We start from the raw sequence: 108,339 nt of genomic DNA, 5'->3' as shown, positions 1-108,339 counted from the left end.
ATCCTCCTTTTCTGGGGTCCATCTCCGGATGGAGCGCGTTGTGACAGGCTGCCTTTGGACGAGGGGTGTGTATTGTGTATTGCCTTGTAGGCAAACCAGACACAAGTTATAAAACGTGATGAATTACTTATTAGCTGAATATAAATGATTGTCACACAGACCTCACCTGAACCTGAAAAGGCATTCACAAAACAGCAGGGAAAATGTATCCTCTACAAATAATACATGTTTGTGTTGGGACATACCCTGCTCTGGAGGAGGTTATTTTCCAGACTTCAAAATAGGAGTTAACCCTGAAGTTACATGGATAAGATCAAATCCTACTTTGTACCTTAAGGGGTTACAATAAAGGTTATCGTCTAGTCATAATGTGTCCTTAAAAACACGATTTGTTCATGTTGATAATCTAGTGGTTGTGATTATTAACAGTACAGAATATAGATAAAAGTTGGATATAGCGTGTCTGTAAGGCTCCAATTGGTCTCATTGTAAAGCATGGTGCTTTTGAACTCTTGCCATCTTGGTGTTTTGAAACTAGATGTTATGAACGAGCAGATCAGGTGGGGAATTCACATCCACATTCAGCAACACTTGACAGTTCTTTTTTCTGAAACTTGGAATGACCAAAATTTACTAAATTTCAATAGCAGTAGTGAATCTTGCCCTCACTGTTCATTTCTGCCATTTATGACTGACATGCAAAGACATACAGTATGGGTCATTTTATTTCTGCTTTGAAGCTCTCGATTACATAAACCAGAATCTTAACTCATACTCCTCTTTAATTCTTTCCAAGTGAAGATCTAACAAACACGCTGCTTTTATGTTGATTGCTCGAGCACTTTCTACCATCCTGTGAGCTCTTGACCATGTTAATTGTGAGTGTTTGAAGCGAGGCTTTCCAGCATAATCAGTGTTGAAACATAATACAAATAATTCCAATTAATGGACCAAAGCAAAGCTTCCCTTTGAGGTGTTGTGAAAGACACGCTTGTTTTCTCCTGCCTCTCAGGACTGCATAGTCATTCATTGGCTTTATTTTTAGTGCTAAGCTGATATGAACACACCATGCAAACACATCAAAAGATCATGAAAGATTGAGTGGCTCCTTTCAGGGTTTTAAAAACACGCTCCATCTGCCCTCACCTTCGCTCCCCAACATCAGAATATAAACAAAAGGCTTGATGAGAATGAATTATGTATCACTGATCTGTTTTCTTTGTATGGGTGTGTTTAATTTGAGGAGAATGATTGGCTATGTAAGGTCAGACAGAAGAAGCGTGCTAGACGGTGGGTTTCGTAATGTAATCTAACTACTTTTTCATGGCTTATACACACACACACACACACACACACACACACACACACACACACACACACACACACACACACACACACACACACACACACACACACACACACACACTTGTTAAATGGACTGGTTCTTATATAGTGCTTTTCTACTCTATCTGAGCACTCAAAGCACTTCATACAACTTATTAATTCACCCAATCACACCAGCACTGTTTCTAAGCTGTTAGTGCCTATCTAACATTCATACATGCATCCACACTTCAATAGATGCATCGGAGAGCAACATGGAGTTAGTATCTTGCCCAATGATGTTTGCCATGCAGACCAGGGGGAAGCCAGGAATCAAACCACCAACTTTCCAATCAGTGGATGACCTGCTCTACTGCCTGAGCTACAGCCACTATACACTATATTTATTTCTAAATAAATATATAGTAACATATTTAACCTCATACAACTAATAAAGTGCCAATGTCCACAGTCCTAGAAGAGAAAGCTCAGCCTTTAATTTGGAAATAAAGCCCATGAGGCTCAATCTGTGACCTGTGAAGAGATGGTGAAGGGTGTGGATGTGCCCTTAAGGTTCTAACTTTCCACTCTGGTTACTAGCTTCAGACAGTGGAAGGTCAATGGAAAACACCCTCCACTGAATGCCACAGACAATAAAAAAGAAAAGCATTTTAAGAGCTTATAGTGGTAAAAATGCCGTCTGTTAGGTTTAAGTGGGAACCTCTGTTGCCAAAAATGAAGCTAACATGTAACAACACTTTAACAGTCACATGAGGCTGTCTTCAAAAGTAAAGCAATCCCCATCATCTTGTTAAGTGATGATGTAACAATCCCATTTCTGGAATCAAACATCTGTTATGTTGGATGAAGCTCTCGCCTTCTTAATGCACTCGTTGGTCTCTCTAGGACATGAGCCCCAGAATCAGTTGTTATTTTAGGCCTCAGCACTATTCAAATATGTATGAATAGTGTATGGACACCAAATATTTTCTGCAAATTAAAGTGTAATGTCATTTGTCCATCTTTTATATATAGTCTATGGTTAGGTGCATAATTTACCTTTTACTTTCCCTTTTATTTGGGATAAGATTGCATGTATAATGTAAATGTGGTTAATTAGTTCGTAATGACCTGATGAGAATTAGCATTAAACTTCTGTTTAATGTCTGCTGCCAAAAGCCATGCACAGTACACAGATGCTGGTGTGCTGTTGGTGTGAACTACCCAGGCTGTCCACAGGGTGGAAGTGTTTGCTAAAGCAACAAATACTGACATTTGTTAAGTGGAAACAGTATTGTTTTAAGGAAACAAACAAACAAAGAAATATGTAGTGTACAGCAATGGGTTTGTTAAGATGACTTCAGTTTCATTTGCTCCACTAGGTTCATAATCACAGCTCAGGGGTCAAGAGTTTCAAGTCTGTCACTTGCACACTGATTGGACCTCACAGCAGTGTCTCTCAGTTATTTCTCCACCATTCTTTGATACATCCAGATTAATTATCACTCCTTGCAAGGTATATTTATATAGTGAGCAAGCCTTTGACTCTGGCTTTAATTAGGATAAAGACATTTTATGATGAAACCTTACCTTTTAAAACAGCAGGTCTCTTTTGTCTAAAGCAGCACATAAAGTTGACTTTGCCCTGAAGAGGAACATGTGGCTGCGCTGTTTTTCCATGAGGATTAAATTGCCCTCTAGTATGAAACAAAATTTTAAAATGAGCCAATTTTCTATCGTTAAGTTAAGAATATGTCTCAGGGCTGACGTGCTAGACAATTCTTTTCTCTAACAGCATTGAAATGTGCTAAAACACTGAAGCAGCTCAACACCTTACTAAGATATTTTTTGCCAGTTTCTCAGAATTCTCTGGAGAAGAAATATGGTTTGGAGATGGGCAAGGAAATATGGGCAAGGGATGAAAAATCAAGTCAATGTGCAAGTGCCAGAAGCTGCATTTCCTCTAACGGCAAAGGCAAATCAATCTCCACAGACTCCCACGTTAAAAAAAGCAATGACATTACCATGCTTATTGGCTGCTGCAAAAACCAGTTTGGTCTCTAAAGCCAATTCCCCCTTTCCTATAAACTGTGCTAATGATACAAAAAAACACTCATTCATTATTAGTTTTATTCAGAAGGTAAAGTGGTTGAGATCTCCTCAGTGTGCCACCGTAAGCTCTGCAAAGAAAAGATGCATTCATGAGTTGAAGTGATTCTCCTGGACTTCTCTTCTCTCTTCACATCTGGCCACTGATAAGGACTTTTTTTTGTACCTCTATCTATGAATTGATTAATGTTTGTATCTGTTGAAGTGTAACAGAACTGGGAATTATTCTCTGGGTATCCCCTTTGGGGTGGCGTCAGGAAGGACACCTGACGTAAAACTCTGCAAAATCAACCTCCTGTGTTAAGAGAGCAGCTGAAAGTAGCTTTAATTATTCTCTGGGTGAAATTTCCACGGTGCTGTTATCTTTTAGGTCTTTACCTCCAGGTTAGTGCTAATACTGCATAAGACTTTTGATGAACAGAAACCTTTGAACATGCCTCCTGGTTCATGCCTTTTCTCTGTGATGAGCCCACACCTGGTGACATAATGAGCTTTTGGACTCGTGGGCGAGACTATAAAGATTAATCTCCCTTCTGTCTCATATGCAAAACACTATAAAGACCCTTAATGTTTCATCTGTGTGCATACGCAGTGTATGAGCCTGTCTGTGAGCATTTGTGTGTAGGTTAGTGCACTAATGCCTGAATGTGTGCTTTCGAATACCTCATTGCATGTCTTTATATACATATTCTATATCTGTGTGTGTATGTGTTACGGTTCATAAGAGTCTGATTGCCATGTAAAGACACTCTTAAGTTTTTTTTATGAGCCTTCTGGCTCTGGGACATTATCAGCTCAGTAATCATTGCAGCTCAGACAGAATGACTTCCAGTTTAATGTTGTGTGTAGAATGGAGGTGATAACGGGAGTCTGGAAGGGGAGGTGATGATGATGAGGAGTGAGGTACTTCTGACCTTCAGCTTTCAGCTTGAAAACCCACACTGCACCGCTTGCTTTGCAGAAGGTTTGCATGCAGCCTGAATAACTTATATGGCTGAATTATACAAGCTCTTGATGCACTGATGATCTCTGAGAAACATTTTTCTGTTGATGAGCTTCTGGGGAGGATCTGTGAAAGGTGAATGATGCAGAAGAAACTGAGTTACTGTAAGAAATTAGGTTAAGACAGGAAATCATAGAATGAGATAACATATAATGCAAGGATGTGGGAAATATTCTGGTTTACACTCTGCTGGTCAGTAATCAGATCTCTCCCATAGTACCATTTACTGTACAATGTTTCATATAACCATGACTGGCCCATTTGCAGTGTTGGGTTAATCAGAATGGGGAAGAAAGGTGAGTTAATTGATTTTGAACATGTCATGGTTGTTCGTGTCAGATAGGCTATTCTGAGCATTTCAGAAACTGCTGATCTGCTGGGATTTTTCCCCAAACAACCATCTCTAAGGTCTGACAAGAAATCAACTAGTGAATGGCAATTTTCTGGGTGAAAATCAAAAATATCTAACCTTTAAGATGGGCTTTAACAGCAGAAGACCACTCTGGGTAACACTCCTGTCAGCTAAAAACAGGGAACTGAAACTTCAATTTGCACAAACTCATGAAAGTTAGACAATAAAGACTAGAAAAATGTTGCCTGGTCTGATGAGTCTCTATTTCTGCTGCAACAGTCAAATGGTAAGGTCAGAATTTGCTGTAAACAACGTGAAGGCAGGGATCCATTGTCAGGGCTAGACGGGCCAGTGTGTTTGTGGAAGCAGCAGTCACATGACAGGTACACTGGACGTGATTAGCAGCAATACTCAAAATGTCTGCAGTGTTTGAACAATGCTCAGCTGGTACAATACTCAAATCATCTCAGACTGGTTTCTTGAACATGGCAATGAGTTTACTGTACTCTACACTCTACTGAAAAAAGAATTTAAAGAGCATAGCAGTTAAAAATAGACTACTATCTAGTACAAGATATAATAACTTTTATACATTAACCTAAGTGCTAAGGCCATGAGAGGTTGTGTGTACAAAACCCGCGGAAGCAATTTTACCCTACAAATTATAGTAATTGACCTGATAATTGATAAAGCAATTCTTTAATGTTTTTTATAAAAAAAAGTCAAGAAAGCCCTTATCTGTCAGAGTACATTAAACAGAGTACAACATTACAAAGCAGTTAGCACCTAACCAGTTATCTAATTAAATGTTAGCAGCTAAAGATATCACGCATTACTGGAAACCAAAAAAGGCCAGCAATGTCACTTAAAAAAAATGTTATGCTACATACTTGCTAACCACTAGCATATAATGTCAATACTGTGTTTGCTCTGCCGAAGTGTCTCTTTAAGATGATTAAAAAAAACCAAAAAACAAATACAAAAAACCCTTAAAACACAATCCAGATGTTTATCCATTGGACAAAAGTCAGGAAAGATTCATGTTAGCAAGGCCGCTTGATATATAAATATAAAAATAATTGGTCAGTTCTATTAATCACATAAATATGAGGACTTTCACAGTGATTTACCTGATCTTTACATAAAACTCCCTCTGGACAAAAGGTGGGCTTAGGCTCATTTAACCTACTAGCTATCTTTAGCACTACTTTTGTACCTTAGTGACAAAGCTCAAGGCTAGGCTAGTAAAACAGCTGCTTTACTGCACTATTCACAAATATTTTAGTATAAGCCTCAAAACAAAGTAGCACGTTGGAAAAATAACATTCCTTAACTCACGTATTTGAATAATCTTTTTACCTCTGCATGTGTTTGGCTCTTTCAACATGCTATGGAACACACACAGCCTTTGACTGATGAATAGGTTGGAAATGTCACGCCACAGGCATGGAAAAAACAGGCCAGAGGGATACAGCGCGATTCTGCATGGCATCAGGTCCATTCCCTGTAGATTCACAATGAATGGCCTGAATGAGTCAGTAAGATGGGCCACTGGTGAAACAGCGTGTGAAGGTGTGTTGCAATGTGGGTCAGCTTTTTTGATCAATGACTGGAGGTAAAAAAAAAAAAAAGGGCTGGTGACATGTGTATTAAAATAGAACATCTGGTGACATAAGTCTGTATGGATTTCTCATGTTTTTATGCGGTGAAGTGGTTCGTTTTAAGGTCAAAGTCGAGAATCATGGATTGGTTGTGTAAGTGTGTTTGTGTGCGTGTGTGCTTATGTTTAAATAGGCCAGGAGAGGACTCCCTGGTCCACAGAAGCACAAATTGATTTTAGAGAATGGATTTCTGGAAGGACATTTGTGTCAGACTGAGGCAGATGGATGAGAAACCAGCCACCTAAAACAGCAGGTGCCAAGTGAAAATGCAAACCAGGCTTTTTAAACCTGGCTGGAATTTTTCTAAAATTTTAAATATGTCCTTTCTAAACCCTTTAGGGGATAGAAAAAACAAAAAATAAAAAACCAAATAACTGGGGCAGCAGGTTGGTGTAGTTATCAGTACCACATGCTTGCAGGCTGAGGGTTGGGGCTTTTCTGTGTAAAGTTTGCATGTTCTGCCTATGACCCCCCCCCCCAAAAAAAATCTATCCATTGACTCCAAACTGTACATAACTCAGCTGCCAGGCTTTTAACTAAAACCGAATAGAATTGACAACTTCACCGTGTGTGTTAGAATGCATTGTAAGATTTTATTGATTACCTTCAGCGATCTTGCTCCCAGCTACATCTCTTATCTTGTAGTGAAGTACATGCTGGTACATACTTTGAGGTCCTAAAAAAGGGGACAGAGTAGTGCAGTAAGAATGAACTGTAATGCTGCGTCAGAAAAAATCAGAGAAAAAGTTATAGACTTCACACCCGCTGTCAATTTATTCATCAATTAGCCAAATGTACCTATTGTCTGGACTGCTGGAGGAAGCTGGTGTAATCCCAGGCAGGTACAGAGAGAACATGCAAACTCCACTCCAGCCACGGTCTAAACCTTTTTGCAGGGTATCACTACCAACCGCTGCACCACTGTGCCTCCTCTCACACCTCCAAATAGCTTGCACTTTCCATTTTGGGGAAAAAAAATGGCTTCAGCATTTCTCATCTGTGGTGTCCAAAAAGTAAGATTTTTCAATGATCTGACCAGCATACACAGGCAGAGTCATTGATGTGGAGCTCCTTCGCACATCACCCATTCAATGAATGGCTCATGGGCCTCAGTTTGGGGCTGCGTTATTCATTTGACTTCCTGCAGTTCACTGACCCTTAAAGTGCTGACAGAGCTGGAAGGAAGAGCAAACGTGCCTGGCCGCAAATACGTGCAGTTGATGAATAGCTGGAAGGAGAGATCTATAAAGGGCATGGTATTACGAAGGAGGGGACAGAGGAAATATGGCCAATCCCAGAGGTTGTACAGTACAGATGACACCCCCCTAGTCCCCACTTCCAACACTTCCCCCCACCAAAGAAACATCATTAGTATTCTTGTAAAGCTTTCCATCAGCATCCAGTGCATACAAAAGAAACTGTACATTACTAGTGTTTTCTGTGAGTGGGGTGCAGCTGCTCTCAGAGGATTTAGTGGTATGCCACAGCAGAGGATGGAAGGTAGATCAGGGTTGGCGGAACTGCAGCAGAGCAGTTTGTTATTTGCTGAAAGCCACTCCGAGCTCTGCAAACGGTGATGAAGTGCAAGCAAGAAGGGATTTAAAGTGACTGCAGTAGGAGAAGGGGGAGGGAGTTCTGAGACACAATAGGGTTGAATTTCCCAAGGTGTTAATAAAAAGAAGACTGAGGCCTAACCTCTTTACATCTGCCCGGTCAGAGCAACATGTCTTGGGTTAATACTGGGTTTTGTTTGAAGCCTTGATTATGCTTACTGTGCCCGTGAGTCTTTTGCTATCAGCTATGGTGTCTCCAGCTGCCTGTATTTGTGTCAGCAACAGTGTCAAATCAAAGCTTTGGCTAATTCCAAATATACAAAGTTTCAGAAACTAGAGGATGTTACATTTCATCTAAATGTAGGGCATTTAGAGCCATAATACTTTATATATATTTGGCAGTGACAAACTGCAAAAATCACATGATGTCGACAAGTAACTGTAACCCTTGGTGTGAGGTCTACCCCATCACTGGCTGAACCTAACCCAATGCTTTCATATGTCATATCTCAGCCAAACGCAACTCTGTATCTGGTCCAGTGAATAAGAGGATGAGTTGTGGTCAGTGTTGGGGTTGCTACTTAGGAAAAGTAATGTATTACACAGGTACACGAGGTACAGAACCATTCCCAGATAGAGTGTTTTGCATTAGGGAAAGGTAATGTGGCATGCAAAGTAGGAAAAGAAACCAGCTGTTATGAGTTTCTTAAATGTGAACACTGTGTTTATCCTAGTAAAGGAGAGTAAACTCAACATGTCCATTTTGACTGACAGATCACCACACATGTGGGGTGTTAGGTGGTGTTAAATATGCATTCATTAAGGTAGTAGTATCCATCCTTCATAATGATGTGAGACCCAATGACAAAAGCATGCAACAGTGCTTCACACCGGTGGTGAGAGGTACCAAGACACTCGAGTTCATTTCTCACTTTCAGCACAAAGAGAAAGGCTGTATGCTAGACCTTCTGGAGAACCTCGTTCAAATTCAAGAATGAACAATTTAACCTAGTGTAACAGATCTCAGACATCAGCATATGTCAGCTGAACAGCTAAGTAGGGGAAGAGGGGATAAACTAGTGTCTTTTTAATTTAAAACCAAACCAATAGGCAAAACAACCCTCCCGTTTTTAGTTGTTGTGAGATAATGATGATCGGTGTAATGCTCCCTACACATATTCAGTTTAGAGGGCACTTCTGTGTTATGTTGTTGAGATGCTGGCATGTGACAACACGTTTAATGCTCTAATGTGGAAACAAGGACAACAGAGATGAGGTTATACATCTCACTTTAACTTTAAATTGAAAATCTTTCCTGAAACGTTAAATATAAGCTTTAAATAACTGTTTAATAAATGTATACAGTCTAACTGTAATTAACAGAAAATATGTGGACAAAAGAAAACTGGATTAATTACTGCTACAGCTGTGAGAAAATGTGTCAGGTCAGCCCAAAGGAATGTCAGGAAGAGGATGCAGAAGAAGTTCAGTCTCTTGGCAGCACGTCTATGTGCATTTACAATGCAAAGGCAGAAGGCTGAAAAGGCTGAAAAGGTTAACTCTGTTTCCTAAAAGCTATTTTTAAATGCTGCTCATTCGCATGAATAAATATAAGGACATGCTTCAGCTGAATACCAGGGAAAGTTATTTGATCCATTAGTCATGTAGAGGAAATAACACGCATCAGTGAGAATAGTCAACATGCCTAGCTTTTATTATTTATTTACAGCCCACCCTTAAGGCCAAGCTGTGGCTTACGGTTTTACAGAAACACAACCCCATCTACACAAAAATTTCTTTGCTTATGCTTAATCTCTACATTTCATGAAATTCATCCTGGTAGTTTTTGTGTAATCTTTACAAACTGACAAAAAACTGACTAAATAGTACTGTAAAAAAGCCTTAGCAAAGCATCCACCTTAGTTAAGGAATTAACTTTTCCCTTAAATAATAAACTCAGCTGCACATTAATGTCTTAACTTCAAGACATAAGGTCATTAGTGACTTCTGAGTGTGAGGGTTAGGTTCAAATCCGGCTCTACATGGGAATTCACCAATGTCACCACATTGGTGAATTTTGAAGCTAAAAATGAAGAACTGTGACTCTGAAACACACGTATGAGACTTGATCTGAAAGATTTTCTAGACTCTTAGACTATGCTACTGTAGTATGTGGAGAAAATGCAACCTGTTCTGGTAGCTGTTATACCTCAGTCACAGGTCTAGAGTTGCTAAGGAAAAATGGATATTCTCCAATCGATCGCAAGTGTCATGTAAGATGCTGTGGATTGGATGCAAAATGCAGGACTCACAGACACAGATGGTTGAACTTAAAGAGGTACTGGGCAAAAAAACACTCAAAAAATAAACTCACAAAAAACAAACCTTAACTAGAAAACTGGGAAACCAGGAGCAAGGAAAACCCACAACACAGAGAACACACACATGCATGGGACGACGCAACAAAAGGAAGAGGAAAACACAGGGCTTAAATACATGAGACATAACAAAGGAAGTACACACAGGCAGGAAACACAGCTGGGACTAATAGACAGAATGACACGGGGGAAATAAAACACACCAGAGTTTGATAAAGTTTTCTTTCAGCTACACTAGCTACAATAGGCAAATATTCAGAAAATAGAACATGATATCTCATCCCAACTGGCCAGATGGCAGATGACACCACCCACCCTGAGCCTATGTCTAACTGGTGTCAAGCCAGCCTCCAATTCGAGACTTGCAGTCAAGCCAGCCTCCAGTTTGTTTTACGTTCCCTGTGTATTCAAAGTATTACGGGAATGGATGTGGAAACCGGATTTCAAAATAAAAGCCAACTTCGAGTGAATTAACAGATATGTTAAGAACATAATAACATATAATTTAGGCTTTTTTTTTTTACAAACTCTAATGTTAGATCTATATGACACAGCCTTGTACCCTAATTGTGCCCTGTCACTATCAAGGCCATCTTATTTTGGATTTCAAAGTAAAAGCCCTGTGAATCTTCATTTTTGAACTACTCTTTCAATGACTTAATAATGCTCTTAAAAGCAAAAGTCGTATTTCCAAATACTATTTGAACTTTATATCAACACTTTCCAACCACAGTCTTTTTACAGTGATACCATATCAATATCAAGTCAGTCTGATTTTGCCTTTCATAGTAATGGCCCTTTGAAATTGTCCATAATTGACTTAATCTTCTAACGATTCAAAATGCTCTAAAATGAAAAATTCTTGTTTCCACAGGGTAATTCCACCTTAGATCAACAGTATACAGCCCCACAGTGATACCATATCAATGTCAAGTCATTCTGATTTTGCCTTCCAAAGTAAAAGCCTTTTCAAATTGTCCACAATTGACCTAACTTTCAGTGATTTCAAAATGCTCTAAAATGGAAATTTCCTGTTTCCACAGGGTAATTCCACTTTAGATCAACAGTATACAGCCCCACAGTGATACCATATCAATGTCAAGTCATTCTGATTTTGCCTTCCAAAGTAAAAGCCTTTTCAAATTGTCCACAATTGACCTAACTTTCAGTGATTTCAAAATGCTCTAAAATGGAAATTTCCTGTTTCCACAGGGTAATTCCACCTTAGATCAACAGTATACAGCCCCACAGTGATACCATATCAATATCAAGTCATTCTGATTATGCCTTCCAAAATAAATGCCCTTTCAAATTGAGCATATACGGCCTACTTTTTTGACGATTTCAAAATGTTCTTAAACAGAATTTTGCTGTTTCCACAGGATAATTTCACTTTAGTTCAACAGTATACAACCTCACGATGTTACCATATCAATATCAAGTCATTCTGATTTTGCTTTCAAAAATAAAAGCATTTTCAAACTGCCCATATCTGACTTGATCCTGGAACAATTTCAAAATGCTCTAAAATGGAAAATTCCTGTTTCCACAGGGTAATTCCACCTTAGATCAACAGTATACAGCCCCACAGTGATACCATATCAATATCAAGTCATTCTGATTATGCCTTCCAAAATAAATGCCCTTTCAAATTGAGCATATATACGACCTACTTTTTTAACGATTTCAAAATGTTCTTAAAAAGAATTTTGCTGTTTCCACAGGATAATTTCACTTTAGGTCAACAGTATACAACCTCACGATGTTACCATATCAATATCAAGTCATTCTGATTATGCCTTCCAAAATAAAAGACTTTTCAAATTGCCAAGATACGACCTACTCTTTTAAAGAGTTCAAAATGCTCTAAAAGTGAAAATTGCTGTTTCCACAGGATAATTTCACTTTAGGTCAACAGTATACAACCTCACGATGTTACCACATCAATATCAAGTCATTCTGATTTTGCTTTCAAAAATAAAAGCATTTTCAAAATGCCCATATCTGACTTGATCCTGGAACAATTTCAAAATGCTCTAAAATGGAAATTTCCTGTTTCCACAGGGTAATTCCACTTTAGATCAACAGTATACAGCCCCACAGTGATACCATATTAATATCAAGTCATTCTGATTTTGCCTTCCAAAGTAAAAGCCTTTTCAAATTGTCCACAATTGACCTAACTTTCAGTGATTTCAAAATGCTCTAAAATGGAAATTTCGTGTTTCCACAGGATAATTCTACTCCAGATCAACAGTATACAGCCCCACAGTGATACCATATTAATATCAAGTCATTCTGATTTTGCCTTCCAAAATAAAAGACTTTTCAAATTGCCAAGATACGACCTACTCTTTTAAAGATTTCAAAATGCTCTAAAAGTGAAAATTGCTGTTTCCACAGGATAATTTCACTTTAGGTCAACAGTATACAACCTCACGATGTTACCATATCAATTTCAAGTAATTCTGATTATGCCTTCCAAAATAATGGCCTGTTGAAAATGCCCATAATTTACCTAACTTTCAGTGATTTCAGAATGCTCTAAAAAGGAAGATTTCAGTTTCCACAGGGTAATTCCACTTTAGATCAACAGTATACAACCTCACGATGTTACCATGTCAATTTCAAGTCAGTCTGATTTTGCTTTTCAAAATAAAAGCTTTTTCAATTTGCCCATATATCACTTACTCTTGGAGCGAATTCAAAATGCTCTAAGATGGAAAATTGCTGTTTCCACAGCATAATTCCACTTTAGATCAATAGTATCCAACCCCACAGTGATACCATATCAATATCAAATCAGTCTGATGTTGCCTTCCAAAATAAAAGACTTTTCAAATTGCCGATATACGACCTACTCTTTTAAAGAATTCAGAACGCTCTAAAAATGAAACTTGCTCTTTCCACAGGATGAATCCATGTTAGATCAAAAGTGTACATCCACACCATGGTACTACTTCAATTTCAAGTCATTCTGATTTTGCCTTCCAAAATAATGGCCTGTTGAAAATGCCAATAACTTACCTAACTTTCAGTGATTTCGGAATGCTCTAAAAAGGAAATTTTCTGTTTCCACAGAATAATTTCACTTTAAATCAACAGTATACAACCCCACAGAGATACGATGTTAAGATCAAGTCACTCTGAGTTTGCCTTCCAAAATAAAAGTATTTTCAAATTGCCCGTAGACGACCTACTCGTTTAACGATTTCAAAATGCTCTTAAATTGAAAGATGCTGTTTCCACAGGATAATTCCACTTTAGATCAACAGTATCCAACCCGACAGTAAAACCATGTAAATTTCATGTTGGTCTGATTTCGCCTTTCAAATTAATGGCCTGTCGAATTTGTCCATATGTGATATACTCTTTCAATTATTTCAGAATGTTTTAAAAATGAAAATTGCTGTTTCAACACATATTGGGTTTTCATTTTGAAAAGCAAAATCAGACTCAATTGATTATGACAGAATTGAATCATAAAGATGATGTAAAAGGAAGCTGAAATTGCCACTAGGTTGTAATTGATAGTACGTTTATATTTTAAGTCTGTGGAAAGATGTCATGGTTGGTTTGCAAGCTGTTTTGTAATTTCTTTATTTAGAATGACATCTAAAAAAATTCTGTTTAAGAACATTTTGAAATCGTCAAAAAAGTAGGCCGTATATGCTCAATTTGAAAGGGCATTTATTTTGGAAGGCATAATCAGAATGACTTGATATTGATATGGTATCACTGTGGGGCTGTATACTGTTGATCTAAGGTGGAATTACCCTGTGGAAACAGGAATTTTCCATTTTAGAGCATTTTGAAATTGTTCCAGGATCAAGTCAGATATGGGCATTTTGAAAATGCTTTTATTTTTGAAAGCAAAATCAGAATGACTTGATATTGATGTGGTAACATCGTGAGGTTGTATACTGTTGACCTAAAGTGAAATTATCCTGTGGAAACAGCAATTTTCACTTTTAGAGCATTTTGAAATCTTTAAAAGAGTAGGTCGTATCTTGGCAATTTGAAAAGTCTTTTATTTTGGAAGGCATAATCAGAATGACTTGATATTGATATGGTAACATCGTGAGGTTGTATACTGTTGACCTAAAGTGAAATTATCCTGTGGAAACAGCAAAATTCTTTTTAAGAACATTTTGAAATCGTTAAAAAAGTAGGTCGTATATATGCTCAATTTGAAAGGGCATTTATTTTGGAAGGCATAATCAGAATGACTTGATATTGATATGGTATCACTGTGGGGCTGTATACTGTTGATCTAAGGTGGAATTACCCTGTGGAAACAGGAATTTTCCATTTTAGAGCATTTTGAAATTGTTCCAGGATCAAGTCAGATATGGGCAGTTTGAAAATGCTTTTATTTTTGAAAGCAAAATCAGAATGACTTGATATTGATATGGTAACATCGTGAGGTTGTATACTGTTGAACTAAAGTGAAATTATCCTGTGGAAACAGCAAAATTCTGTTTAAGAACATTTTGAAATCGTCAAAAAAGTAGGCCGTATATGCTCAATTTGAAAGGGCATTTATTTTGGAAGGCATAATCAGAATGACTTGATATTGATATGGTATCACTGTGGGGCTGTATACTGTTGATCTAAGGTGGAATTACCCTGTGGAAACAGGAAATTTCCATTTTAGAGCATTTTGAAATCACTGAAAGTTAGGTCAATTGTGGACAATTTGAAAAGGCTTTTACTTTGGAAGGCAAAATCAGAATGACTTGACATTGATATGGTATCACTGTGGGGCTGTATACTGTTGATCTAAAGTGGAATTACCCTGTGGAAACAGGAAATTTCCATTTTAGAGCATTTTGAAATCACTGAAAGTTAGGTCAATTGTGGACAATTTGAAAAGGCTTTTACTTTGGAAGGCAAAATCAGAATGACTTGACATTGATATGGTATCACTGTGGGGCTGTATACTGTTGATCTAAGGTGGAATTACCCTGTGGAAACAAGAATTTTTCATTTTAGAGCATTTTGAATCGTTAGAAGATTAAGTCAATTATGGACAATTTCAAAGGGCCATTACTATGAAAGGCAAAATCAGACTGACTTGATATTGATATGGTATCACTGTAAAAAGACTGTGGTTGGAAAGTGTTGATATAAAGTTCAAATAGTATTTGGAAATACGACTTTTGCTTTTAAGAGCATTATTAAGTCATTGAAAGAGTAGTTCAAAAATGAAGATTCACAGGGCTTTTACTTTGAAATCCAAAATAAGATGGCCTTGATAGTGACAGGGCACAATTAGGGTACAAGGCTGTGTCATATAGATCTAACATTAGAGTTTGTAAAAAAAAAAAGCCTAAATTATATGTTATTATGTTCTTAACATATCTGTTAATTCACTCGAAGTTGGCTTTTATTTTGAAATCCGGTTTCCACATCCATTCCCGTAATACTTTGAATACACAGGGAACGTAAAACAAACTGGAGGCTGGCTTGACTGCAAGTCTCGAATTGGAGGCTGGCTTGACACAAGTTATGTCTACTGGAGGTTTCTTCCTGTTAAAGATTTTTTTTTCTTCCCACTAGGGCTGCTCAATTAATCGAATTTTAATCACGATTACGATCTGGGCTTTCAACGATCATTAAAAATGACTGAGCCGATTATTAGCCCCTCCCTCATTTACCCGCGACACCTTAAAGGCCGGTCCGTGAAAATATTGTCGGGCATAAACCGGTCCGTGGCGCAAAAAAGGTTGGAGACCGCTGATTAAGAGGACCCGAGGGAAGCTCGGAAAGCTAAGCAGAAGTTATTTGGAGAGTGACTGCCGTTGGTTGAAAAGAGAGTTTAAAAAAAAAAACTTCAGTGGTGTTGCACACTATTTTATATTATTTTTTAAAAGTCATTGTTAACCCTTTAAAGCCGGTCAGAGCAGCACGCTCCGTTTTGCGTAACTATTTTTAAATCCCTGTAGAACCTGAACCGTGTAAGCTAGCACAATAATTTGTTTTGCATATGAAACCGGAGGAGTTGTACTTACATCTGATGCCATCAGCTTGTCCTCGGTCACGGTTTCCTTCCACATATAGCTTTGCAAAAATTGCATAAAAAGCGCTTGCAGGAACAAAAACATAATATTCCAGAAACACGCTTCGCCGTTCCTATCAGCTGGTCGTAACACTTCCCACAGTGAAATGATGCATATGCTGTTTTCTTTGCAAATTTGCATCATAGGATTGTTTTTTGTTTTTCCTGCAGTATATAAAAATTGCTGTATCTCCAAAATAAAACTATGAAGACACTCAAAATAAATTTCCTGTGGTGGGAAACTATTTTTTGCAACTTTATTGTATTTAAAGTTTTGAGGGATAAACCTCTTAAATTTCTCCAAGTAGAAATATATGTAAACAAAACAAACGCGATTTTCAATTTTTTTTGTAGTTTATTGCACTTTTTTGCAATTTATGTAATTACTATGCACTTAATGCATACATATTATTAAAATATGGGCTATAACAGTTGTATTGATGTATAGCAACTTGAAATGCTCCCACAAATGGCACTACAGCATGTAAAAAAATAATATAAGCTCTGGTGGACTTGGTTCTATAGTAGGTCTTAAAGGGTTAAATAAATATCGTCAAATAATCGTGATCTCAATTTCAGTGAAAATAATCGTGATTATCATTTTTGCCATAATCGAGCAGCCCTACTTCCCACTGTCGCCAAAGATCTTGGCAACAGTGGGGAGGAACTGTTGGGGTTGTCTGTTTTCTTTGTATTATCACAGGGTCTTTAAATTGCAATGCAAAGTGCCTTAAGACAACTGTTGTTGTGATTTGGCACTATATATATATAATAACATTAAAATTAAAATAGATGAAAATGAATTAAATTGATATCTTTTAAATGAAATCTAATACATTCATTCTGGCATTTGAGGTTTTCTATTAAAAGCTTTTCCATTAAGATATTTCAAACAGACCAGAGACTAATATAAAATGAGGTGGATATCACATTAACCAAGTGCAACAGGCTGACATTGAATCAGAATACCCTTTGAGGCAGGATCAAAGCAAGATCAATGATCAAACAGAAAATGCATTCACTGTATTATAAACAGACATTTTTTTTCTGCTGCTACATGTCATCAAAAAGATTTTACTTTTTTTTTTTTTTGATATGGTAGTGTTATGAATGATCTGAAGTGTTTTTCTTTTGACTTGTATGAATTTTCTTAAAATACTGAATTTTTAAAACCACAAAGGTGTTTTTTTAGCAGATTGTTTGGTTTTGGCAGAAGAGTCATTTAAAAAAAAATGTTTTCTTTCGTTTTTCACATTTTTGCCATTGTGAAAATCTATTATTATAGATTTCACAATGGCTTGGATTCGAGAGACAGACACTATCTCTACTTTTAAGATTAGGCTTAAAACTTTCCTTTTTGATAAAGCACATAGTTAAGGCTGGCCCAGGTGACCCTGAATCCTCCCTTAGTTATGCTGCAATATGTTAGGGGATTCCCAGGATGCATTGAGTATTTCTCCTTCAGTCACATTTCCCACTCACTGTGTTAATAGACCTTAATAGACCATGTCTTTTAACCTGTCTTCCTTCTCTCCCCAACCGGTCACCACAGATGGCCGCCCCTTGCTGAGCCTGGTTCTGCTGGAGGTTTCTTCCTGTTAAAAGGGAGTTTTTCCTTCCCACTGTCGCCAACGTGCTTGCTCATAGGGGGTCATATGATTGTTGGGTTTTTCTCTGTATATATTATTGTAGGGTCTACCTTACAATACAAAGCGCCTTAAGGCGCTGTTGTTGTTATTTGGTGCTGTATAAATAAAACTAAATTGAATTGAACTGAACTGAACTGAATTCTCCCTAAAACTCTGTGCAACATTCTTCCTTCTTCAACTTCCACTCATCATGAAGAGTCAGCCACATGCTGGCTGCTGATAAACTGCTGTTTTCTGTTACTAGTTACTAGGTAAAAGAGAAAATGAAGTTCTTTCTGAATAAATAATTTATTTGAACTGACTTCACAGAGACCTGAGAATCAAGATATGCCAGGTATATGAAAGTTAAGTGCCATTTGATTCTCATGTGGTAGGTGTATTGTTACTTTGCATTAAATGTTCTCTTTTTATACTTTACTTTGAGTGTGGTGAAGAAAAAAGATAAAAATAAATACATTGTTTTTTTCTGGGTAACTTCAACATGGGAAACCAGAGTATCACATATACATCTGCCCTGGAAAACTGACTGGTAAAATGTAACTACGACAGAGTAGACAGGTGATCCTTGAAGAGTAAATGAGTGAAATCCAGTATGCAGCATAACTTATAGCAGGTCAGTCCTTTAGTTCAGTCTCTGGAATTACCCTGCACTTCACACTGTGCAGTAGATTTATAGTTGTGTGGCTGAAAGGTCAAATGCTCTTAATGTAAAATTATAAAATGTGTATCTGAAATATTAATTAGGTCCCTGACCAAGCAAAACGCCACCTCTTCTGTTGCTGATGAATATGATGCTACAAGAACGCCAACAAGAAGATAAATAAGCAAGTGTCCTTTAAAGTGTTCTCTCTTCTAAGTGGATTTGAATTTATTTGGGCAAGTATTTTATGTGTTTTACATCCTTTCCTGAACTACACCATTAGGAAGCATTCAAAAATTAAATGTTTGAAAATTAAAAACTTTGTTCAAGGAGAGTCAGAAGGATGCAGAAGAATGTGAGTCGAGCTCAAGAGAGGTGTTCAGTTCAGTAAGCAGTTGTGGTCCTCGCTGATATATGTCAATGTGTATACGCATACACAAGACTGGGTTTCACATCTTTATTATTTGCACTATTTGCAAGTTATTCCACATAGAAGTCAGGTGCAATGTTACCTATTGTGAAATGTAATTGGCCTCGCTAGAAGTCTGACTAGCTATCCAAACAGCTAAACATGAACCCAGGAACTCCAGACAATAGATGAGATCTTATGAAGTTTACTGGTTCTTTCATTTTGTGAAACTGTAACAATAAAGCATATGTGGAAATGTACATTACTCATCTGTACTGTTAACAACAACGTGTGCCTTAAACCAATGACCTAACAATGCATTTGAGAAGCTAGCATGACAATTAGCACCGCTAATTAGCATATGAATAGCACATTGAAAGCTTGTTAACTGTGATCCATCATACATAAAGACAACACTTGGAATGTCTCATTGCTTTTTACCATTAAATACTTACTGACAATGCTTTAACAAACACCCAAAGAAAGACATGAATGTGGAGCGGCCATCTTGAAACAGCATAGCAAGAAAACATGAACTTCCTGTCTAACTCGTCTTCTACTGTCACAAAATATCGACTTAAAGGGGCCACAGGGCAACTAAGCAGTAACATAACATGAAATGAAGAAACAGAAACTCATCAGAGAAATAAAGGGAAGCATATATGTTTTAGGTACGTATCAACAGGTATCAACTCTGTGGAGTTACCATGATGATGATGAAAGCTAATAAAATGTATAACTCACCAATTTATTAAAGTGTGAATGGCAAACTTAACCCTGTCCCACTTTCATGATATCCCTGTGTTACTCATTCACTTCAACTCAAAGTTGTTGCAGATCCTCTGCCGGCTCCTGGAGAGAATCACTCCAGACACAGTTAACTGCCTCGTTAACAGAATCGATAGAAATACTATTTTAGCCTTTTATAACAATGAAGTTAGGGGTGAAGCGGCTCTGATTTGCAGGTTTACTGACACAGACAGGTTTAGCCAATTATTTTTCGCTCTCTCTTGTAATTGAAATCACCGAAGTGGATGTCTTATGGAATATTTTTGAATGGAAGTATCTGAAGTTTCCTATTACTCTTACTTAGCAGTAATTAAAAGTCTATACAGTTTATAGATCCAGCTTGCCAATCAATCTAGCTAGTGCCGCCTGGTAACATGTTCTCTCAGGTAGTATGACCTACCTTCTGTTCTAAATATGCTAATTTCTAACCAACATGTTGGTGGCCAATTGGAGATAAAGTATCTGAATTTCAGGAGGCCGTCCACACCTCCAAACACGCCCCTTCCGGTTCTTATCTGTATATGATTCCCCAGTTTTACAAGCTGTTCGCTCGTGCCCCACCCACGCTTGTCTTTTTCAATTTTTTTCACTTCTTTACTTCTCATTAGTACATGGGGATCTGCCAGGCCCAGAAGCTGCTGCCAGTCCCCTCCGAGGCCTTCCCCAAACCACAGCTCAATTCACGTTTAAGCCATGTCAAACCTGAAATGACGACGTGGGCCCAGCTATTTAATTGCTAACTTTGAGGCTTTAAAAATAATGGATGACTTCATAGCTAAATTAAGTTTTTTGTATCTAGACAGTGTTAAGTTAAGCTACCAACGATAAGTTAGCTAAATTAGATAAGGTAGCTTCAGAATCAGAATCAGAATCAGAAACTTTATTGTCATTGTCATGAGAACAACGAAATTAAGAATGGTCCCCGATCATTGCATCATCCCTAGCAATATCAAAATATAAATAAAACAATAAAATTCAATAAATAAAATAGATAGAATACTTAAAATACTAATAAGATATAACAGTAAAACATTCACATACATTCCCACACACATGCTTCAAGCTTAACACTGTCCTCGACCTTAAACACTCATTGTACTTTCATAGCATTCATGAATCAAATACAAACTGATTACATGAGTTTTAGAACACTTCTAACTAAACAATATGACCTTGATAGATTGCCTTACATTGTTGTCATTACTTCATCTCTAGCCCCACAAAGTCTATAAGACGCATTCACATAGCTCTTTATTATCTTCCTGTATGTGCTTTCTATCATGCACACACACACACATGATTGACTCAGGGACAATCTGGGTTTCAGAGTCATGCTCAAGGACGTTTTCTGGGGGGACTGAACCACTGACCTTGTTGTTATTGGATGACCCACACCATCTCCTGAACTACACAGATTTTTGTTTAGTTAAATGACCTTCTGGGGTCAGATGGTTAATTAGATCAGTGTAATAATAACATGAAAAATGCAAAGGTGTTTCATGAAACAGAAAAGAACTTCAGAGTCAGCCATGCTTCTCTATCAAACAGCTCCTTTCACATACAAATTTCCATCATTTATATAAAAGTTTTGTCTTTCAGGTCCAAAGCAGATACCACAGAAGCAAAAAATAAAAGTCCTGCAATACATTATGTTGCAAATATTGATATTGATGCTCTACAAAATGTGCTTTATATATAAACCTGCAAATTCAACTGTGACAACACAAAGGTGTTCACTAATTTTTGGGGGAGCTTTAATTGTCCTGAAGATGGTGCTCAATTTTTTGTCACACTGACAAACACCACATCAGCTGCAACACCCCAACAACAAAGAACGAGGTCTGACTTTTCATTCTATCCCTCGGTTTCACTGTAATTTCCAGACACAACAGATGAACCCATAACATTGATTTATATGGATAAATGTATGCAAATAAACTGGATTACTTGCCCTGCTTTTTATTTACATACCACAGATCCCTAATGGTTCACCGTTAGAAATGAGAAGCTGTTACAAAGTCATTTTCTGACTTCAACTGCTATCAGAAAGGAGCCATTTCACTGATACATTACTCAGCTGAGTTTACAAGAACAGCATTTCTGTTTAGAAACTCCAAAGCAAACAGTGAATTCAGACAGCGATAATAGTTAAAAAAAAAAAAGGAAGAAGAAGAAGAAGAAGAAGAAGAAGAATCCCAGAAAGGCAGTTGAGCACCGTGTGCTGTGAAAAGTCTGCACCTCCCACTGCTTCTTTCTCAACAGTCACGACTATCTCATAGTCCAAGCCACCTTAGTTAAAGGTCATTCTGTTTGTCAGCCTGAGTGGGAGAAAGAAGGGAAAAAGAGATGGGAAGCAGGGAAACAGCAGGACATATGTGTGGAGTACAAAAAAAAGCCCAAATTGCAAAGACAAACGAACCTTTAGTGCCAACTGATGATTGATGTAATTTGCTGCAAAAAGTGGAGCTGGTTTAGGCAGTAAAATTCACTCCCATGCCGGGTCAGACAACACAATATTTTAGTCTGTTACAACAGTCACTGTGTCAGATTGTCGATCGTGCCTTTTCATGACTGAGAGATATGATGGACTACATGTCATACACCGATCAATTGCACTCGCCTTCTTTCAACAATGAAGAAAGGAGGTGATGGCCCACAATTTCTGGGAAAAGTAAAACATTGATGGCAATTGAAGTGGTTTATATGATACTGGCTGTCTTGTCTTACTTCTTTTCACAGGTTTACTGTTACACTGGCACCATTATTGCCATTTTCCTGGTGTTCCTGTTGATCAACCTTACAGAAGTGACATAACAGCAGTGAAAGAACTAAAAAAAATTAAATTCCCCCATGCCCGTCTTTCTGCCACAATTTGTTGAGGTGCTACACTTCATCAAAGCCAGTGTGCTTCATTATCTTATACAATAACTACTGAAAATAATGCCAGTTTTTGGTCCTCAACCCAAATGTTGCTGAAATGTCACGGTTCTGGGTCGGTTCTGTCATGAATCGCTGTGTGGCAGGCAGGAGATGTGGACCCAAAATGCAAGCGCTCAGACTCAAGGTGTTAACTCAAAGTCACAGCTTTATTGGCTGGCAGGAAAAAACCATCTAAACTAAACTGGGAAACAACAACCTAAAACTCACAGCAAGACACAGGGCAATCCACACAGCATGAGAGACGACGCAACACTGACTCAGCGAAACACAGGGTTTAAATACAATGGGAAGTAATGAGGGGAATGAGACACAGAAGGAGAGCACAGCTGGGAGAAATCAGAACTGACGAGACAAGCAAAGCAGGACGCATTCACATAAGACACGGACCATCAAAGTAAAACAGGAATTAGCACAGATGCAAACTAGACTAGGGGAGACAGAGCAAATAAGAAATACAGAGAGCTACTAAATACTCAGAGAACTAAACAGAATACAAGAACACCAAACTAAGACACTACACTAAAGAACAAGCTGGGACAACAAAGAGAACTAAGAACATAATACAGAAAACTCAGAGGCACAAGAAACTCAAAACACTGGGTCACTGACCCAGGACCGTGACAGGTTCGACCCAGCATTTTTGAGTTTATTATGTTTTGGGTTTATTTTTGCATTATGGAGTATTTTGGGGTTCTCTGGTGTTTTGATTATTTACGATAGATTTTATTACTGTGGTTCTGGTTTCAGGGTTTTGTTCACAGGGTTTGTGTTCTCATGTTTTGTGTGGGTTTAGTTCTGTGTCTGGTCTGCGTCCTTGTGTAGTGTTCTTGTTTCCCGTTTTATTGTGAAGGTCTGCGTCTAAAGTGAATGTGTTCAGTTTCACCTCTGTCTTTTCTTGTTGATTACTCCCAGCTGTGTCCCCCACCTGTGTGTGTGTGTGTGTGTGTGTAAGTGTAATCTCCCTGTGTTTCTCTGTGTATTTAAGTCGCGTCCTCTGTCTTTGTAGTTGCTGGTCCGTCTGTGTATTTACTCTGCTTCATCTGTGTGTTTCCCTGCCGTTAACCGCTAACCGCTAACCGTCAACCGTCAACCACCAACCACCAACCACCAACCACTCGCTCTCATTCATGTTCAGGTTCGTGTTCTGTAGTCAGTTTGTTCCCAGTATAGTTTAGTCTTTGCTCCGTTCGCCATTTGTCGATTTTTATTTTGTGTTTAATAAACCACCCTCACACCTTTACAAGTGCCTGGGTTGGGATCCTCCTTTATTTCTCCACACGGCTCATCTCACTCGCCGTGACATGAACCTGCCTATTCATTGAGCATTCATGGTGAGGCACTCTCCTAAAAACAGGAGCACAGTAAAAGTCTACAATGATGTACGACCTAGAGTAAGTTATTGGCATAAAGTACACCTTAAATGCACGATTTCTAAATGTCCTCATTTATCAATGCCTAGCTATGAACTGAAGTGCCGCAAGTTTAAAGCTATAAAATAAAATAAAAGGCTCTGTAGCTTCACCAACCACCTGTAGCAGCAGCTGAGGTCTTCCAGTTCACAGCAAGGAAACCCTTCATCCTGTCAAAAACTACTCTTGCAGCCAGTTTTCTCCCCCCCCCCCCAAATCAGATGCAATCAGTATTTTACTATAAATAACATCATTAAAATTACTCCACTGAGCACAACATAGTGTATCAGGTTTATAACATTTTACAGATTATCATTTTTTTTAATCAATATGAAGATCTTAAATTTAAATTTCAGAAAATAAGATCTTGAAATCATCTATTAAAATGATCCACTGCTGTCACAATTTAATCCATTTCAAAATTCTATGCAGATTATTGTACCAGTCAAGGTGCTGGACACACAAAGTATGCAACCTTTGCTTTTTTCCATTTGTTTGATTAAGCTTGTAATTGCAAATATCTAATAATCAATGCCAGTTAAAAGTTGTTGACTACCCTCAGACAAAGTATTAGGGTGTTAGCTGCCTCCTCTAATCTGTCCAATACAAAACAAACGTTGTCTAATGTCACTGATGCGGTCAGCAACTTTAACGGCTTCCAGCTTAGTCACACACTGCTGACAGTTGGCACCAATTCTGCAATCAGCATTTGTCACAAGTCAGCCAGTAGGGTTGTGTCGGTCACCAAACTGATCGCACAAGTTTTCAATGGGGTTGCGGTCAGGACTGCAAGCAGGCCAATCCATCATCTCCAATTTGGAGGTAGTCTTTGATAAACAGAATCTGGCTCATTGTTAAACATAACATTCCTCCACATGTTCAGGATCCATTACACCAGTATGCAGTCTGGTCCGGATTGTCTAGGTAGAGAGTCTTGAGGCATGCTTAATCATCTAGATAAGGAAATCCCAAAAAGCTGATTCTGTTTATCTAGACGTAACGTTTTCAGTTGGAGAAAACCACTAGAAAGGGTAGCGAGCCATCATCAATATCGTCCTGCAAAAATTGACTGCACATGTGTAAAAGACTACAGTTCCTAAGTGCATCTAGTACATCTCCTATTTGGAACTTGGCCTTCAATTTGGAGATGGTTCTAAGCCTCACTCTCAAAAATGCTGCAGCCTGGTTTTGCACAACACTAGTTTGAAGATGGCCTGTGGCATGGATCCTATCTAGATCAGTCAAATGTGGAACACTTGGAGAAAACAACAACTGACTGCTGTAGCAGGGTCCATGCTCACAGGTTCTTCTAATGAGGCACCTGTGAGTGCCTGTTTGTCTCTTCAAAAACCAACTTTAAAAACTCCGGTTCTGATAAGTGAAGCAAATGTTGGGGTACCTTAAAAAGACTTTAAAGGTCAGGAGCAGTCAACTGATCTGGTTCCAAGTCTGTCTTTATAGAAGAAAATGATGGTCCTCTCTGCAGGCAACAGGACGGATAAAGCAGGATGCTTTAAAGTGTTGTTGACGAGCTGTTACCATGGTGAAAGGAAGTCAGTGGAGCATACATTTGCCCTCATTAAAATAGGTATTCTGTATTTATCAATCAAAGTACAGAGGCATTAAACCTTTATTATTTTACCCATTTGCACATATTGTTAACAGGAAGCATTGCTGTGCTGGAGTTAAAAAAAAAAAAAGGTGCGTTCTGTCCTTATTAGTGTGATGTTGTATCTCAGATCTAGTTTATTTGACTCCAGGGGCATGGAAATCTTTCGTTCTTCTCTACCAGCACTATCAGTACTTTGTAGTGATGGGATTTCCGGCTCTTTTTAGAGATCCGGCTTTTTCGGTTCGGCTCACTAAAAAGAGCCGGCTCTTTCGGCTCCGAAACGGCTCTTCGGGTTGTTTTGTTGCTTTAATAAATTTATTATTAACAACAATATAAAATTATGCACAAAAGGAATTACTAACGTAAAAAAAAGTGGTTTTATTTATATATGTTTATATATAGACCCAGCAGTCTTAGCTAATTATTAGAGATGGCACGATACCACTTTTTTATGTCTGATACCGATATCATAAATTTGGATATCTGCCGATACCGATATGAATCCGATATAGTGTTTTTTAATCAACAAAACTGTTTTTTTTAAATATCTTGCTGCATTTTGTATAAGTTCATACTCAAGTTTAAAACAACAACTACACTAAAGCTATTCTGTTATACCTGTATGTAAAAAAATATTTCATATTTCAGCAATACTGATCAATCGTTTCATGATTGAAGTAGCAGCAAGAAGAGGCAGTCGCTCCATATATCGCTGGTTAAGCTTAACGCAGGAATGCTTTACAAACATTCAGAGATGGACTTACACACTTGCTTTACTTCTCTCGGGGATAACTTTGTCGGAGATGAAATGCCGGGTTGGTAGCGAAGCTCCAAATGCTATCCAGACCACTGACAGGTCCCGTATGCCACAGCCGCTCTATCACGTGATGCATACTGCTCCGACGTGCTAACGTTCTGAGGTGAGTTACGGCATGTCGCAAGTTTTGTGAGCTGCTTTCGTGATATTTAATGGATCGGATTACATTTTTTATTTTTCTCCGATATCCGATCCAGTAATTTAGGTCTACTCTTTCAAGGAGTAGTAGGTCAGTATCAGACCGATACCGATATGTAATATCGGATCGGTCCATCTCTACTAATTATAGGCCAATCTCCAACCTTCCTTTCATATCAAAAATCCTTGAAAGAGTAGTTGTCAAACAGCTAACAGATCATCTGCAGAGGAATGGTTTATTTGAAGAGTTTCAGTCCGGTTTCAGAGCTCATCACAGCACAGAAACAGCTTTAGTTAAGATTACAAATGATCTTCTTATGGCCTCTGACAGTGGACTCATCTCTATGCTTGTCCTGCTAGACCTTAGTGCAGCATTCGATACTGTCGACCATAATATCCTATTAGAGCGATTAGAACATGCTGTAGGTATTACAGGTACTGCACTGCAGTGGTTTGTATCATATCTATCTAATAGACTCCAATTCGTGCATGTAAATGGAGAGTCCTCTTCACACACTGAGGTTAATTATGGAGTTCCACAGGGTTCAGTGCTAGGACCAATTCTGTTTACCTTATACATGCTTCCCTTAGGCAGCATCATTAGAAGACATAGCATACATTTTCACTGCTATGCAGATGACACCCAGTTCTATCTGTCCATGAAGCCAGATAACACACACCAATTAGTTAAACTGCAGGAATGTCTTAAAGACATAAAGATCTGGATGGCCGCTAACTTTCTGCTTCTTAATTCAGATAAAACTGAGGTTATTGTACTCGGCCCTGAAAAGCTTAGAAATATGGTATCTAACCAGATTCTTACTCTGGATGGCATTACCTTGGCCTCCAGTAACGCTGTGAGGAACCTTGGAGTCATTTTTGACCAGGATATGTCCTTCAATGCACATATTAAACAAATATGTAAGACTGCGTTCTTCCATTTGCGCAACGTCTCTAAAGTTAGAAATATTCTGTCTCAGAGTGACGCTGAAAAACTAGTTCATGCATTTATTACTTCCAGGCTGGACTACTGTAATTCATTATTATCAGGATGTCCAAAAACCTCACTGAAAAGCCTTCAGCTAATCCAAAATGCTGCAGCAAGAGTACTGACAGGGACTAGAAAGAGAGAGCATATTTCTCCTGTTTTGGCTTCCCGTCATTGGCTTCCTGTTAAATCCAGAATTGAATTCAAAATCTTGCTCCTCACATACAAGGTCTTAAATAATCAGGCCCCATCTTATCTTAATGACCTTGTAGTACCATATCACCCTATTAGAGCACTTCGCTCTCGCTCTGCAGGCCTACTTGTTGTTCCTAGAGTATTTAAAAGTACAGGGAGTGCAGAATTATTAGGCAAATGAGTATTTTATCCACATTATCCTCTTCATGCATGTTGTCTTACTCCAAGCTTGTTAGGCTCGAAAGCCTACTACCAATTAAGCATATTAGGTGATGTGCATCTCTGTAATGAGAAGGGGTGTGGTCTAATGACATCAACACCCTATATCAGGTGTGCATAATTATTAGGCAACGTCCTTCCCTTTGGCAAAATGGGTCAAAAGAAGGACTTGACAGGCTCAGAAAAGTCAAAAATAGTGAGATGTCTTGCAGAGGGATGCAGCAGTCTCAAAATTGCAAAACTTCTGAAGCGTGATCATCGAACAATCAAGTGTTTCATTCAAAATAGTCAACAGGGTCGCAAGAAGCGTGTGGAAAAACCAAGGCGCAAAATAACTGCCCATGAACTGAGAAATGTCAAGCGTGCAGCTGCCAAGATGCCACTTGCCACCAGTTTGGCCATATTTCAGAGCTGCAACATCACTGGAGTGCCCAAAAGCACAAGGTGTGCAATACTCAGAGACATGGCCAAGGTAAGAAAGGCTGAAAGACGACCACCACTGAACAAGGCACACAAGCTGAAACGTCAAGACTGGGCCAAGAAATATCTCAAGACTGATTTTTCTAAGGTTTTATGGACTGATGAAATGAGAGTGAGTCTTGATGGGCCAGATGGATGGGCCCGTGGCTGGATTAAGGGCAGAGAGCTCCAGTCCGACTCAGACGCCAGCAAGGTGGAGGTGGAGTACTGGTTTGGGCTGGTATCATCAAAGATGAGCTTGTGGGGCCTTTTTGGGTTGAGGATGGAGTCAAGCTCAACTCCCAGTCCTACTGCCAGTTTCTGGAAGACACCTTCTTCAAGCAGTGGTACAGGAAGAAGTCTGCATCCTTCAAGAAAAACATGATTTTCATGCAGGACAATGCTCCATCACACGCGTCCAAGTACTCCGCAGCGTGGCTGGCAAGAAAGGGTATAAAAGAAGAAAAACTAATGACATGGCCTCCTTGTTCACCTGATCTGAACCCCGTTGAGAACCTGTGGTCCATCATCAAATGTGAGATTTACAAGGAGGGAAAACAGTACACCTCTCTGAACAGTGTCTGGGAGGCTGTGGTTGCTGCTGCACGCAATGTTGATGGTGAACAGATCAAAACACTGACAGAATCCATGGATGGCAGGCTTTTGAGTGTCCTTGCAAAGACAGGTGGCTATATTGGTCGCTGATTTGTTTTTGTTTTGTTTTTGAATGTCAGAAATGTATATTTGTGAATGTGGAGATGTTATATTGGTTTCACTAGTAAAAATAAATAATTGAAATGGGTATATATTTGTTTTTTGTTAAGTTGCCTAATAATTATGCACAGTAATAGTCACCTGCACACACAGATATCCCCCTAAAATAGCTAAAACTAAAAACAAACTAAAAACTACTTCCAAAAACATTCAGCTTTGATATTAATGAGTTTTTTGGGTTCATTGAGAACATGGTTGTTGTTCAATAATAAAATTATTCCTCAAAAATACAACTTGCCTAATAATTCTGCACTCCCTGTAATTGTAGGGACATTTTTAAACGTCTTTTCAGTTTCAGAATTCGTGAACACGTTCTCCCTCCTCAGCCAGTTTAACTGGTAGTGTGAAGCAGTGTCTTTAACAAAGATGTTGGTCTTTTTAAAAACTTGCCCTGACAGTGTGTGTCTTCTTTCTCATCTGGGATTGCTCAAAAGTCAGTCCTTGTACTCTATCAGTTTTGATTATGTGTTTCTTTCTAGCCTTCTCCAGAGCTCCTCTGCTTGTCTCAGACTGGGTTCTGCCAAAACTGACCTCACTGGAAAAACTAAGGAGGTTAAGCACTGCATTGGCCCCTCCAATACCTCTGCCAAGGCAGCTCAATCTCTGAACACTAATTACTTTTACCAGTATCATTTCCTAAATGTTGCCAACATAAACAAAGGCTGTACCATTTTAAGCATAGTTTTAAGACATTTGATGAAAGATTGACATTTAAGTAACATGTTTAGAATCCTCATATATTATTCCCTGTATGTCTATATGCAGTCAGTGCAAACAGTGGCTGTAAGACATAGTTTCAAATAGTTTTACATAACATATGAACTTGAGATCCTTTTTTACATCAATTGACATCATAGGAGAGGTCAGAGGTCAAATGTGATATGATGAAAAATATAATCTTTATATGGTAGCTCCTTAATGTTCTATAGATGCACACACCACACTGAGTATCATGTTATAAGGCTTCTTGTCAATTTTAGTCCAATTAATCATTAAGTTGACCCTAAAGACCTTGGTGGATGTTAGCCAGATTGTAATGGATTGTTAGCATGACCCCACTCTACACCCTGCACAGTTTTATCTGATTTCGATCCAAACAGACTATCGTGTTTATAGACAGAAAGATGACGCACATGCAAACAATACATTACATAATACATTTCAGTAATGACACCGCACTGATCATTGCAAATGGGGGAAATACCTCCAGCATCTACAAACATTTGACCACACTCTGTGCAATTAATTTCCACAAATGCAATGTCTTTGATATGCTGCTTAGCAGTAGTGGTGACTCTCAACCCAGAGCCAACGAGAACCCAATCAATAGGAGACTCAGTAAGAAATCTGTCATGGTCCTGGGCCTTGAGAACCAGTTTTTTGTTGAATTCTGTGATTTAGTTTTCATATTTTAGTTTTGTATTTCTAGCTCCTTTAGTCATTCTTTAGTGTTTTGGTTTTCTAGTCTTTAGGTTTTGTTACTGTGCCTCCCTTGTGTTACCTCTAGTCATCCTTGTCTCTAAGTTTGCGTATTTCCTGTTTTCCTGTATTTCCCACTGTTAATGTTTTTAGTTTTGCTCTCCTCCTTGTCTAGTCTTGTCTTATTGGTCTCATCTGTGTTCCCTTCCTGTTTCCTATTGTCCTCATTACCTTTGTGTGTTTATATAATAGTGTGTTTCCCTCTGTTCCTTGTCAGACCGTCTGCTTGTCATCCTCTGTGTTACTTCCCAGGTGTTCACAAATCTCTTCTACATGACTAGAAACTGAATATGTATTATTATTGATTTGCCAAGATTTGGTGTCAACCTGAAACCCAAAGTCTAAACCTTCCCTATTCTTCGAGGAAAAGTAAAACACGCTTGTGAAACATTTCACCACTTAATAAGATCTCGTAATGCATGACTACATCATCCAGACCGTAAAGGATCTCCTTGAGAAACAACATCACCCTTTTTATAATCAATAAAATCTGCTCTGTGACCACCTTGAAGAGGAGTGAAAGGGAGGGGACTGGCAAGGCAATAAAATACAATACATCAAGACATCAACTCTGCTAATCTAAATGAAGCATGTCACTGGCTCAGCTTTCACTGCTATGAGATCAGTTATTTTCTGAATGTTTCATACACATGAAAACCGAAGTAGCAGTAGACAGTACTGGATTGTATTAAATTAAAGCATTAGCTTGTACTGAATAGTAACTTTTTTGCCTCCATCTGGCCAAATCAAAAATGCAGAGCTATGTGCTGTGGTGACCCCTTGTAACAAGGGAACAGCCAAAAGCTGACATGATAGCGTCACAATTTCTGCATATTTGCCAACTGCACATCCATGATACAACTGTCCTGTTCCACTAAATCCCAGAGATGCTCTTTGGCCATTTGAGTACAGTGGACTTATTGTCATGTTCAAGAAACTAGTTTGAGAGGATTTGAGCTTAGTGACAGGCAGCCATCAGAAATCGGATACTCTGCGGTCATAAAGAGAAGGGCATGTTCAGCAATAATACTCATGTAGGCCTTGGTGTTTTAGCAAGTAATTCGTAGTACGAGGCTCAAAGTGTGGGAAGAAAACATTTCCCATACCATTAATCCACCAGTCTAAAGACGGGATGGATCCATGCTTTCATGTTGTTCATGCAAAATTCTGATCCTGCTATCTGAATTTCAAAGCAGAACTGAAGGGCCCCAGTATACCCACCACCAGTGGCTCGTGAACAGCACTGTATGATAGAGTTGATGTCTAATTGATGTCATGTGCACTGTCACTAGTTTCTCTCTCTTGATTTTTATAACCTTGCACATTGTGGGATGAAGACACAATTGTATACAGCTGTAATGCTTTTATAAAGATATGTCAGTACAGATGCTCACAGACTCACAGATTATACAAAGGGAGATGTTGCAACAGTTTGAAAAGAAGAGATATCCTGGAAAAAACACAACACAGCACTGATGTGGAGGTAGTGTCTGAGTGGCAACACCTATTCTTCAAAAAAATACTGCAGCGGAAATTCAGCAGAACATCTCAACCATGTTTACATGCCTAAGATAAGCAGGTGGTGCCATAGACTGACTGATTAGACGTTTGTATTAACGAGCAGTTTAACAGGTCTATAATAAATTGCTTGTGAGTAGAGTATGGTATGGTACACACATACACTTCTGCAATTTGACCCCCCTGAGTGTTGAGCACTAACTCTGGTCTTGTGCTTCTGTAGTCTGGTCCTCTCCACCCTTTCTTCTATTATTCATACATGGTGGTTGCTGTAAGGCTGCCAACATGTGCTGGCTGCAGTGTCCCTGTGTAACTGAGTAGGGTAGTACTGAATTCATGATGTGTGTTCATAATAAAGTAGAATGAAGTGTTTTTGATTGCCCTGCACATTTAACATGTTACCTTAGTCTGCAACACAGCTAGTTATGAGTTCTTGCGTGCTATCAATGGCTGTTCCATCTGGAAAATTTGTAGCTGCAGCTTACAATGCATCACTGCAGCCTCTGAACATCAAAGTCAAGTCAAAGTCAACTTTATTTGTCGATTCTGCCACATGTACAGGACATACGGAGAATAGAAATTGCGTTACTCTTCAATCCCTAGATAAATAGCAAATGAACATTTAAATATATTTAAATATAAAAGTGATTAAAAAATGCAAGTAAAATAATTAAAAAGTAAAAATTTAAATAAATACAATTTTACATATAACAAGAAAGCTATATAATATACAATATAATGGGTAAGTGACATTGAGTGTAAACCAGGCAGAGTAGTGCAAATAGGCAAATAGTGCAAATGGAGATTTAGTAGTGTACGGTAAGAGAAAGTGTAACAACAAAGTCTTATGAGGTAATGGCAGTCCAATGCTCCACAAAGTGACTGGTAACTGGTGCAGGCCAGTGAGTGAGTCAGAGAGTGTGTGTGTTTGTGTGTGTGTGACAGAGTTCAGTGAGACCGTGGAGGAGAGAGGGGAGAGGGGGCAGAATCGGGAGGGAGTTAAGCTTCCTGACAGCCTGATGGATGAAGCTGTCCTTCAGCCTGCTGGTCCTGGCCTGGAGACTCCGCAGTCTCCTCCCCGACGGCAGCAGCTTGAAGAAGCTTTGCATTGGGTGTGTGGGATCAGCCGCTATGCAAAGGGCTTTTTTAGTGAGACGGGTGCTGTAAATGTCCTGGAGGGAGGGGAGAGAGACACCAATGATCCTCTCTGCAGCTCTCACTATGCGTTGGAGGGTTCTATGACAGGACGCATTGCAGGCTCCAAACCACACAGTGATGCAGCTCGACAGGATGCTCTCGATGGTGCCTCTGTAGAAAGTGTGCATGATGGGGGCTGGTGCTCCTGCTCTTCTTAGTTTGCGGAGAAAGAAGAGACGCTGCTGTGATTTCTTGGCCAGTGCTGTGGTGTTGTACGTCCAGGAGAGATCCTCTGTGATGTGCACACCCAAGAACTTGGTGTTGCTCACTCTCTCCACAGACGCTCCGTCAATGGTCAGAGGAGCATGTTGGGTGTGCATATGCTACTTCCATCTGTTAACACAATAACTATATTTGATACTCACAGCAGAGCAGCATATGCATATTTGTACTCTAGGATGCTTCTATATTATGAACTTCAAAAATCTCTGTCTGATTCTGGAGAACTAGGATAACTGTACAGATTTTATTTTTGATTTATGTAATATTTAATTTTACATCAATATCAGTCTTGACAAATGTGATTGGGTATTTTTGCCTTTAAAAGAAAACATTATCATATGCATCATTATTCCAAGTCTTTTTGTATGCACACTAATATTTATCATTGCTAAACTCGGCTTCTGGCTTTTTAACATCTTAAAACAACCAATTTGAATATGGTGAATCTGCTTTGAAAATCACCATGGGAACACAGCCCATAGTAATCCAGACATTTTCCATACCATAAATGGAAAATGACAAGACAAAGTGTGATAAATGTTAAAGTGTTATTGAAGTATTTCGAGTTTATCCTCTGAGAACCAGAATTTGATGGCCATCCATCCTCTAGGTACTTGTAATGCTTCCATTTATGTGAAAAAAAGAACATTTACCCCACAAAATGAACATTTTTATGCTTCAACTCCATAGGTCCCCATTCATTTGGAACGATCTTGTGAGTACCCCCAGTGAAACTGGAGGTCCAGAAAGTGCATGTTCTTGAGTAGTTAGAAGTTCCTTGTTAGTGCATCATTGTGACTGTGCTGCTATATTAGATTTAGCATTTACTTCTGCATTACAGAGCCTTAGCAACACTCTGTAACTGATACATGTTTGCACAATTTTATGCTAAATATGTTAATGTGGCTATTTCACTGCATGAGTGCTCAGAAGAAAATTTCATGCATTCTGCACACAAAGAGAAAGTTTAATAAGATGGGGACTTTTATCCCAAAGTGCACTGTGGCATCACAACCCAACCTGCATGAGAGGATCTTTTTACTTATGAAGCGACACGAAATGTAAACCAGGTAAAACTTCCTGGGGGCCAAAATGACACCACTGAATCAATGATAAGACAAAGACACAAGCTGTGTTTAACTATAGTTTACTTGGGGGAGGAAATGCTGTAGAAACAATACTTTTTCTCACAGGTTATTACCAACATTGTGCAATGCAAAAACATTTCCTTGCTATTAGTTCAGATACAACACATTGCCCTTGAAATAAGAAGCATTCTCTAATGTCTATTCTAAGGAAGAAACCCCAAAGCTCAGGAAAGCTACCCAGATAATAGTTTTAACTTATGCTAGTATCAAAATCACTATATGCAGTAATGTTAATTGCTATCATACCTTTAAGATTTTCTCTATCCATATACATGGATGAAGCTCACTGTAACATTTATAAATCTCACACTCTACTGTGTTGGACTAAAAAATCTATTCCAAAATGTAATGCTCAGTTAAATTATTTAGAAGTTGATCCAAAATGACACAGACATTACATAGACATATTATTTTCAAAACTTCCAGAAATACAATCACAGCCCAACTGGAGATGTCAGGGCAATCAAAGCAGTGTCAATTCATCATCCTCATCACACTCATTCCCAACTGAGCCTTGGAAATCTTCACTGAAACTGGAACAAAGCAGGAGGGAGGGCACAACAATGCTTAATAATAATTTGAGCGATCTTTGCAATTGTCAATATGACACACAGTTTCACGTGGAAAATAACAAGAGAGGAGGCAAAGCTCAAACTCTTGATTTATGTAATTATCCTCTCAAGAAATGGAAATGGCTGCTTCGGTGAACCATCACGAGAAGTCAAACTGCGTGTGGTCATTTCCCCCTGAAATACATCTGCACGTATATGAATACCTGACCTTATTAGAAGAGGCTTAACACCCCAGACATGAGTCATGTTTTAATGCCAGAGTTTTGTCAAAGCTTCCCAAACCGAAGTTTGCCAAGGCAGTCGCTGCTCAACTCCTTTAAAAAATATGATGTTTCCTGCTTTCTCCACTGCCAATATGTACAGGTGTTTACTTTTTATCTTAAAGCGACAATGGTCAATATTGCTGATCAATAACATTGTTAATGAAATAATGTATGCTTTGTTTCTGAATTGGGAGGATACTGTAGTAACAAACCCAGTAGCCTATAGATACCTGACACTGAAGCTTCTCCCGGTGATTTTAGATATTTGGAAACAAAATTTCTCCCATTAGATAAAGTATTATCTTCAGAAGTATTTCATGTGACCTTGGTTAGGGGTTTCTCCACTTGCTGATCATATTTAAATGAAAGGGACAAACAAAAGTGAAAGGGGACAACTGAGAAAGAAAATTGATTACGCCTTCATTTCATAAAAAATTAAAGGCAATTACTACTCCAATCACAAAGCATAATTATTGACTTTCATTGTGTGATTCTGTGATACTGGAGTTTTCGTAGTCTGTGTATGTAACAATGGCCAGTTCAAGATAACTGTGGTTGATATGTAGTCACTGCGTAAACTTTCATATTTTTAAGCACTAAAAATGCCAGAAATGTCTAACCTGCGATTCTGGCAAGCAGCAGAATAACTCATGTAGTCTAACCTTTTTGACCCAATTTACTTAATGGAAGAGTCACTCTGCTTCTTAAAGCAATTATCCTCAAAGCAAAGGTTATTATTTGAATATTTCTCAAAATGACATAATATACTTTAACTATCATTTTTCAGTACAGTGCAAGTTTTTGGAACAAAGATCTTTAAAAAAAAAAAAATCTTTGCTCAACTCGTCTTAGTAAGTTCAAACCAATCAGCCTAATTGTTTCATGTAAAAGATTTTTGTAGCAGCATTGTAAAATTCTGTTTGGTGTTTCACTGGTAATATTCAAAGATCTGATCTATTATCTCTGATGTCCCACATAACTGACTTTGCCATGGGAATGTGACTCAAAACCGCTCTAGTCTACAAAGTCTGCGAGTTGTTTTACACTGCTCGGGCTCTTCCTCAATGTTAGCACTGATGCGTTATGTTCCAGCAGGAGAGCTAAGTGTTTTATCTGATCAGAGCCATGGGGAAAATGTTGTGGGCTTGACAGCAGATAATGAATCTCCAGTAAAGTCTCTGTTGTCTTTGTTATCAGAAAACTCATTAGAAATCCATCAAACTTGTGCCAGTTTTTAGTATAAGAGCACGATTAAACACCTCGACTTAAGATGTGGTTACAAGTGTCGAACAGAGGTGTGTAATTACGCTCTGGGCTTTGGCCTTTATTTAAACTCGCAGCAGAGGAGAAAGAAGAGGGTCATATGAGCAGAACTGGGGCTGCGATAACCGCTGCAGAATATAAAGAAGCCAAGCAGCGAGCACACTGCACGCACTGCAGTGTCTGTTTCTGTCCACAGAATTGTAAGACAGTCATTAAAATCCAAAGGTATCTTGTACAGTACCTCCAACAATGCTCTTGTACATACAAATATACAAATTGAAATACCAATACAGAAATATTCTTACACTGATTACTGCTACAGAATACAAACTGGGAAAGTATTTGATCTTTAAACAAATACATATCTTCATGAAGGAAAGTCACGAATGTACAATGATTTTTAAGATCAGAACCACCTTTAAGCAAAGAGATCACTGGGCACAAAGGACAGGCACGACCTCACATGATTAGTCCAAAACGCTCATAAAGCCTGAACAAAGGGAAAAGAAACATTGAAAGTTGTATAATTGCCTGAGAGTTACACTAACTTACACCAACCTCAACTAACTTTGACGTTAATGTAAACAAGGTGAACAGGCAAAACTAGCCAGACTGTACACAACGGCTGTAAAATACTACTACAATTTAAATACTGAACAGCGGCTCCCTGTTTGAAGTAACAGTTGGCGGTTTGATCAGCAAACACAATCAAAGGCTGATTGAATAACAAAGGAGGAGAGGGATGCCATGCAGACATCTGCATAGACTGGCTCACTGTCTCATGACCAAAATCATTTAGACCCAACCTGAGCCTAATAGACTCACTCACATGGAAAGTATAATGAAGTCCTTACACGTAATCCACCAACACCAAACAAAAAAAGAAAACACAAACTGTACAATGAAAATGTACAATATTTTCTACTGAGCATAACATTTATGAAAATTAAAAAGGTAGCAGTAGAGAAAATACCATTAAATATTCCCTAACAAATAAATCCCTGGTTCTCTCTGCATTTGAGGTAATTCGAAGACCCAGATGCCATGTGAGACAGTATGCTGCGTGACTTAATGGTGCAAACCAGGAGCAGCCATGGAACTAGAAAGGTCTTCGTTTTTCCTTTGATTACACCAAATTATCACAATGCTTGTGACAGAGATTGGGTGATACATGCTTCGTGGAATAAAATAGTATGTAGCAGCATTGTATCCCTGCCTGTTTAAGTACAGTGTGTCTCAATTCAAATACTTTTTCATTTAGTGCTTTATGTACACTATATAGCTACTTGTTTAGTAAATGGATTTACCAGATAGGCTTGTTTCAAATCAGAGCTGACCAGTCATGCACTCACCATTAATGGCATTTGCAATATGCAAAACAATTTAACAAAGCTAGTTTCAGTGCCTGAAGAAAAAAAAAATCTACCCTTAACAAAAAATAAATAAAAAAAAATCTCTTATGGAAGGACTACCAGTTAGCTAGCAGTCTATCTGCTAGCTAACAGTGACCCTTGAGCTTGAGAAATGTTCCACATTTCTAGGTACTCAAGCAGCACTTTGTGGAGCAGTACTTGATATTGAACACAATGTCGAACTCAAATTAATGAGTTTAAATATAGAAGTATGTGATTTAAGACACAGCAAACATAGCAAATGTCATGGTAACAGGTATATGTGGAAGAAGATTGCATTCAATCAAACATGTAAGAGACCTTATCTCTGCAGCTTATACAATACCACTCATAATTATGACCCACTATTCTAAATTTGAGATTTCGGTCCCATGAACACAAAAACTCTCGCAATAACAGTTAAACAAGAGGGACATATTTTAAGCTGTTTGGTAGTTAAATGTAGTACATAAAATAGATTTCAGAGGTCTTTTGTAATTTCTACCTATCAAGACTGCTTCATGAAAACTAATTCCAGGTCAGCTGACGTGGATGGCCCAAGAAGCTGCAACAAAGCTTGGAATTTGTGGAAAAATAAGCAGTGAACTATGTTTACAATGCAGACAGGACACAGTATAAGAGACTAGTAAACATATCATGAACAACACACCTTGTGTTACTTTAAAAATATCACAACTCATCCCAAATCCAAACACTAATTTTCATTCTGCGAGCAAACTGCACAGAAGAAACAAGAAACAAAGCGCTTTTTCTCAGCTTGCGCTGCAGATAAGAAAGAGTGCTTTGGTCTGAGGGTGCAGAAGGGAGGAAAAAGTTATTATATAACAGAGGACATGACCACATCAGCACAAGTTTGAGATGAGACAATGTAAATATCACTCATCCTGTCCATTTTTACTCATATTCAATACTCATATTCAATACCAGTACATGTATTTCTAAACAGCACAGTCCCCCAAAACTTTTATTATTATTGTAAACTAAGTGTGCAATGATCAGCTATATGGCATTATTGTATTTGTTGATCTACACAACACTAAGCCCCTGAGTGGAGCTTAATATTCCTACAGATGATGTCATTTAGCTTGGATGACACATTTTTTTGAAAGAAAGAAAAGGAAAAACAGTACCGCAAAACTTTGTGTCACACAAAGTTTAAATTTAGAATTCAGACATTTGTCATTCCAAGAGGAGCTCAAGAAAAAAAGCAGCCATGTTGCATTGTGGGAAATGTAGGATCTTGCGAATGGAACAAGAAGAATGAAGATGAAGCTATCTCAGCCTCTGCTGCCTCAGCTTGAACCATTTGTCAGTCTGACTGAAACGCCCCAACTGCAAAACACAAAATCACACCTGTGCATCTTTAAAATCTTGCTACAGCAAAACATTTTACAGTGGACTGTAATGCTGGAAATAAGCATGGCAAAGACAGCGTTTGGGACACATTGTTGCTGTTATATGATTAAGATTAAGAGTATGTTGAGATGGAAACAACAAGCTGGTGGTGAGGGGAAACAAAAATAAGTCAAAGGATCGCATCGCCCCTACCACTCCACTGGATGTCCAAGCTAAATAAAGAATGAAAGTTCTCCAAAAATGTGAAAAACTGTTGGAATGAACTAAATATGCACTATATTACACTCACTGTAAAGAGTCTGATGTCAGCCTCCAACTGAAACCTCTTTAGAGGCTAGCTATGCAAGAAGGGTTTGAATGCACATGTGCAATACAAACACTGCAAAAGGCTTTGAGCCCACGAACCAATAGCTCAAGAAAAATCAGCTAGCAGTGGCTCAGTGGGCTAAAACACAATGCTGTAATGTTATGAAAAATATGCATGGATGCATCTGTCTGTTTGGCTACAGCTGACTCAAAAGGCGAGATGAAAATGGAGAAAAGCTCCGCTCATCCCTGATATTCCACTGAAGATGACTCTGTGTGGAGTATGAAGGCCTTTGATTCTGATCTACAGTATGTTGTACAGGTGAGTACAATTCTTAGTAGAAAACAAAAGAATTTGACCTGAGTTATTACAACAGTCTGTAAGAAACACTATTACATTTATATGAAGGTTTAAAAAAAGACTGCAGTAAATAGACAACTCTAATTCTTAATAAGACTAATCACATGTCCAGATTATCACATGACAGCATGGCGAGAGATGCTGAAAATGTATTCTCTAATGCTCTAGCAAGCACTTGTTTATTTACATATAAGCTCTAATTCCTTTGTAAATAACTTATAAATCCATACTTATAAGCCTCCTAACAAGAGTAGATAGGTTGGCTAAAGGTGGGACAAGAAAAAAACATCCTCAAATCTCAGACAGAGATTCTCCACTGTCACTCTTGTATCTAATAGTCTCTCTGAACTCAGAAATCTAAGTGTAGTTGGCGTTTCTGACACATTTAGGCTAGGATGATGAGTCACTTGCTTCTCCAACTCACTCTTGTCCCCCTTCTTTCTCTTTTCTAGGGTTAGGCAGAGGCAGAAAGTGAAAATAGGTGCAGGTGAGAAAGCACACCGCCGGCTGAATCTACAGGGCCACACCCCGTCACTTCAGAAGGGCTTACAAAAACAGACCCAACTGCTGCTGCCTCCACTGCTGCTCCAGCTTCTAGCTGCGCACACAGAGCCGGTCTAGGAACCTCTCTGGAGAGGAGAGGAGCCCCCCCACTTCAACCAAATGCCTTGACGCCATACAAAGGTAGGCTCAGATTCGCAATAACTGGCCGACAAGCCAACAGAACACTGGGTGGTGTCACAAGAGGTCGTCGTAGTCCAGTAGCTTGGAGTGCTGGCGGCTTTTCCACAGGCGAAACAAGCGGAAGTCAAAATACATTTCGATCATCTCTTTGCCTGCAGCCAGAGGAAAACAAAAAGAAGCCTTGGTTAGAAACACACACACACACACACACACACACACACACACACACACACACACACACACACACACACACACACAGACTATACTGGCAAAATCACCCGAACTCATCCAGCATCACCCCTACAATTCAGGTATGTTACATCATCCTTTGCCTGCTACATTATTTGTTACTCTGGGGACCACATAAGTGTTTTTGTGCACACTGCAGGTCATTCACCTCAAATAATGAGCACATCACGAAGAGTGCATTTGTGTTCAGGTGTTTCAGTTTATCTGGCCTGACCTGTGCAGCTGTTGGCATCCATCCAAAGAGAGATTAAGCATGCTTAGAAAATGCAGAGTGTGTAAATAGCAAATTACTCTTAACTCTTAAAAATGTTTTGGAGGCATCATTTGCTGGGTGGTTTTACCTGACTCACATTTATCTTGGCCATACTGGCCTGAATATAAGGCAATCTTTAGGCTTGTGTGACAGTAATTCCATACCATATAACTGAAGATGAGTTACATTGTGTTTGTATATGTAGAAAATATATGGGTTGCGTGCTTTCAGCTTTCAATATTTGGCTCAGTCTCATCTTTATTGGTGTGACTGAAACCATGTTTCTTTGAAGCATACCACCCACCTAAACACTACTGCAGACTGAGTCACCACCCCCACCCTCCACCTTTTGAATGCCAACAAAGGCTTGAGGGGCAGCGCACAATCTAATGTCCCCGTCATCATAATATCTTTGGTCCAGGATCAACAATGCAACTGACCACTCACGTGGCCTGAGCAATTAGGAAGCATTAGGAATGAAATTAGCTAATCCTATTAAAAACTGTCACTAGCAAACATCATGAGCAATCTAAATCTAAATATTTACTATACTGTATAAATGAATGAAGAAAACACCTGAAATGTGTTCCAGAAGAAAGTTTTATATAAACAGGGCATGTGTTTTTTTTTTCCCCATATTGCAAACAAATGACTGATCAATTGCAATGTTGATCCTGGACCAACATTATTATGATGATGCAGAAACACCACCAACGGGCATATCAGACACACCCTAGCAGTAGCTAACTTCCCCTCTTCACCCAGAGAGTTGATGAAAAACTATTTAGAACTTTTTTCAAAGGTTCAGGGAGCATGGCAAACTCCCCACATCCCAAACCAATCAGGCATCTATAGAATGTGCCACAACAAGCGTCAACATGCAACCCCCAGGATGCAGAGCATCTGCTACCAAAGTCCCAGTGCCAGATACCACAGAACCCCTACAGAAGTCCTGTATCCATGCTTTGACAGGTCAGAGAAAGACCTACATGAAATTAGTGAAATTTATGATGACTGAATTTGGATGTTAGTTTTTGTAGGTCTAGATATTTAGTAGCAATTCAGGCAACTCTCAACATAAGCACACATCAGCTGATGGCTCATCCAGTCAGAATCCAATCCCAGTCTAAATTTCTTGTTGAGATTAACCTGCACATGGCTGCATTGGATCTTCAACTCACTTTGCAACGGAGTGCCACCGCCAGTTTAACATATATGGAATCTGAGGTAAACTTTCATAATAGGATGAATGTTTTTTCCCAAAATTTGTTCAAAAAGGTGATTTATCTTACGCTCAGATTATCCACACAGTGTTGTGCACATAAAGGTAGATGAAAACATGCCTAATGAATGTGAAAGTATGAACAACGGACACGCCATGTAATTAGCTGAAATCACTGTGATTATGGAAGAAGCAAAATATGGGTCAGAGTTGGGGCCATTGGCTGTGTGTGGTGGTATAATCTGTCACTGTTCCAGTAATATTACAACCAAATGGAGTTGAAGGACTATTTTAATGCTTACGGAAATATCAGTTTCAAGTCCAGCTAGAAAAAATATTAATTATTATTTAGAAAATGTAAAAAAAAAAAAAAAAAAAAAATCAGACCAGAGGGGAAATGAAAAGGTACGAAACACGTTACTGTCATTTCACTGGTACTGTAGTCTTAGATGTTGGAACAGATGTGTTGTGCTGCTACTGTTAGTTCAAACTGAGGTTTAACAACTTTACACAGGATAAGTTGGTGTTTGATGTCAGACTTTGTAAAACTGAAGAGTTTCCACATCACTGAAGAAACATGCTTTTTTGGTCCTGCTTCGTGGTTCTCAGCAGCTGTTGGGAGTGTGTATGTGTGTTTGACTGGCAAAGCTAACAACAGCAGCTCAGGCTGATGTCGTGACTCTCACTGCTGTTGCTGCTGTTATTGTTAGAAAGATGAAGCATTGATGAGGAGGAGGCATTTTTTACATGGTGCAAAATCAAAAATTTTAATGAGCCTTTGATATGTCGATAGTGCACTCAGCATGTTGAATTCTCTTATCTGCACTTGGAGATAAGTCACAGAACTGGATTGGCTGCTTGCAGGTCTGACTATGTGGTTAAATACTTTGATTTTTCTTTCAGTTGAACAGTGCTTTGAAGTTAAAGGGAATGCATTCATATTTCAGCCTTTTAACATCCACCAGGTCACTAGCAAACAGTCTAAGGTTAGGAGTAGCTTTAGGGTTGGGTTTTTATTTAATCACATGCTAAAAGGCAGTTTTTCAGAAACTAGACGTTACCTTTCAGTGAAAGATCGATACATTGCTTTTACATTACAGTCTATTTGTCATAAACCTTATTATATGGGTAATCCAAATAGGTGAAAATTATATAAAAGGGTTGGACACGAACTTAACCCAAACTCTACCCCCAACATTTGATGGCTCATAGAAAGTGAAAGCTGAGTGCAATGAGGTTTTTTATGAGAAACAGTGGGAGATCAATATATTACATAAAATGACTGGTTGGAATAAACAAATAAATGGCATAACAAGGACCAAAGCTGACTATATACTGTCTACTAGTCACAAAAAGTAAAGCTTAAGCAGCTATTGTAAGGAACATGGTGCCGCAGGTTGGTTTTCTTCCTCTCTTCCATTTTTTGAGTCACCAGTTGCCTCTAGTTGCTGTTGACCTCTTGAAAGTAAAATGGATAAGACGTTCTTTTCTCAGAGGATAAAATCGCTCCCCTCATATACAGGGATTTTATATTCATGTTTTTATTTTACGGGGCGATCGTGGTTCAAGACATGGCAGTTCGTCTTGAAATCGGAAGGTTGCCGGTTTGCGCCCTGGCTCTCACAGTCTCGGTTGTTGTGTCCTGGGCAAGACACTTCACCTGTTGCCTACTGGTGGTGGTTAGAGGGCCCGGTGGCGCCAGTGTCCGGCAGCCTCGCCTCTGTCAGTGTGCCCCAGGGCAGCTGTGGCTACAAAGTAGCTTGCCATCACCAGTGTGTGAATGGTTGGATGACTGAATGTAGTGTAAAGTGCTTTGGGGTCCATAGGGACTAAGTAAAGTGCTATGCAAATACAGGCCATTTACCATTTATGGAATTCATATTTTTTCATCAATGACCTAGAAAGCATGAGTGCTTCACTGTGCTCAAGGCAATATATGTGCACTTAGCCAACTATTCAATATGCAGAATGCAATCTACACTGCATACGTTGACCTTAAAATGTGTATAATAAACTCCAACGTGGATGCCAAGTTTCATCTTCTGGCTGTCATCAGGTTCCAGAGATGATCTTTGGCTTGCTGGATTATCTTGTCAATTTTTTTCTTTCGACAGCAAGTGCTTCATGCTTTATCACACTGCTGCATTTTCTATGTATGTGGAGAAAAAGAGACAAAAGTGGTGATGGAGCAGAGTGTGGTGGGTCAGCGGAGGATGGGAAAAAGCACAGCTGGGATAATTATGTTTTAATAGGAAAATAATTAGCGTGGCATCCATAGATGTCAGGGAAATGATTGATGAGGTATCTGTTAAAAGCTCAGAAGAGTTTGCAAGTCTGTGTTTGCTCATATTCCCTAACAAGCTTTCTTTATAGCTAAGCAGCTTCCTGGCATTGACTAATACCCACTATTAACATTCAGAAAGAGTACCACTGAGGATGGTAGCATTAAATCAATACAAACACTGTACATGTGTTTTTTTAGTGTGTGTGCACGTTGTGGTTCTGCATCACAGGTCGAATCAGTGGGTTATCTGCAGCAAAAAGTTATTACCAGAGCTTAAATGAAACCGTTTACAGATGAGCATGTTTTACTCTCACCCTGTGCTGACAGCTCTAGTGGAGACTTAAATTCAACGGAGGTGGGTCTCATCAACCTCTTCAGAGTCTGAATAAGCTGCAGGGAAGAAAGGAGAAAGAGTTAGAGACAGAGAGAACGCTCTGTTCCAAATGCCACCAGCATTGTGAGATGAAAACAAACAAAGCAGTGGTAATGCGGTAGATAGCACTGTGTGCAGAGAGCTGGAGCAGACCCTGCAGCACTTCTGTTCAGCCGGGTGTATGCAAAAAAGGTCAATGTGCCACTTGCAGCACAGTAGCTGTAGTGAAGACAAACCCACTTAAACTCACTGTAGCTGCTTTTGAATGCTGAGCCAGACCTTTTGGTACAAGCCTATCATGTGACTTAACTAAGTCACATGATAGGGTGGGGCAAGGTCTCACAATGGTTTCACCCCAAACCTCTGCTGATAGTGACCCACACACTTTTTCATATACCTTGGCTCATGTGATGTGGTACATGATCAATAGTGGGTCAACAAGCCTGATAAGGGAAAACTCCCAGTAGGACTTAAATACCTGGGACTCGCCATCAATTGGTTTTAAAACTATAGAAGCTTCTTGGATGAGAGGTGAAACGTCCAGATGATTTTTCTTTCCAAGCTCCTAAGATCACCATGACCTGAATGACTGAGAACCTACACAGACAGTTATCAAATTAATTTGTTTATATATTTTTTAATGAAATTATGTATTTTGAATTTTTTTTATTAGTTGCCATTTTCTTCCTTTTGAGTCAATTAACTGAAGTACTGTGCAGCTTAAATAAGCACTACTCAAGTATAATGTGCTTGTTTTCAGTTTTTAATGCATCACCATGATGTGTGTGATAGAAAAAAGCTCATGTGTAAGGTTAATAGGAAAGATCTGTAATCACTAATTCTTCCATTCTGTTCTTCACAACACTCCTGCTTTCCCACAATGTCAAACTCAATACAGTCGTCATTACTTAGGCCCAGTCATTTTCTCGAGTTAGTCTCTATTCCACTTGCTTTACATCTCAGTACTTGTGTCATCCTACCTTCGAGACTCTCATTTATGTGACCCACCTCGTGTCAATCTCAACATCATTCTAACCAGACAGAGATTCTTATCCAAGTCAACATCAGTGGGTCATGCCCTACTTCTTACTATTATTGGACTCAGCTCTTCTGTGTAGTTTCATTGTAGTCTGATGAGCAGCTAGATCAGGGGTGTCAAACTCAAATACACAGTGGGCCAAAATTCAAAACTGGAACAAAGCCACGGGCTAACGTTACTATTTATTTAAATATTTTTATTTCTCCAGATATAAGAATGAATCTTTTCTTATGGACTCAAACACGTTTTGCTGAAAAACTGAATATGGAACAAGCAAAGCTTAATACTAAACAATATATATATTAGCTGTATAATACCAGTAGGCCAGCTCTGATAGTAATTTGGTATGGCTTCGCGGGCCAAATGTAAGTAGGCTGCGGGCCAAATTTGGCCCGCGGGCCAAAGTTTGTCACCTATGCGCTAGATTATAAATGATCTCTCCTTACTGGAGTGGGAATAACCTGTGCCTACTATGAATACAATCAAAGATACTAACCATGCATGTAAATGTTGCTGAACTGCAGAGCTCCTTCAGTGACAGACTGCTGCATCCTAGATGCATGAAGGAGTGTTTCCGCAGGTCCTTCCTCCCTGCAGCTGTCAGACTGTACAATCAGAACTGCTCCCAACAAACATAGATGTTTACATCTGCGCTGTAACTGCAATAAGTTAATTAACCGATTCGCACTACAACCTGCTTTGCCTCTTATCTGTAGTTATTTTTATTTAATTTAATAACTGTACAGTACTCTCTGTATATAGTAACCACTGTCCTTAATGTAAATATGTAAGAGAAATTGTGTATGTTTCTGTTCCGTGTCCTGTGTACTGTTTGTTTGTATATGTGTCTTTTTGGCTGCTGTTACAACCAAATTTCCCCTTGTGGGACAATTAAAGGATTATTCTATTCTATTCTATTCTATTCTATTCTATTCTATTCTATTCTAAGTACTATAAAAAAGACAAGGAATCTAAAGACCAAAGTCTCTCTCAACTGTGAGAGACAGAATGTGAAAAAAAAAAATCCATGAATTCACATGGTAGGATTTGTAAAGAATTTATTCGTAAATCAGGGTGGAAAATAAGTATTTGGTCACCTCAAACAAGGAAAATCTCTGGCTCTCACAGACCTGTAACCTCTTCTGTAAGAAGCTTTTCTGTCCCCCACTCGTTACCTGTATGAATGGCACCTGTTTGAACTCATCATCTGTATAAAAGACACCTGTCCACAGCCTCAAACAGTCAGACTCCAAACTCCGCCATGGCCAAGACCAAAGAGCTTTCGAAGGACACCAGGAAAAGTATTGTAGACCTGCACCAGACTGGGAAGAGTGAATCTACAATAGGCAAGCAGCTTGGTGTGAAAAAATCAACTATGGGAGCAATCATCAGAAAATGGAAGACATACAAGACCACTGATAATCTCCCTCGATCTGGGGCTCCACGCAAGATCTCATCCCGTGGGGTCAAAATGATCATGAGAACGGTGAGCAAAGATCCCAGAACCACACGGGGGGACCTGGTGAATGACCTGCAGAGAGCTGGGACCAAAGTAACAAAGGTCACCATCAGTAACACACTACAACGGCAGGGAATCAAATCCCGCAGTGCCAGACGTGTTCCGCTGCTGAAGCCAGTGCATGTCCAGGCCCGTCTGAAGTTTGCCAGAGAGCACATGGATGATACAGCAGAGGATTGGGAGAATGTCATGTGGTCAGATGAAACCAAAGTAGAACTTTTTGGTATAAACTCAACTCGTCGTGTTTGGAGGAAGAAGAATACTGAGTTGCATCCCAAGAACACCATACCTACTGTGAAGCATGGGGGTGGAAACATCATGCTATGGGGCTGTTTTTCTGCCAAGGGGACAGGACGACTGATCCGTGTTAAGGACAGAATGAATGGGGCCATGTATCGTGAGATTTTGAGCCAAAACCTCCTTCCATCAGTGAGAACTTTGAAGATGAAACGAGGCCGGGTCTTCCAACATGACAATGATCCAAAACACACCGCCCGGGCAACAAAGGAGTGGCTCCGTAAGAAGCATTTGAAAGTCCTGGAGTGGCCTAGCCAGTCTCCAGACCTCAACCCCATAGAAAATCTGTGGCGGGAGTTGAAAGTCCGTGTTGCTCGGCGACAGCCCCAAAACATCACTGCTCTCGAGAAGATCTGCATGGAGGAATGAGCCAAAATACCAGCTACTGTGTGTGCAAACCTGGTAAAGACCTATAGTAAACGTTTGACCTCTGTTATTGCCAACAAAGGTTATGTTACAAAGTATTGAGTTGTATTTTTGTTATTGACCAAATACTTATTTTCCACCCTGATTTATGAATAAATTCTTTACAAATCCTACCATGTGGATTCATGGATTTTTTTTTCACATTCTGTCACTCACAGTTGAAGTGTACCTCTGGTGCAAATTACTGACCTCTGTCATCATTTTAGGTGGGGGAACTTGCACAATCGGTGGCTGACTAAATACTTTTTTGCCCCACTGTACATATACATACATATATATCTACACACACATGTACATATATGTACATACATACGCACACTTTTTTTTTTTTTTTTTTTTTTTGGAATCCATACCAGCAATGGTAAGAGAACAGACATTACAGAGCACACTAAAAGCATCATTGAGTATACTGTGACCAGACCAACTGTTTGTAGAGAAATTTAAATCTATGAATATTTTTGCATTGTTTCAATTGTAAACTCAGACTGTTCCAGATTTTCACACCACATACAGACACACAAAAACCTTTACGGGTTGTTCGAGTTCTGGGTAATTTGAATTCTCCAAAGCCTCTCACATTATAAACCTTTTCTCGAATTTCAAATCTAGTTTGTAAATTTGCCGGTAAAAGTTTAGTAAAAGCTTTATACAAAATTATGGATGTATTGTAATTAACCAGATCCTGGAATTTAAGTAACTTTGCCTGAAGAAAGAATTTATGAGTATGATCTAGATAACCAGCCTTGTGAATAATACGCAGTGCTCGTTTCTGTACTGTGACTAATGGATTAGTTGTATTTTTATATGTGTTTCCCCACACTTCCACACAATATGTAAGCTATGGAAGAACCAGGGTACAGTACAGAGTACAAAGTGCATCTTTATCAAGGAATTGTTTCACTTTGTTCAAAACTGCGAGGCTTCTGGAAATTTTGGTTTTTATGTGTCTGACGTGGGGTTTCCATGAAATTTTATTATCAATTACGACTCCCAAAAATTTGTTTTCACTCACATTATCAATTGGTACACCTTCAATGATAATTGGTAATTCTACATTATATTTTAAATTACCAAAAAACATTGCTTTAGTTTTATTTATATTTAATGATAATTTATTTATGTCCATCCATTTTTTTATTAATTTTAGCTCCCTGTTTACGGTCATTACAAGATCAGTATAATCATCGCTACTGAAAAATATGTTGGTGTCATCTGCGAACAGTATGAGTTTAAGTACTTGAGAAACATCAAAAATATAATTTATGTATACATTGAAAAGTTTTGGTCCCAACACTGACCCTTGGGGAACACCACATATAATACCAGTTTCTCTGAATGGTAATGCCCTATGCTAACATATTGTTCCCGACCCGTTAGGTAACTTTTTAACCAGTTACCAGCTTTCCCTCGAATACCATATCTTTCCAATTTATCCAATAATATTGAGTGATTGATTGTGTCGAAGGCCTTTTTGAGATCAACAAAAATACCAACTGCATATTTATTTTTATCCAGTGTATCAGTAATTTCTTCTACTGCCTCAATTATCGCCATTGAAGTGGTTCTTTGCGTTCTGAAACCATACTGACCAACATTTATTATTTGATGTTTTTCAGGGAATTTTTCTAATCTTGAATTAAAAAGTTTTTCTAGAATTTTTGAGAATTGAGGCAGTAGAGAAATAGGCCTATAATTGGTAAAACTGTGTTTGTCATTACTTTTATATAGTGGTATTACTTTCGCAATTTTCATTTTTTTTGGAAAACAACCAGACTGAAATGATAAATTACAGATATATGTTAAGGGACTAGCAATATTCAGAATAACCTGTTTAACTACAGACATATTTATGTCATGATAATCCATTGAAGACTTACTTTTACATTTGAATGTGATATTTATTACTTCTTGCTCATTTGTAGCTGAGAGGAACAGTGAAAAGGGATTTGATTTCATATTACTGATATTTTCATTTTTATGACACGGGATGTCTGCTGCTAGTTCAGGGCCAACATTTATGAAGAATTTATTGAACCCATCGACAATATTACTCATGTTGTGATTTTCACCATTTGCATCAGTAAAATATTCAGGATATGATGTTCCAGAAGATCCTTGTTTAATTAAGTTGTTTAACACATCCCAAGTTCCTTTTATATTGTTTTTATTTTCATATAATCTTCTTCTATAATAAAGTTGTTTGCTCGTTCTTATAATATCAGTCAATTTATTTCTATATGCTTTATATCTTTGTTCCACTTCTTTTGTTTTTACTTTGATGAACTGTTTATACAGATTGTTTTTCTTTTTGCAAGCATTAATAATTCCTTTTGTGAGCCAAGGACTTTTTATCTTTTTTTTCTTTGTCATGTGTTCGTTTACAGGACAATGTTTATTGTACCACATAGTAAAAATATCTAGGAAATTATCATAAGCCTTGTCCACATCTGACTCTTCATACACCGAATTCCAATCTTGTTGTGCTAAATCGAAATTGAAGGCATGAATTGCTTCTTCATTTATTGTTCGCTTTGCTATCATGATCTTGGTATCTATTTTTTTTAAATCACAGTCACACAAAGTAAAAACTGGTAAGTGGTCAGTTATATCACAGACAAGCAGGCCACTATTAATTTGGAAATCCATGACATTAGTAAAAATGTTGTCAATAATAGTGGCGCTATGTGAAGTTATTCTGCTTGGCTTTGTTATTGTTGGATATAGTGATAAGCTGTACATCGTGTCAGTAAAGTCATCAATGGCTTTTAACCTTGTTGGATTTAGCAAATCAATATTAAAATCACCACAGATAAATAGTAATTTTTGGTTCACCGAAGCAAACGTTTTTTCTATCCATTCATTAAAAGTGTCAATACTTGAACTGGGTGTCCGATATATGCAACTTATTATAACATTTCTCTTTTTGTCATTCATAATCTCAATAGTCAAACATTCCAAAATTCCATCAATAGCCATAGACATAGTTGTTACAACATTATAGTTTATAGAGTTATGAACATATATAGCAACCCCGCCGCCCGCCTTATTTAATCTATTCATGTATTTTAAATCATATCCATTCAAACAAAAATCTATTCCTTTATCGACATTGAACCAAGTTTCAGTGATGGCTATAACACTAAAGGGGCGAGAAAATTGTTGTAAATAGTCCTTAATGAAATCAAAATTAGAGTACATACTTCTGCTGTTAAAGTGAATTAATGAGAGCTTCCCGTCTAGGTTAATTTCTTTTTCATATTGTTCCTGAGTGAAATAATTACAATTTTTAACAAAAGTAGAGAGAAAGTTACTTTCAGAATCTATTTCTGGATCTATTATATTATGCTCCTTATATTCACAATCTAGATCAATTACTTTCTGTTGAAGAATTGATTTCAACGTGTCCATGTCATTTCCTGGTGTAATTGATACATTGGTGTCAGTTATACTTGTCCAGATCCTCCATGTTCCTCACTATCAGTACTTTTGCCTCTTCTGGTGTCCCGTTTAGCTTAATGAAAATCTTACAGTTTGTTACCCATGTATGTTGTATTTTACCGTTCTTCTTCAGTTGCCTTGCCTTCCTCGCGATATCTGCGTTTTTTCGTGTCAGATGCTCATTAATGAAAACGTCCGTGCCTTTCAGTTTGCGTCCTTGTTTCAGCAGTGCGACCTTGTTCTTCCGATTGACAAATCTCATAATGACGGCCGGCGGTCTGTCACTCCTCCTGGGCAGTGAGTGACATGCTTCTATGTGCTCCAGGTCCATCTCTATCCCCTTGCTTTGGAGGAAGGACGCCACCTGTTGCTCCACCGAGCGGGTCTCCTCGTCGCTGGGCTCCCCGACGTTCCCGGCCACCGCGCGCGCGTATGAGCGCGGCTTGATTTTAATACCGCTGATGACCACGTCGTTCATACGGGTGTACTGCTCCAGCTCATCCACCCGCCGCTCGAGATCCATGATCCGTCTGTCCTTCTCGGCATTTTGGAGGCGTAGCTGTTTTACCTCCTCCAGAAGCCCCAGAAGCAGCTCCTGCTGTGCCCTGACTGCGGCCACGTCTCCGCACAGCGCTCCGAGAGAGGTTTTAATGTCCTCAACCTCCTCTGGTGTTGGGCCTTTCTTGGGTGGCATACTGAAGCGAGAGCACGAGGCGGCCACCACGAGGGACCCGGAAGCGGAATTTCTGATGATGGCGCCTGGCTAGGCCTGCTGGCTGATGGTGGAGCCTGGCTGTGGCCTGCTGGCTGATGGTGGATCCTGGCTGTGGCCTGCTGGCTGATAGTGGAGCCTGGCTAGGCCTGCTGGCTGATGGTGGAGCCTGGCTGTGGCCTGCTGGCTGATGGTGGAGCCTGGCTGTGGCCTGCTGGCTGATGGTGGAGCCTGGCTGTGGCCTGCTGGCTGATGGTGGATCCTGGCTGTGGCCTGCTGGCTGATGGTGGAGCCTGGCTGTGGCCTGCTGGCTGATGGTGGAGCCTGGCTGTGGCCTGCTGGCTGATAGTGGAGCCTGGCTGGGCCTGCTGGCTGATGGTGGATCCTGGCTGTGGCCTGCTGGCTGATGGTGGAGCCTGGCTGTGGCCTGCTGGCTGATGGAGGAGCCTGGCTGTGGCCTGCTGGCTGATGGTGGAGCCATCAGCCAGCAGGAGCAAAAACCTTTGCTCTTTTCCCCAGCAAGGCTGAAGAACCAACAACAGCACAAGCACAAGCACAAGTAGCCCACATACTGGTTGAATCACATACTTTGTGCAAGTAGAAAGAATAGAATAAAAAATTTAATAGAAATATCCTTTATCATCCCTCATTTTGGTAAATTCAAATGTTGCAGCAGCGAAGTGACAGATTCGTACAAAAGAAATAAGAGGCTGTACAGTACGAAACGGCACTGTTCACTGGTGTTGGTGTGGTGGCTCTGCACCTGCGTAAATCCATTGCCAGCTCCTTGGTTTTCCCTGCATTGATCAGGAAATGGTTCCGCTGGCACCAGTCCACAAAGTCCTGAATCCACTGTCTGCACTCTGAGTCATCCTCACCTGTAATGAGGCCAACTATGGCAGAACTATCAGAGGACTTTTGTAGTGTAGATGGCAGCCTGGATAGTTGATGGAGAAGTCTGCAGTGTAGAGGGTGAACAGTAACAATGCCAGCACAGTTCCCTGCAGGGCCAGCCCTTTGACCTCATATACTGTGGTCAGCCAGTGAGGTAGTCCAGCATCCACTGTGACAGATGGAGGTCCACTCCTGACAGCTCTAGCTTGTCCCTCAGATGTCCAGGCTGAATGATGTTAAAAGCACTGGAGAAATTAAAGAACATTATCTTCACAGTGCTTCCACGCGTCTCCAGGTGGGTCAGACCTTGGTGCAGGAGGTAGATGATATGGCATCATCCACTCCAATGGTAGGCTGGTAGGCGAACTACAATGGACCTCACCAGGGGACTAAGATGTTTGAGGACCAGCCTCTCGAGGGTCTTCATCAGATGCGAGCTGAGTGCTACCGGCCTATAGCTGCTGAGGTCCTTTGGCTGTGTGGTCCTCATCACTGGTACCACACAGAAGGTTGTCCACAGCTGTGGTACTTTACCCAGATTCAGGCTCATGTTGAACATGTACCATACAGTTGGTCTGCACAGCACCCTGATATTTTGCTGCTCGTTCCCCACCTGTGTTGAAAGGGATAGGATGGTGGTGGGGGAGGTGGGCTATGGGATGGAGTATTCTGAAGCAGAGGGGCTGGGTGATGGCTAAGAGGTGTATAGTCATGGGAAGAAAAGCAGGCACTCGTTGAAGATGGGAGGTTTGCAGCAGAGATGATTGGGTCTGAGGGGTAAGTGTCTGTGGGTGGGTGAATGAGCTGAACCAGTTCTTCAGATCATTCACCCACCCTAAATCTCCTAGAGCCTGGGAGTTTGGTTTGTGATTTGAAATTGTTTTCAGCCTCTTCCAAACTACACTGATGTTGCTCTACTGCAGTTGGTTGTCCACCTTCTCAGCTCCTTCAGCACAAGTCCCAGCTCCTCCTTATTTCCTGACCTAAAGTCTCTCTTCTTCTGCTTAAGGAAAGCGTTGATTTCAGGGTTAATTCAGGGCTTGTTATCGGAAAAACACTGTAACTTCAAGAGGGGCACAGTGTTATGCCCCTGTGTGATTTAGTCTGTTATGCTGTCAATATCCTCTCTGTGATGAGCACAGAGCTCTTCCCACACAGTAGAACTGAAGCAGTACCTCAGAGCTTCAGTCTCCTCAGACTCTTCACTGTGCGCAACACAGCTGATTCTCTGTGTACAAGGCGTTTATACACAGGCTGGAGATGAATCAGGTTGTGATTGCCCCAGAGCTGATGTTGGCATACAATAAGTCTAGTGTTTTATTGTCTCTGGTTTGGCAGGTTACATATTGGGTGAAGGTGGGCAGAGTGGAGGACAGGGAGAGATGATTAAAATCCCCAGAGATCAGAAAAAGGGCCTGAAGATACTGTGTTTGAAATCCGCTGGTAACAGTCTGGATAACAGGAGAGGACACACACCGTTATAACGGTAACATGTGTAAACTCCCACGGTAGATAATATGCCCTCATGCTAACAGCTAGAAGCTCATTGTCCTTACTTCAGAGGACTTACTTCCTACCTGCTTCCCTTTTACAGTTAAGCACCCAGAATTACACCATCGATCAATTAAAACACAGCCAGACCCCCTCTTCTCTTCCATACCTTACTCCAACCTTTTTTGCGCCACAGACCGGTTTATGCCCGACAATATTTTCACGGACCGGCCTTTAAGGTGTCGCGGATAAATACAACAAAATAAAACTAGTACCGGTACCGGAAAAAAGAAGATTTATTCATAACACACATGAAAAGACCCAGGAAAACTGAGTTAACGATAAAAACGATGACAAAATAACGCTGAAAACCGATAAAAACCCTGAAAACCATACATTTCACACCTGAGCCTCAACTTTCGCGGTCCGGTACCAAAGGACTCACGGACCAACATAGTTGAACAAATTAAAAATTTTAAAAACATACGGTTTGTGACAAAACAGCAGTTACGTAGTATTTCATGGTTCTAAAACTCCTGTTTTTATTGAGTTGGATTAATCCTAACTCTAACCCTATTTTGGAAAACATATAAAACAGACTTCTTTTTTATTTTTTTTTAAATGTAGCTAATGTTTGTTGTGTTTCAGTTGAGTCTATACCTCACTGGGTCAGGCTTGTTTTGGCAACCAGTCATCACCATAAACCCATTTCATATTGATGCTTGGTAAGGTCAGTTTGAACTGAAAAAAAAAGAATCCCTTTAATACTATGTGGGTCAGGCTTATGTTGTGAAAAAAAAGCAATTTCATGTACTATTGCTTATGTAGTGGCACCCTGGTTTAGTGGTTAACTCATTTCCCAGTCTCAAATCCCCAATGTGAGACTGGGAGGAGACACAAACCTATCCTATATACTTAGTACTACTCCCAGGCCTGGATTAATGGGATAATTGTGTCATGGAGGCCAAACTCTGTCAAACATGCAGATCGATCCATACTGTGATCGCCCATTAGTAAAAATAATGTCTTCTTTAGCACACTATTGTTTGCTGTCCTATCACTTGCAATGTATGTACTCGCCATAGCTGATTGGCTTTCTTTCTATAATTCTAAGTTAAAGTATGGTGTTGTAAAGTGATGACATAATTTGTCTGACATTGTGTATGGTTTGTAAGCTGTTAAGTAACATGAAAACAGAATTTCAGGTAAAATCTAACTCTTTAAAATCTTCCTAAAGGAGGAGAATTAATACGATCTCTACGGATTGGCTTTGGAAACCCTTAAATAAGATGGCTGATAACAGAATAGTAGAGCTATAAGGACTGATGAGTGGGGTGGAGCATCTTCTCAGCTCAGCTCCGTCAGTCAGTCTATTAATAGTGGCTCTCCAGCTGAGCCTGTAGGAGCACACACAGGCAGCAGCAGGGGGAAAATTGTTAAATGCAGCGAATAAGCCCTTCCTTGCCACCGCACGCCAAGCCCACCCTCTTTGTCTTTGAACTGAATCACCGTGAATGAGAAGCCAAATGTCAGAGGGAGTGTTATAGTACGCTGCTGGATGTTCTAGAAGGTACACATCCAACACACAATTAAACAATGATTCCAATAAATATGTCAGAAGCTGCATTTTGAAGCATTATGCATTACTTTCCAATTAGCGCTAACATGTTGTTGTGATTTCCATAAAATAAATCAAGAGTGGATGGAGATTAATGGCTCGCAGGCTCACAGAACTCCACTCAGGATGGTTTCACTTTATGCTTCAAGACTCTGAGGCTCAAAATGTCGACACTGTTGAAACTTAGAAAACACATCAGATCTCAAAGGGGAAAACATCATGCTGGATAGAAACACCGATATGGACTGGGAAATGTGTTAAATGGGTTGAAAGGATGCCACATCGCTCGATAGAAAATAAAATGGTCAACCTACAGAGAGCTGAACTCAAAGACGCCCCAAAAATCAAAGTGAGAAATTGCTTACATTTCACTGCAGCAACTCAAAATGGTAGTTTGTAGGACCCGCATTTTGTGTCCTGAGGGATCTCCATCCAGATGTGGACAAGAGCATCACTGAGCTCATGGACAATCTAAAGTGCAACCTGGCAGCATCGGATGGACAGAAACAAAATGTTCCATAGGTGTTCTGTTGGATTTATATCAGGTGAGCATGGGGGTCAGTGGAATTAATTCCTTCATCCTCCAGAAATTGCTTGCATACTATTGCCACATGAGGCTGGGCAGTCACGTACCAGGAGGAACCCAGGACCCACTGTACTACAGCAGGGTCTGACAATGGGTCCTACCTGCCATTAGGTATGATCCGATACCTAATAGCAGTTGGTGCTGTTGCCTGCAGAGATCTGTGCATCCCTCTGTGGATATGCCTCTACAGGCCGTCACTGACCCACTACCATATTGGTCATGCTGAATGATGTCATTACTGGCATAACGTTTTCCCGGCTCCTCCTCACTTTCACACGGGCTCCAAGGTGCCAGGCAGTGAGCACAGGACTCACTAAAGGATGTTGGATCCTTAGACCACCCTCATGAAGTGTCAGAGGCATTCACACCAGTGGCATGCTGGAGGTCACTTTGTAGCTCTTGCAGTGCTCAACATTATCCACCTTGCACAAAGATACTTCTCGGTGTTGTTTCTCATTGTTAGAGAATAATACAAGAATAATACAAGTAGGAATTTAAATTTTAAAAAGCTGTATGGTTTTCAACTTCTTGGCTGTGTGACACAGTTAAATGGAAACAGATTTACAAAAGAAATGTTGAAGTACCATAATCAAGTGGCTCATTTGTCACTCATGATTTTACTGAAGAGTTGAAAAATAGCTGCATGCTATACAAAATATCTCAGGGGAGAGATAGAGAAGCTGTAACCTCCTTCAAATGTCATATGCAATAACATCAGTGTCACAGAGTCACTGCTATAAAGCTGCCATTTAGTTTTTAATTAAGTTATGATTAAGCTTAAGTAAAAAGTAAAAAGTCCATTTTGTTTTTGCAATATGTACAAAATATCATCATTCATCAATATGTGTATTGTCTTAATGCACTTGAAATTATTTATAAATTTCACCATAATATGCCACCATAATAAGTTTTATAATTTCTGCAGTTACTTGGTTCCACTCCCATCACAATTTCACACAGTTTTTGAACACTAGATTTAAGATCATTTAAGGTAAGTGTTCATTTCAGCTCATATTTGTGCAGTGAGGAAACAATTGCCTTTATGAGTTTTTACTACCATGGGGCAAAAGAATACTGCAGTAAGCAAATGCCATAGTAATCGGCATGTGGAGATGGGTTTGCTGAATATTTTAGTGTGTGAGCACGTTTCATGTGCATATGCTCCATGCGATTGTATCTGCATATGGTAAGTGTCTGCCTGTCTCTGTGGGGGATAGGAGGGTTGGGGCAGGTCAATGTTTAGGTACTGATGTGAAAAAAGTGTATCAGTGTAGTGCGTGCAGTGTAATTAAGTAGGTGTCAAAAGATTTTATTTTCCTGTCATTCCAAAGTGCTGTGTATGCTTTCTTTACCCCACCAAGCACGCACTCTCTCTCTCTCTCTCTCACACACACACACACACACACACACACACACACACACACACACACACACACACACACACACACACACACACACACATTTATGCTGTGTAGTAGAATGAGATCTGGATGAGCAAGCTGGGGGGTGATGGTAAAGTTGGAATTTATTCCTTTGCATCTAAAATTCCTATTTGCTGTTCATGTGCAAAAACTTTCCTGCAGTGACCTCATTAGACATTGTGAGAAGCTGTGAAATCAAGAAGTAAGAAAACAAAAAACATAATTTCTCTGCATGTGCCTATAGACAGTATCTGGCTGGGAGTGCGTGTGCGTGCATATCTGTGGTATCAACTAAGCATGCTGCATATGCATGCAGACAGTTTTGGTCCACTTTTGCACTGAGTAGCGGACTATGGGGCTCTTACTTGTTCTCGAGGATACAAGCAAAGACAGCTACCTTTTCTCCATTAGCACTTCCCAGCACATAGCAGCCCATAATGTGGATGAGGTTGGGCTCTGGGTTCAGCTTGCTCATCAGCCTGCTGAGTCGCCGCCAGAACCTGGTCACACAGGAGAGGTGAGAGGTGAGGACAATCAGCATAGGTAAGGGTTAAGGTTACGATAAAATACTATTTATTGCCAGTGTTTAAACAGATTAGCTTGCAGATTAAGAAGTAACTCTTTTTTTTGCTTTCAATAGCCTGTGTGATTTTTTTCTATTATAATGCAGATTTGATGCTTATGGTCTGTCAATAGTGAGCAACACTGACTAGACCTGTGTTACAAATAAAAACCTGTAATCAGTAAGCTGACCAGCTCTCAGCATAACACAGACTCAAACTAGACTTCCCTTATAAAGACCAAATATTATGGTGCTTTAGGTACCGTATTTTGGTAGTACAATGTTAATGACAATGTCACCAAATTGGGATTCCACCCACTTGGGTGGTTTTAAGGTTAAGCTAAAAGCTTAAAACTACAAGTGCACTCAAGAATGCATGTATTACACCCTATCAGACCCCATACCTTTAAAGACAGTCACCTCCACAGTAGTCAACCGTGGTGCACATTAAGACTACTTAAACTTTCTTTTGCATAATACTATCTAAAACAGATTACTGCAAAGCTGAAGGACCCTGCTAAAACGAAGAAGCAAGAAGTTGAGGTGTCTGCCTATGGTTAAGGTTTTCAAAGTGGGTTTACATGAAAAACAGTCATCATATATTTAAATAACAGTCTTAAATATTTAAAAGTTAGATAACAGATAGCTAAAATACTCAATCTAAGGACAAAACGTTCCTGTTTCAGTCGTATTTGCCTGCCGTGTTATCTTGTAACTGCAAAAAAAACAAAACAAAACAAAAAAACCCTTCAAAGTCCAATAGAGATCAGGAGCAGAATCTCAGCTCACACATGAAAATATACTGGTGTGTGTGTGAGCAAATTAAAAAGAAAAGTGGGAATGAAAAGTTAATTTGTTTCATTAAACCACTATTAATGCAAACTGCATGTGGCCTGGAATAACTCTAATGCACTTTATATATTTTATTTTTATTGATGTCTGTTCCAATATTTTCTGGTCCCAGGCCTCTTGATGGTTCAATACTCCAAGTAATGATTAAGTTTGTAACAGCAGATGCAAATCAGAGTATTTTCTTTCAAGTTCAAATTTCAAATGCCATTTGAAATGAATATTTTCAGACCACAGCAAGGACCGCAGTCTTGACTATGAGCATCCCTCTTTGCGAATCAGACTGTACTCATCTGAGCTGACACAGATCTTCTGTTGTTTTGTGTTCATTTGAATTTGGCAGTTGCGAATTTAACCACATTATCCTTTGAAGAATTTTCCTCTTGGTTTTGCTGTGGACATTTCCACAGCTGTATTAATTATATTCACAATGAGAGGAGCAGAACCCATTTAAATTAAACCATGTACAAAATGTAAAAAAAATTCTTTATGTTATGTTATGATGAACAATAAACGCTTGACTTATGACCTATAAGTTATAACCTATAACTTTACTCTTTTGCTACGAATGTAAAATTAATATTAATGCACTGGAGTGAATTCTGTCTCTTTTTTCCATTTCTTTTCATAAACTCACTGTTTGTTTATTCACCCGTACTTTACAAAAAAACATATATCCTTCCCTCAGGCGAGACTTACTGGATCATATCTTCTTCTTTCTCCACCTTGGCAAAGGTTGCCACTTTATTCTTCAGCAGGTATAAATGTCCCGGACCTCCCTGCAGAAAGGTGTCTGTGTTATGATAGACAACGTTGTACCGTACGCTGTAGACTTGAAAACTGATGGGGTTATTCCATCGCATACACAAAACTGTGAAAATGTCTTGAGCAGCTCCTCATTTCTTCATACTTATCTTCAAAGCAAACAGGCTTTTTAAATTGTTCTAGAAGACAGGCTCTCCAGGTTTTCTGAAGATTATTCAAAGTTAGCAGCCTTTTTGCAAAAACAAATCTTTTTTTTTTTTTTTTTAGATAAATCTTTGAAAAATGTCAAAGATACCACAGGTCAACTGACATAAAATAGTACTGTTGCAACAACAATACAAAGACATAAAAACATTGAATATCTCACCATAGTGTTCAATGTCCTTAAAAAAAACAAAGAAAAAAATTGACAAGTGGCAGACTGTGGTGCTATCCCTCAGCTTCCGAGTATTACCTGTATTTGAAAATTTTGTTGGAATTCTGATCCCAAAAAAAAAATCTGAAAAGGCTAAATTATGTGCATTAAAATCCTGTCTGGACAGTACTATATAACCACTATTAATTGATGTGATGAAGAGAATACACACACTAATAATTTCATTCAGGGATATCACTTATCAGTCAGTTTGTAATTAGTGGTTAGAGGACTATTGTGACTTAATAGAATGCTATTTTAAAGGGACATGTGACACAATGATGTCAAAATATTTTCATACTCTGTCTTCGTTTTCACTCACCTGGCAGAAAATGAGCATGTTCCAGATTTTACAGCCTTTCCTGTAGGCAGTCAGCTTCTTCTCGATCTCCTCTGGGTGAGAGAGAAAGAGAGGTGTCACTTTTCCCACTCAGCCATAATGGTGACACACACAAATTGCAAATTGGCTGTCCCTTGAGACACACACACACACACACACACACACACACACACACACACACACACACACACACACACACACACATACACACACACACACACACACACACACACACACACACACACAGGGGAGTAGAAAAACAATGAGTCATCTGTGCACTCCAGCAAGATGAAACTTATTCCACCCTCATCCTGTCCACATTTACGCAGAGTAATTTTCACTTGAGGTCTAAAATTAAAAAAGAAAACAAGTATTGCACTCACCCAGAATGTCATCAAATGTGGCATGTTCATGGTCCTTTAAATAAAATGGAGAAAAACAAAATTATTCATTCAAAAACTGAATCTAAAAGGACAACAAGCTTTTTTCTGAGTGCTGACTCTAACAGATTACAACATGATACACTTTAACACCTAATAGAGTCTCTATTCTGTACAGCAGCGCAAAAGTTCCTCAGGTAAGGACCCCACCAAACAGTAAACCTGGAGAATAATAAGTTGTTAATGATAAAAATACCAATCAAATTTACAGTACACAATAATATAAGTTAATGATGATATTTTAGGCTAACTTCTTCTATCTTTTCAAACCACTGAGTGAGATTTGTTTCTGATTAGTTAGCTGTTGCTGTATCTTTGCTAATATCTATCCACCCGGGTCACAGGGGCAAGAGCCCAAGATGAGAAGACCAGGCCTTCCTCTCCCTGGCCACTTCCTTCAGCTTGTCCGAGGGAACACCAAGGCGTTCCCAGGCCAGCTGAGAGATATAATCTCTCCAGTGTGTCCTGGGTCTGCCCCGGGGCCTCCTCCTGGTGGGACATGCCCAGAACACCTCACCCAAGAGGCACCCACCCAAGATCCCCGAACCATCTCAACTGGCTCCTTTTGATGAGGAGGAGTAACGGCTCTACTCTGAGCCCCTACTGGTTGGCCAAACCCCTCACCCTATATCTAAGGGAGAGGCTAGCCACCCTTCGGAGAAAGCGCATTTCCATCACTTGTATCCGTGATCTCATTCTTTCGGTCACCACCCAAATGTTGTGACCATAGATGAGGGTAAGGACGTAGATCGACTAGTAAACCAAGAGCTTCACTTTTATCCTTGCTCTCTCTTCATTACAATGGACCGGCACAAGATACTTAAACTCATCCACTTGGGACAGTAACTCGTACCTGACCCAGAGTGGACTCTCACCCTTTTCCGGCTAATGGCCATGGCCTCAGAATTCTCATTCTTGTCGCTTTACATTCAAGATTCTCCAGTCTGAGCTGGAGGCCACCACCTGATGAAGCCAACCAAACCTCATCATCTTTAAAGAGCAGCGTTGACATTTTGAGACCACCTTCCAAGGGACTCCTTCTTCAGAATGAAGGCTTCAAGGTTCAAGGTTCTTTATTTGTCACATGCACATGCATGCTCCCTTCACCTGCAATGTCAGGCAAGTCAGAGTCGAGTCTCAAGTCACTGGTGTAAAAGTCCGAGTAAAGTCACAAGTCTGAAATTTTGAATTTCAAGTCCTTTCGAGTCTTTAAAAAAAAAAAAAAACGAAAAAAAAGAATGTTGCAGTCAGGGCCGGCCCGTGGCATAGGCCGTATAGGCAAATGCTAAGGGCGCCGTCCATCATTGAAAAAAAAAAAAAAAGCTGGTACTATTATTTCTAAATACAAAAAATAATCCCACGTTAATTAAAATGCAAAGTAAAGCTTATTTAATAGAAATATTATTTGTTACAACATTACGCCCCCCCCTCCCCGCACGGTGCGCCCCCTCCCTTCCCGTATCATGGTTCCTTTTGGACGTCACCACATCAAAAAATCAACACAAGGTGTCAAAACGGCCAAAACTGTCAGGTGCCCAGGGAAGAAAAAAGAGAAAAGAAGAGGAGGAGAAATTTCGTTTTTTGGGTGTAATAGTAGATGAAAATTTGACATGGAAATCTCATATTGAGTATATTAGAAAGAAGATGGTCAAAAGCATTTATATTTTGGGAAATTTAAGAGATTTATTAGATCATAAAACAATGCGCATTTTATATTTTTCATTGTTTTTCTCATATTTTAGTTACTGTGTTGAAGTTTGGGGGAATACATATGAGAATACTATAAAACCTCTAAACTTATTACAGAAGAAAGTGATACGAATGATTCATAACATTAAATATAGAGAACATACAAATAAATTATTTATAAAATCAAAATGATTAAAATTAGGAGATTTAGTGAAATTACGGACACTATTAATTATGTTTAAGGCTAAAAATAATATTTTGCCCTTTAAGTTACAAAGAGTATTTTTAATGTGTTCAGGGGGAGAAGATAGCAGAAGGAAATTTTATTTTAAGCATCAGTTAGCTAGGACTACACAAAGATTAATGAGTACAACGGTTAGGGGTATACGACTGTGGAACTCTCTTCATTATAATTTAAAGAATTGTATAAGTTTACATTGTTTTAAAAAGTGTTACATGCTTAAAACGATAACTCAATATGAAGAATGCGAATGAAATTGGAGTTCATTGAAAATGGATCCATTATAATTTTTTGTTTTATTTATTTAATTTTATTTTTCTCCTTGTTACTATGTGGAGTGGTATATTTGTTGTTTGGTTTGGGTTAGGACCGGAGAGAAATGTTAATATTAGTTTGTTCCCTGATTTTTGGTGCCCACTTGTAATATAAGTTGGAATGTAGATAGGGGGCGGGGTTTAATAAGAATATTTTCTTCTTCCTGCTCCTTTTCACACATGGTTGTAGTGCTTTATTGATAGAAAGTGTGGTTGGTTTGTATGATCTGTTGTACCAAGTGTGAAAAAAATAAATAAATGAAATGAAATTTATTGTATTTCATATATTCATTTTTTATTTTTTGTATTCATTTATTTATTCATATATATTTTTTTATCTTGTTAATTATTCTGATTGTGAATTTGCTTTCTTTAAGTAAAAAAAAAAAGGTCAAAGACAAAGCTATTCGGTTTCTTGTGAGTACATACACTACACTGCCGATGTAGGGGGGCACCACCTAAAATCTTGCCTAGGGCGCCAGATTGGTTAGGGCCGGGCCTGGTTGCAGTTATATGCTAAATGTAAATATTAGACCATGTAATTTTTAAATCTGTGTTTTTCTCAACACATGACAAAATAGTGAACGTAGAAAATATACACAAATTGTGAAATTGCACCTCTTTAAAATGCAGCTCAATTAAACCTAGCTCCAAGAATAATTTTCACCGACAGTTCTGAGATAAGCTGCATGTTATTCTTGGATGCGCTTGTAGGACCGGCTTTAAAATCGCATGACAAAAATATCATACACATTAAAAAAAAACTGCATCACCAACGTAGCCTGGAAAACATTTGCTAGTTAGATGAAGTCAGCTATCTCATCCTAGCATATTTATATGCATATTTATAATTATACGGTTCTTGGAGTGAGTGCATACACTCGTGAAGTTTAGTAACTTCCGGTCACTGCAACAAGCCCAGGTACAGTTTACCGACGGATGGGTACAGGACCTTGAAATGCACCGTGTAGAACGAAAGACCATCGTACATATCATAAGTTTACCAGTCTCACAAATCGTCTTCATAAATACACATTCGTTAACCGTTTATTAATAGGACCTTTGAGCTCAATGGTAATTAATTAGCAGTGGAAATAATTTCTGGTAGCATCACAGAAATGTAGCAGTGACAATAATATTGTATGCTGTAATCGTACTGGGCAATTAGTGATACAAAACAACTGTTTTACCCTGTGAATAAAAGTATGTTTTTGTCAATGTACCATGGTAATAACAGAAGCGAAACGCAATATTATGTCAGGACAATTCACTATTTATGCACAATAAACAAAGGAGCATAGCGTGACAATTTCTGTTCAGCGCCAGACTTGCTTGTAACCTATATCACCAATTATGTTAAGAAAAATGACGCATTAACTACAACAGCAGACTGACCTTCGTGTAAATGCTTGAGCAGACTAACCTGTGAGCTGGAGGGTTCTGGGACGTTATTTTTGATCTTTGAATGGCTGCAATCCAGTCGCCTCTTTGTTACTTCGGAAACATGGCTCGAACAATTTCTCTTCAACGACGTAATCCGATAACAACCGATCTCTTTACCCGTCGGCTTCCCGTGGCTGTCATGCGACCGGCTATTGCAGTTAATAATACAACAGCTTCTTGCCATTTTTGTGTTTCTTTTTATCGCTGTATAACTGATTTTAATTGAAAGCCTGCGTGTGCTAGTACCTCTTGCCACGAGTTCCCAGAATCCTTTGCGGTTCTACCCGTGAATGACGTCACATTTTCAATCTCTATATAATATGCATGTTAAATTTTATATTTGGGGTAAAATATCAAGTCTTTTCAAGTAAACCGGTTCAAGTCCAATTCAAGTCCCAGGTCATTGGTGTAAAAGTCCAAGTCAAGTCACAAGTCTTAGAACATTTTTTCAAGTCAAGTCTAAAGTCATAAAATTAATGACTCGAGTCTGACTCGAGTCCAAGTCATGTGACTCGAGTCCACACCTCTGCCATGAACTCATCAGAAAAGGGTTTCCTGAAGTCAAAGAGTAAGGCAGCTGAGGAGCCAATTTCCTAAAGATTTTGATACAACTGGAAATATTTTTGTAAGGTTGACACTGCACTACAAGAGCAATGCATGTCTCACTGTCTTACTTGATTTCTTTTAGTTAACTGTCATGTAGTTTGAGGATAGGCTAAATGCTAACTCATATCAATATTTAACACAGTACCTATCTTAAAATTAAAACTCAACTAATCTCTCTCTAATAGAATTTAACAAACAAACAAATGAAATAAATCTAATGGTTTAGTCAGGAGAATTCATGGTCTTATTTTAGTGTGGTAGCATATGAATATTTGCTAATTAGCTCTAGTTGTTTGGGGCATATGGATAACGTAATAAATAAGTTAATAAACCAGAACAGTGGACAAAATAAAATGACTTGATACTGCTAAAAAAGGAAAAGCCAACATATTGAAATTTACCGAGATAGGAACATAAATTTTCATGGAAAATTCCACAGCAACCTGACCAGCAGTCACCGAGATGTTTCAGCAGAAAACAGAAAACCAAATGGACTCTTTAGTGTTGCTAGAAAGGTCGGGAAACCATGGTTCTATAATGAACTGTCATTTAGAACCAAAAAAAAGAAGACATTTGTATTTTGGCAGTACTTGAAAGAACGCTGCACTTTCCGTCGTATAATTCTCTTTACTGGAAAATGCCAGCTGGTACACAGCAAAGGAGTGCCTTTATATTTTCATCTGAGCAGACAAACAACATGGTGCCACTTAGCAGAACCTCAAAGCCAGGCTGTGATGAGTCTGTATTTTGCTGAGGAGACATGTCACTTCAAGTGGATGATTGACGGTGCTTTTCTACACTCGAACAAAAATGAACTCTGAGCACTTGACTGAACGAATCATTTACTGAGCTTCCATTTGATCTTTGCTTTTAACTTTCAAACTAGAAGCTACTGGAAGTTTTAAAAAAGTCATTAAAGTTTCTAAATTGACTAAAATGTCAGTTTTATCCACAAATGGATTTGTATGAAATTTAATACAGATTTTCAAGGTACCCACAGAATTCTAGTAATGTTGTCACCTGACTTCATCTAATGGTACTAACAGATGTCACTGTTGCATGCAGCGTATTCGAAAAAGATGAGATGGTTTTACTAAACAGACCACTCTCAGCACAGATTGCACAGAGAAGTTAAAACACTTATTTAAAGGCTCCAACCATTTGTATTTCAGCCAAATTTATGTTGGCTGGCTTGCTTTAAAAACCCAACAACCTGCCAGGGACAAGATTAAAAAAAAGTCAATCTTAACACTTATCCATCAGCTCCTGTGGCATCTCATCAAGAAACAACACCAAATAAAAAAATCTACCAGTCAATCAAAATCTATATGTAGTGGAAACTCACTAGCAGATACTCACATAAAGGATGGGGATGATGGAGGGGTCGTCCCTACGAATTATGTTGGGAACATATTCAGCCTTTGGGACCTTGGAAGATATCAGCTATGGAGAGAAGAAAAGCATGCAGATAGACTTTGATTGCACATATATTCAAACTTCATTAATCTATATGTTAATTTAATTGCCAGGAACTTCACCATGATTTTGGGAGGGATAAAGTCTTCTCCGTCGCAGGCCACTCTTTCCATTTCCCTCTCCTCCTCCCAGTCGGCATCCTCGTCCAGCCCTTCATCCAGCGTCCCTGAGGAGGTCTGAAGCTCGCCACCTGGTTCACACATGGGAACAAAGGGCGAGATGAAAGGATAATACACAAACAAGATTAGTAGAGCGGGGTGCTCCATTTGAAAACGCTGCACCTGTTATTTTCTTTTCCCAGCACAGAGGGGAGAAATGGAGGAGTTAAAAACAAACGGCACACGACACAAAAGGACACAATAACAGGCTCCTTATCTGCCCAGCCAGATACAGACAGATACAACACAAAACAACAGGCAGATGGACGACAGGCCGCAGGATGAGTAGAGCTGTGCGGATGGATGGTAACAGTTGAGTAGTGGTACGCAGAATAAAGCATACTTTAAAAATGGCAATATAAAATAAAAAGAGACAGCATGTTTGCGTGACAGGGCACCTGTCAATCAGTGTTTGTTCTTGTTTTAATGTGTGTGCAGCCTTATTATGCTTGAGTGCAGTTGTCTGTGTGCTTACCTGTAGGTGTTTATACATACATGTGTAAGAAGCCAAGTTTAAGAAAGGCCTAAGGTATATATTGTATACCGTGTGTTTGCTTGTGAATAACTAAGAGAGCATGGACTCACTGTCTCTGGATTCATGCAGTGACTCAGGCTTGACGGGGGTGGGGTCACTCCACGAGCGGCTGAAGCTCTTGGCTCGACGATCGACGAAGGCTGATGAAGTTGGGGGGAGGCAGAGAATGACTCACACGCACACATATATACAGTCTCCAAAGGATAATCAAACCCAGTAATCAAGAGCTCTGTCTTATTGACCTAGCTTGTGAATCAGTCAATTCCATTGTCCCGGTTGGATATCAGGTCATGTTGCTTCATATTAACAGAACAGTAAGAGTTTACATTGTATTAGCAAATGGTTGATCATTTTTCAGTTTTTCTGTTGTCTTAATGATTCCAAGATAAAAAAGTCATTAAAATTAAAAAAGTTGTTTAAACGAAATTGCAGTAATGCACTTTTAATTTATAGATATCGTTATATACAATTTAATACATATTGATTTCTTTTATCAGTATTTTTAAGTAGTTCAGACTCTCTGCACACCTGATAGGTGTGTAGAAGGTAGAAAAGGGTTAAAAAGAAATATAACCTCCACCACACACTTTCTTACTTAACACCATTTCACTGAATCGTGCTGTTTCAGTGCAACTGACCTTCATCAGATACAAAATGATTATTAACTGTTTTTTAGCATTTATTTCACAGATTTTCTATGAACATACCCAAAACACAAGTACCTTTAAATTATTAAAGCATTACAGCTGTATTTTGTTTTGTTTTGCTTTATGTTTGTATTTTGTAAATATTTAAACCATTTGTAATAAAAATGTATAAAATCTCATCATCAGAGTCTTGAGATTAGCCTGGTGGGAGTTCAAACCAAGGACGCTTTTTTCCCTTAATGTCAAATAACAATGTGAATATATTCAGAGGAAATACTTTACACATTAAAAAAGAAAAAAAAACATATCAGATATTTCAAAAATAGCACATACTCAGAACTGCACAGCTAAACAAACACCACACGTAAACTAGCTGGGATTCTGTCTTGTTAAACAGAAATTGCCTTTCAGTTCAATATAGTGCACAATCAATATCATACAAATGGTACAAGTCTCACAACAATGAACAAATACAAAGACCGTCTAAACACCGCATAGCGATAAAATTACCATCAACTAGCAGTTTAAGGAATAATGTTTAGTATACTCTAACAAAATATATACACACGTCCACACTACTGATGCTACGTGCATAAAGCATGAAAAACATCAAATGAACATCCACTGTGATGTCATGGTACACACTCGAGAGCATGAATGCATGGTAGTGTTTTGACAATGCACACACATGCCAACAGAAACAAATGCAAAGACTCACTCTGGGCCTTCATCCTGCGACTGCCCACCATCCGAAGGTGCTTGCGAAAATTTCTATCAATTTAGAGAAAAAAAGAAGAAGACGAAGCATATTCAGAATATAAAAAAAATAAGAGAGAAAATGCTTCAAACTTAAAAACATACATAGAGAAGAACAGAGAAGAAGATGATGGGGCATCTTGATTAGGGTCAGGCTACTGATAAATTACCAGTGATCACATCTAAATATCCAGTGGGTGTTTTGTGCATATGGACTGAAATTCATCTAGGGTTAGGAAGTGGGGTGCTTAACATCAAAACATTTCATAGAATTGTCACCTGTTTTAGCCACTCAAATAGAAAATCATTTTAAAAAAATCCCCAACAACAAAAAAGTGGATGTTAATCGGGAATAGAGGACCAGGGTTTTAACAGTATATTTTATAACGTAAAAGGATTGGCTCTTTATATAGGGCCTTTCTACTCTACCCGAGCAGCCAAAGTGCTTTATACAACATGTCTCGTTCACACAAGCACTTTTCCCCTTATTTCAGTGTTTTCTATCCAACATTCACACTCCAATGGATGCATCAGAGATCTACTTGGGGTTCAGTATCTTGCATCCAGGGATCAAACCACCAACCTTCCAATTAGTAGAGACCTGCTCTACCCTCTGAGCTGCAGCCACTCCCCAACTTTCAAGCTACCATTGAAAATTACAAATGTCCAAAAGCTTCATCAGTTCACCATGGTTAATAATCACATTTACATTTGTGTACTACATACTTCACTGACAGTGAGCTGGTGTTTGAGGTGAACCATTCCAGTTCATGGCAGATGTCCGAACTCAAAAGCTCAAAACAGTAAACAAAGTCTGCAGTTTGTTGTTTATTTTTCACAGTTTAGAAAAATCATCACAGTTTTCTTTGGATACATGATAAAATGGTAAAGAAAAGTTATTTTATTAAAATGAAGCAGACTTTTGCAAGTCTGCTTCATTTTAGTACAATATAGATTGTATTGTTTTTGCACGTCTTATCCACTGCAGATATGCAGCTGAGCTTCTTGGGGCTTAGACTCATGTCTATTCTTCTTCGTGCTTATGTGGATTCCCTCTGGTTACTCTGACTTCCTCCTATAGTCCTAACACATGCATGCTAAGTATAGTATAAAGGTATATAAAAGTCTTTTTTATGAAAATAAATAAAAAATTGAGATAAATTCAATGAAAATCAGATGGGATCAAACTGTCCCACTGACATCCTGAAATATGTACAAAAGTTTTCCGGATTCCATGAAATTCTCCCTGCTGCTTTGTTCTCGTGAGAACTGAATGAACCCAGAATCTCTGTTTCTTCCTTCACTTGTTTAGAAACATTACAACATTCTCATAATCACTTGATGTTGACTCCATTTTTGACTCCAACAATGTGACATAGAGGGTTCAAACTGACACCATAAGTGCATCTACTAAAAATCTTGGAGGAGTTCAAATCACAGTCACCTCCACCTCAAGATCAAGCTTAGAGGTCAAGTTTTGTGAAAATCTTATGAATGGCATAACTCAAGAAGGAAGTCACTTAGGATTTTCATATTTATACCAGGTTGAGGGTGAGCATTGGTGGCCACCAGTATTTGTGTGTGTGTGTGTGTGTATATATATATATATATATATATATATATATATATATATATATATTTATTAATTTTTTTTGTAGTGCATTTTGTGAGAATAAATTTTTCAATCATGTCTTAATTATTGTGAATCTTTTTAATTTTCTGCAATGTGCTCAGTGTTTAAAGGCCTTTATGCTTACAAAACCACAAAGTTATCTTTTGAGAATATGGTTAAGTTTAGGCAACAGCCTAAACTTAACCATATTCTCAAAGGATAACTTTGTGGTTTTGTTTGTGGCATTGGTTTGCTTCTACTTCCTAGAGGTTAAGCCATAGATTCTATTTTGTTTTGTGTGTCTATTTTGTCTTCCTCGCTGTTGGGTAGCTAAGGTTGCCTATCTAGCTTTCTGAAAAAATCACATCAAAAATAGGATGAACGGGTAAATCAGTGTGTGGACTCTTCTGCTCTATGTAGTTGAGGCACATGGTACTGTGATAAGGTTCACGGAAACTGATGAGAATGGGTCGCAACCCTATAGCTAATTATTTATAATAAGCCCCACCTCTATTAAAGGTTGTCTGCCCCATATAGTATCTGTTTTTGGTGGCACTGCACAACACTGGGTGCACCCCGGACAGGTCATCAATCTGATGCAGGGGTAACATAGCAAAAAACTACCAACATAATTTTCTAGTTTCATCATGGCTAAATAGCAAAAAGAAACGTGCAAAAGCAAAATGCAAAGCTCACATCCCTACATGCACCATTTAAAGATATTTGAATCCAGAGCACAGTTGGAGGCAATCCAAAAACACCCCTGACATGTCAGTGTTGATTGCAGGAATGGTGAAGGCAGCGCCTAAAATAGAGAGATGACTCAGAGTAGAGGGGGACCCATCCGTCAGTCAGAGTTGTATTTTCATACTGTGTGACAACTAGCTTTTTAAATCTACCACCTGCACACCAAGATAATAAAGTCAAATTCCTGCCAGTATATGTATGTGTGAATTCATATTTCTGCAAATAAATCGCCCCTAACCTTCGCTTTCCTTCTGTGACCTTACAAAACACTTTGCAAAATTATCCTCATTAAACCATGAATAATTTAATTTTTGAAACTAACTGAGATGTACCTTTCTATTAAAAGCATTGCACTCTATGTGACACAGCTCGGTATGCACGCACGCACACACACACACACGCACGCACGCGCGCGCGCGCGCGCACACACACACACACACACACACACACACACACACACACACACAAGCTCATACAGCATATGGAATGTCTCAGCCTTGGTGGATGTGAGGCCCGTTGCCAAATATTGATCAATTCATTGGCTTTGACTGCCAGCCACAGAGTGCAGAGCTGCAGCAGTATATTGACAGACCCGTTTTTACACTTCAGTGTTCAGTGAGGAACATTTATTAAACCTGCCACCCACAGCCTCCACGATTCACGACACACACACACACACACACACACACACACACACACACACATGTGCGCCGGAGAATGCTTTTACGAGCCATGTGATTGCCCCGTAGGTAGGGATTGGAAGGCACGGTGAGTTCCTCATGCAGAGAGTCAAAATACACAAAGTGAATGTTCACCAGCAAACAGTCAGAGCAGAATATGGTAACAGGAAAAACACTTGAGTGCTGGGTTTACTGTGCGCTGGTTAGACATAGTCTATGGTGAAACATCACCCTATCAAGATTCAGATGGTCTAGATTAGAGTAACAGGAACATTAATACAGAAAGCATGATTAGATGTTCATCATTACTAGGAGATATTTTAATTTTCTTTTTACGTGGCTGACCTCACATCAAGGTCATCTTCTCTTGCAACTCTGAACTTTTTTCAGAGTTTTTTTAGGTCACGCCATAGAAGTCTGATCATGTTCCTTGGTAAATGTGACTGTGCAATAGAGAGTAGTTGTCCTCCAGTTTGTTGAAAAACAAAAGAAAAATGTTCATTTCATCGTGAGGAAGTGAATGGACTTACAAGTTGTGCAATTAGGACAGCTGGTAAATGAAAATTGTGTGGTCATACCAAAAACTTCTCAATGAAGTTCTGCTATCACAGAATGCATGCACCATAGTTCAGGTCATGTCCAGTGAAGTCAATGTGCCATAATAACCATTGTATTAATGATAACTTTAATAACTCTGCATAGCAACAGTTACTCAAAAAACACTTTTTATCCATAACAAGAACAGCAAAGAAACTATACAACAGAAAATGCAAATGCTATTTATGCTCTCCTCATAACAATGATAAGAAAAAATAAACTGGGCCAATAAGACATGCTTGTTATTACAGGGATATACATATTAATGTGATCCCCCCCTGCTTTGTATTTTGCCAGTTATCTTATCTGGAGATCATACTTGGCAAATAACACTCTCAAGGAAAAGAGCACATACAGCACTATCTTTCTGTTGAACAAAACCCCCGTCTTAAAAGACGATTTGGCGAATACAAGATCATAAAATTATCTTTTTTTCGCTTGCTTCAAGGCCATATTTCACAGGACTGATTAGTTAGCAACATCCCTCTCGCCGGTAGGCTAAGTGATTTTTAGCCAATTACAAGTTGAACTCGGTGGGTGGGGTTGTTAGCTAAGATGCAATGATTAAGAAATGGCGCAACTGATGTGTCTATGCAAGCTAATTTGTGATATGCACTGGTAATAGATATTTAGTTTTTAATGCACCTTCTCTGTGCATGTTGTGCCATCAGTTAACCCTTCGCGTGCCAGCATGAGTGCCCAGGGTTGCCGGCCCCTGGTCTACAACACTTGAAATATAAATAGAAACGAGGTTGAAAAGACTACGAAAAAAATTATTTTAAAATCGGATAAAAGGCATTTCTGTTCAAGAAGTTGTTTTCTTTGTTGGGTAATAGGGTAACTATAACAGCACCACACAGGACAGGACAGGGCACGGTACCTCTCCATCATGGTGGCTGCCTCCTGCTCTCTTTTCCGTCTCTTTCTCTCAGCAATGCCTCGGAAAGCCCTGCCGGGACGTCAAAGCATTAAGTTGTTTTGTTTGGAAATATAGGTTTTCGTTTTAGCTTCGCCTGACAGCAACCAAGGATTTTTTTGTCTGAACCCAATCTGACCCAAGGGCTAAAAAGCTCTACTATTACTTGCTATATCTGGTGAGCTTAGAAATTAATGCAGCTTTTAAGTTGATGTTTGTTATAAACAAAACTAACTAAAATGCCACACAGTAACAAAAGGAAACTAAAAAGCCCATAGGGTCTAGTTGGGTTCGGGCATAAAGTTTAGTTAGGGTGGTATGGGAAGACACTAAAGGTGTCAAAGGTGAGAGGTTTGAAGTCCAGTAGGGTTAGTGAGAGTTTAGTTAGCTTTGGTGAGTAGTTAAAGTTAGCAGCACAGGGACATCTAATCCACCAAAGGCAGAGGACATTGAGGATAATTGCATGTACACTCACGCACACACACTCACAAACTACAACCACAATGTAGGAAAAGACACTGAGGGAACAAAAGACGACTTTATATTCATTTAAATATGAATGTTAAATTCTTTTTTGTGCAGCTTCAACAGCCATTATGGGATGTATTGGTTTTTTTCTTGGTTGGTGGGGTCGTATTATTTTGTGTAGGTCTCAAAAGGTCAAGACTTTTAGAACTTGTTGCCCTGGCTGTCTTCTGACCAATTTATCTCATCTTTATGAAAAGCCTCTAGGAAAGACTAGCTATTTCCTGATAGCACAGAAACTCATTGTGTTCCCTTACTTGTAGGAGGTTGAAAGAGAACCCAGTTAAACTTCAGAAATGGATTATCAGACCAGTGCTGAGATGTGACATCCTCTGTTTCACATTTTGATGTACTGAGAAATATTTCTGCACCACAATTTTTGCAACACATTATTAACCATTCTGCCAAGTGTGTAACAGTATGCCTACACCGAGGTGCCTTTCCCAGTAGGGACAGTAATGGTTCTGACAGGGCGTCAGACATAATGAGAATCATCTGTGACAGCGTATGTCAAAAACAAAGTCCGGTCCTACGGTCTGGTTTTCACCAACGGACAGACAGACAGGCAGGCAGCTGATGAGCCCTGGGATGACAAAACATGAGGCTGAATTCACTGGAGTCTGATTATTATCCAAAAGCTCTCTGCATTGCTATTGCAGAATTTTTTCCCCTCGTGAATTCACTCACGTTTTGTTCCTTCTCACTGCAAAAACAAACAGGTTGGAAGAGATGTTTCCTTCAGCCTGTCCCTCCTTCCACCATCTGCTATCACAAGTATATTTAAAAGCTGACAGCCTACTTCCTCTATTGTGCGATAAAGCAATCCTTTAAATTTTCTGCCAAATTTATCAAGCAGCCAGCAGAGAGAGAAGAAGAAAAACAGATTTTTCACTGTCTTTGGCAGTAGGCACATGCGGTTTTATAGTTTCAAACAGTGGTTTACATAAGCTTAAGCCTGTGAAGTCTAAGCCATCAAAGGTGAAAACACTAAAAGCAAAAGTGACCTACATATTCTGAGTTAAGGTTTGGGTTATTTGCTGATGATGGTGACTTAGACCTTAGAGAGTTAAATATGAGAAGATAAGTTATAATACTAAAGATCTGAAGATATTAAAGTATTGAAACTTAAGCAGTACTGGGGGCGGCTTTATGTCTGCTGACAGCTAGATTGGTAGTTGCAAATGAGAGTTAGCAAACATTTGAAAAAGTGTATGATCTAGAATTTCATCATGTCTCACATGATGCATGGTCACCTTAAAAGTTTACCAAGAAACTTGGGAAAAATGTTGTTTCCAGAATTTGATCAACCAAGTCCAGTAATCTAAGTTTAATAGGAGTTCCCAGTTTACCTTAATAGATGGAATCATTAGCAACCAAAAAGCCTTAGAGACTCTTGTTTATCTTTCTTTACAGTAAAGCCATACAGTCTACTTTTGACACCAGCAAGAACGGATATCACATGTGTGATCAACCTTATTAAAAAAAAAGACTAAAATTATCACCTGGTCGTTGATTGGTCACATTGCAGTTTAGATTACTGCTTGTTCAAACACATAATGTATGAAAACGCTCATGTCCCTTTATTAAATTCCTTTAAATTCCTTTAAAGATAAGTGATTCACAGTCACATCCCCTGTATGTAAGTAATGGTGTTAGATACTGACTAGACAACTGTTTTTGCAGAACATAGTGATGTGACCATAGATTGCTGGGGCCAGGAAAATAATTTTCCCAAAGAGAAATGAGAAACTGGGACTGCTACGGATATATTCAGTCCAATTCTGCTCAATAGTAATTTTATTGGAAATGTTATCCCTTTATAAACCACTAATGGTAATAGTAGATGTTACAAGTAGATCCTAATTGTGACCCCTTGGGAAAATCAAATGCCCACACTTAGACTAGCTGGATGTTGCCACCAACCCTTCTTGTTTTTGAATTCCCATTTTTGAAGCCTCAAGCTGGGTCACCGAACTGTTCTCACCTTAACCTCTTTGAAACCACACATTATAATCTGGTTCTTACTCTGAAACCATCATCACAATATTTAAAAGCTGACAGCCTGCTAAAATACAGTTTACACTATCTTTTAGCAGGAGGCAGGTATAGTTTCATAGAGTAAAAAAAAATAAAATCTTATAAAACAACCAAAGTGTTTTCGTGGAGATATGAATGTGACAGTATAGCTATGGAAGGGACAGGAAGCAAAATGTGCAAAGGACTGCACTGAGACATTACAAGAATGAAACAAAGGTTTCATTGGTGTTGTGAGGGACAAAAGAGGCAGGTGACGTGTGATTTAATCACATGATTTATAAAACACTGTAAAAACACGTCTGCTATTAGCTGTTCACTGCTTATAGCTAGTTAGCTATAGCTAACTTATCTCTGCAAGTTTTCTATAGTATTGTCTCCCCAAAAAAGCCTCCGCTGTGTTTTGTGAGCTATTTTTTTGTGAGCTTATGTTGTGTTTTTCCTTTTTCTTATGTGTTTTATTCAGCTTTTTTCTATTTGCCATTGTTTTCTTAAGTTGCTATGCATTTGACCTTTTAGGGTTGCTGTACGACTCAGACCTCAGAGGGTTAAACAGCATTACTAAGATTTATCTATAGACTTATGCACAAGAAAACAGCTTTGAGTTCATGGTTTTAGTTTTCAGACGTAACTTTGGTAGTCAAGTCACCACTGCTACACTGTCTTTATCAGAAATATATCAAAGGAGTTCATTTCAACAAAGAATTGTTGCTATTTAAATAATGCTTGGCATGACCTACTTTTCATTCCTACCAAACCTTCCTTGCCTTTAATCTTACATCCACATATTGACATCCCATCCAGCAGACATCGAGGTTGGGGGAATAAGGACACAGTAGACTGACTAGCACAAAGCCACATGAGGAACAGAGTTCAATGCGAGTTACCTAACTGGCATAGCAAGAAAAAAAGAAAAAGCAACAAGGAAGAACAGTGGGGGCGTTTGAAAGATTTACTCACGATATTCTACAGTCGTGGTTTGGAAGGCCGCCACACAGTGTGGAGAGGAAGAAGAGGAGACAAAAATGAAAGAAAAGTTAGCAATAGGGCCAGCCAAATACTCCACATACCCAAATTTTGGAGTGAGATTTATGTTCCAGTTCTCATTTTCAGGAGAGACAAAATGGAAGAATCCTACCTATAAATAAGTGAGCAGGGACTGGGATTCAAATATGACATGCACATTGAAAGAAGTGAGGAAGAGGAGATGATGACTGATGAAATATGTACATGTATGTACATCTAAAGTGTACCAAAATATCTCACCAGTTGGTTCTCAAGGACTGGCTATAACCAAACACTTAGTTTAATGTGTAGTCAATAATGTGTAGTCAGTTAAACTGTGATATATCCATCATTCAGCCTACCATTTAAATCAAAAGCGAGAGTCAGACCCATATATCAGTTTGACTCTAATACGGACACAGGCAGTCGGAAACAGATGGGGAAAGGAAGGTGAGACATATGGATAGCAAAGAGGGAGTGTGGGAGAGAAGAAGGGAAAAAAAGATCATGGTGGGTGCGCTTTGTCTGTTTGAGAGTCATAATTATAAGGTCAGGGTGATAGGTGATAATTAACCTGTCAGCAAGACTGGAACGGAGTTGTGTGTCTGCGTGTATGTGTGTCTTGGTTAAGGCACGTACACGATCTAGACCAACACATTTCCAGCTTTCTAAATGTGTTGATTTCAAAGACTCTTGGCTGCTCAATTTAGAGGAACAAGTACTATGCACAACACTGGAAACAGGTGCGTTCCATTCAGCTGGTATCATTGTTTACTGGGACACTTGTTGGACCATGTTGTTAAAATTACTAAACTGTGCTTCTACCAGTACAGATCTAAAACATCCAGTTTTTCTATGGGCAACTGCTTATTTCTAAAAAAAATGTCAAAGTGGCTTCCTATATTAATAAAACCAACGAGCATAAAGGTGTGAAAGCTCATTAAGACTTTGTATTAGAATGTTACATTTGTCTCTTGGAAGGAAAAGACTGGGGCCGTATCCTGCCAACATGGCAGCGAGATGCTGTGATGCACAGAGTGGGAGTGAAGGTGGATTTCCATGCCATACTCACGCCTGCATGGTGGTGGTGGCTGTCTGAAAGCTGAACATATTCTCTTTGGGGAACCAGCTGTTAGGATTGTCCTCTGCAAACACAAATAAGAAAAGGAAGGTGTGTGTCAGTGAGCATTACATTCAAACACAGGCCTTACAAATAGCAGTGGAGGTGAATAAAAACATGGTGAGAACGTGTTTAAATTTAGGCTCAGTTTGTTTATTCGTTTAAACCTTCACATTTAGTTTTATACCCCTGTCATCTGTAGATGCTCTGTCCTCGCTGTACATTCTCTCCAGTTTTTTGCGTTGCTTCCCTCCATCTCGGGGTGAGGTATCTAGGTCCAGGGAGCGCTGACTTTGGCATGGAGCCCGAATGCAGGCAACGCAGTCTGGGGTGTAGTCATCCCGCGACCCACCTCTCCTCATTCCCCAATCACGAATGTTGCCAGCGCTACCTGAGCTCTGCAGCGGCTGCGATGATGACGTTGGGCCTCCGTGATGCTGCTGGGCATGATGTTGGTTACTGCGGTGATGGCTGCTACGGTGATGGCTGCCACGGGCAGCTGAGGCGGTTGGTTGGCTGGTGCAGGATAGGCCATGACTGGCAGCAGAAGTGCTCTGTGAGAGAGGCTGCTCCCGGGAGCCCTTCAGCACCTCCAACTCCAGGCTCTCCTCACTGCCACGGCCCCCGAGGGTCATCCCGCCTTCCCTGGTGATTGTGTACACCCTGGCTGGCTTCACAGCAACAGGCCCCTGTGAACCCCTGGCAGCAGGTGGGTCCTCTATGGAAAGACTGCGTTCGGCAGAGAGTCGCCGTTTGGAGGGGCCAAGTGATGCTTGAGCCTGGAGAGTGTTGACTTGAGATTGAGACTGTGGGTTAGTGCTGGGATTAGACTGGCTGGACTGGGCGGGTTTAGCTATGGATAAACAACGGCTCTGTGGTGGCAGATTGTTGTTATGCAAGTGACTGACGTCTGGAGAGTCCTGGCCAGAGAAAGTTTCAGACAGTAGATGATCTGGGGATAAAGAGAAAGGGGATGAAGCAAAATTAACAAGAAAACATAGCAAGTGAGAGATAAATCATGCTGTCTGTTTTCTATATAGCTTTCATAAACGGACATCAGATAAATGCTTTCTATGTAAATAGAGTTAACAGGGAGCTTGCTTGTGTCTCTTTGGGTTTGGAAGCTCTGGCAGCAGAGTGGTAAACATTTACTAGCTGCAAAGCTTTTGTGAGCACATGAGGAAAATAGAGAGGTGGCATAGTGATGGAAAAAAAACAAATAGCGGAAAGATGAAAGATTCAGAAATGGATGAGCCGGTACAGTCCAAGAAGCCCAGTTGTCCTGTAGGATCATGAAGGATGAATAGTTCTTCTCACTGTATAAATGGTTGCAATGCTGCAGGCTTGAAAGCAAGTGTAATCTGATGGGACTTGCTAGTTTTTCATTTTGTGTGTCCTGTGGATAAATAAGTATGGGTATAGTGATAATTTTCCGATGCCTTTAATTTAGTTTTATCTCCTTATAACGATGTTCATTTTTTAAACAAATATTTTTAATAATCATTGTCTTTCTATTTTAGACAATGTTTGTCCTGTCTAAACAAGACTAGCTCCGGTTTCAAAGTCGTCTCCCTGGATAAATGACACCATTCGCCTCTCAAAGCGTTGCCGCTGTAAGGTTGAGCGTTTATGGAGGAAAACACACAGCAAATTCAAAAGTGTTAAATGTTTTGGTGTTAATAGTCTTCTTGCAAAAGTAGAGTTAATTTTACTCTAAGCAGAGTCACATTCTTTTAATGTAACTCTGAGGTGTAAAATGATAGTAGTTAAAATCGAGTGTTAAAAATGAGTGTTTCTCTGTCAAATCTGGAGGTGTTACAATGGAAACATTAACTCTTGACCTCTTAACTCTGAACTCCTAGAGGGGCTATGACACCAACAGAGTAAATTCCCAGACTCCGCCCCCAGCACGGCTCCAATCGAAGCTGAAGTGAAGCCGTTTCAGAACATTTTGCTCTACATATTTGAGTTGTTTGCCATGCTTGGTAAGTCATTTTTTCAAAGATTGTTTCAATTATTATGAGCTTTTACTTCTGTGGCTCTTTGGAGTTGAGACAAAGCTGTGTGAAAGGCATTAGCCATGTTGCTCGGTGATAGCATAATATTCTGTTTTAGCTAGCTGAAAGGTATTGTCTGCGGGCAAATGCCACAGCCTTGAAAAAAAGCTTGCATGTGAATTTTCAGTCAAATCTTTGGTCAAATACACCTAAAACAATGTCTAGAATGTGAAATGTTGGTATAATGGTGCTACTTGAAGCCTGAAAACGATCGCCCATAAAAAAAAAAAAAGAGCAAACAGCAGTAGCAGACGTCCTGACTGGATTCTACGGTAGCATAGATCCCTCCAGAGTTTTGTGCACACGGTTTAGGTAAAAATTAAAAAGGTTGAGGTTTTACATTTAGTTCAGTATTACCTGCTGCCTGTGTCTTTGTCTTTTGGGAAAATACTTTACACAAGTAATGGCTCAAAGAGGATTCCTTTTTTTTTTTTTATTTTAACTGTGCTGCAATTGTTTACTGGATTATTTGTGCCATTAATTAGTGTCAACTAATTTTTATTCAATCTCCGCACAGGATATGCTTGTGAAGATGGAATATGGGGGAGAGCAGAAGTGCGTTGAAGTTCCACAAAGGGATGAATGAAGGACATGCATATTGTATTGAAGAAATAAGTGATGAGAATGCTGTTATTTGCATTTACCATGTCAGACCTTTTGATAAACAAAGTTCTAATGAAAGTGAGAACATGTATACTGTTACATCTTTCAGAAAATGTTTTGAAATTGTGGTGCACAGTTCAGAATAAATGTTTTTAAAAAACCATTGCATCTTTTTAGTAAATGTTTATTTCCAAAAGAAATTTCTAGAAGTTCAGAACAGTAAAATTCCCACTTTTAAGAATGAATTAGAAGATAACTCTTACGTAGTTAAACTAAAATACTCTTTGAGAGTTAATATATAAACTCTTAACACCAAGTGTTAAATTATCAACTCCAGACAGATTTGGTGTTTAACACTAAATCAGAGTTAACGTACCAACTCTCCAAAAAGAGTTAAATTAACACTCTCTGGTGTGGACCCATATAGACACTTTAATAGTGTTGAAATCAAATCCGACAGTGTTAATTTGGACATGCTGGATTTGCTGTGCACGTTTGCATGTCCATCTCCTTCATTTAAAGGACCTTTTAGTCCCTTTTAACACTTCACTTCGAGATGCGAGGGCTGCGTATTTCTCAGACTTAGTGTCTAAGAGCAGAGGTAACCTTCTATCTATGGTACTATTCAACACCATTAGTGATATTGTTACTCCTGCTCCACCTGCTGTCCCAAATTCATCAAATGAAGATTGTGAAAAATTTCTTTCTTTCTTCGTTGAAAATGTCAGTAACGTGAGGAACAATATCTCTCCTTCTGTGTCTCTCTTATCTGCTCCAACTCAAGCTAGGCCTGTAATTTTAGGAAGATTTTTACCTGTGTCCTTACCAGAGCTGTTCAAGTTAGTTAATTCGATGAAAGCGTCCTCCTGCTCTCTGGATATTTTACCTGGATTTTTATTTAAAAATGTCTTTTTGGTCTATTGGTCCCTGTGTGCTCACAATTATCAATACCTCACTGGTTTCTGGTCAGGTCCCTGTTTATTGTAAGAATGCTGTCATTCACCCACTGTTAAAAAAACCTAAGCTTGATGCTTCTCTTCTTAGTAGCTACAGACCGATTTCAAAATTACCGTTCATTGCTAAGATTTTAGAAAAGCTTATAGCTGTTCTAGAATACAGCATTCTGGATAAATTCCAATCTGGCTTTCGTAGAGCTCACTCTACTGAAACTACACTTCTTAGAGTCTCCAACGACATTTTGATGAGATGTGATGCAGGAGAATGCTCCGTTCTGTTGATGTTGGACCTGACCTCCGCCTTTGATACTGTGGACCATCATATTCTGCTAGATAGGCTGAGACACTGGGCGGGTATATCAGGGGCTGCTTTGGCCTGGTTTGAATCCTATTTGCATGAACGATCCTTTTCTGCGGCTACCTTTAAGTACAGTTCCTCTTCTACTTTTCTTGCCTATGGTGTGCCACAAGGTTCAGTTTTGGGGCCTTTATTGTTCTTGCTGTATTTACTTCCTCTTCAACACTTATTGAGCACTTTTAAGGACATTTCGTATCACTGCTATGCAGATGATATTCAGTTATATATCTCCTTTAAGCCCCATGATGTTTCCAAGCTACAGATTTTGCATAAATGCATAGACTCCATTAGAGGTTGGATGGCTGTAAACTTTCTTCAACTAAATGAGGAGAAGACTGAAGTCCTTGTTTGTGCTCCTAAACATTTTGTACCTAGTGTTATGGAAAACTTGGGTCCACTTGCTACATTTGCCAAACCGTCTATCAGGAACCTTGGTGTTACTATTGACTCAGGTCTGACTTTGGATGCCCATGTAAAATCTCTGGTTCGCTCCTGTTTTTATCACTTGAGAAACACTGCTAAGCTGAGTCCCATTGTATCGCGCTCCAAATTAGAAATTGTCATTCATGCATTTGTTTCATCTCGTCTGGATTATTGTAATTTTTTGCTTAGTTGTTTATGTAAAGCCTCTTTGGAGCATCTGCAAGTTGTTCAGAACGCTGCTGCAAAGCTTCTGACCAAGTCCTCCCAGTACTCCCATGTCACACCCCTGCTGATTCAGCTGCACTGGCTCCCCGATAAATTCAGAATCCACTTTAAGGTTTTGACCTTGACTTTCAGGGCTCTGCATAGACAAACGCCAACATATATAGTGCAGAATTATTAGGCAAATGAGTATTTTGTCCACATCATCCTCTTCATGCATGTTGTCTTACTCCAAGCTGTATAGGCTCGAAAGCCTACTACCAATTAAGCATATTAGGTGATGTGCATCGCTGTAATGAGAAGGGGTGTGGTCTAATGACATCAACACCCTATATCAGGTGTGCATAATTATTAGGCAACGTCCTTCCCTTTGGCAAAATGGGTCAAAAGAAGGACTTGACAGGCTCAGAAAAGTCAAAAATAGTGAGATATCTTGCAGAGGGATGCAGCAGTCTCAAAATTGCAAAGCTTCTGAAGCGTGATCATCGAACAATCAAGCGTTTCATTCAAAATAGTCAACAGGGTCGCAAGAAGCGTGTGGAAAAACCAAGGCGCAAAATAACTGCCCATGAACTGAGAAAAGTCAAGCGTGCAGCTGCCAAGATGCCACTTGCCACCAGTTTGGCCATATTTCAGAGCTGCAACATCACTGGAGTGCCCAAAAGCACAAGGTGTGCAATACTCAGAGACATGGCCAAGGTAAGAAAGGCTGAAAGACGACCACCACTGAACAAGACACACAAGCTGAAACGTCAAGACTGGGCCAAGAAATATCTCAAGACTGATTTTTCTAAGGTTTTATGGACTGATGAAATGAGAGTGAGTCTTCATGGGCCAGATGGATGGGCCCGTGGCTGGATTGGTAAAGGGCAGAGAGCTCCAGTCTGACTCAGACGCCAGCAAGGTGGAGGTGGAGTACTGGTTTGGGCTGGTATCATCAAAGATGAGCTTGTGGGGCCTTTTCGGGTTGAGGATGAAGTCAAGCTCAACTCCCAGTCCTACTGCCAGTTTCTGGAAGACACCTTCTTCAAGCAGTGGTACAGGAAGAAGTCTGCATCCTTCAAGAAAAACATGATTTTCATGCAGGACAATGCTCCATCACACGCGTCCAAGTACTCCACAGCATGGCTGGCAAGAAAGGGTATAAAAGAAGAAAAACTAATGACATGGCCACCTTGTTCACCTGATCGGAACCCCATTGAGAACCTGTGGTCCATCATCAAATGTGAGATTTACAAGGAGGGAAAACAGTACACCTCTCTGAACAGTGTCTGGGAGGCTGTGGTTGCTGCTGCACGCAATGTTGATGGTGAACAGATCAAAACACTGACAGAATCCATGGATGGCAGGCTTTTGAGTGTCCTTGCAAAGAAAGGTGGCTATATTGGTCGCTGATTTGTTTTTGTTTTGTTTTTGAATGTCAGAAATGTATATTTGTGAATGTGGAGATGTTATATTGGTTTCACTGGTAAAAATAAATAATTGAAATGGGTATATATTTGTTTTTTGTTAAGTTGCCTAATAATTATGCACAGTAATAGTCACCTGCACACACAGATATCCCCCTAAAATAGCTAAAACTAAAAACAAACTAAAAACTACTTCCAAAAACATTCAGCTTTGATATTAATGTGTTTTTTGGGTTCATTGAGAACATGGTTGTTGTTCAATAATAAAATTATTCCTCAAAAATACAACTTGCCTAATAATTCTGCACTCCCTGTATAAGTGAACTTTTACATCCATACATTACCAGCAGGTCCCTGAGGTAATGTGACTAGGGCTTGCTGGTTATCCTACACATGAGGCTGAAAACAAAAGGCAACAAAGCTTTTGTAACTGTGGCCCCCAGATTGTGGAACTCTCTCCCTTTGAGCCTGAGATCTGTGGACTCCGTGGTCGCTTTTAAAAAACAGCTAAAGACTCATCTTTTTAAACTTGCTTTTGGTTGATTTTTATTTTTAGGTTTTAGCTTCTGTGAAGCACTTTTTGATTTTTATCTTGAAAGGTGCTTTATAAATAAAATTTTACTGTACTTTACTTACTAAGTTATACTGAAGAAAAACTGAGTGGAAAGCAAACAGATTTGTAAGATTCCCTTTTATAAAGTTGAAATCATACACAGAAAAGCGATATTGCAAAGGTAGGGGAAAGGGAAGTGCTAGTTAGTCACAACAGCTTTTCCAGGATATAATTAAACTGAGCATAGTATTAGACTGAGTAGGTTACTAAGTTAGGCTCAACCACAATCCCAGTAGGTAAGCTGGTCTCAGTGCATCTGATAGCTCGCTTGATACCCTTCCAGACCCTTCCCAATTGGCAAGCGCACAATCCTGTTTTAGCCTGCCCACAGATGCTGCGTATCTGCAGGCCACTTTGCACCTAACTTCAGCCCCATCTCAATTGTCATGTTTTCTGCTACTTTATGTATTCCACATATTTGCACTAAAAAGAGCATGCTAACAAATATAAATTACTACTGAAAATATAAATCCTCAATTACATTACCAATTCAGTTTTGTTTTTTCATAATCAGTTTACAAAAATAGTCATCTTACAGTGCTTTACATGTTAAAGTAAAAACCCTACAATATGATAATCCTCTATGAACAGCACTTGCCAACAGCAGGGGGGAAGAACTTGCAGATATATCAGTAATCTGCAACATTAAGATATCCTGCTTAGAATTGTTGAGGTATGGACTTTAGAAGACTTTGGATGGTGTCCTGTAGTATCAGGATTCACAACGGAATCGAGCAGCAGGATAGAGCAATCTGGAGTCAGTTCTCTGTCAAGTTCCTTATGCCATACCATACATGTCCTTCAAGAAGCCACTGCCATCAAGGAACACTGATGCCTTGAACTTGTCCACATGGTCTGCAGCCACTTCTGGTAAGCTTTAACCACTGCATTCTGGGAACCACCCACAATACGTGCTGATTTTCTGAACCAGTCACCCTGCTCTCACAGGTTGGCCCCTGTCAAAATTGTTCAGAGCCTTACACTTGCCCAATTTCCAATTCCAATTTTTCAGCACTTACCAGGTGACAGTATAGTTCGCTGCAGCTGATTTTAGGGTGATCAAATACTTATGGTTTTGGGGATAACCTGTGAAACATTGCTGTTGTGGTGTGACTGCACCCTGAAGCTGAGCGTTTATTACATAAACATCAGCATTTTTAAAATATTTTAATAACTGATTATCCGACATGTCACAGGCCAATATTTCACACAGAAATATTTTAAGGTATTTTTGGGAGTAGGAAATACGTGTGAAGCCGGAGAAACTGATATTTCCGACTAAATACTATATTGCTCTAATACTGATATAGTATTGTTGTAGGACTACTAAGTGTGCCACCTACCTGCTCCGTTGCGGTTCTCTGGATTGGTATTGGACAGGTATTCTCCAAATGCTCTGGCTGCTCTGTAGAGACACAAGTGCAAGACTTCACTCTGAGCTATTTTGCACAACTGTTGCTGTCAAACATAGCAAAGTGACTCACAAACATTTCACAGGATTCTCTCCACCTAAACAGGCTGTCTGAGCTTTTTCTCTCTAAGGCCCTCTTCACTGCAAGTAGGTTACATCACCACAGCACTCTGTGAGAGGAGCTGTTAATGTCCTGAATCCATACTCGCTATCTGCCATCACTCAACACAGTTACAGGCTGATCTTGGCTAAAGTCGGGAAGGGAAAAAGAATGAAAGCTTTCTATTACATATTTTTATAGCTTACTAAAATATTGAAATGGAAATGAACTGACATTTATATGAAGATTTTCCAATTTTAATAACCATTTTAATTGCTTTCATATCCTTTCGGTGGTCAGTGGCTCAATATGTCTTATATATCAATATGATTGATTCATGTAAGTAACTACTTTAGTATTTTTCTCACACATTACGTTCACTTTCTATTTTATTATAATTATGTTACATGAAAATAAGTGAAATATATAAAGATTTAAAGACAAACAAATTCATAAATTTGCTCTAGTTTTCTTTCATGACAAAGCTTATCCATCTCCCCTGCCCTACACAGAGGACGGTGTCGTTGCTTTTGCCATCCAGAAAAACAGGAAATAAATTCAATCATGTGTATGGCATAAAACATCCATATGGCAGGAACATTGAGGAACTGGCACGGTATACAATACATATATAGCTGAGTGTGGGTGGGTCTGCAGAAGAGAAAAAGTCACAGCAGTTCAATCTACTACCTCTGAAATGAGGAACAGTCTTGATTGAGTGCAATTAGCTCACTAACCATATCTATGATTCAAAAGGCCTTCATGCCTTGCTAATTAAAAAAGAAAAGAAAAGAAAATCTTATTCTAGCAAATAATGGAGTCAGTCAACCTTTGTACTGTATAAATTAACTTATCCTTTATTAATCCCCACAGGGAAATTCACTCTCTGTATTTAACACATCCTCAGAATTAGCTGTGGGAAACATGCAGGACCCAGGGACCAATGCCACCTCTACGGTCAAGGACACCTTTATACGGCATGTTTTTTTTAATGATGGGAGAGATCACAAATCCTCAAGGAAATCTGTGCAAGCATAGGGACAACATGTAAACTTCACATTGAAAGGGTCTTGGCCAGTGTTTAACCTCAGGTGTCTTTTGCTGTGCAAACCACTGAGCCACCATCTTGTCAGCATACTTTCTGTATGTAGGGTATATTGTACACAAGGATATGCAGTGCATCATGTCACACATTTTGCCATGCTTACAGCCTTATTCAAAAACAGTTACATTCATTTTTCATTTTAAAATCTACACACAAAACCCCATAATGACGATAAAAAAGTGGGCTGAAATGTGTAATATGAATGCTAATGCATAGAAGCATTCAGTCGTTGCTCAGTACTTTATCGAAGTACTTTGACAGCAATTACAGCCTCAAGCCTTTCTGTATGCTACAAACTAGGCACATCCATTTTCAGGCAGTTTTTCCCATTCTTCTTTGCAGAACCTCTCAAGCTTCATCAACTTGGATGGGGAGGGTCAGTGCACAGCCATTTTCAGATTTCTCCATAGATGTTCAGTTGGCTTCCACTCTGGGTCTGGCTGAAGCGACTCAAGGACATTGACAGAGTTTTCCCGAAACCACTACTTTGTTATCTTGGCTGTGTGTTTAGGGTCGTCGTCCTTTTGGTGCTCTGAAGCAGATTATCATCAAGGATGTCTCCGTACATTGCTTGCATTCAGTTCCAGTTCCCACAGCCAAAAAACGTCTCCACAGTACACCAGCACAATGCTTCACTATATGGTATGTATTAACCTGTTTGGCTTGAAATTCCTTTGTTTGAGGATAAGTCACACAATTATTCATAGTTTAAACTGAAAATACACTAGCGTTAAGAACTCTATTGCCAAGAGAAGATTGCTAGTTCCACCTGCAGTAATTTATATACGGTGGTATAACTCTTTACTGAGACTTTCCCACCCTTCAGTGTGCAATAATGGAACGTAAAAGGCATGAAGAGCAAAACCCATCACAGAACAGAGCAAGCAACGAAGACAACCCAAAGGACTGATTTAGTCTAACACAGCAGGAAGGAGTGGGTTCATCAAAGTATTTTATGTGATATAATATATTTTTTAAAAAGAATACAGCACCTTTATTTTCAGCTTTGCATATTTTTTCACTATTTGTGCTTTACAAATGTAAAGCAACATCATTTGTCTTTTTAGACATATAACTACTTAAATGATACCAAAAATTTGTGTGGACTGTGAAATTACAGATTATAATGTTATATTTTTGTATTGACATTTTATATCTTTAGAAGACGGGAAAAAAAAGAAAAAGGAAAGAGTCAGGGAGAGGTCTGTATCTTTCCACAATAAAACATCCACAACAACAAATCCTACACTGATTATGTCAGATACAGGGAGGAAGCATTGGGGTAGAGGTGGGTTGCAGAGTGGTTTGCAGATGCTCTGTAATGTGTGATTACACATTAGAGATTTGCCAGCTGGATAGAAGACAATCAACTGAGGCATCAGGTGATGCATGCTTGAACGAAGATGGCTTGATCTGCCAGTATTGGAACTGAGCTAGATTTAATGGCCTACCTGAGCTATTGCAATGGTCAATTTAAAAAGAAGAAGAAGAAAAAGTCTTCACTTCAGCTATATGTTTCAATCATAATATCCTGCAAGCAAGTGAGACTCTTAGTTGGTGCATACACAGAAAGATCAGCAGTTGTTCTATAATGTAAAACACCCACATACAAATACAATATGATAACAATCTTATAAAAGATATAGGCTACCCTCAAACACACCTATAAAGAAGCAACACAGCCTATAATCACTCTCCTCCCACTCACTCCGACCTGGCATTCCTGCCATCTGCAAACACAGATACACACACCAGGTCTCCCATGCTCAGAGTCTCCATGTGGAACAGCAGGCAGAGAAATAAATAGGGTACGCAACACACACACACATGCAACATGCTTTGTACACAGGGATAAAATCTCAGAGGGCTGCAGTGAAATGGAATTGTTGTGTTGCTTTAGCCTACATGCCTAAGTAATTAAATATGAGGCAGCACGTGCAGTGCTCCTCGTGAAAACCCCCTCCTACCCTGGCTGATATAGAGAAGGAGGAGAAGGCAAAGGACGGCACGAGGAAGAAAATGCAATCATCTGTGATCTATCTGCTTGACTGTGTGCACTCCCCCCAATAAAAATGCCATATGCTGTGCTGAGAGAAGGAGGATGTGAAAACACAGCAGCACTTTCTGTCAGCAGTGCACAGAAGTTCATTCAAGCTGAGATTGGTATAAACTATTAGAATTCACTGTCATGATTATACTGATCATGAAAATTGTACTGCAGTGTTTCCCACAGGAATCACAAGCACATTCACGTATTACAAAGTCAAGGTCAAAGGTCAAAGAGAGAAGGAACAGTTTGTTGAAGTCTGGAAATATCATGAAATATCATTTACAGTCATAGAATATAAATAACTTTTACTTTTAATGGCCTATGTTGGAATATAAACCACTTCACCGAAAAGTTGTGAATCACTGACACATAGTTAGGTGAGAAATTTTGTTAGCTAACTATGTTAGCTATTTAGCAAATTTAAATATAATTTAAAATGATAATAATGGACTGCCATAAGGGGTCATATGATTGTTGGGGTTTTCTCTATATTATTTTACGTTCTCGTAAAATAGAGGCAACTGTTGTTGAAATCTGTCACTCTATAAATAAAACTGAACTCATCTGAACTGAATAATATAGAAGTTAACACCCGCCGGCCAGGCTTCTACCTTTCTACCTTTAAAAACCCGCCTTCTAGCCAAATGGCTGGTAGGCTTTTAGCTAGGCTTTAGCTTCAGCCAAGTGGAAGCTAAATTGGCTAGTCATTCATATGTAAATTAGGTTGTTACCTGGGAATTCTGGAGGGGAGTGGGGGTGTGTGAATGAGGGGGTGGGGGAGCTGCTAAAAGCTGTGAACTTCCTTTTGTGTTCGTCTTGATGCATTCTCAATCATCCAGGGAAATAAATCTCCAAAAGTCACCAACTTGGAGTGTTTCAGTTTGCCATCTTAGGGAGAAATCAACACACATGGGTGTATTTCCTTTGTTGCTGAGATTTATTGATAAAAACAGTACAAAAAACCAACCATTTGTACACATATTTACAAATAATAATAAAAAGTGAGTGAGTACATTTCAACATTTTCAGCAATCACTCACAATCCTGGCACTGCCACGGTATCTGTAGTCTGCATTTACCACATGTGTATCTTTAGCAGTGAACACATCACACAGTGGCATGATTGTTCTTGCATTTGTGTTTGACCTGACACATGGCTTTTTTTCCAGGGCTAGGTGTGGAGGGTTGTGTCCAAAGCAACTGTTCTTTTCTTGCCTTCTTCCCAGCTACATGAGAGTGAGCCAACTCTCTTGCAAGCTCCACCAGGAAGTCCACCCGTCTTTCCTTCGTCCCGGTGCATGCTTGATACAGCACATGTGCATTCAGTGCTGCCATGTCAATCATGTTATAAAACACGGCAACTGGCCAGCGCCGTGTTCCTCTGCGGACAGTGTACTCCCGAACCATCTGGTCCATCACATCCACGCCACACTTTGTTTTGTTGTAAAGGGTGACAGTGTTTGGCTTCCTTTTGGTAGTGTTATCAGTCTGAACCACGCTGTGCATGCTGCTAAGAATATAGACGGTCTTCTTCCGTTTGGCTACAGATACACATGTGGTAAATGCAGACTACAGATACCATGGCAGTGCCAGGATTGTGAGTGATTGCTGAAAATGTTGAAATGTACTCACTCACTTTTTATTATTATTTGTAAATATGTGTACAAATGGTTGGTTTTTTGTACTGTTTTTATCAATAAATCTCAGCAACAAAGGACATACACCCATGTGTGTTGATTTCTCCCTAAGATGGCAAACTGAAACACTCCAAGTTGGTGACTTTTGGAGATTTATTTCCCTGGATGATTGAGAATGCATCAAGACGAACACAAAAGGAAGTTCACAGCTTTTAGCAGCTCCCCCCCCCCCCCCCCCCCCGACAAACAAAGAGGCAGTTGGCAGTTAGAAATTAGCAATCATTCACACACCCCTACTCCCCTCCAGAATTCTCAGGTAACAACCTAATTTACATATGAATGACTAGCCAATTTATCTTCCACTTGGCTGAAGCTAAAGCCTAGCTAAAAGCCATTTGGCTGGAAGGCGGGTTTTAAAGGTAGAAAAGCCAACTGGCTGCTCTCGGGGACTCTAAAAACCAGCAAGTAGACTCCATAGAGGTTCCAGGAGTAAGAAGTAAAAACCCCATTTATATTTGCTATATGGATTTTGCTATGAGCGATAATATTGGAACTATCCAAACTGAAAAAAACAATGGCATGCACTCTTGCAGAAACCACAAGTCTTTAGGTGTCTGTATCAACAACAACAAAAAAGGTTTTACTCATTGAAAAGAACTACTGCACCAAATGAAACAGCGAGGGATTTGATTGGTCACTCCTACCATGTTAAGGTTTACGCAAACATTCCCGCAAACATCAGATGACTTGGGGAATGCAAGTTTGTAGTGAAGTCTGGGATTTGCAATGCATTCTGGGATAAGTTGTTCCTTCACCATTAAAAAATAGAAGTCAGTTTTTGATTTTCCTTTTTTTTTTTTTAACCAACTCAAGGCTTACAACACACATGAAAAGATTTTTGAAACATCACTGGACAATGAAAACTAGTGGTTTACAGACAATATCTTATACTATGGCTGCTAATATTTACAGTTACACATTTATTATTAAACTATAATAATCTTTTAATTAACATTTTTATGGAGAGTTTAACTGGTGTCAAAATTAATGTTTTTAGCTGAATTTAAGCCATATCTTTAGAATCTGTCTTTCTGTAGTCGGGTGTTAATAAGGAAGATTCAGACAAAGAAACACACTAATGTATTACATTAGCACACACCCCTCAGGCCAAAGTGATTACCAGAGAAGCTTTATCTTGGCAATAGATATTTTTTATAACTCCAGAGGTCTCTGAAACAACAGTTATAATAATGTGTCAGAGATTTCTAGCTTGTGAATTATACATCATAGTATTAATCCTCTCACTGTGGCTTGAAAAGAGCCAACAAGCTGTAAATGTGTTTATAAAACCAAAATATAAAGTTGGGATGAGGGTGGGAAGTGTAATGAAGAACAGAGGCATAATATGTAAAGAAAGACTATTAAAAAAGGAGTGGGGGTAGGGGACAGCCGGGAGACAGATGATCTGGAAAGGAGTTGATATTAGAATTTGGTCATATTCTAGGCCTCCTTCTTTGTGAAGGAATTGGAGGACTATGCATATGAAAAAAAGCAAAGCTTACAGATGCCTGGGGAAGTGTTTACATCAAATAGCAGGATGGTGAAATTCACAAACAAGACCATTAATAGTCAAGATAATAGAATAAAGCAAAGATATCTCCCAGCCTTCTTAGTACTGTTATCATTGCTTGTCCTTTTTTCTGCTCTATTCTTTGTGCCCTTTTTTAGTTTTATATCGCTTTTCCTACATCTCCTCTTCTCTTTCGTATTCTTCAGCTACGCGGTCCATTAAATAAATAAAAATGATGATGGTTGGCACACTTTGTTTTCACGTTGCTGTCCTGCTGGGACCTTGTTGAAAAGTCGTAACAGGGAAAAGAATTAGATTTCTGGCAGAATGCCTTAACTCCACAACAGCAAAGTTTTCATCCTCACAGAGGTAAAAATGATTAAATGAGTGTCTGATGCTGTTTTAGGCAGCAGGAGGCTTCACTGGGTTACCTGATGGTGCTCCAACATGTTCAGCAGATGAGAAGGTTATCACAGCCCCACTGATCAAAACTCTTCTTTGGCCTCTTTAACAGTTTTAGTTCAGAAAAGGTAATAATTCAGTTACTCTACCTCAGTGCATCTCATCACAACAGAACAGCAATAGTACACTGCTGTAATACAAGTGAAAAATAATTATGTCTTAGGAAATTTACAGTTCATTTAGTGATGTACTTGAAATGGATGAAAACAAAAGTTGCAAATGTCTTGATGCATGCTCAAGCATCATGGTCAGAAACTTTCCCAATGGAAACGTTGCATCCAGATGAACTGAATCAACTGTTTGGGAAAAGTTGGAACTACTACATATCAATTTCTCAGCTAATATATAGGGATTGCATGTACTCTAGAAAGGATGCTACTCCCATGGTGTGATGGAACAAGCAGTGAAGGAAAGTCAGGCACAAGTTAAAGTCCAAAAAAAGGTTTTTATTTAACCCCCCCAAAAAACTTGGTTAAATTATAAAGAAAAATCTAAATCTTGGGCCCATAAAAGAGGTCGAAGTACCAGAACTCTACTCACAAGCTGACAACAAAAAATACTACTAACTCAAACAAACTGAACTACCTAAATGAGACAAACGGGAAACTTAAATAGTGGCTGATCAGCCCACAAAAGCACAAAAAGGGGTAAAACACACAAACACCTAACTGAAACTACCATAACGAATTCCTGCGGTATGACCCATTTTGCAGGTCTCCATATAGGCTTGCTCCGCCCCTTTCTACATCTTACCTCATCAACCAAGGGACTGGGAACAGCTGCCACTGAGGTAACTCCGAAAACAAGGAAAGATTAAATCATACATACATAACAGTGTAAACTAAAATGTCACATATATGGCATATGGCACATACTCTATAAAATGGGAGTGAATCTTACATGCATGCAAACCCTACTATAGCTCTAACTGGAGATGGGTAGGTAAAAAAAATAGACTGGTTCAGTTTTGATGTAAGAATTTTGACACAGGAAGCAATTAGCAGCAACATTGTAAAATGTCAGTGACATTCAGGAACTATGCAACACTTGCAGTGTGAAATGGGTAGTTTTCCCAAAGTGGTCAATTGAAATACCTACCAATAAGAACAAAAGATACAGTTGATTGACATATGACAGGGTGGTAAATAGATTGAAGGGTTGCCTAGGAAACTAGGCCCTAGAATGTCCTCACATCACCTACAAAGTAATATGAATGAGCGAATTTCTTCATGTATGAATGGGAGTTTAGTTTACTGACTTTATTTTTGTGAGGAAATTCATCTTTTTAAGTTTTATTGTTATTTATTCCATATTGTCCTCTATTAAACAGCAGTTCTTGCTCATAAGGGGTCATATGTTTGTTGAGTTTTTGTTTGTATGTATTGTAGGGTCTACCTTACAATATAAAGCACCTTGAGGCACTGTTGTTGTGATTTGGTACTGTATAATTAAAATTGATTTATGAATTTATTACGGAAATGAATTAAATGATTATTCAAATTGATAGCAGAGAAAAGAACAAAACAAAGTAGTGGTGCAGAGTGTGGGCACTACTCTAAATTTATACAATGCCAATTTGACCTGTGTTCACTGTTACTTCTCTGTGTCCGTGTTTGCCTCATGTCTGTGCAAAGCACACACTATGAAGGCTGGCTGGTAATGGCAGATGACTTCATTAGGAGACATTTGCTCTGCTGCACTCCAAAGGCCAGGAGTCAGGCAATTACCCTATCTCCCAGGAGATTTACAATAGGGCATGGAAAAAAAACAAAACAAATTGTAAAGTGTAAAATCTAAAGAGACACAAGGCGGGATGCTACGGTTAACCAGAGCAGTCTCAGGTTCACACGGGGTGAAATTTTTTTCCGTTGCTCCAAGGACTTACTGGGCAGTTATTGGTTTTTCATTAAAGGGGCACCAGGTAAGAGGTTTATTGCCCTTAAGCACTAAATGACCATAATATATTTCTCTGGAGATTGGCCAGGTTATGAGTTTTGTGGCTTTCAAAACTCACTTTCCATCCCATTCTCCCCAGCCTCGTCACCAACTTGATTTTCAAGATGCTCCCAAAACCCCCAAACACAATTCACAAACATTCTAAAACAAACTATGGATAGTTTCACATTCTTGGTGCTGAAGTAAACTGAAGAACCCTGCATCATCTGCTCATAATCCATTTCTGTTTGACCTCTGCTCTGTTTAATTAAAGGTCAATTATAGCTCAGTAACCATTAACAGGAGAGTGTGGAGTGGGGTGGAGTATGGCCCTGATTCACTGATATTCCAATTCCTTCTACCCGATGAAGGTCAGCAAAGGTTACTGAAGACTTAATGACCATTTACAACACAGAGTGTGAGTAGCAATCATCCATGACCTATCCCAGAGTTTTTTTCCCCCTTGAAAACAGGCATGTTATTTTCTGCCACATATATGACACAGTCTGGCAGGACTGTAATTATCAGTCTTAAAAACTTGAATGAAACATACAAGTCTTAAGCATCCCCAAACAAAGAGTATTTAAATATCCCTGACTTTAATGTGCTATAATTGTCTAAATTTAATCTCAATATGAGAAATTTTTTTTTATTAATGTTCACTGCTCTGTTTTTAATTATTTCCTAGTTTGGATTCACTATCTAGTCTTGGCAACTGCTGAGTGATAAAGGAACGCAAACACTTAACATTTGGTTATAGCTGAACCCAGTGGCGTGTCTAGAAAATTTTTGTTGGGGGGGCCAGGTAGGGGCACAGATTTGGAGAAGGGTGGCAGATGTAATTGGCAGATAATGTTAAAAACAATTCTACCAACCGTTAACCATAATTCAATAACCCTATAAACCTAATAACTGAATGCGCTTTTAACTCTTATTAGAATGAGATTTTAACCACTACGGTGCAAAGTTTTTAGATACTGCGTTGATAAAGTACAAGAGATATAATCAGTTAGTGTTTATTCAGCAGTCAAGGACATCAATATTTGCATAGTATTTTTACTGACATGCAGTGCACATATGTTTTGGGCAAAAACATTTTTGAATATTAAAATACGAACATTTTTAACATACAACTGGCAAATTAGCCAATGCCAATGCAAAACCAATGCCTATTAAAAAAAGAAGATAATCTTCTCACAAACTGGTGTTTGATTTTGAAACAGGAAAAAAGTGGGGAAACAAATGAAAAGACTAACATTTGACTAAAACCTGAAAGCAAGAAAATACTTTATATGCTGCCTTATGGTAAACTTTGGTAATATTGATGTAAAAAGAACAACACTGGCTGATGATGAAATACAGTCAGCTGGCATGGTGACACTGCCAGTATTAACCTGCAGGGCTGGACTGGGACAGAAAATCGGGCATTTTCACTACAGACCGGCCCACCAGGTATTAAAGCCATAAAGCCTTTGAATGAAAACAAATGCTGTTGTGACAGTGATGTACACTGTCTTATGGTATATGTATGATTTCTATACATTTTACGTCAGATAAAAACTTTGTTCGCAAGATTCAGATAATTATTTAATAAAAGCTAAATATTTGAAATGAGAATAAGAAAGAAAAGTATTTCTTTGTGCCCCACCTCTCCCTGTTAATGCCCTACCTGGCCCCCTGGCAACACTTTGCTAGATCCGCCCCTGCACAGCTATCAGCTGTCAGCTGCTTAGAAAAGGATCCTGGTGTTATTTGTCTCTCAGAAACAGTTCATAACTTCCCTTCAACTCATTTATGTCACCTAAAAGGTAGACCTGTTTCTCCATCACCTGTTCAGCTCTGATGATTCAGTAAGGACATCTCCTGGTTTCATCTTCATGTTTCCCTCTCACCAGATATCCAAACCGATATCATGACCAGCAGGTTTACAGCTGTGGCTCCAGCAAACATCAGCTGATACTAGAAATTAATATTAAATAAATTCTAACAACAGCTGATCAAGCTTAAACGTGCTACTGTCGTTTAGCGCGACATCCGCTGGTTTCCTGTTTCTGGCGGAAAGTGGGCGATAAATAAACAAGAGAGAAAAGCCGATCAGCTGATCATTGATCAGTTTCATGATTGAAGTAGAAACAGAAGAGAGAGGGGGGGGGGGGGGGGATAAGAGAAGAGGCAGCTGTGCAGCGTAAAGACAGAATAAATCCAGCTTTGTGTCTTTTTCCATTCTAGCTAAAGCAAACTTCTCAGCTCAATACAAAACACATAATATTTTCTCTGAATGAGGGACCATTCCATTTTTTAAGGAGCCGTTGGCAACTCTACTAACTAACCTTATGAATAATATAAAGTTCACTATCAGTAACATCATAGCAACCGAACAGCTGTATAGAAACTCTGTCACGCTAGCACAACGAAAATAAACTCCACCTAAACTTGGTTTATATCTGACCCAGATAGAATGCAGGTCATAACTTCTTACCTGAAGTTCAGTTCACCTGATACTCGGACCGGCGGCTGCCTCGGGTCTCTCCTCCTCCTGCCTCCCCTTCCCTCATCCACCTGTTGCCTCTGTGGAAGCTCCGCCATAGCCACCACCAAACAACTGAGTTATTTTTACACATCGACCTGCATCTGGCCAATCCACCACCTCTCATTGTTCATGCCGTTACAAAAAAAAAAAAAAAAAAAGTCATCAGCCCATCCTGCAAATGTCCGATGGCTAGTCCAGCTATGTTAACTTGTTAATCTTTCGCCGAAAAAGACAGACAGGCTTCACCTGAGCAAAAACAGGACAAAGGTGAATGTATCTCCCACAAAAGCTCAATTGGGTTATACTGAGAGCAGAAAACTAGGTCAAACTTGGCCTTTCCTTAATGCAAAGGCTTACTGTTATGAGACCAACCGGGGGTCTCGTAAGACTTGAGCTCTAATTTCTATGTTTTATGAGCCCCTAGTTAGGTGACTGTCTGACAGGGACAGCTCTGTCATCTTCAAAATAAAAAGGCCCACTGCACTTAAACCAGAGGAAAGTGACTCAATATGCACATAACTTTACTCAGTGAGCATAACATTCATGGCCACAAGGCCTTCAATAACGTTAAGGTGTCCCTGGTTGGCCTAAATCTTCAACCTTTTTGTATCCAACTTTACTGCGTATCATTCTTTATCATTCTTCAACCAACATTTTCTGTCATTTCCTTGTGAAAGACACAATAAAATCAAAAAGTAATAATCATTAAATAAGTATCATGCTCTGAGGCTTGCTGCCACTGAAACCGAAGCTTAAAGAGGGTGACAAAAGGAAGATTACCAGGTAATTCTTCATTAAAAAAAATAAGACTGGAAAAAACCCCAGTGCGATAGCATCATAACATGTTCGAACCAAGAGGTAATCTGTGTGTGTCTGAGCAGTGTTTAGTTTACCAGGATTGAATGAAACACATACTGATACAGCGACCTGGTTTGTGAGTTTCACGAGGTTGATCGTAGGTAACATAAGAACAGCAGTAACACCAGGCATGCTCACAAAATTATGGGATGAGCTTGACCACTGTATAGACGTAGGCTGTGTGTCCAGAGGGCAACACCTTGAGCACTTGTGAACATTGGAAATTTTGTATGTAACTTTATATTCAGCCATGTATTTTAAATTTAGCATTTTATGAAAGTTGGACCTTATTTGACATTGAAGACGAGGTCTGAAGTCCAAATTAATGTGATATTTACAATACCCAGATATGATTCCCTATGTGTCTATATGTTGCCAATACAAACAATGGCAGTAGGAAACAGAGTTTTAAATAGCTCTATGCAGCGTTATTGTCACTTTGACATTCAGATCAATCTATTGACCTTGAAGGAGAGGTCAAATGTAACATGATATAGGGCTGCTCGATTATGGCAAAAATGATAATCACGATTATTTTCACTGAAATTGAGATCACGATTATTTGACGATATTTATTTAACCCTTTAAGACCTACTATAGAACCAAGTCCACCAGAGCTTATATTATTTTTTTACATGCTGTAGTGCCATTTGTGGGAGCATTTCAAGTTGCTATACATCAATACAACTGTTATAGCCCATATTTTAATAATATGTATGCATTAAGTGCATAGTAATTACATAAATTGCAAAAAAGTGCAATAAACTACAAAAAAAATTGAAAATCGCGTTTGTTTTGTTTACATATATTTCTACTTGGAGAAATTTAAGAGGTTTATCCCTCAAAACTTTAAATACAATAAAGTTGCAAAAAATAGTTTCCCACCACAGGAAATTTATTTTGAGTGTCTTCATAGTTTTATTTTGGAGATACAGCAATTTTTATATACTGCAGGAAAAACAAAAAACAATCCTATGATGCAAATTTGCAAAGAAAACAGCATATGCATCATTTCACTGTGGGAAGTGTTACGACCAGCTGATAGGAACGGCGAAGCGTGTTTCTGGAATATTATGTTTTTGTTCCTGCAAGCGCTTTTTATGCAATTTTTGCAAAGCTATATGTGGAAGGAAACCGTGACCGAGGACAAGCTGATGGCATCAGATGTAAGTACAACTCCTCCGGTTTCATATGCAAAACAAATTATTGTGCTAGCTTACACGGTTCAGGTTCTACAGGGATTTAACAATAGTTACGCAAAACGGAGCGTGCTGCTCTGACCGGCTTTAAAGGGTTAACAATGACTTTAAAAAAATAATATAAAATAGTGTGCAACACCACTGAAGTTTTTTTTTTTAAACTCTCTTTTCAACCAACGGCAGTCACTCTCCAAATAACTTCTGCTTAGCTTTCCGAGCTTCCCTCGGGTCCTCTTAATCAGCGGTCTCCAACCTTTTTTGCGCCACGGACCGGTTTATGCCCGACAATATTTTCACGGACCGGCCTTTAAGGTGTCGCGGATAAATGAGGGAGGGGCTAATAATCAGCTCAGTCATTTTTAATGATCGTTGAAAGCCCAGATCGTAATCGTGATTAAAATTCGATTAATTGAGCAGCCCTAACATGATATTTAAAATCTTTATACCTATGTCGACAATACACGCCACAGTCGTAAGAATAGTTATAGGCTTTTTGTCAATTTTCGACCAATAAATCTTCGAGTTGCAGTTTAAGACTGTGGTGGGTGTAAGCCAAATTTGAATGGATTATTAACATGAACCCCCCTCCACACACTACAATATTTTATCAAGATTTATTTAAAGCTTTTAAACCTATCATATTTACAGACAGAAAGAATAACCTCGTTGGTGGAGGTAACAAAACATTACCCAAGCCAGACGAGTAACACTAATCCTAAACAGGGTGCCTGGGACCTAGTGTGCGTTATGATGACGAACAATTTCAAATGAAGCTTTTCAAACAAGACTTCCCAAAGCTGTGAACAGCTTTCAAAATATGTGGACTCTCCTGAAAAGGTGAGTCTGTGTTGCTACATTTACACATCCACTATAACCTGAAACACTCACCTCTCTGCATATGATTTCAAATCTAAAGATGAGCTGTGTAATACACCCAAACACACCACACCAATATTAAGTATTCTAAACAGACTCTATTAACACTGTTGGTTTAAAAACTCTGTTATATTTGACCTTGGAAGTTTCATATATAGTTTTCCTCCAGTGACAGGTTTATGCTTTACAGAGGTGCCCAGATGTTTTATAGCTAACGTCCACACTGGACCGTGGCTAGAGCGAATTTGTGCAGCAATAAGTACAGGGTGGCTGCTGGTCACAGAGTCTTGTGGGAAAGAGCCCATGAAATCACATTTTCACCAAAGTGGAAACTATTAAGGCCTGAAAAGTGTTGTGCTGTGCAATTCCTTTCAGTAGTGACTCAGACATTCTTGAAATATTAAAGACAACATTAGCTTTAAAGCCCTTGTAATCTTTCCTATCAAGTGGCTGATCAAAGCAGACGGGTCGGTTTTGGCGTACTCCTCCACAAAGATTTGTCATAAACAGGGCAGGGAGACAGTTTGGCCTATTACTAAAGTGCTTCAGGCATAGGGTGCATAAAGGACAACTAATTTTCCTCTAACTTTGCTTAAAAAGTGGTCATTAAAACACACAATTAAATGCACAGTAAAAGACAGCAAGCCTAAAGCCTAGAAGACTTTCATTGACTTTTTTAACCTTTCTTTTTCTGCACATCTGTTGAGCATATTAAAAAAGAGCCAGTGCAGAGACACCAGCATTACAATGCAAGAGATAACTAAAATGCATAAGAGGCTGTCCACTCGGAATCAGCCAATTTTCAAATGCATGTCTGTTTTCTCTTTCCTGCATTTCTATGCAAGGAAACTCTTCTTCCCTATTTCTTAATGAGCCCAGTTCTGCCAGGAAGCGGCCACACATGCAGCCAAAACAAGTATGATGCATTCTGGAACATGGCTGCATGTACTGGAAATAATTAGTTCCATGGTTTAATTTCTGGTTAATGACAACATTCAGTGCTGTCATGAATACTGACAACAGGAGGACTGATCCTCATAAACCATAAAACAACGTCCCGCCGAGATCCTCCAAACTGAATATCATCAGGAATATCCCCAAAAATCCGGCAAGGTGTTGTCAGTAAACAGCACACATGCGCTCGTCAACCTGTTTGGCGGTTCTGATTCATTCCAACCAAGAGTGAGCAAACGACAGGACAGGAAAACAAACAAAATGATAAGCCCAGATTTCTCAGGACAGGGAGCTTGCTGACTTCAGATCAGCTGACTTCTGTTGAATCTTCTTCTTTGAAGTGATTCAACGTTAATGACATCACACTTTGATCTGAATGAATGTATATGAATGTAAATGATTGAAAATGTTAGTGTATAATTTATGCTTTAAAACAATTAACAAGTGAGATTAATTTAGTCGATGTGGATTTTCTTTTAACCTTAAGGCCCCACACTTTGAACATGAATCATGGATCTTTGTTCACAGTTTACCTAATTTCAGAATTAGATTTCATCCCTCTTCATTGGATGAAAAGCAGCTCATAAACCACCAAGCTTTTAGCCATCCACTCTATTCTAGTTCCATTTGGTGATTAATAAGAATCACTGTGAAAACAGGCGATGTGAATGTCAGTTTCAGATGACAAAGTTAAAAACTGTTCTATTAATTTATTCTTACCGGGTCCGATCAGTGCGTTCCTACTCAACCTTGCCTGTATTACTCAGAACAGTGAAATAGGAGACAGAGTGACATTACACAGAGACAGATGTTTTAAGGTCAGAGAGAAGAAGAGGGGCCTATTAGACATTCTTCTAGAACAATCCCCTTGCTTTTGCTATTCACAGTCACAGAAAGACAAAGATAAGGAAGTAGAAAAGGTGAAATGGCTTTGCCCTGCTCATTCACTGCACAACAGATAAACTCAGATCATCTGGCAGACTGGAGACATTACTAATCCGGCTCAGTTGGGATTCAGGGGGAAGTGCTATTGTTCTCAGAGTGCCATTAAACTCCCCATCAACTGGAGTGCTGCTCACAACCACTGACAGAGAGGAGGTATATCGTATACTGTTCAAGCCTTGGCTGTGGTCTGCATACACGGTCTTGAGCTACCGGCTGCGATCAGCATGATTTATGAAGAGTTAAAGCGTGAGGTGTGAAAAAGTGAGTGAGGCAGCAAGGAAGGAAGGAGGAAGGAGATAAACATACAAATAGAAAAAAGGAAGACGAGGACAAACAGAATTGGACAATGTGTGCAAAAGTGAGCATGGAGGTGACTTTAGAAGTGGATGGAAAGAAAACAGTTTGCCTTTGCTTCAGTTCAACCATGCGATCACTTAAAGAAGAAAAGCACATACACACATAGGTCACTGAGAGACGAAGTGCTTGATTCGACCGTGGTGTCTGAAATTAATCAGTGGGTGACACCAACAAAATCTCCTACCATAAGGCCTGGTCATCCTGTGTCCTTCGGACTGAGAACGCACTGATCTGACACCCATGACATGACCTTAATGTTATGACTCAAAGCTAAAAGTCATCAGAATTACTCACAAGCTGAGTGAAATGAACCAAGCGGGTCCTTAAGAAAAAAAGTGCTCACTCCATCTACCACAACATAAGCAAAATCCTGAAGTAATACTTACACGTACATTTCAATAGTATTCTCATTTGTACAAAAATTATACATGAAAAAATGACAAAAGGTGAATTTGTTTCACCCTAAAGAGGGTCAAACTGTAACTCTAACATGGTGCTCTAAGTCACAGGTGCTAATCCTCCCAATAACCCTACAGTCTATATAATGAGTAGATTTTGATGTGTATTGATTATAATAATTATTTTATTTTATTTTTATTTTTTTGTTATCTGTTTGCCAAGACTTTGAAATAATATAATAAAACCACAAATGACATATTCCAATCACAGGGTTACAGTTATGGTTAGGGAGTTTTGCTGACGATGACTTAGATCTCAGAGGGCCTGGCCAATCTAAACCCAAATGCTTGGTATATGCACCTAAGCCTACCCACCTTTGATCTGAGGTCAGCATTTTTTAATAGACCCATTTGGGGTTTGATTTCTGTGCTTTTTCTTGTGTGCAACACACAGTTTAGGGGCCCCTGAGTAACTTGCTGCAACTGTTGACCCTTAAACCATTTTAAGTTGGTGAACTGAAATGTGGTGAGTCACAGAGAGATTTCCACTTTCCAAACCTCCATTAATAGGTCCCCAGTAAGCTAGTAGATGTTAAGGGGATAAATAAAGCTTTTCACATGTCACAGCTATACTGTGTGTGTGTATCGTATAATGCCAGTGTGTTAATGACCTGTGTTAGAGTCAGAATTAGAGGATATATCAGAGTACACCCTGGACAGGTCATCAATCTGTCAACGGGCTTCAGGACAATTAAAATAACACAAATGTCCTTAAATTAAAGTTTGGCTTACATCAGACAGCAAACGTAAAAGCATAAAAATAAACATATATAATAATAATGATAAAAAAACCCCCTGAAAAAAACAACAACCCTGATTTGATTCTTTGGATTCACTACTTCTGCTAATCATAAGGTTGCACGCATGAATCAAAAAGCAAAGAACCTTATGCAAGGCAGTAGAAATACAAGTACACTAACCAATACAAACAAGAAGAGATTGATTCATTCTGTCACACTTACTTAAAAGAGACATAAAAAGTAAATATATATATATATATATATATATATATATATCTCATTAATAACAATAATAATAATAATAATAATAATAATAATAATAATAAGAAGAAGAAGAAGAAGAAGAAGAAGAAGAAGAAGAAGAAGAAGAAGAAGAAAAGCAAAATTAAAGCAGCTAAATTAAAAGCTCTAAAACAGCCCTGAGAGAGTGGAGGAGCTGTTTTTACACCATGAAATATATCCTAATTTATGTGTATCCATTAATATATTATAAATATATAAAATTACAGTAATTATTCTCATGTGAACGTTATCCCTTTAAACTAGTTTAGGGAAATGTGCAGTCATCTGCAAACTATCACTTCTACGGCTGCCAGAGTCTTCTCCTCTGTGCTCCGTCGGCTTCAGAGCGCTCAGACCTCCGCTTCACATCCCCTGCTCCCCCGGGCGCACTCACCTAACTTTTGCGGCCACGGAAGAAATCGCATCACTCCTCAGATTCTTCCTTTTGGACACCGCAGTTCCCATGCTGAAGTGGAAACAACCCAGGGGAGAAAACGCAGACCATTCCACAGATTGGTCGGCGAAGGATGCAGACAGGAGAGGAAAAAACCGCGAGGAAACGGCAAAATGAGAAGCATCAGTGCGCACGGCCCACGAGCTCAATCATCTCATGTTCATCTCGGTGTTTAGAAAGAGAAAGCTGAGTGTTCCAGAGGAGCCGCGGACTCTGCGTAAAGCGCAGGAGCGCAACTGGAAGATGCGGGGAATATGGACCACCGCGCTATGCTCTGCTCTCCTCATCCAACTAACGTGTCCACAAAGGAAGCCAGACCATAAAAGGAAGAGCAGCCCTCGTGGCTGCCGCACAGCGCGGACAGGTGCGGGGTGGGCAGCAGCGAGAGGAGGAGAACACGCTGCTTCATTACACGGGTGTATGTGAGATGAAAAGAGGTGTGGACACTCGAGCCCACAAGTAATCACGCCGCTTATTATCTGCAAACGACGCGTGTGGCATTCAGAGACTGTGGGGACAGACGGGCGCAAACAGTAATATCACATTTTAAACCTGCTGAGATACTTCTTGTGTTTTACTTTGTTTCCAACATCGTGAGTGGGGCTTTTTAAAATTCTCTGTCTGAGGTGACATATCAGTGAGATGTGGCAAAGCTTTTACATAAAACGACTCAAATTTGGTAACATTTGGGTTGGTGTGACAGCATACTGCGCAGTTATAATGTTTTATATGTGTGCTGTACTTTGATCCCATTTCCCATACACGTTTCTGCTATTAGGAATTATTGTTCACTCTGATAGTTCTCTTAACAAGCAAAAGCATCTGAGAATGGAGACTGCATTAGTACATAATGTGGGATGTGGCCCAGTCTGAACTCTAGCAGTTCCAAGTGTCTGTGGTTTAGTGGGTCACTTGTTAGTACTGATCCTCAAAAGAGGGTTAGCAATCTGTCACTCCCAAAACTCTGCTTTTATTTGGTGTTTGTTTAGAGGTCTGCAAACATCAAGTGAGTGTGAGTCACTCAACTAGAACATACAGAATGTACAAGAAACTTTGCTAATGCAAGGATGGTAATGTCCTATTTTTCATTAGCAAAGCCTTTAACCTCCTAAGACCCGAACTCTTCCACGGCATGCATTTTAAATTTATCTTTGATATTTGGGCATATTGGGACCCAGTGAATGTAAAAACAAAGAATAACCAGATTTTTTTTTTACCTGATTTCTGTTTCTAAGAAAAATGAGGGCCACATATGAGGATATTCATTTGAAATTTTGATAGAACAGTAGCAGTATAATGTCCTCGTAAGTGGATATCAGACCCCTGTTGAGCACAATTGAGTATTTTGGTCTAAATAACCCAAAATGTGATGTCCACATATGTGGCTGCCAGGTCCTAGGAGGTTAAGTCAAGTCACTTCAATTATCAGCTAGTTCAGTTGGAAAAAAAATGTACTTGTTGTCACAGGTTTGAATGCTCTTGCAGCAGATAAAGATGGCACAAATCTGTTACTCTTCTCACAAATAATAATGTTTAATTTTGCTCTGAGTCCTGTGACATGTTCAGGATGTACCCCAAATTTCAGGTGGGATAGACTTCAGCTCCTCAGTGACCCTGAATTGGAATAGCAGTTGAGAAAATGTTCCAGCTGATGAAAGGATAGTACCGTTATCTAGGTCCTTATGTATTTGGACAATGACACAATTTTTGCAATTTAGCTTTCATGCACTATTTTAAGTCCATGATTTAAGTGCAGATGTTCAATTTTAATTAAAGTGGCTTTACAGCCATTTTCCTGCAATTTCAGAGGTACAAAAAGAATTGGACAAACTAACATAATTTAAAACATAAGCATTGTTTTTAATCCTTGGATGAAGATTGTTTGCTGGCAGTGGCTGCAAACCCATGTAACATCAGCATGTGCTACATTTCTTACTTTCGCATTATCTGTTAGGTCGTTATTGCAGCAGCAGTTACTTGCTGCTTGTTTGTGGTGCTTACTGAAGGAAAAACTGAAGGCAGAAATTGAAAAGCACAATCTGTTGGGTGGAGATAATGTGACTGAATTGGCCATTGAAGGATATCCCATCTCTTTGCCTTCACAAACCCATTGGTTGCTTTTGTAGTGTACTTTGGCTCATTATTTCTTTAACTGTGAATTTCTGTCCACATAGTTTTGGAGCATTTGGCTGAATCTAAGCAGAGTATAGCCCTGTGCACTT

General features: G+C 39.2%; 1 protein-coding gene and 1 long non-coding RNA gene across 4 annotated transcripts; both read right to left on the bottom strand.

The window, feature by feature from the left end:
* Nucleotides 1-3,414: 3,414 nt before the first annotated feature.
* On the bottom strand, nucleotides 3,415-7,527 carry LOC146696538 (uncharacterized). 3 transcript variants are annotated; one of them, XR_014923105.1, is made up of 5 exons: nucleotides 7,247-7,527; nucleotides 7,053-7,124; nucleotides 6,147-6,291; nucleotides 4,905-4,957; nucleotides 3,415-4,501 (listed from the first exon to the last, which is right to left on the bottom strand). It is a non-coding gene; the product is annotated as an uncharacterized LOC146696538 (long non-coding RNA). The 3 variants fall into 3 exon arrangements; XR_014923104.1 differs by lacking the exon at nucleotides 4,905-4,957 and having other exon boundaries at nucleotides 3,415-3,503; nucleotides 4,347-4,501; XR_014923103.1 differs by lacking the exon at nucleotides 4,905-4,957.
* Nucleotides 7,528-35,025: 27,498 nt separating this feature from the next.
* Nucleotides 35,026-106,481, bottom strand: LOC146696537 (NMDA receptor synaptonuclear signaling and neuronal migration factor-like). Its single transcript, XM_085474655.1, has 16 exons — nucleotides 106,058-106,481; nucleotides 87,538-87,599; nucleotides 79,741-80,505; nucleotides 79,506-79,578; nucleotides 78,389-78,394; nucleotides 74,834-74,902; nucleotides 70,280-70,332; nucleotides 68,965-69,054; nucleotides 68,284-68,411; nucleotides 68,105-68,188; nucleotides 62,396-62,429; nucleotides 61,995-62,065; nucleotides 61,192-61,271; nucleotides 59,479-59,581; nucleotides 45,582-45,657; nucleotides 35,026-41,411 (listed from the first exon to the last, which is right to left on the bottom strand). Exons 1-16 carry the CDS (start codon nucleotides 106,126-106,128, stop codon nucleotides 41,314-41,316), a joined length of 1,863 nt encoding a protein of 620 aa, XP_085330781.1. The 5' UTR covers nucleotides 106,129-106,481; the 3' UTR covers nucleotides 35,026-41,313.
* Between the last annotated feature and the right edge of the window lie 1,858 nt (nucleotides 106,482-108,339).

This window comes from Copadichromis virginalis, linkage group LG12 (genome assembly GCF_057382275.1).
Source record: "Copadichromis virginalis isolate Kocher_CV1m ecotype Utaka linkage group LG12, C_Virginalis_male_GT1.1, whole genome shotgun sequence".
Taxonomy (NCBI): domain Eukaryota; kingdom Metazoa; phylum Chordata; class Actinopteri; order Cichliformes; family Cichlidae; genus Copadichromis; species Copadichromis virginalis.
Note: the sequence above shows the minus strand (reverse complement) of the source record. Positions and strands in the feature narration are given on the sequence as shown.

Bases quoted from the DNA above. Each gene is read 5' to 3' on its own strand.
- LOC146696537 (XM_085474655.1), bottom strand. From the start codon at position 106,128: ATGGGAACTGCGGTGTCCAAAAGGAAGAATCTGAGGAGTGATGCGATT. The intron at 79,579-79,740 runs GTATAAAACTAA...TTGTGTTTGCAG, and splicing joins AGCATCTACAGATGACAGGG to AGGACAATCCTAACAGCTGG. The intron at 68,189-68,283 runs GTGAAGTTCCTG...TTCTCTCCATAG, and splicing joins TTATCCCTCCCAAAATCATG to CTGATATCTTCCAAGGTCCC.